Source organism: Nycticebus coucang, chromosome 9 (assembly GCF_027406575.1).
Source record: "Nycticebus coucang isolate mNycCou1 chromosome 9, mNycCou1.pri, whole genome shotgun sequence".
Classification (NCBI taxonomy): domain Eukaryota; kingdom Metazoa; phylum Chordata; class Mammalia; order Primates; family Lorisidae; genus Nycticebus; species Nycticebus coucang.
The window spans coordinates 133,155,263-133,299,441 of NC_069788.1; the positions used below are offsets into that span (position 1 = coordinate 133,155,263).

The 144,179-nt window shown below is 42.9% G+C and overlaps 1 protein-coding gene across 1 annotated transcript; it reads left to right on the forward strand.

Annotated features, from left to right (window-relative positions):
- Positions 1–5,196: 5,196 nt before the first annotated feature.
- RHOJ (ras homolog family member J) lies at positions 5,197–119,218 on the forward strand. Its single transcript, XM_053603061.1, has 5 exons — positions 5,197–5,796; positions 73,599–73,657; positions 103,010–103,174; positions 105,752–105,847; positions 112,291–119,218. Exons 1-5 carry the CDS (start codon positions 5,619–5,621, stop codon positions 112,435–112,437), a joined length of 645 nt encoding a protein of 214 aa, XP_053459036.1. The 5' UTR covers positions 5,197–5,618; the 3' UTR covers positions 112,438–119,218.
- The last annotated feature ends 24,961 nt before the right edge of the window (positions 119,219–144,179 follow it).

Sequence of the window (144,179 nt, forward strand, 5' to 3'; positions counted from 1 at the left end):
ATATTGCCTATTTTCTCATTATAAAGTCAGTAAAAATGATGTTCTATGACAAAAATGAAAAAAAATAAAGTGAAAAGAAAGTTACCTTTAGACTTACAGAGTAGACAAAAGAGATATCTCACAAAATCAATTATAATTTTTTAAATTTTCTGAAAAGTGATATAAAAGACAAAACAGTATCCAAAGATAACACGGTCAAAAACAATAGGAGTGAATCAACAGCTGCTATTTGACATCGTTGAAGAACTCCCAGTGTTTTTAATACATCAGCACAATAGTGAATAGAAAAACAACTGAGAATAAAGGAAATTTCATAAAACTGTCTGGAAAATAAGTACTTTACAAGAATTCTCTCCATTTGACAATAAGGGAGGAGTCTTTTCCGCAGCATGAACCCTGAAGGCCAAGGGTTCTTTCACATAATGGTTCCATCTACCCTCTGTCCACAGCTATTGGGGTTTAGATCATGGAAGACTTTAATCCTCATCCCGCTTTTGTCCTGGGGATCTTAACAGATTTGTGTGAAGGTGTTACTTTCCCTTAACTGTTGTTTCACTTATCCCACTGCAGGTCAGTTCCCAGATCTTCCCTGAGGTCTGTATCATGCACAAGCACTCCTTCTGAAATTTAAGCCCTGATCTCACATAATCCCTGGCAGTCTTTGTGACTCTCTTCTGATACAGGTGGTTTCTAGATAGAAATGAACTCGCACATAAGCTATTCAAGAAGACTGACCAGACACATCCAGTCCACACAGGGGGCTGAACTTCCCTCTGCATTCAGTGTTTCACCAAGGAGGGGTTGGTCAGTAAACTGCACGCTCTCAGGAAAACTTGTCTTTGTATTTAATACGCTTTCAATAATCAAAACGCCTCCTTGCATGCAACAGAGTACCATTGCTGAGAGGCCATCAAGGCGTCAGTCTACGTATGAATTTTTTATGACATTGATGCTACCAGTGCATCCTAAGTAGAGGGCAAGGTTTGACTTGTTTTCTTGCAAGTGGAAGATTTCCACCAATCTTTCTCAATAGATCCTACACACAAAAAAGGAACACGTTGTGACCTGGCCCTGAGCCCACGGAAGTTCCGCCTGTGGCAGTGACACCGAGATGCTTGCCCACCCAGACAATGACCAATCCAATGGCTTTAGCCTTCTTGGATACATTTCACTATTACTAACTCGAGGAAGTCCCCAAAGATCTTTGTTTGACTTGTAGCTGTTTCCACAAGCCGTTCCCTGCTCTGTGGCTTCAATGGAGGAATGACGCACCTCAGGGTCAAACTTTTCTACCTCCTAAAACATACCTTGCCAGTCTGGAAGGTCAGGAATCAATGGGAAAGTTCTTTCAAAATTATCTATCTCCAGATTTTCTAGATGGGGTAAACTTGAAAGCCTCTAATTTCCTGGTTTCCATAGGGGGAGACCAGAAACAGTCCTAGAACCCACAGAACGCTTTTCCTCGGAGACAAGGCTCAGAGTGTTCAGAGTTAAAGCATACAATAATGAAATACAGAAGAAACACGTGCAGAGAGCACCCATGGTCTTTACTGACCAAATCAGCTTCTTCTTTCTTGTGACAGAAGGAAGTTTCATCTGCCTGTGATTTGCCTATTTCTTTCATAATTAAGAAATTTGGGAAAAGAAAGAGAAGCCCTCTAACAACAACGACGACAAAAAAAAAACTTCCATTTCTGGAATTATATAAAGATCAGATCATGTCCAAGCAAATGTAGCTGACATGATGTGATGTGATGTGGCGTAAGGTAGGCGGCATGATTGGACATGGGCAGAAGTCAAGGGTGAGTGCAGGTGTCCTCACAGATGAAACTGCAGTACACGAGCATCTTGGTGATGATGACTCACCCCTCTCCAACGGAGGGGCAGGTCCAGTCCAGACCAGTCCCAGGACAGCCTGCTAAGTTTTAGCAGTGCCTTCATTGATCTTGAAGTTTAGGCCAGAGATAGATTTGGGTCAGGATCCCAGAACTACACAGCCCCTTCTGACGCTCATCGTACCCACCACCGGTAGAGGCCAGACTTTCACATTAGCTCCTGGAAGGGCTTTCTCTAGACTGACAGCCAGGAGGACGAGGCTGGCATCCTGGAATCAGTGGAATCACAGCACATCTCACATGCCTCAGACTGGAGTCGGGACAATCTCCTACACAGAAACAGAGTAACTGATCCAATTGCATTACTTCCCCACGTAACTTCTAGAATTAAGAAAGAAAAGCAAAGAACAGGAGAGAGAGAAGAAAGGAAAAGAAAGCAAAAAGAGAAAAGGGGGGAACGTGGTTCTTTTATTAAAGTCGCAATAAAAATGGAAGCAACCAAGAGTCAGAATTTTATGCACGAAAGCCCTATTGGCATTTGGGGAAATTCATTTGAAGCCAGAGCTCAGAGGACAAGAGAAAGACACAGAAATAAAATCTCTTGAAAAAAGCAGAAAACATCACTCAATAAGATTTCTGGTAAATTTGTGTAAACTTGGTGCTTGAGGTAAACCAAGTAATTAATGGCTATGTAAGCACCACTCAGTCATTTATAGGGCCCAGGATCCAAAAACCACAAGTGACTGGTAAAGAATATTTTAGCAAACAGCTTTCGTCCCACTTTGGAATTGAAGCGTATTCTTGACCATTCTACTGGGTAGGTAATAATTCTGGGGACTCACGGGACCTGTGAGGAGGATGCTGGATTATCTTTACATTTTTTTAAGATTCTGTTATTTTCAGGTCAATTTTTAATATTCAAAAAGGTTTATCCTCATATGGACAATGGGAGTCACATAATCAGCAGGCTGAGCTTAATGTTTCATCATTTTAATAGGTTGTCTCCAGAGTTTTCTCCATAAATATTTAATTTGTAGGACAGTAATAGAGTTTGTTTGGGGAAATAGAGCCAGCATTCTCAATGGCCATAACCCATCTTTGCATACAATCCAATCTGGCAGAGGTACTGATCCTTCGTGTTAGAGGTAAAGGTCCCATCGCTGGGTGCTTCAAGCCCCCTGAACATCTCAATTCATAGTCCACATAGTAGTGTCAATGACCTGAAGAATCTGTCTGATGCTACAAGATTCAGGTTATACAGAAATGTAAAAATTTTTTCCTTAATCCAATTTATCAAATTTTTCTTAGGCCAGGGCCTATTTACAGTGTAGAAACACAGGATTCCAGTTTCCCAGGCTGGACAGGATGTTTTAGAACCAAGTATTACGTCACATTTACTGCCCAAAATCAGGGATGAGGTCAAAGGAAGAACCCCGCCCAGGCTCTGCCAGACACGTCTCATCCCAGTGTGCTCACTGCGCTCCCAGTGATCTTCTCCATCTTCAGGATGAGGTTCTTAAAACCTCATCCAATCTTAAAACCGCCAATCACTCTCTCACCTGCAAAGATTTGTTTGGCAGCCAGCTTTGTACTCAAGCCCTTTTTCTAGAAGTATAACCTAAGTTTTCAAATTGCAATTCTATTATCACATAGTCTAGGTGTTCCAGGTAGACTCAATAAGAGTAAAATTATATAAATCGCACATGGTCATAGATGTCTGCAAATGCTGCACTAATTATAAACAGTTCACCTTCATGTTATAAATATCACCTCGACTAAGCTATCTCTGGCTGTCATTCATGCTGTTGACCAATGTTTTATTCCTTTCTTCCTGACCTTCTTGTTAGCATGGGCAGGGAACTTACTTTGGCCAATGAGTTTAAGCAGAAGTACCACCCCAGGAAGGAGCTTTGAGAGTCAATGACTGCACCTGTGGTTCCTCTGCCACAGTGATCAGCAATGTTCTCAGCCTGACTACTCTATCAGCCTAGATCCCTGAATAAACATGACAACATAATTCTCAATATAGATACCATGTGAGCAAGAAATATACGTATTTTAAATCACTGAGTTTGGGGGCTGTTCATTACTGAAGCATAACCTCACTGAGATACCATAACCTAACTAAAACATCACCACCTCACAGGAAAGAAATACTGGAACACTGAGCCCTATAGTTAATGTCACTGTAATCCAAACATAATGAATTTGGGACTATAGTTATTATATAGGGGCACACATACAGGATATATGGATATATATATGTATATTGTTGAGAACCACTTTGCATTAATAAAACAGAATTCTCTCTCATCTCCCCACCCCTCCAAAAAAAAAAAAAAAATCTCAAAGCAATCCGAAAATCTGAATTCTTCAAAATCAGTGTTCAAAAAAAGAAATAAAAAGAAAAACAGAGTTCTCCCATTTTGACCCTCTTGTCAAAAATCATTTGCAGAGTTCCACTTCTTTTCTAAGACCAAGTACATTAATCTAATGCAGAGCTTCAAAGAGGCTTCATTTTGAGTGACCTAACAGACAAATAAATTAGCTGCCAGTGGCTCCTTTGTAACTGACAGGGGCCAGGCTGACCCAAGGGGAGAGGACAGGCAAAGAGAGCATTGAGGACCTCAAACCAGCCCGAAAGCCATCCACCCTCTTGTTTTCAAGCGTGTTAAGTCTGAGCCAAGCACATGTGTGTTTATTCACTAATAAGAGAAATGCAAACGGCCCACATCTGATTGATTTCTTATGTGCTACAGCCATAGCAAATGTTTGTGTCCGGGATACATCTCTGAGTGTTATGCTGAAATGTAGCCACCTATAAAAACCGATCACACCCATTATCCCTATGACCTAAAAATATATTCCCTCAGGACAGTTTTCTTCTTTACTGCAGAAAAGAATCCCTTAAAGTTTCTGATGTGAGTAAAGAACTGTTCATTTTTAACTTGCAGAACTTTCAACTGGTGACTCAGTGAGGGATGATGTCATGTGTTATCCTGCGATGGCTGGGGTGGTTCTCTCTGCTCACTCAGACCGGTCCCTGTTTCTACGGCAGAGCAGTCCTGCCCGGTTTCCAGCCTGTCCTCAGCGTCTTCCCTTCTTCCCGGCCAGTCAGGAGCAAACAGCCCCACAAGCAGCAGATGAGACAGGAAGTCTGACAGCTTGCGTCTGCAGCAGGACCCCTAGCGCGTTCCCACTCCATGTCCTGGCATGGTGCCCCAGAAGTACAAACACACACGCACAGAGCTCCCATTGTTGCAGCCTTCCCCAGTCTTCCCCAGCCCACTGATCCTAATATGGAATGCAGCAGGAAACCCATGATTTCCTGACACTCCGCAAGCTGGAGGAAGCCAGGGGAGAAAACTCCATTAAAAAGCCCGGCTTTCCTCCATGTTAGATGTGAACTGGAAAATGGGGAAGATTTAGCAAAATTCTACCTTCAGTCAGGCTGGAAAGGGGAAGAGAGCAGAGTAAAACCCTCAGACTGCTGAAATTTCTAGACTGCCGGGAAGCCCCCTGGAATTCTGTGAAAATGAGGGTCTCTTAACTCAAAACTGATAGAGGGAAAGAACAGGACCCCTTCTCTAATTCCTCCCCAGGGTGTGTTACCTTTCTTCACCAGTATGGTAAGAGACAGGGCCTGTCCCAAGCCCGGCATGCCCGTGTGAGCCAAGGCACCCCAAGTGAGGCAGAGTGAACTCCAGCCGGCACTGGCTTCCTGCCTCTTCATGTGCTTTGGAAGGAGCAGCAGCAGGAGTCTCGGCAGCTGGGGCCGCAAGGATGGACAGCGGGGAGAGAACTGACGGCAGCTGTGGCTGCCGTGGCCACGACGAGAAGAAGATGCTCAAGTGTGTGGTGGTTGGGGACGGTGCCGTGGGGAAAACCTGCCTGCTGATGAGCTACGCCAATGACGCCTTCCCGGAGGAGTATGTGCCCACTGTGTTCGACCACTATGCAGGTAAGGAAAGCAGGGAGCTCTCTGCACCCTGATGAGCCAGGCGGGAGGTGATGCCCAGCAGCAGAGAGAGGGGCCTGATTCATGTCTAATGTCAGTATCGGCCCTGCCTTGGCAGTCACCGGGGGGCTTGGAGTATAACATACAACTAAGGGCTTGCCTGGGATTGTTGGAAGAGCAATCTGGGCACCAATTTGTATAATAACCCCTTTCCCTTCCTTAAAACAAATCATTAACACTGGGAAAATATCCTGACTGCTCTCTAGATTTGGAGGCAAGAGATTTTACTCACCATTGCTCCGAAGGCCATTAACTTTTTATCGTGAACATTTTTAAATGCAGGGTAATTGCATCACAATTCTTTGCTAACAAAAAACAGAATCTCCACTAGGCACACAGAAATGAAATAGTCTCGCTGCTTTTCACATTCTCACCTCATATGATTCCTACATGAAAATGCTAAGATTAATTTTTAAAAATTGGTTTTTTCCTACAACTATTGATGCCGTGATATTATGCTTTTCCTGGGGCCATAGATGGGAGGGGGAAGTAGTTAAAAGTATTAGTCAAGCTGTAATTTGGGTTAACAGCAACATTTCTTTTCTTTTTTTTTTTAATTGTTGGGGATTCATTGAGGGTATAAGAAACCGGGTTACAGTGATTGCATTTGGTAGGTAAAGTCCCTCTTACAATTGTGTCCTGCCCCCAAAAGGTGTGTCACACACCAACAGCAACATTTCTAATTAATATATCTTAAAAGTAAAATTACAAATACAAATAAAATCTGAATCGTTTTTAAAGTATGTCCTGAAAGGACAAAATGAGCATGAAATGTTTGAAAGTGTAACAGTTGAGATACTGTAGCCCCAACTTAAGTCTTTCACTGGATCTTGATTTTGTGAGTGTTCTAAAGTTTGTGAGTACACTTGTCAATGTGACAGCCTTACCTAAATCTTTCCACTTCGATTCTTAGTTTTTTCTCTTACTTTCCAAAACAAATCTTAATCGGTTCATGCAGGGCAAGCGGATGAAATTCTGCAAGCAATGATACCCTAAATGTTATAACTTTCTGGAACGCAGTGATTGGCATTGTGAGTTATCAGAGATTTGAGATTTTTGTAAGAGGAAAATTTCTCTTTCTTCACCTTGGCTTTAGGATAGGTTCAGCAAAGGAAAATGGCCCACAGGAAACCAGTGTGAGTGTTTGCTTTGCTATGCGGCCGTTTGAAATGCTCCTTCCAGAGGAAGTAGCTTCATTTCCAGAGCCAAACCATCACCTAAGTCTCTGCTTCCTCCCACATTTACGTGATTTATGACAGTATTATAGCAAACAGGAAGACAGCCACAGTAAGTGTAGTACGTCTTTCCCAGCAGGTTTTTCTATATTTGTAGTAATTAAGGGCTAATTTTAATGCTGGCTTCCTTAAGCTTTACTGAAAATATAATGACTATGTCCAGAAAAGAACATTTTAATGAGAATAGAATAAAGAGAACAGGTTGACATCTGTCTCAAGAAAAAAACTAATTCTAAAATTTGTGGGTCTGTGCCTTGAGGAAGTTACTCAGACTAACTTCATATATATATATATTATAGTTAAAATCATAACTGTATGCATTTATGGGGTACAATGTGATTATTTGATATAAATGTGGAATGCTTAAATAAAACTAATTAACATTGCCATCACCTCTCTTACTTTTTGTAATAAGACGTTTTAAATTTACTCTTGTTATTTTGAAATATGCCCTTGGAGTTACTCAGATTCTTACCCTGAAAACATCTTGGCATAAGTTGTTTACTCTTTACCTTCTTTCTGCCAAGGAAGGGAAAGAGGCTATTCCTTATTTCAAAAACTTTTAAGTCAAGGGTAGAACCTGAAATCTACTAAAGGAATAGGCTTCAGATGCTCATGAAAATTACATATCCAAGTTCTCATGTATTGCGTGAACCAATTACAGCTTGGTGTCAGGAAGAAAGAAAATAAAGCCATTTCTAGAGATAAAGTCGGCTGGTTAAAAGAAAACACATCAGAGAGGTCAAAGACTGAGCCCCAGCTAGATTCCACCAGGCTCGAGTTATTTTATTTCAATGATGTGCAGACCTGCTATTTTTAATTCAAAATAGTAAGGGGTACAAGTGTTTTAGGTCACGTGGATCCCTGTTGTTATGCTTGAGTCCTGACTAAAAGTGTGCCATCACCCAAATAATGTTCCCAGTGCCCATGCTTAGTATTCTTTAATCATTAAAGCACTTTAAAGATTTTGGCTAGTGTATTATTTTAGCTCCCAAGAAATCACAGCAAACATCGCCACAGCATTGCTTTTCGCACACTGAGCTGCTTTGATTTACACTTTGTACCTCTTTACATACATAATCATCTCACTCGCTTTCAGTAAGGTAGAAGGGGAAATGAAAACATCTGGGATCGTTAACGAAGTGATCATTTCTATAACTGGAGGGATCTTCTCCTCTCTTCCACCACAAAAACTGGAGCTCTTTTTACCACTACCCTCCTTGTATGTGACCTGCTCGAACACAAATCTTGAGGCAGTGACAGGATAATCCACCACTAATGTCCTTTCTCCATTTGGCTCCAGTATCCAGTTCCTGTCCCATGGACCCACTCTAAAATGATACTCTGCAATTGAGTTACTGAGACTTTAGGACGTTGCAATTTTAAGTCAGAAGAAGCCTATACTTGGAAGATTTTTCACTAATAACTGCCCATCCCTGGAAAGTAGAAATATCTCAGTAAGGTTGGAAATACATGTGCTCTGGATGGGGAGCTCTGACCCGCACAGCCAGGTTCTAATACTGGCTCTAGCGGTTGGTGTGGGGCCTAAGGCAAGTTACTTAACCTCTCTGTGCATCAGTTACCACAAGTGAAAAACAGGGACAACAAATGTGTTAGAATCTTTTTCAAGAACAAAATGAATTACCACATGTGAAGTTCATAGAACAAGACCTTATATGTGGAGTTAGGTACATGGTAGTAGCTATTATTAGCTACTGCATTATAAAGTCTCCACATTTGCACAAAGCTGTGAAAGAAACTAAAATATATATAAAGATAAAGAGTACAACAAGGAAAAAATACAATCTAAGAATACCCTCCAGGAGAGTAGGGTGTGACGGAGGGTATGTACTGCCCTCATGAAATATTGATAGTCGGCATGAGCGTTGATAAGTAACAAATATGTCTATGTAGTAATGGAAGTGCGATGTTAACTTGGGAGGGGGAATATTAGCCCTGCATATGTGAATGGAGAAAAACCAACAACCAACTAGGAAAAAAACTGTTTTAAGTTTTATGAATCCTGATTTTATCCCTTCATCCTACCGACCAGAATCCAAAAGGACGTCTTCTCCATGTAGTTTTCTTTGACTCCTCAAGAAGAGTTTCTTGCTCCATCATCAATCCAGCTCTAGAAACTGGTTTACATCTCTAGGCTACATCTTCCCCCATCATGTAGTAATTTATATGTTTCCTCGTTTTCCCACCCTCACTGTGCTACAAGCTCCTTAAGGGAGTGGGTCATATATTATCACATCCAGCGGTCAGGTTCTCACTCCTCATCTTGGGAGGCTTTTTCATGTTTTGTTACTCCTCTTCTTAAAACACTTTCTCGATTTGCTTTCTGGGACAGCACATTCCCCTGGTTTTTATTCCGCTCACCAGCAGATCCCTCTCCGTCTTTCCTGCCATCGAATGTTGGTATACCTCATGTTCAGTCCCTTGTCCTCTTTATTTATCCTCATACCCTGGTCGATTGTAAGTTTCACGGCTTTAAATATAATTTACATACTGATTGCTCACAAATTTACATATCATCTCCCAAAGCCCCTGAAACTCAGACTTACATACCCAGCTGCCCACTTGAAGATCTAAATAGGCATCTCAAATTTAACCTGTCCAAGCAGGTGTTTTAATTTCCCCAATCTACTCTTCTCCTCATCTTCTCCATATAAGAAAATGACCATTATTTTCCACTCAGTTGCTGAGAACAAAATGTTTGGTATGGACTCCTTTCTTCTTTGATAACACCTCCTCCCTCTCCCTTCAAATCATGAGTCATCATTCCTTCCTCCTACCAATCAGCTCAACATTCAAAATACACCCCAAACCTGACGACTCGACACCATCTCCAATGACTTTACTCTTGTCCAAGCCACCATCATCTCTCATCCAAACTACTAGAATACACTCTCAATTCCCTGCTTCAAATCTTATCCCGATAGTGAATTGTCCACAAACCTGGCAGACGTGATGTGGTCCCGGCTGTTTCTTCAACCTCATCTACTAACACTCTCTTTTTCCGCATTTTGGCTGTAGCCACACTTGCCATCTTTTCAAAAAACTCCTTCCTTTGTTGATGAGTTTGCATTTGTTCTTACCCCAGTTTAAAAAAAAAAAAACAGAGCTGAGCTCAACACGTAGTAAACTCTCAATAGATAATCACTGACCAAATGAATGAGCATGTCAATCACATCAGACCCTCCAGCATTTAGATGGGTCCTAGTGCATTAAAACTTTGATGAATAAATGAACAAATTGCTGGTCCAATAGATATCTCTTTAGGAACACACACAAAAGTACTTATTAAAGTCATTATATTTTTGAACTATTTTGTTCACATTTTAAATCATCATTTTATCTCCTCTGTAAACGTAGTACAGCATTGAATCTTCTCGACCTACAGTGTCACATCTATGCAATAGTGTAACTATGATGTGTGCATGTCACTTGGGACACCCCTGTTTGCATCATGTTCAAAAGCTGAGTTAAATTTGGGGCAGCCCACCCAAATAGTTGCAGCTTTTATATACAAACCATGTTCCAGGGTAACCCCAAGTTTGACTGGGCCTAGGACTCAAGGGTAGTGGCAGTGAGGTGAAGGTGGAAGGGTCACCTGTGTCTGTTACAAGTGTACCTAAGAGGCTGGGTGCCTGTAGCTCAGTGGTTAGGGTGCCAGCCACATGCCCCGGGGCTAGTGGGTTCGAACCTGGCCCAGTCCTGCTAAACAAAAAATAAAAAATAAAACAAAAAGAAACAAGTGTACCTTAGAAATGTTTTTGGGCCTTTCTTTCTACTCCCTTCCAGGGATGATTCAAGATGTCCTAATGACAAGTAGAGGTCTCAAAGCTTACCAACATTTCTTCTCCCATCCTATCTGTAGCCTATAATTAGCTTTGAGTTTTTCAGCAGACCCCTTGCTGATAAAATAGTCTTACCAAATAATATTCTCTATGACATGTGACATAAGGATAAGACTTCCAACTTGATCAGGTAACATGTAAACTATACAATTCATCCACATAACAAAAAAAAAAGTGCCCCCTAAATCTATTGAATTTTTTTTTTCTGATTATAAATTTACTACAAGTCTTCGGTCATCAAAACAGCATAGTACAGGCATAAAGCAGGCATACAGAACGTAATTGACAGAAAACCCCGAAATAAACCCTCACAGAGATGGTCAAATGATTTTTTTTTTTTTTTTGAGATAGAGCCTCACTCTGCTACCATCTTTTGAAAAATTTTTAAACAATACTTGTAATTTGAGTTTATTTAGATTGCATGTTGAGTCAGATTGTGTGCAGGTTTGTAAGTTGGGGGACATGAGTGTGCACAGCCAGCAGATTCCAGATGAAACCTGCTCATGATGCACTTGATTCACCATTTCCATCATCTTCTGTATTAAAATTCATTTTGCCCATGGATTTTTCTTCCTTCACCCATCCCTCCTAGAGTTTCTTCATCAAAAGCCATCAAATTTGGAAAATTACTTTAAGCCACTATTTGCAAACCCAGGCTGCCCATGACGGAAATTAACACAATTCATGGAGAGGAGGAAAATGCAGTTACTTTATCAATTGAGTGAGATGTAAAAGAAAGCTATTTTCAGAAAAAGCTGACAGTCGGTTCTAACTTTTTCCACCTAATTCAGTGGCAGTCAGATAGACTCAGTCACAACCTTACTGTCTAGGGTGTGGAGGCAGTGACAGAGGGCAACCATGTCCAATCTACAGGGAGACAAAAATGACATAAAAACAACAAAGAGTGATTAATGTGAATGGTTTAAATTGTCCTCTAAAGAGGCACAGGTTGGCTGACTGGATACAAAAACTCAAGCCAGATATCTGCTGCATACAAGTATCTCATCTTACATTAAAAGACAAATATAGACTCAAGGTGAAGGAATGGTCATCTATACTCCAGGCAAATGGAAAGCAGAAAAAAGCAGGCGTTGCAATCCTATTCGCAGATGCAATACGCTTTAAACCAACCAAAATAAGGAAGGATAAGGATGGACACTTCATATTTGTTAAAGGTAATACTCTAGCCGGGCGTTGTGGCAGGCGCCTGTAGTCCCAGCTGCTCGGGAGGCTGAGGCAAGAGAATCGCGTAAGCCCAAGAGTTAGAGGTTGTTGTGAGCCGTGTGACGCCACGGCACTCTACCTGAGGGCGGTACAGTGAGACTCGGTCTCTACAAAAAAAAAAAAAAAAAAGGTAATACTCAATATGATGAGATCTCTATTAATAATATTTATGCACCCAACCATAACGCACCTCAATTTATAAGAGAAACTCTAACAGACATGAGCAACTTGATTTCCTCCAGTTCCATACTAGTTGGAGATTTTAACACCCCTTTAGCAGTGCTGGATAGATCCTCCAAAAAGAAGCTAAGCAAAGAAATCTTAGATTTAAACTTAACCATTCAACATCTGAACTTAACAGACATCTACAGAACATTTCGTCCCAGCAAAACTGAATACACATTCTTCTCATCAGCCCACGGAACATACTCCAAAATCGACCACATCCTGGGCCACAAATCTAACCTCAACAAATTTAAAAGAAATAGAAATTATTCCTTGCATCTTCTCAGATCATCATGGAATAAAAGTTGAACTCAATAACAACAGGAATCTGCATACCCATACAAGAACATGGAAGCTAAATAACCTTAAGCTGAAGGATAGATGGGTTATAGACGAGATTAAAAAGGAAATCACCAAATTTTTGGAACAAAACAACAATCAAGACATGAATTATCAGAACCTTTGGGATACTGCAAAGGCAGTCCTAAGAGGGAAATTTATAGCACTGCAAGCCTTCCTCAAGAAAACGGAAAGAGAAGAAGTTCATAACTTAATGGGACATCTCAAGCAACTGGAGAAGGAAGAAAATTCCAACCCCAGACCCAGCAGAAGAAAATAAATAACCAAAATCAGAGCAGAATTAAATGAAATTCAAAACAAAAGAATATACAACAGATCAATAAATCCAAAAGTTGGTTTTTTGAAAAGGTCAATAAAATAGATAAACCTTTGGCCAACCTAACCAGGAAAAGAAGAGTAAAATCTCTAATTTCATCAATCAGACATGGTAAAGATGAAATAACAACAGACCCCTCAGAAATTCAAAAAATCCTTAACGAATATTACATAAAACTTTACTCTCAGGAATATGAAAATCTGAAAGAAATCGACCAATACTTGGAAGTACGCCAAATACCAAGACTTACCCAGAACAAAGTGGAAATGTTGAACAGGCCTATACCAAGTTCTGAAATAGCATCAACTATACAAAATCTCCCTAAAAAGAAAAGCCCAGGACCAGATGGCTTTACGTCAGAATTTTACCAAACCTTTAAAGAAGAACTAGTACCTATACTACTAAACCTCTTCTAAAATATAGAAAAAGAAAGAATATTACCCAACACATTCTATGAAGCAAACATCACCTTGATCCCTAAACCAGGGAAAGACCCAGTAAGAAAAGAAAATTATAGACCAATATCACTAATGAATATTGCTGCAAAAATATTCAATAAGATCCTAACAAACAGAATCCAACAACATATCAAAAAAAATTATACGCCATGACCAAGTCGGATTTATCCCATGCTCTCAAGCCTGGTTCAATATACGTAAATCTATAGATGTAATTCAGCACATAAACTAAAAAATAAAGATCATATGATTCTCTCAATTGATGCAGAAAAAGCTTTTGATAATATCCAGCATCCTTCATGATCAGAACACTTAAGAAAATTGGTATAAAAGGGACATTTCTTAAACTGATAGAGGCCATCTACAGCAAACCCACAGCCAATATCGTATTGAATGGAGTTAAATTGAAATCATTTCCACTTAGATCAGGAACCAGGCAAGGTTGCCCATTGTCTCCATTGCTCTTTAATATTGCAATGGATTGCAATTAAGCCATTGCAATTAGGGAAGAAAAGGCAATCAAGGGTATCCACATAGGGTCAGAAGAGATCAAACTTTCACTCTTCGCAGATGACATGATTGTGTATCTGGAAAACACTGAGGATTCTACTACAAAACTTTTAGAAGTGATCAAAGAATACAGCAATGTCTCAGGCTACAAAATCAACACCCATAAATCTGTAGCCTTTATATATACCAACAATAGCCAAGCATAAAAAACAGTCAAAGGCTCTATTGCTTTCACAGAAGTGCCAAAGAAGATGAAATATATGGGAATTTTTCTAACAAAGGACATGAAAGATCTCTATAAAGAGAACTACAAAACTTTAAGAAAAGAAATAGCTGAAGATGTTAACAAATGGAAAAACATACCATGCTCATGGCTGGGAAGAATCAACATCATTAAAATGTCTATACTACCCAAAGCAATATATAATTTTAATGCAATTCCTACCAAAGCTCCATTGTCATATTTTAAAAATCTTGAAAAAATCATACTTTGTTTTATATGGAATCAGAAAAAAACCTCGAATAGCCAAAACATTACTCAGAAATAAAAACAAAGCAGGAGGAATCATGCTAACAGACCTGAAACTGTATTATAAATCAATAGTGATCAAAACAGCATGGTACTGGCACAAAAGCAGAGAAGTAGATGTCTGGAACAGAATAGAGAACCAAGAGATGAATCCAGCTACTTACCGTTATTTGATCTTCGACAAGCCAATTAAAAACATTCAGTGGGGAAAAGATTCCCTATTTAACAAATGGTGCTGGGTGAACTGGCTGGCGATCTGTAAAAGGCTGAAACTGGACCCACACCTTTCACCATTAACTAAGATAGACTCTCACTGGATAAAAGATTTAAACTTAAGACATGAAACTATAAAAATACTTGAAGAAAGTGCAGGGAAAAACTCTTGAAGGAATCGGCCTGGGTGAATATTTTATGAGGAGGACTCCCCAGGCAATTGAAGCAGTATCAAAAATACACTACTGGGGTGGCGGCGCCTGTGGCTCAAGGAGTGGGGCGCCGGTCCCATATGCCGGAGGTGGCAGGTTCAAACCCAGCCCTGGCCAAAAACCACAAAAAAAAAAAAAAAAATACACTACTGGGACCTGATCAAACTAAAAAGCTTCTGCACAGCCAAGAACATAGTGAGTAAAGCAAGCAAACAGCCCTCAGAATGGGAGAAAATATTTGCAGGTTATACCTCCAATAAAGGTTTAATAATCAGAATCCACAGAGAACTCAAACGTATTAGCAAGAAAAGAAGAAGTGATCCTGTCTCAGGGTGGGCAAAGGACTTGAAGAGATACTTCTCTGAAGAAGACAGACGCACGATCTACAAAAACATGAAAAAAAGCTCATCATCCTTAAACATCAGAGAAATGCAAATCAAAACTATTTTGAGATATCACCTAACCCCAGTAAGAGTAGCCCACATACCAAAATCCCAAAACCAGAAATGTTGGCATGGATGTGGAGAAAAGGGAGCCCTTCTACACTGCTGGTGGGAATGCCCACTAATACGTTCCTTCTGGAAGGATGTTTGGAGAATACTTAGAGACCTAAAAATAGACCTGCCATTCGATCCTATAATTCCTTTACTAGGTTTATACCCAGAAGACCAAAAATCACAATTTAACAAAGACATCTGTATCAGAATGTTTATTGCAGCCCAATTCATAATCACTAAGTCATGGAAGAAGCCCAAGTGCCCATTGACCCACGAGTGGACTAGCAAATTGTGGTACATGTATACCATAGAATATTATGTAGCCTTAAAAAAAGATGGAGACTTCACCTCTTTCATGTTTACATGGATGGAGCTGGAACATATTCTTCTTAGCAATGTATCTCAAGAATGGAAGAAAAGGTATCCAATGTACTCAGCCCTAGTATGAAGCTAATTTATAGCTTTCATATGAAGGCTATAACCCAACTATAGCACAAGAATATGAGAAAAGGGCCAATGGAGGGGAAAGGAGGGGGGAAGTCAGGGTGGAAGGAGGGGAATGGGTGGGGCCACACCTACGGTGCATCTTAGAATGGGTACAGGCAAAACTTACTAAAGGCAGAATACAAATGTCTATATACAATAACTAAGAAAATGCCATGAAGGCTATGTTGAACAGTTTGATGAGAATATTTCAGATTGTATATGAAACCAGGACATTGTACCCCTTGATTGCACAAATGTACACAGCTATGATTTAACAATAAAAAATAAATAAATTAAAAAAAACAACAACAAAGAGTGAATTTTTAAAAGCCCAAGGCTTATAAATGGTTGTGACCTATTTTTGCTCATTTAGGAAAGTGTACTCAGGAGCTTCTTCTGTTTTGGTTTTTCTAAAGACACCTATAAGTCTCTGAAGAATGGATGAGATTCGTTCTTTATAAGCCACAGGAAACCTAAAGTAACCCTTATTGGGTTCCTAATCTTAGACAAAATATAAAAGAAGTTATGAAAGAAAAGATGAGGATGGGTCAGTGGAGTCACTCACTCTGCTCCTTCTAAACACAATGAATCTCTGAACTCCAAGGTCACATGGGAATCCAACCCCATGCGTCTCTTTCTGGGACAGTGTGATGTGTGTCTGGTGCTTGTCTGTGTCCTGGGAGGCCACACCAGAGACACAACCATAGGAATCACAAGTACAGCTCTGTCCACAGTCTACATTATGGTGCTTAGACGAGCAAGTTCACTCAGAGGCTTCTGGGCTGGAAATTGCACTCAGAAAGCTCAAATGTACTTAAGAGATAGTAAATTATGAGCTGCTTCTCTAGGAGTAAGAACAAAGGAATAACAGAAGAAAAAGTAAGTCTCTGTGACCAGGGTAGCATAAGGAAAGCCAGGACCCCAGGGTTGGGAGCTGCGTTAGCTGCCAACAAACCAAGGACAATGACCTGCCGGGCCTCAGATGATGACCAGACTCCCTGTGAGCAGGACACTCAGTCTCACACAGCTTGGCTCCCTTCACTGTCCCCGCTATGAAATGCTTCATGCATTTTACTGCCTCCCTGCCCGCTGAAGCTGGGCATTGGGTAAGCAGTATTTTGTTTCTAGAATAGCTTTTTCAAAATCTGTCATCTGTCTCTCCTCTTGTGGGGTAAATAGCAAATTCAGGCCAGAGGTTACGCAGGATGTAGGATGTCTGTGTGGGGATGAGGTTGTCCTGTTTTACAAAGACAGCATTATGATACAGGACAAACATGAGGTGGCTCAGGCAAGGACAGGTAAGAAATCTCAGCAGACACTGTCTCCAGAGGCCCAGCACTCTAGGAGGCCAAGGCGGGTGGATCACTTGAGCTCAGGAGTTCAAGACTAGCCTGAGCAAGAGTGAGACCCCATCTCTACTAAAAATAGAAACACTAGCTGGGCGTTGTGGTGGGTGCCTGTAGTCTCAGCTGCTTGGGAGGCTGAGGCAAGAGGATTGCCTAAGCCCAGGAGTTATCTGTGATGCCATGGCACTCTACCCAGGGCGACAAAATCAGACTCTGCAAAAAGAAAGAGAGAGAGAGAAAGGAAGTGTCTCCCTCATTAATCCTGAGCTCAGGGTAAGGAGCCCTACCCTCTGTGTAATATGGGTTCAAATTTGGCTGAAATTTTATTTTCCCATGAACAAAAATCCATGGCACCTCTTGGGTTAGTTAGCAGAATCCAAACAGTTAATTTTCCGGAGATAACACAGTCAGAATAAATTCCATCATGAACTCCACAGGGGCCAGCTCTGAGTCATGGAGCAGCCTGGCCTTGTTCCTGAACACTCGGAAGTCCACCAGCTTTCTGGATGTGCCTGGTTTTCCCAAAACTTCAGGACCTGGTCCATGTGTGTTCACTTAGCATTTGTCTTGGTTCCCAGAGCAGCTCTTCATTCCCTGTCTTGGCATGAACTTCATTATGGCCACGTGCGCTCCTACAAGCAGTGCGGGTGTATTAATCAGGAAACTAGAGTGACACTAGAGCATGTGTCAACGTCAGTAACCAGAGCTATCCGTCTGGATAATTCTCTCTGTGATCCAGGCATCTGTTTTCATCTACCAATTCCTTGCCACCTCACAAGGATATAAGTTGCTGTGATTTCATTTTTAGTTTTTATGGATACAGAATAGTTGTACCTATTTATTTCTGGGGCACATGTTACATTTTGATACAAGGAAATAATGTGCAATGATCAAATATGAATAATTGGGATACCCAATATCTCAAATATTTATCATTACTTTCCAAGCCTATTCTTCTAGTATTTTGAAATATCCAACCAATTGTTATTGACCATAGTCACCTTTTTGTTGTTTTTCAATAAAGTTTTATTTTTCTGAATATAGGGTTGATTGGATCCTGTTCCTGCATCTTCAGCAGAGCAGCAGCTGGGGCATCTCCACCCTTGGTATTTCTGGTGTAAATTACTTGAGCTCTGTGCTTTGAAACCAATTCGATAAGTCCCTTACTAAGGAGCTCCTAACGGGCTGCCCTGGCCAGGGAACCTCGAATCTTCAGCCTCTCAGAGACCACAGCTGGGGTGACAAGCTTATAGTTGGGAACCTCCGTACAGAGTTCATCATACGTAGCTTTGTCAAAACCAAGACTAGGTTGTCGCACTTGTCCTGAACTTTGCCTTTGGACCACTTCTTCTTTTGGGCCTTGCCCCCAGATTTGTTCACTGGGTCTTTGTCTTTCTCGGCTGACTTTCCAGCATCTTTCTTCCTCTTATTGTCCTTGAGCGGCATTGTGAAGCTCAGAGAGGAGCTGCCGCTACTGCAGCCCAGCTAAGATGTTGGACCTGTAGTCACCTCCTTGTGCTACTGGACACAAGATCTTATTCCATCTCACTGTACATGTCTGTGTATCCATTAATCAACCTCTCTTTACCACAAGATGCTGTTATTTTTCTCATCTTTTGGCCCTGCCCTCCCCTACAGTCTCATAGGTATCCGCATCCACTCAGCCTAGTGAAAAAGAAACACGGAGAAACTTGAGCGGGCCAGGCCCAGACGTCGTTTTCAGTCTCACTCCATAGCAGACAACTTGATCCCAAGGCTGCAGCTCCCTCCACGCAAAAGCCCACTCTGTGCCCCAAAGAGAGAACCATGGCTTTTCATGGAAACTAGCAGTTTCTGCCTGCGTCACACTCTGGCCACAAAACATCCTTGCACGCTTTTCCCACATGTAAAAAAAGTACCCTTTTCCCCCGAGGAACTCCCACAGTCCCGTTCTGCCTCCTCAACCAGATGGAAGACTAGTGTTTAAAAGTGAAGCACCAGCTCTTCATTTTGTCTAGATGTGGCCCCTTGTGGTCACATCATCGGCCCCGGATACACAGTCACCCTTACACAATGGTGGAACAGGAATGAGACAACCAAAATATTCAAACTCCCTTTCAGGGAGGGAAGAATGGGAGACAGACAGCAATAACAGAGTTCTGACAATCTTGATTGTTACCTCTTGTTTGTGGAATCCAGAAACAATCAATTTTTTAGCTCTGTAAGGTCATTAAATCTGTGCTTAAAAAACAACCAATTCACTTTTTCCCTTTCTTGTGACACCTTGTTATACACCTAAAGTAGCAGTTAATACACACATATATTCTCACATTCTGTTATCTTCCAGTCTTCTTGGAGACTGCTACTGACTCTGCAGGAACTGCTTTTACCTTCTAGGTTTTACAGACAATAGTTTCACAAAATGTTTTGCCACTGTATAATATCGGTCTTCATCTTTCCAACCTGCTCAGGTTTCTTACCATCTGTGACCTAACAGCTAAGCCAATAGCACACCCTTTTTAAGCATTTTGTAACAATGACACCACTCTGCTAATGAGCAGGATGCCGTAACAAATAGGCCCAAATATATAATGGCCCCAACTATTACATTCCTACAAGAGGCCTTGGCAAGGGTTCAGGTTAGTGAGATAGTTCCATGCCTCGTGCTCATTCAGGATCTGTTTTTCCATCCTGCGAGTCTGCCATTAGCTAGGGCAGCGATTCTCAACCTGTCTTCGGGACCCACAGGAACTGTATTAGAGGGCCAAGGCATTAGGAAGGTTGAGAACCGCTGCACTGGGGCTTTGTGTTGCTCTGTTTCTAGACAGTGGAAGATGGAAGACTACGGAGGAGGGAGGGCAGGGGGTACCGCGCAGGTCGGGCCCACAGGTGGCATGCAGGGCTCCATTCACACTTCACTAGCGAAAACATAGACTGGAGGCCACACATAATTGCAAGGAGAGCTAGCGATGTGCCCAAAGAAGGGTCAGAAGGGTCAGACAGATTTTAATGGGTGCGTAGTAATCTTTACCACAGCTACTAAGTAGAAAGTGCTTGTATCGGGCGGCGCCTGTGGCTCAGTCGGTAAGGCGCCAGCCCCATATACCGAGGGTCACGGGTTCAAACCTGGCCCCGGCCAAACTGCAACCAAAAAATAGCTGGGCGTTGTGGTGGGCGCCTGTAGTCCCAGCTACTCAGGAGGCTGAGGCAAGAGAATCGCTTAGGCCCAGGAGTTGGAGGTTGCTGTGAGCTGTGTGAAGCCACGGCACTCTACCGAGGGCCATAAAGTGAGACTCTGTCTCTACAAAAAAAAAAAAAAAGAAAGAAAGTGCTTGTATCAAGCATAATAGCCATAGATTATATAAACTCAACTACAAATTGAGTTGTGATTTACTCAACTACAAATCACATACCTTATATTTCCCAAACTTGCCTGGTCATAAGAAAAATCTAGTCCCTACCAGGGCTGCTAACTGGACCCCCTGAGAGAAAGAGCCGTAAATATGAATTTCAGCAAGCATCCTCGGCCTGGCTCATTAGGTGGAACCTGTGACACTGCCATCTTACAACTCAAAATCATTTGAATATCACAAATTCATATCACTTAAGGGCATTGCCTGTGGCTCAAGGAGTAGGGCACCAGCCCCATATACCGGAGATGGTGGGTTCAAACCCGGCCCCGGCCAAAACAAACTGCAACAACAAAAATAAATAAATAAATAAATAAATAAAACAAATTCATACCACTTAAGCTAATGTGATTTAGCAGGTTCAGAAAAAAAAATCCTTCCTTATGCTGTAAATGTGCCTATAAATCAAGCCAGGAGGAGCAATTCTGTACTCAACCATCAATCAGTAAAAAGAAATTTAAAAACAGATATGCATGGAAAATGTCTGGATTTGGGAGTTTCTAACAGATCGTGTCAAATAGAGGAGGCCTTTGGAGCCTCTCAGAAATAGCTAACAAATTCCTAAAGGAGGAAGCAGGGTGCTTTTTAAAAAGATCTGTACCCATGGCACCGTCATAGCAGGACTCTGGGAGGACACTAACCAAGCGCCCTGAGGCAGAACACACACCAGCTCCTGGGGGTGGGGGGGAGCCTTGAGCTGGGGCACAGTCTACAGAGTTGCATAACTGTGAATTTCACTGCCCGTAAAATAAGGAATCAAGACCACAAGCCCCATGGTGGGACCACTGAGGGAAACCAGAGAATACCTACTCTCCTGGGAAGAAGGAAGGGAGGCTTACAGAACAGGAAGGAGCCCGGGGTCCCTGGGGCCGTGCGGGTGCAGCTCCATCTTGGCAGCCGTTACTGTTCTTCCAGCTCCATCCAGCCCTGTGATTGTGAAATGAACAGTAAACATCTGTTTCCCCTCTGCAAATCCTTCTGCTCTTCTTTATGCTTCGAGCTAACATTTGGGGAAAAGGAAAAAAAACAAAAAAAATAAACAGAAAACCTCCTACAAATATAAGTTCTCTGGGTCCAAAAGGACCTTGGCTTAGGCTAGATCCTGGTTCCCGAAAGAGGGCACATAAATTTCAGGAGGGGCAGGAGGTTCGTAACTGGAACTCAGCTGCCCTGAGCTGGACAGTTAGTTGACAAGCACTTCCGGAAGTGGGGATCAAGCCTCTCTGTGGCGTCTTTCCAGCTGTTTTGGTGACAAAGTGGTGAACCAGGCCTCAGAACGTGACTGTACTTGCTGACAAGAGAGAAGCAGGCCCTGTGGGCCTGAGCAGATGCGCTCAAGTGATCCATTTGCAGTGGAAGAACGTGAGTAGCTGGTATCGAGCAGCTGAGGGTTTACAATGTGTCCAGCCCTGTGCTCCCTTTGTGATCTTGCTTGAGCCTCTTGTCATCTCTAGACAGTGGGTACCTTCATTTCACAGATGAGAAAATTCGAACTCAACGAAGTACAGTGCCCAGCACTACACAGCTAGGAAGTGGCAGAATTGAGGTTCAAATCTATCCATTCGAGTCAGACCACCCTGATTAAATTGGGGTCTCTTTCAAAACTTATTTTCCCCTATAGTTATTAGCTTCTTCAATTGTCCAATTCTTCTGGAATATATACTTCTTGAAAGCAAGGTTCCTTCTCTTTCATTCATTTATATGTCCTTGTGCCTGGGAATGAGCCTATAATACCACAGCCACCCAGAAATGTTTATTGGATGATTGAATGAATGGACATCAAAGAGTCTCTCAGTCTTAACACCCTATGCGAACAGTCAAGGATAATTTTCTATTTTGAAATTATTTTATCCTCCTACATCCTAAAAGGATATATCCTAAGCACGATTGAACATACATTTAAAAAAAATTCTATCAGCCTCGTTTAAAACTTATAAAATAATTTTAGTTTTCCATTTTTGTTTTTGAGACAGTGTCTCTCTCTGTCACCCAGGCAACAGTGCCTCAGCCAACGTCACAGCAACCTCAAACTCATGGGTTCAAGCAATCCTCCTGCCTCAGCCTCCCTAGTAGCTGGGACTACAGGCAGCTGCCACCACAACGTCCAGCTAATTTTCCTGTTTTTAATAGAGATGGAGTCTCACTTTGCTCAGCAATCCTCCTCAGCCTCCCAGAGTGCTAGGATTACAGGCATGAGCCGCAAAATTTTAGTTTCCTAGGAAAAACTGCCAAAAGGTTTTGCTTCCAGCCAAATTTCAAGTGTATGAGTTCTGAGTGATTTAGCTAGGCATAAAGTTGGTTTCCTAATTATATTAAGGATTGCTGTTCTATCTCTGTTTTTCTAATGCTATATCTGAGAGGCAAAAAGAAAAACTTAATTACTTAAAGTATGTTCTATACAAAAATGTTTCAAATAATAGATTAATTAAGAGGAAAATTAATAAGCAAGTAAATTCCTTAATATATGCCAGGTACAAAACTCCTAAGAATTATGAAGGATGTTTATAAAGTGCATCTATGCATCTCTGAGAAAGTGTCCCCAATTTTCAGCTGGTGTGATGGGAGAGATGCAATGAATATGTTCATATTCGTTACAACGGGGCACTTTATTCTTGTCAAAGTAAAAGTTATTAGGAGGAAAAAGGCTATGTCCTCTCTCCTCAAAATTCCTTCTCTCTGCTCAGATTGAATTAGCTTGCCCTAGAAGTACTAAATGCTTTTTTGCTCAACTAAAATGATTTTCCTATGACATTTGCAATAGTTCAAGCTTGTAAATAAGAACCTTAAGAGTTTTCGGTGGTAACCATGCTTTTAACCAAACTTTTCAAAGAGACAGAGAGCAAATGCTAAATCTTAAGTGTCAATATTAGGCATAAGCTTTGCTCTATCCATTTTGTTCATTTATCCTCTTAAAAACTCTCCATACCAAGTTCTTTTTTTTGGATAAAGCAAATCTTCAGGCTTCAGGTCAGAGCCATTTTCTTCCCCTTGGGCTCAGTAAAGACTGAAAAAGCATAATTAGCATCCTCATGACAATTGCTCTTAATGTATGTGAAGACAAAGAAAATTTTCATCCTTTCCGTCCTCAGACAACATGCCCAGATCTTTGCAACTCTGTCCACAGCTATTGGACCTATCTCCACCCCCCCTCCACACACACACACACACACACACACCACTTTTTTAGTAGGTAGGTTCCCAGGTATTCACTTCAAGTCAATCACCAACAACTTGCACTTCAAATTCACAACCAGCACGCCGCTGCTCTTGCAACTTTTTGGTAGGAATGACTATCTTATCAACATGGCCAGGTGCAGTCTGAACAGGTTGTAGAACCATAGACTAAATAGTCATTTAGATCACTTCTATCTTTTGCTTTGTGCCCCTTGGCATTCAAAATTAATTTGCAGTGGGCAGCGCCCGTGGCTCAAGGAGTACGGTGCCCACCCTATATACCAGGCATGGTGGGGTCGAGCCCGGCTCCAGCCAAAACTGTAAAAAAAAAAAAAAAATTAATTTGCATCAACATAACTAAATGTAAAGGACTGAATGCATCAATAACAGAATATTGTATTTCTCTCCCAATGTTTTAATAAATCTCCATTAAGCTATCCCTAGCTTTATCTAGATTATAAAATTACGTTCAAGCATTTAAACTACTTTCTTTGGATCCTTGAAGTCATATAATTATGGGATCTTCATATAAGTTCAAAGGGCTACACACAGCCCATCAAAGATGACACTCAGTCCTGGCTTCTTCGGTGGAAACATATTTTTTCAGTATTATTCAAAACATTTTGGCCCCTGTGGTTACCATCGCCTACTGCATTCTATTATTTTAATAGATATTCTTGTCTTAATAGGATTTCCTATGTGGTGTATTACAAGTCACCCTGAGCTACTCCTAAGCTTCATTCACTTCCTGCGGGTTAGCACATTAAAAGCTTCTTAAGAGCAGTTACTGCTCATCAGCCAAATATCTTACTAAGCAACCTCACTACCACCAATCGAATTCCAGCTTCATGGACGACATTTTATAGCAGGGTGATCTGTTATAGAACTCGGTGGATTTTTCTGAATGGGAAGAAAGCTGAGGCTCCAAGCTGTAAATAAAAGCTGTTATTTCTTGAACAGTCAAATCTCATAATGAAGCATGTATCCTACAGACACCATAGAATCCATACCTATGAAGTGGTTACAAGAGATGCTGGTTGCTCTCAGAAACAAGCTCATCATCTTTAATCATCAGAGAAATGCAAATCAAAACTACTTTGAGATATCATCTAACTCCAGTGAGACTAGCCTATATCACAAAATCCCAAGACCAGAGATGTTGGCGCGGATGTGGAGAAAAGGGAACACTTTTGCACTGCTGATGGGAATGCAAATTAATACATTCCTTTTGGAAAGAGATATGGAGAACACTTAGAGATCTAAAAATAGATGTGCCATTCAATTCTGTAATTCCTCTGCTGGGCATATACCCAGAAGACCAAAAATCACATCATAACAAAGATATTTGTACCAGAATGTTTATTGCAGCCCTGTTCATAATTGCCAAGTCATGGAAAAAACCCAAATGCCCATTGATCCACCAATGGATTAATAAATTGTGGTATATGTACACCATGGAATACTATGCAGCCTTGAAGAAAGATGGAGACTTTACCTCTTTCATGTTTACATGGATGGAGCTGGAACATATTCTTCTCAGTAAAGTATCTCGAGAATGGAAGAAAAAGTATCCAATGTACTCACCCCTACTATGAAACTAATTTAGGACCTTCACATGAAAGCTATAACCCAGTTACAACCTAAGAATAGGGGGAAGGGGGAAAGGGTGGGGAGGGAGGGGGGAGGGGGTAGAGGGAGGGGCATTGAAAGGATCACACCTGTGGTGCATCTTACAAGGGTATATGTGAGGCTTGGTAAATGTGGAATGTAAATGTCTTAGCACAGTAACTAAGAAAATGCCAGGAGGGCTATGTCAACTAATGTGATGAAAATGTGTCAAATGGTCTATGAACCAAGTGTATGGTGCCCCATGATCATATTGATGTACACAGCTATGATTTAATAAAAAAAAAAAAAGAAACAAGACTTCTAAGACAGGACAGCTTCTGCAATTGCCTCATGTGAATCATGAGGAATAGCAAAAAAAGATGCTCCCATTTAGCTATGTCAACTGCTAGTGTATGAAGTATTAGAAGGGTTGTCCTAGAAGACAAACATCTGACCCTGCACCGTTAGCAAACTATGGTTCATCTATATTCTTATGGGAATTCTGGGGCTAAGTATGTCTTATGACCAAGTGAACCTGAATGTGTAATAGCACTTAAGCACATTCATGGTAGTCTTCTTTTCCTTATATTAAATGCCTACAGTTCACTTCAATATTTTTTCCTCAAATAATTTTGAGAGTCTTCACCATTCTGGTTGGCTTCCTATTGATTTACTCTATTGGAAGCTGAGGCTTCAAACTGTAAACAAACTCTTAGGCAACTACGTGAGACCCCGCGTTATTCTGGGTGCTACCCCGTCCCTAGCTAACCTGAAGTACAGTGATATCCACAGCGAAAGAAATTGGTCCACACGTGTCCATTTCTACATGTGGTTCCTTACGTGGTTTCCCAGAACCCTAACTGCTGTCCAAGTGTTAGCACTTATTATCGTAGGGACGCAGCAGAAGGCAGTTGGGAGTATAGACATTTGTAGGGGAGAGAAAGACATATTTTATTTGCCTTCAACGTCACAAGTAGCTGGTAAACTCACCGTCATTTTCCGTTCTGACGACATTGCTGGCTTAGATTTCCTAACGTTCACCATCTCACAAGCAGTTTGGAAGCCTGTTCCGTGGGAAATGAGGAAGAGAATTCTGTTCTATTGACAGGGATACGTAGCTTCACTTTTATAGCCAATGTCTGGTTACTCCCACAAGCTCTGCAATTAACTCAGAGCCCAGAGAAGGAGAGTACCAAGTAAAGCATTTTGAGAGCAAGAAGAATCAGCGCAGACGGATCCATTGGTCCCAAAAAAGATGTCAGCTTTGGTCTATATCTCTATAAATGGGTGGTAACAATCTTTAAACACAGGAACTGATAATGGTGATGTCAGAGGATTTAATACACAGTTCTTAAAATCAATAACCTGCTATATCAAGAAAAATTGTATTGTTATTATTTAGTCTTGCTGTGTTCTCCCACTTCTTAGAAAAGGCCCCGGGCGGCCACTATGGCTCAAAGGAGTGGTACGCTGGCCCCATATGCCAGAGGTGGCTGGTTCAAACCTAGCCCCGGCCAAAAACTGCAAAGAAAAAAGAAAAGAAAAGGTTTCTAAACTTTTTTTTTTTTTTTGAGACAGAGCCTCAAGCTGTTGCTCTGGGTAGAGTGCCGTGGCGTCACAGCTCACAGCAACCTCCAACTCTTAGGCTTAATAGATTCTCTTGCCTCAGCCTCCCGAGTAGCTGGGACTACAGGCGCCTGTCACAATGCCCAGCCATTTTTTGATTGTAGTTGTCATTGTTGTTTGTCAGGCCCAGGCTGGATTCGAACCCACCAGCTCTGGTGGATGTGGCCAGCGCCCTAGCTGCTTGAGCTACAGGCGCCGAGCCCCTAAACTTTCTTGGTAATAGGCATTAAGAATTTTCCTCCACCCCTGCAGTACCTCTATCTGATAAACTCTACATGAAGGGAAACACACATCTTCTAAGACAAAAGTAATTGTATATTAAATGTATTCATGATCTATGTGTATATGGCCTAATAAAAGGAAAAAAAATTAAAAATAAAGTAATTGTATATTAGCTTGACAAGCACCTCCTGATAAGCTAAATTTCATGCTAATGCTATTTAAATTTTAGCCTTATTAAGGAATAAAAAGACTTAAAAATATTTTCATGGCATATGCAAGAGTCCTAGAAATTTAGTTATGGACATTACACTGTGATGCAGGGAAAATGAAGGACTGTGTATTTCTTCTTTGGTGAATTAATCAGAGAAACAACCTAAGACTACCCCCGAGCAGTGTCTTATCAAATCCGTGGAAAAAAAAATTTTTCACTGTGATTCTTCAGAGATAAGATTCTTTCAGCCCCAAACTCTTGGTACTTTTTCCAGTGGGATCCATTAGGATCCTGCCCTTGCTGCAAACAATCAGGATTTCCTCCCCAAACTTCAGCTCTTTTCTGATCCTAATATCAAGTCTCAGAAACAAGAAGCTTCCACAAATCTAGGGAGACAGACAAGCACAGGGACGTCCCAGTCCCCAGAATCCCTGGCAGGGTGACTCCATCTCCGGGCCCAGGAGAGGTGCATTTAGCAGCAGGCCCTGCCTGGGATGCTGCCCCATTTCATCAGAGTGGGCGCCTATGGTGAGGGAGCTGGCTAGTCTTAGGAAAGATTCAAGCGTCTCCTGCAAAATAAAGAGATGGCAGCTTTCACTGGACCCCCAAACTCCTTCCTTCATGCGCATGACCCTTCAATGGCTAAAGATACAGAAATTCATAGAGCAAAGCTGGGATCTTTTCACTAGAGAATCTGACATTATGCTCTGTCTCTCAATGTCTGTATTGTTGTGTTGGGTCTCTTGAGGCAATACGACTCCCCCAACCGTTCTTCCTCCTCCTTCTCTGTTGTCTAAGCCATGGGATACCCCCTTTAAAACAGCTGCTTTTAGGAGGATCTCTTGAGCCCAGGAGTTTGAGACTGCAGTGAGCTATAAGGACACCACTGAACTCTAGTCCAGGTGACAGAGTAAGACCCTGTCTCAAAAAACAAAAAACAAAAAAATGAAACAAACAAACAAAAAAAACCCAGCTGCTTTTATGCTGTCTGCCAGCCTGTTCTTCCTAATGAGGCAAGCACTTGGGCTGAGAGTAGGCACTTGGTAATAAATGCTGATTAAACAGGAGTGCCCCCCCAAAAAATGTATGTACATTTAAGAAAGGAAAAAAGTGTATTAAAATGTTAAAACTCAAGTCACATTTGACTTCTGCAATTATAAGAGATGCTCAATGTGACTTGTATTCATCTTTTCTTGTCAGTATATATTGAATATTACAGTGTTAATACACTTTTTTTCCTTTCCTAAAACGTACATATAGGCCAGGTGTGGTAGCTGTAATCCTGCTACTCTGAGAGGCCAAGGCAGGTGGATCACCTGAGCTCAAGAGTTCAAGACCAACCTGAGCAAGAGCGAGACCACATCTCTACTAAAAATAGAAAAACTACCTGGGCATGGTGGCTGACGCCAGCTGACTCTAGCTACTCGGGAGGCTGAGGCAAGAGAAATGCTGGAGCCCAAGAGTTTGAGGTTGCTACGAGCTGTGACACCACAGCGCTCTACCTAGGGGGACAGAGTGAGACTCTGTCTCAAAATAAATGAACAAACAAATGTATATACACATTATTGGTACCTCTGTATTTCTAACCTCAGAGAATGGGGCTGCATTCTCTGGTGAGAAATAAACCACTCTAGTGTTAGAAATAAAATCAACATTCTATATGACTATAGAAATACATTTGGCATTCTATATGAAAGGATATGGCACCTTTTCCAGTGTCAGGAGCACAGTGGGTGGCTAACTGATAAGAACTGTGTTATACATTTCCCTTGGACATGCCCAGGAAGATTGTCTGAACCTCCAAAATAAGGGGGGTTTGAATACGACAGCGCTGTACAATTTCCAAAGTGCTGCTGTGTTGGGTCTGAACGCGGAGAAAACAAAGACAGGAGAATATGACTTCTTAAAAGCATTTTATTTATTGCCTTCCTCATCTGTGTGTCTCTGGAAAAGCTGAAGTTAGCTAGGGAAGGAAGGACACAGAACTGGTCTTCCAGCCCCCAACTTACCTCCCATTGAGTGACAGGTGACAAGAATGCATCCCAACAGTTTAGGGCCCTTAAAGGGATCAGACCTATGACGGCTCCACCTTGGAGGCGCTCCCTCCAGGTTTTGCCACTCTGTTCGGTATGGCTGAAAGGAAAGACATGGCGGCCAGCAAGCTAAATGGTTGGTTCTGATAGCCCTGTCAGTCTAGGAAAGAGGCCCTGTTGTCCCTGCCTCTGGAGCCCACCCGTCCTCTCTGTGCTCAGCCCCCACCATGACAGGTGGCTCCCTCTCAATGTCACAGGTCACTTTTCTCTCATTTCCATCCAAGTCTGCTGTAGGTGTGACATGTCTAACAGTTACACTACTCTGCCAGCATCTCACGTGTTCCACGAAGGTGTGTGGAAGAGGGGGACACCTTTGGTGAGTTGAGCATTGCCCTCAAATCTTATTCCCCCCCCCATCAGTGTTTCTCTTACAAGGAGGCTGCTATCCTGCAGAGTTTCGTGGCAAAGTTATGAAACATTTGTGGAGGCTAACTTCCATACCTACCTTATCAGTACTAGAAAGCATGTTTTCAGTGTGGATATTTCAACCTTGAATTTGATGGACACCTCTGGAAGACTGAAGTGAGTGTGACCCAATTCGTTATTGTTCCTGCCTGTGTGTGTGTGTGTGTGTGTGTGAGAGAGAGAGAGAGAGACAAAGGCTTCAACTCTCTTGGTGAAACAAAAAGGAATGAGATATATTAATACATCCCTCAGGTAGCAGCCCCCAATGCCTCTACACAACTTTGCTTTTCCAGCTTAGGGTTCAAACACATTCTTTTTCTCTTTTCCTTTCTTTACTTTTTTCTTTTTTTGGAGACAGAATCTCACTTTGTAGAGTGCCATGGCCTCAGCCTAGCTCACAGCAAGCACAAACTCTCGGGCTCAAAAAATTCTCCTGCCTGAGTCTCCAAGTACCTAGGACTACAGGCACCTGTCACAATGCCCAGCTAATTTTTCTATTTTAGTAGACACAAGGGTCTCACTCTTGCTCAAGCTGGCCTCAAACTCCTGAACTCAAGGGATCCTCCCACCTTGGCCTCCCAGAGTACTAGGATTATCGGGATGAGCCACCCTTCCAGCTCAACCTCATTCTTAAAAGATGACTTCAATGTGTTTTAATTAAAAAAAAAAAAAAAGATGGTGTTATTGGGCAGCACCTGTGGCTCAGTGTATAAGGCGCTGGCCCCATATACAGAGGGTGATGGGTTCAAACCCAGACCCGGCCAGACTGCAACAACAACAAAAAAATAGCCGGACATTGTGGTGGGTGCCTATAGTCCCAGCTACACAGGAGGCTGAGGCAAGAGAATCATCTAAGCCCAAGGATTTAGAGGTTGCTGTGAGCTGTGACGTCACTGCACTCTACCAAGGGTTAATAAGTGAGCCTCTGTCTCAAAAAAAAAAAAAAAACCTTAAAAAAAATGGTATTATCCATAAAAGCTCTTTAAAAGATTTTATAGTCTTGTTTTATAGTCCAATCTCACTCAAGCCTGAAAGCCTCTAAAAATACCTTGTTGAGAAAACATTATCACTACATCCTCTCTAATGAACAATGTTACATCGAAACCAGGTATATAAAATCTAACCTGCCTTCTCCATAACAATGCTGTCGCCAAGGGGTCCCCAAGGCAACTAATATGTGTTGGCTAAACACCCCTAAGAAATCACAAATTATATAATGCACCTGAAAGCATTTTTGTGTGCTGCAAAGCACTATAAAATGTTATTATTTCTTATTAGTAATAAATTGCTTTATTAAATGTGCCATGAGCATAGAATGACATGGATGTAATTAGCCACAGGTAAATTCAGAAAATCACAAAACCAGAGCCCTCCTTCTTCCCCAATACCACATCTTTGAGACTGCATTAATCTTTGTTTGTTCCTTCACACACACACGAGCAATGTTAATACACGAATGCCAGAAATAGAGCTCAGAACTGGAGGTCTCGGCTTCATGTACTGTAGCTCATATGCAGGGACTTCTTGTTCCTTTTATGGGTAGAAATGCCTCGTAGCTGCTGGATCATCTCAGCAGCCGTTGGGAGAAGGTGGGGGGAATCTGTACAGTCCACTCCCCTCCACTGTAGCACCAGAAGAATCATGGCTAATCCAGCGTGTAAATCCATTTGTACGACCTTTAAAAAAACTCACAGTAAGAACCTTTGGATATTAAAACACTCCATTCTAAAGACATACTGTTCTGTTTACTGTTGATACCACACCTCAAATAATTCATGGCCTAGTTACAGCAAAATCCAGGCTTACGTTTTACCAAGTTCACAAAATAGTTAATAAAGGCAATTAGTCCCTACTAGGAGAGATCCAGTATTAAGTTATTTGGAAGATGTTTTTTCTTCCTTTCCTGATTTTCCTAGTATTCTCTGGTTTGGGAAGCTCATGCTTCCACGGCCCGATTCAGGGGCCTTTTTTTTTTTTTTTTTTTTGTTGAGACAGGGTCCCACCCTATGCCCCTGAGCAGAGTGCAGTGGGCGTGGTAGCTAACCACAACCTCAGACTCGGGCTGCGGACACCCCGCTGCCTCAGCCTCCAGAAGCCGCTGGGATTACAGGCGCTCACCGCGGTGCCCGGCTGGGTTTTTCTATTTTTTTCATGAGTTGGGGTCTCACTGTCGCTCACGCGAGTCTCGAACTCCTGAGCTCAAGGGATTCTCCCTCCTCAGCCTCCCACGGTGCTGGGATTACAGGCGTGAGCCACCGTGCCCGGCCAGGGGCCTCTTAATAATCCCCAGCCACATTACTCAGCCACACCCCGATTTTGGAAGTGACTGAGGTCAATCTTCAAAGAAAATCATTTTCTTCAGATGCATCTAAATATCACTTAAATAATTCTTATCACTTATTTTTGTTTTGCAGTTTTTGGCTGGGGCTGGGTTTGAACCTGCCACCTCTGGCATATGGGGCCGGCGCCCTACTCCTTTGAGCCACAGGTGCCGCCCAGCCTTTTACATATTTTTAAGCTATAATTAGAAGTTGATGGGGAGAGAAAAACCTTCCCTTTGAACAATATGAATTGCCACTAGCTTTCCAGGAAAGGGTTGTTCACTATCAAAGAAAAGAAGAGAAAGTCACTTACAGGGAATCTCATCCCTATTCCCACAAATACTGACAAGTCTTTCATTTCTCAAGTAATTTTAACTCTAAAATGTCTATCGGAAGTTTTTAAAAATCCGTATTTACTTTTGTAAAGACAATATCTTATTGAGACTTCTAATAGAACCATTATTACACAAATCCAATTTTCTCCCTTCCATTAACCATTCAAAAGAAAAATGGAAAATAGAAACACAAACTATATTTTCAATTAAACTAGGACAGAGGCCAGGTGAAGTGGCTCACACCAAAATCCTAGCGCTCTGGGAGGCCAAGGTAGGTAGATTACCTGAGCTCACAGGTTTGAGACCAGCCTGAGCAAGAGCAAGACCCCGTCTCTAAAAATAGCCAGACATTATGGTGGGCACCCGTAGTCTCAGCTACCTGAGAGCCTGAGGTAAGAGAATTGCTGAGCCCAGGAGTTTGAGGTTGCTGTGAGCTATGATGCTAAGACACTTTACCAAGGGTGACAAAGTGAGACTGTGTCTAAATAAATAAATAAATCTAGGGCATAGAGTCTAAAGTACTTTGAAAAGGATGGCAAAGCCAGTAGAATTCACGGAAGAGGCAGTGGCAGGAGGTGGGAAGACCCTGAGGAGTACCAGCCCAGTGGTCAGAAAAACTGCCAACAAAATATACATTTTTGAGGGTGAGAGACACACCCAAAGGGAAAAAGAACTATAACCCATGTACATGAAAGAGGTGTAGAAAAGAGACTAATCTTGCCGGTATCAGAAGCCTGGTTCATATCACAGAAACTAAGGGCTTCAGGAAGAATAATGTAGATAAAGCCATATTTATCAGAAGATGCAGGTCTCTGTAACAATTCAAAATACGAGCCTCTTCATTGTCAGAGCTGGCCAGCCTGGAGTATTATTTTGGTTCCTTTGCAAAAACCACCTCCTAGAGCTCATATAGGAAAATCCATCTCTTTATTTAATAATCAACTTTTACAGGAAACTACCATCGCACTTAAAGATACTAAAAGAAATAAAGCCGGGAAGGAGCAGCAAAATTATTAACAGATGAGACTCGTTCTCAGGAAAAATAACGCCATATGGTGGGAGGATATTGTGAGCAAACATTTTGCTGTGACAGAAAAACTTAAACAACCACCTCTGTTAAGAAAGAAAACAAAGCAAATATTCAAGAAATCAAGGAGAGATGGCAAGACAGCTGGAGCAAGTGAAATGCCGTCTAGCAAAGCCCGGGAAAGAAGTGGAGAAAAAAATAAAACCATTGGAGACATGAAGATAAAATTGGAAAAATCACAAAAGTAAAAAGACCTGGTGGAAACACAGTAATGGCTATGAAGACAGAGATACGAAGTGTAAACAAGATGTAATATAAATAGTCTTAAAGGATTAGAGAGAAAATATATAGGAGAGGCGGAAAAACTACCCAGCTGAGCCCAGTTGACCCACAAACTTTCAATAGACATTTTAGAGTTGAAATTACTTGAGAAATGAAAAGATTTTCAGTATTAAAGGGACTAGGGATGAGATTATTTATGTGTACAAGTGATTTTAATAGCAAATATAATGTTTTCCTGGAAAGTTAGTGGCAGTCTATATTACTCAAAGAAATGTGGAGATGGACGGCGCCTGTGCTCAATGGGCAGGGCACTGGCCCCGTATACCAAGGGTGGTGGGTTCAAACCCGGCCCCCGGCCAAACTGCAACAAAAAATATAGCCGGGTGTTGTGGCAGTCGCCTATAGTCCCAGCTACTCAGGAGGCTGAGGCAAGAGGATTACCTAAGCCCAGGCCACATAGTGAGGCTCTGTCTCAAAAAAATAAATAAAATAAAATAAAATGATCCTAAAAAATGTTTTAATTAGGGAAATATAAACTTAAATTTATAAATAGAAATCAGTGTTTCAAGGCTAGGTGTGGTGGCTCATGCCTATAATCCTAGCACTCTGGGAGGCTGAGGCAGGTGAGCTCAGCAGACCAGCAGAGCAAGAGACAGACCCCATCTCTACTAAAAATAGAAAAACTAGCTGGGTCTTGTGGAGGATGCCTGTAATCCCAGCTACTTGGGAGACTGAGACAAGAGGATCACTTGAGCCTAGGAGTTTGAGGCTGCTGTGAACTGTGAGAACATCACAGGGCTCTACCCAGGGTGACAGAGTGAGACTTTGTCTACAAGAAAAGAATCAAGCTATAGAAAAATGTGTCAAGTGTGCTCCCACATAGGTAAGAAAAAAAATTAAAACACAACAGAAATACAATCACAATGTACTCACACTTTTAAAATACGAAAAAATAAACGAAACACTAAGACACCAGTTATCTACTGGAATTTGCAAACTGGACAAATGAGAACATGGATGGAAAGTTGGCTGTTCAATGTGTTTTATCCATTTATGTGTTTTGTATTTTGTGCATTTATGTGTTTTAATTCATGAATGTCATTATATATTCAAAATTAAATGATTTTTGAAGGACCTCGGGGCAGGATTGCCTTCCAAGTTTCTTCCAGAACCCTTTCAGAACTCGGTGTGGGTTGCCTGCCTTCCTGCACACTTCCAGCTGACCTGTCACAGCCTGTCACGCTGCATTACTGTGGACTATTACTTAGGTGTCGCCACTAAAATAGGAGCTCCAGGAGAAGAGGAGCTCTGTCTCCAAGCATCTGGCACAGTGCCTGCTTCATGCTTGGTGTACAAAATGCTTGTCAAAAAAGAACAATAGGATACGAGTTGTTTCCTTTTAGAAGTAAAATGCTCAACATTGGCTTTCAAGGCTGTCCTACCTGCAGATTATTTGACCTGTTTTGCTTACATGGAGTGTCAGATATTGGGAAAAGTATGCAGGAAACTTTTATTATGCTCATCAGCTTTTGTTAGAGTTTGTGTATTTAATGTGTGGCCCCGGACAATTCTTCTTCCAATGTGTAGCAGAAAAGAAAAAAAGTTGGACATCCCTGGAGATACAATATCTACAAACTGAATCCAAATTATTTGTGCCCAAATAGCTGCTTTAAGCAAAAAAGAGAGAGGAAAGAATGTTCATTTAAATTTCACTTGTTTAAGTATTGTGTATTAGTTTTCTATTGGTGTAGAGCAAACTATTACAATCTTATTGGCTTAAAACAACACTCACTTACTAGCTCACTGTTATGTATATCAGAAGTCCAGAAGGCATGAATAGGTTCTCTGCTCAGGAGAGAAGGCCAAAATCAAGTTGTCAGCCAGACTGGTTCTTATCTGGAGGCTCGGGAGAAAGTCTTCTTCACAAAATTCAGTTCCTTATGCCTGTAGGACTTAGGTTCCTGGTTCTTTGCTAACCATCATCCAGTGGCTATTCCCAGGTTCTAGAGGCCACACACAGTCTTTGACACATGGGTCCCTCCATCTGCAAAGCCAGCAACAGAGAACTACCTTGATATTGAATTTCTCTTGTGTTTCCAATTGCTGACTTCCTCCTCTGGTATGAGCTGGAGAAAACTCTCTGCTTGTAAAGGGATCATGTGATCAAGTCAAGTCAAGTCAGGAGATCATGTGATCTCCTTATGTAAGGGCATCTAATTGGTAACTTTAATTACACCTCCAAAATTTCCTTTTCCAGGTAACAGTAACATAATCATGGGAGTAATGCCAGGGCTACGGCTGTCTCAGAATTCTCTCCACCATACCACACCAACACTTACCATGTCAGCACTGATCATCCCTAGGGAATAGTTACCAAAATATTTTCTATGCAGCAAAGAATTTTATCTTTTCTCTACCTATTCCTCCCCGTTTTCAATTCCTGGGGTTTAATGACCTAAGAACACCAGCTGGTGTTTCTAAAGAGTGCCTGGACCACCCTGATAGACAACACTGTGTGGGCCAGGGGTGGGGGTAGGGATGGAAGCAAAGGTGTGTGTGTGTCTGTGTGTGTCTGTGTGTGTGTGTGTGTGTGTACACACAAGCCTAAAAACAGAAAAGGGAATAACAAAGAAAGTTTGAGGAAAAAACTGGTGAGTGCAATTTATGTGGACATCCAGCATGGACCAAGGTATGGAAGGAAATTTCCTTCCCTAGATGGAGTCCTATCTGAAAACAGAAATGTTGTCACTATGTAAGCCTTTGAGGTTGCCATCGGCTCAGTTAACTTCTGCGTTTTCTAGTTATCTTTCCATAACTTTTTCCATAACTATTTTTAAGTACTTTCCTTTCTTTCTTGTTATCTGGTATTACTTTTACTTGTCTGTTCTCTATTTCCCTTTAACGTGCTGTTGTTCTTCTATGCCACAGCCCCATCAAAACTAGCAGTCGTTCCCACCACCCAGCACTTATGTTCCCAGTGCTGAGACGACTGACTTGCTGACCTCAGAGCTCTGCTTCACTGCCGTGTTAGCAGCAAGGTCTTCCCCAGTCACACTGGCTGAGAAGGAACTACTCTCCGCTTACCTTGCCTTATTTTTCTGCAGAATTTATCACCGTATGATCTATGGCTCTCATGTACACACATATTTCTTTGTTATCTGCCTATTAAGATAAAGGCCATATCTCTAGCATTTCAAAGAATGCCTGCCCTCAGCAAATATTTATACATACATAAGTATTTATATAGGCATGCAACAACACACCCAGTTAATTTTTTTTGTTTTTGTAGAGAAGGATTCTCACTATGTTGCTCAGGCTGGTCTTTAACTCCTGACCTTAAGTGATCCTCCCAACTTGGTCTCCCAAAGTGCTGAGATTACAGGCATAAGCCACTATGCCTGGCTCAGTAAATATATATATATATCTTTTTTTTTCTTTTTTTTTTTGAGACAGAGTCTCACTATGTCACCCTCAGTACAGTGCTGTGGCGTCACAGATCACAGCAACCTCAAACTCTTGGGCTTAAGTGATTCTCTTGCCTCAGCCTCCCAAGTAGCTGGGACTACAGGTGCCCGCCACAGCACTCGGTTATTTTTTGGTTGTAGTTGCCACTGTTGTTTGGCAGGCCCAGGCTGGGTTCAAACCCGCCAGCTCCGGTGTATGTGGCTGGTGCCCTAGCCGCTGAGCTATAGGCACTGAGCCACAGTAAATATATTTTTAATGAATGAATAGAAGTGTACAAGGATAGAGCGCTTTCCTTTTCTAGTTATTTAACATGTTAGTTCTTTCTTCATTCCAACAATTACTTGTATCTATCTCTACTTTTTCTCTTTAATTTTATCACTTCTTTATGGTGGATATTAGAGCACACTTATAAATAAGCACCAGAATTTTTACTGGTTTTATAATTCACCAGTGAACACAACCACCTTTAACAGCTACTCAAATAAATCACAATCACTTTCTTTACAATGTGCCATGCTTGAACCATTGCTTTTCTTGGTTGGGAATAGAACTAGTTGTGCTTTTGCTGTGTTTCGCCTTACAACTATGTTGCATAGCCATGTGATGGGGGTGCACACGTGTATAGAATAGTCAAGTTATGGCCTGGAATCAAATACCCCCAAATTAGACACTCATCTCTGTAATTCAGTAGTGCTTTGATTTTTTTTTTCAATTTATTTTTTATTGGAAGGCAGGGGTTGAGGGTTTGAGAGAGAGTTTCTTGACATGATTTTGAGTTACATAGAATAATTGTATAATGGTAGCGTCTGGGTTTTTAGTGTACTCATCACCCAAATAGTGTTCATTGCACCTGATAGGTAGTTTTCCATTCCTCACCCCCTTCCCACCCTTTCTCTTCTGAGTCTCCAATGTTGCGTATGACATGACATTCTATAGGGCCACACATGCACAGAACTTAGCTCCCACTTGTAAGTGTGAGCGCATAGTATTTGATTTTCTATTTCTGTGTCACTTCACTTTGGATGATGATCTCCATGTCCATCCAGATTTCTGCAAAAGACATTATTTTTCTCTTTTTTATGGCCAAGTAGTATTCTGGTGGTTTGACGTTAGCCAAATCCTTACACTCAAATTAGTTGCTTCATTTATACAATGAGGATAATAATGAAACTGATTTCACCTGAGACTTATGAGGACTAAGCGCGCCAACACACCCACAGATGTAACAGTGTTGAGCAAATGTCTGTGGCTTTTGCTACAGTTGTCGCTTTTCTCATGTGGGAGAGACATTTGACCTTTATCCTTCAGTAACATCCTATCTCATAGACTCTATTTTCCTTGGCTGTGGTCAATGTCCTAAATCAAGGGAAGAGTAAATAACACAAAATGCCCATAAACTATACCAGTATGGTGTATGTTACTTGCTTTGGTCCATAAGACCCTGACATGAGGATGGGGGTCTTAGAGCTCACACATATGAAGACCTCATCATAAAGAGAATGGTTGGTCACCTTGGTGATTAGGACACAGCCATGCCTGAGGCTGTGGATAATGTAAAATTACTTCACCTACATTTTATTTTTCTTGATAAATACCCAAACAATGTGGGTTTCATCATTTTCAACTAGGAAAGCACAGCTTCCACCCTGAGGTAAAGTCTTGCATTCTCAAGCATTCAGGACTACTTTCTGCATTCTGATACTTGAAAAGATGACTTCTTCATAAGTGCTTATTAAATTTAAATTCAGAATAGGAAAAGCTGTCTTATTTCCCTAAAACTACCTTTTGCTGATCCAAAATACTCTTAAAGAGGAATTAGATGATAGCAGGGGGGAGAAAGGATGCTAGGCCGCCCGGGAAGTGGGCAATAAGGAAATCAAACACAGCCTCGAGACATTCCCCCAACTATTTAGGAAGTTGGAGAATACAAAACTGACACCCAGTTGGCCTCTTGAGGGTAACTCTTCACTGCATAATCTATTTCCAAACTAATAAGCCATGGGTTCTTTTTATTACTTTTGTTTTTGTTTTTTCTTTGAGGCAGAGTCTCACTCTGTCACCCTGGAGATGCGTGCCCTGACATCATAGCTCACAGCAACCTCAAACTCCTGGGTTCATGCTATTCTCCTCCCTCAGCCTCCTGAGCAGCTGGACTATAAGCACCTGTCACAATCCCTGGCTAGTAGTTTTCCTTTTTTTTTTTTTAAGTAGAGACAGGGTCTCACTCTTGCTCAGGCTAGTCTCAAACTTCTGAGTTCCAGCTATCCTCCCACTTTAGCCTACCAGAATGTTAGCACTGCAAGCATGAACCACAGCACCCAGCCCCCAGACGGTTTTAAATTAAGACAGATTGTCATGCTTCTCATGTAAAATGAGAGGCAGTAGTAAGTCTGATTTCTGTAATCATCATCATAACTTAAATACCTGTATTTTTCAGGTAATGAGTCTTAGCCATTTGACTGAATGATAAAACAGTAATCATCCTGACCCACTTTCATAGCAAGAGTTTACCCTTAACCCCATCTGAAGGATGGGAAAACAATAAAGATTTCTGATTCTATCATCTTTTAAGAGAGACTTACTGTCACGAATTTTCTTAATTCCTCAAAAGGTGAGGCGAGTAGCAAAAGGAGAGATGAGATGTTATAAATCGAGGAGAATGTCTCATCTGCTGTCTCATGATCCATGAGAAGCAGCATGTAAAACAAAATGGAAAAGTTACTTGGGATTTAAAAAGTAGAAGACTTTGTATTCTCAAAAGTGGTCAAGAACACGGCATTTGAACTCATGATGTAAGTAACTTCCTGCCTAATCCTAAAAGACAGAAAGTAGATTAGTGGTTTCAGGGACTGGGGAAGTGGGTAAATAAGGAGTAATGAGTACAAGGTTTCTTTCTTTTTTTTTCTTTTAATTGTTGGAGATTTATTGAGGGTACAAAGAACCAGGTTACATTGATTGCATTTGTTAGGTAAAGTCCCTCTTATGATTGTGTCCCACTCCCAAAAGTTGTGTCACACACTGTGACCCCCCAGACCCTCTCCTCCCTCACCTCTCTCTGCTCTCCCCTTCTCCCACCCCCACCATATACTAGATCATTAATTGTCCTCATATCAGAATTGAGTACCTGGAATTCTTGTTTCTCCATTCTTATGATGCTTTACTAAGAATAATGTGGTTCAACTCCATTCAGGTCAATACAAAAGATGTAAAGCCTCCGTGTTTTTAATGGCTGAATAGTATTCCATGGTACACATATACCACAGCTTGTTAATCCATTCCTGGGTTGGGCATTTAGGCTGTTTCCACATTTTGTCGATTGTAAATTGAGCTGCAATAAACAGTCTAGTGCAAGTGTCCTTATGCTAAAAGGATTTTTTCCTTCTGGGTAGATGCCTACTAATGGGATTGCAGGATCAAATGGGAGGTGTAGCTTGAGTTCTTTGAGGTTTCTCCTTAACTTCCTTCCAAAAAGGTTATATTAGTTTGGAGCCCCACCAGCAGTGTAAAAGTGTTCCCTTCTCTCCACATCCATGCCAACATCTGCCATTTTGAGGTTTCTTTTTAAGTGATTAAAATATTCCAAAAGTCATTGAGGTGATGGTCACACAGCCCTGTGACTGTACCAAAAAAAAAAAAAAATGTGCACCTTAAATGGATGAATTCTGTGATATCTGAATTGTATCTCAGTTAAAAAGCTAAAACAAATTAAAAAGGGAGGAAAAGTGAAGTGATTCCTTTGCTTGTAAATTTAAACAAGATAGTAGCTAATAACTGAAATAATGGGAAGAAAGATTTTGTTTCAAACTCCCCTAAGTTCATCAAAGTTCTCAGTTCCTGAACGCACACACAGAATTTTATTTAAAGGCCACAATAACCGCTGGCTGCCCGGCCAGTTAGCTCTCAAATCTGTCCTGATCATCTTTCCTCCTGCCACTGAACTGGTAAACTGTACCAGCCTTTTAACAGCCTGTCTTCTCCCTGTGGACTTACTCTCCGCACCACCACCAGAGAGGTTTTCTAAACAAAAATAACCAAGCTGTGATCAACACCATTCAGTGACCCACCGACCATTTCTAGAACAGAGTTGGCAAACTCCAGAGAAGCCTTCTTCATCTGCGCTCTGACCCGTATTCCTACTCACTGGGAGTGGGCCAAACTGCACGACATGTTGGCCCCACACTCTGGTTTCCACGTTTGGCTGGTGGTATGTCCAACCATCCTGGTCTACTTGGAAAAATCCTGCACATCCTTTAAGACACTATTCAAACTTCACCTCCTTCTTGCAAGAAGGAACCCCCAGAGGTTCAACGAGGTGGTTCCTGCTCTGTCATTCCTTCACTCATCCACTTATTTAAGAAATATTTGCTTTGGGTTAAGTTCCCAGCACCTTAGACGCACCTTTAGGACAGCAGGTCTCATAATGCTAGGACGTGGGCCATGTCTGTCCCTCCCATGGAACTCCTAGGACTCCTTAAACAGTGGGATCATGTTCTGTTGTTCCTCTCCTCACCCCGCCCCTGGGTACACGGCCTGACACATTGTAGGTGCATGACAATCCTTCAAATAAATGAAAACAGGGAACTAAAGAGATTATTTGAATATTGTCAACATTACCTAAAAATCATCCTTTGATTTCAATAATAAAATACCTAAAATAAAAGAGATACATTGTATTGATAGTAGTAATAGTAATATTGTCAGCATTACCTAAAAATCATCCTTTCACTTTAATAATAAAATACCTAAAGAGATATGTTGTATTGATACTAGTAATAGTAATGCCATTTGGTGTTCATTCAGATCTAAACTGATGGTTATGTTGCAGACACACAAACACAATTATATATACTTTCATTTTTGAACAGGAAAGGATTTTAAACTAATAAACATGATACAGCAATTTTTCAATTTTTCTCACTTCTGACTTTTCCAAAAAAAAATAGATATGAACTTGTACATATGGAAAGAAAAGTGAAGTTCTCCACCCTCACGGATCTCCACCTACACTGCAGTGTCATAAACTGTTTTCTTTAACCACAGTTTCTTTGGTGAGCCCCAGGCCAACATTCCCAATTGGTCTCTAAACATAGCCCCTGAGGAATGATGACCTGGTAAAGAAATCAGTTCCCTTCCTTTTGATTTTAAAATATCTAAAATCCAGTAAACTCAGAAACATTGAGATCCCAAAATACTTTCATGTTTCTTGCCAAATTCTTTCTGTCTAATCTAACCCCCCTGGGGTTTCTATGTTAATAGGAAAGCACTTTGATGACCATCCTTTTACTAACATACCAGTGTTCTCAGAGTTCTTTTGTGACTCTAAATTATCAAAAGGCATATCAAGACTATTGCTGCTTCCAGTAATATATAACACATTCCAAAATGATAGAATACATTCCAAAAGAAAACTTACCTGGACTCCAAAAAAAGGGGTACTATCATGGGGAGGGAGAGGGGGAGAGACTGCTCCAGGTATAATGGTGCTTTAACCCAGCTGGATCCTGATTTTTTTTTTTTAAGGTATTAAAGACATTTGCAAGCAGTTAAGGACATTTTAATATGGAATCATTTAGATTATATTAGGAAACAAATGTTAATTTTGAGGGGAATGGTAACACTTTGTGGCTATATTTTTAAAAAGTCCTTGCCCTTAGATACTGCTGAAGTATTTATGGGTAAAATGTTACTTTCAAATGGTTCAGGAGGAAAAATCGTGTGCCTCTACAGAGAGAGATTAAAGCATTTTTGGCAAAATGTTATTAATAATATTATTGAATCTGAGTGGGGGGGGTGCAGGATTCCTAGCATTCTTTCAACTTTTCAGTATATTTCAAAATCTTTTAAATGCAAAATTAGAAGAAAATCCTCTCTGAATATTTCTTAAAATAATAACTGTTTCCTGTGCTGCAACACATGCTTTTTCAAATTGAGAAGGTCGTTTGGTGTTAGCAAAGTCTATTGTTGGTAATTGATAGTCTAGAGATGCCATTGTTTGTTTTTGATTAATAACTCTGGAACGGGTTTAAATCAGAAAATGGAATCCCCTCATCCTACTCTAGGACTTACCAAAAGACATGAAGCAATAATTATTTTCTCCTAGAGAAGAAATATCAAAATGTACATTTGTAACTTTCTCTAATAAATGCGTTTTTGTTTGAACAAGTATTTTCCCCAGGAGAAAAATGTTCACAAGGAAACATGAAAGAAATCCCCCTTCCTAAATACACACACTCATTATTTCAATGTTTTAAAAGCTGGAAACACCAAACACAGACAATTTCATTGTTTTTTGGGTTTCCCACATATATCAAATCTTCTCTTCTATAACCTCTCTTCTTACCCTAACCTTACAGAACAGCTTACAGGTTTTGTAAGTCCTGCAACATGGTACCTTTTCTTTGAACAAAGCCTACTTGTGTGAACCAGCTGTGGTGGTAGATGGCCTAGCTGAATGCCTTCTGGAATATTCTTTCTAAATTCTCTATGTGACATGGAATGTTTTCTAATACCCAACAGGCAGCGGTGGGTCCGGAATTCTCTCTCCAGGGGAAGAGGTTTGAAACACACACACATACACAATCATCCCTCAGTATCCAGGGAGGATTGGCTCCAGACCCCCTCATAGATACCAAAATCCACAGATTCTCAATCCTCTTATATATAAAAGGGTAGCATTTGCATATAACCTGTGTACATTCTCCCATATAGTTTAAAATTATAAATCCCCTCTAGATTAGTTATTACACCTAATACAACGTAAATGCTATGTAAATGGCTATTATACTGTATGATTTAGAATATGGTAATCAGAAAAGACAGTCTGTACATGCTCAATACAGACTGAACCCTCCTTGTCCCTCCTCCCCATAATATTTTGGATCTGCAGTTGGTTAGACCCACAAATGTGAAACCCATGGATATAGAAGGTCGACTGTGGGGGACATTATTCCAAAGGACCTTGAGTAGACAAAAGAGGATGCTTCAGGAGATATAACTTGCCCATAAAAACAAAGAAAAAATATGAATAAGAGACAAGGAAAATCAGTTTCCTTATTTTTTAAGAAAGAGCTCACCCTAGTAGGAAACAAGATGACATACCCAGAAAGTATGATCTGGCAAAACATTAACCAGCTTGGTTTATCTCATGAGAAAAAAAACTTTAAAACTTAAAAAGAGGGGCAGCGCCTGCAGCTCGGTGAGTAGGGCGCCAGCCCCATATACTGAGGGTGATGGGTTCGAATCTGGCTCCGGTCAAACTGCAACCAAAAAATAGCCGGGCGTTGTGGCAGGCGCCTGTAGTTCCAGCTACTCTGGAGGCGGAGGCAAGAGAATTGCCTAAGCCTAGGAGTTGGAGGTTGCTGTGAGCTGTGACAGCACAGCACTCTATGGAGGGCGACAAAGTGAGACTCTGTCTCTTAAAAAAGAAAAACTTAAAAAGAATAATTTTCTTTAGTTTCCAAAGCACTCTGTACAACGCTTGAAACAGTATAAATGTCAGATCAATTGCAGTTCCTGGAAAGTTTTTTAATTTTAAACATTAAAAAAGTGTCTGCTCGAGAGTCGTTTATCATTGCTTAAATCCTCCAGCTTCCTTTGACGGCCACTAGCGGGAGAGTGGTGTGACAGCTATTAGTTAAGAACTAAATAAGAGTGGTGTGACAGCTATTAGTTAAGAACTCAAGTTACTGTTCTGTTTCAGTTTCACCTAAAACTGTACGGTTCCCCAGGACAATTTCCTCTTCTGGTTTTCCCAATAATACCCAAATATGGTGGATACAAGAGATGGAACTGAGAAATACTGATGAAAAATTAGCTATCCATTTTTGTAAGTTTGATTTTATCATGAATTCCTCCTGGAAGGTCAGATTGAATTAATGGACGTGGGTCATCAGACTCTCTCCATCGCACCTGGTCTTGTTATCACAGCACAGTGAGATAAAGGGATTTTTTTCACATGCTTCTCACTCTTTAGCAAGTACAACTTAGGCGTGAAGGAATTTTTCTTGCCACTTCAGCCAGGCTGTTCTCCCTCCCTGCTGGTTCTGCCGCTGGCTGGCTTCAGACCGGGCTCAGCGCACCCCAGACTCACTCTAATGAGTTCATTGCTTGGTCATGGTTCCCACCAGCAGCTGATCATAGCTTCACAGGACAAATCTTTCATGTACGGAAAACATTTTTCTTGCTATCTCATACGTGAGAGATAAGAAAATGGAACTGTAGAGTCCAAGTATATTAAGAAAGCTGAAGTCAAATTCATTTTAGAGATACTTTCAGAGACAGATCCCATGGTTTGCTTGCTTTCCTCTGGCATCAGTGGAAAACATAGTTCAGACCAGACCACTGTTAGGAAGCCGTGTCCATTGATGCATCAGCCGTCTTCAGCATGGTAAAAAACTAGCTTTACAAAACTCAAGGTCAGAAGTGAGTCTGCAGCGCTGCTCTTTCAGAAACACACAGGATGATTCGATAGCACAGCCAGCGTTAAGTTTGTGGAGCCCAGAGAAAGCTGGGAAGGGGGAGGGTTAAGGTTAGGGTTAGAGCCACAGAGCTGGGAAAAGGGATCATCATATTTATTAGTATGTGTTCCTGGGAATCCCAGAGGTCGCTATGATTTCCTCATTTCTGGAAATGTATGACACACCGCAGGGGTGAGGAAGCAGCAGGGTTGGAATCCCATCCATGACCTTCGACCACTGCTGTGTCACAGCCTGGGCTGTGGGAGTCCAAACTTAACCCCGTCTCTCCTGCCTGTTAACACACTGCTGGGTGTAACCTCTGCAAAGGAATAACAAAGCATTCCAAAAAAATCCAAGTCACTCTAAAGTGGAAATTGAAATAAGAGTTCACACAACAAATGCGACCCATATTACTTTAGAAACTCTGGGGAGCCCAATAGACTTTCTGTGACTTCCCTATCATTCTACAAACATTAGACACCGGGAGACCAACTGCTTTTGCTGACTCCTTTAGGAAATTAAAATGGCTTCAAGTTGTTTCTGAAAATGGCTTTGACTAGAAGGAGTCACTAGTATTAGAAGGACCTGCTGTAGGGGGTATAGCTCAGTGGTAGAGCATTTGACTGCAGAAGGACCTGCTGTGATTGCCATATACCACACCTGACCAGGCTTTCTCTCTGTCTCAGGGGTTAAGAAAGTCACTTGCAGGACAGGAGCACAGGAAAGCAGAGTTCTCTTTTTTTTTTTTATTTTTTAAATATATAATTTAATTAATTAGTGATTTTTTTAATTTTATTTTATTTTTTATTATTTTATTTTTTATTAAATCATAGGAGGGAAGGGAGACAATGGGCCTGTGCCTAAAGACCAGAGAGGGGATTCTGAGGAACTGAAACAAAGCCCTCTGTGGACACCTGAATCCCATTATTTCCAGTCCTCAGGAGTCATGGCCCTGACTTGCGTATCCTTTACAAAGTGTCGCAAAATTTTAGATTTTATTTCTTGTGATAAGTACTCCGTAAATGTGATACAATGGTAAGATGAATAATTTAAAACATTGAAAATAGGGCCTTTGAGAAAACCCTTTGAAAGTTGGATTTGGTTAATAGGAAGAAGCAAAGGCTGAGAGATAACTTGTTATTAAACAAACATTATTAAAAGTTCTAATAATAAAGCCTGGGTATGGTGGCTCATGCCTGTAATGCCAGCACTCTGGGGGTAGGGAGGATCCCTCAAGCTCAGGAGTTTGAGACTAGCCTGAGCAAGAGCAAGACCCATCTCTAAAAATAGCCAGGCATTGTGGCAGACACCTGTAGTCCCAGCTACTCGGGCGACTGAGGCAAGAAGATCACTTGAGCCCAAGAGTTTGAGGTTGCTGTGAGCTGTGATGCCATGGTACTCTACCCAGGGTAACAGAGTGAGACTCTGCCTCTAATTAATTAATTAATTAATTACATTAGAAATGTGTTAGAAGCCGTGAGAGAAAAAGTGGGTGATCAATTCCCAGCAGGTGCTGTCAATTTAAAAAAAAATCAAGCCCCTTACTATAGAGTCATTTATTTTATAATCTTGTTAAGTCACACAGTAGATACTTTATAAATACTTCCTAGCTTTACAGGACAAGTATAATTTAAAAAACACAACGAAATCAAGTTATGTCAGGATTTTCCCCCATGAAATTAGGCTTTTCACGGAAAATTATTCAACTCATTTACTATAATGAAGACATTTATACCACTGTGTTCATTTTCCCATTTTTGGTAATTGTTTCAAGAAATGGCAACTGCAGTTCACTGAGAATGTCTTCCGTGGTGGCCTAAGGATCAAAAGCCTTTGGTTTCCAATTTAACCCATAGCAAGTTCTATCTCAATATTTTACTTGACTTCTTCCCAAAGAGCTCATGAGAAATGATGAGTAGTGTAATATAAATGCCAGATAATGAAGACATTTCCCAGGAAAGTTCCTCTGAGATGACCATTAGCTCTAGAGTGGCTCACAAAACCCCACTCAGAGAAAAGTCAGATGCTATGAGCAGCCATACTATCGGTGCATTTGCTCTATGGTCATTGGAAGTCTACATTTTTCTTGACTGTGGATTTTAAGCAGGAAGTCAAAAATGTAATGCCATCTGAATTGTATTGATCATCTGTCCTCTAAGTTTTCTGGGAAAGTAAGGATCAGAAATTATTTGCATCCTCCTGAGTCTTTGATACTCAAGAGGCGCTGAGACGGGGAGAGAGGACGACGACGTCGCTAATCCCATCAATGACTCGCTGGTTTTATTTTCATATTTTACACAAATACTCATTCACCCTGTCTCTGGGCACACATTCAGAAGAATGACTTGCCAACAGTTTCTGGTGGCTTCAGATTTATTGATATACAGAAAAGCAAGTACAAGCAAAAGACATTCGCATTAAATGCCTTTAAGGGCTTTCTACAGCTCTACAAATGACAGGGACATTGAAAACCAGTTAACTTTGCACAGCAGTTAGTTATGTTATTAAGAGGTTAAGAGGGAAAAATGCAGGCTGGCACCCAGGGCCAAGTGAGAGGCCAGGCTGAGACAGGCAGGGTGCCTGCAGGAGCAAAGCCTCTGTCCTCGCTGCTTGAGTCCATAGCGAAATGTCAAGCTAATTTATGCCCAAAGAGATTCTGTGGGAAAAGGATAAGTGGTAAATGGTATAAGGATGCTGCCCTTACAGACCACATCACCCTCAAGTCAATTAAGGGGTCGTGCCTGAGATCCCCAGAGCCTAAAAATGTCCCGCCAAATAAATGTACTCCTTCAGTGGAAAATGACTACAAAGTAAATCCTTTGGTAATAAATCCAAAGGAAGCTGAGCGATTGGAATAAGGAAGGAAGGGAAGGGGCAGTGTACTGGAGGGGACCCAGCAGCAGCAAGCACAAAATTTCTTTTTCTAAAACTTTTTTAGAGCCAGGGTCTTATTCTGTCACCAAAGCTGGAGTGCAATAACCTGATTATAGCTCACAGAACCTCAAACTCCTGGGCTCAAGGGATCCTCCCCCCTCAGCTCCCCAAAGCGTTGGGATTTTAAGCATGAACCACCACACCCATTCCAAAATTTCTTTAAAATTCCATATTTGTCATTAATATCCTTGGGAATTGAGCATACTATCATACATCCTTCTTTCATATGAGAATGAAGCATTGTTATTCAGATGCTATTGCAGGGAGAAGCTCTCCTTCTCTGGTCCTCCCTACTCAAACCCACATCCTGAAGTTAGGGGACAGCTCACATTAGCAACCACTACAAGTTCCTTTGCCGTGATTCCCTTTAAATAAGCCATCCTGCTCTCATTTTATATGAAAAACCCATAAGCTTTTACCCAAACCAAATGCCACTATCAACAGACCTATACAAGCAGTAACTTTAAGGGCAATAACTCAAAAATTACAGAACAAAATGGCAACTATTTTTTGCTACAAGTAGTATTTTTTTATATAAATGAAAAACTCTGACAAATGATTAAAAAATAAAGGTTCCATTTTCTATGGAGTTCTGCAGTTCAGATCAATACACTGTGTCATCCACATGTGTGATCAGGAACCTGCTGGATTCCAGGGCGCACTGGAGTGCGTATTGTGGGCACAGGAGTATTTGAAATGAGACAGTGGCCAAATAGAGAACTATGGTACCTGCACCTTTTTGTAGAAGAAAAATTCCCAAGGAAAAGGAGTGATAAAATACACCTTCAGGCTTTCCTCATCCCAATCTCCTTCTAAAAGCCAAGGGGGAAAGTATTTCTACTGTTCTGGTTGAGGTAACCCAGCTGGCATCATTAGCTGGTCTCGCCCACGGTCACCAAGGCTAGTTCCTTCTGTTCCCCTGCTCTTTGGAATAGCACGATGACATAAAACCTGATAATTCTGATACACAAGGAAGGACTCCACCCAATGACCAACATCATACTTTGCCTAACTGGCTATCCTACAGTAGAGCCACAAAACACCTCCCCAGAGAGTGAGAAAGGCTTCACTCACAGCTCCTTTGAACATAACGTCAGAAGCACAAACTCCTCTGAAATGGCGATCCTTTATCAAACAAGGCTATGAGCGTTCACAGACTCCCCTCCAAAGCAAGTAGCAGTTGTGCAAAAGGCACATCTCTGACGTGATGCCACAGGGTAACCTCATGACTAGTGTATTGGGTAGATTCTACAACTGACAGCATCAGCTAACAGTACATGTTCTTAAGCAGAACACATACAACTTCCGTTTCTTTTTCTTTTTTTTTTTTTTTTCAGTTTGGCTGGGGCTGGGTTCAAACTCACCACCCTCGGTATATGGGGCCAGTGCTCTCCTCACTGAACCCCAGGCTCCGCCCCAACTTCCATTTCTAAATCACAATTCTGTTGACTACCCTTTCTCAGTCTCATCAGCTCTAAACAGAGATGATGGAGTTCTGATTTCATGGGTTCATTGGAAAGAATACAGAAGAAACAACATGTTCACAAAAAGTGCTTGGCAGTCGCCATATCACAGAAGGCAGCAAATTTTAGTGGCTGTAATTGTATTATTGTTGTTTTTCAACTATTAGGGACATTATCAAGGTAATAGTTGAAAATGATCAGCTTTGGAAATTAATAATGGCTACCATTTTTGAACATCCATCCAATCTCAAGCATTACCTTAGTGATACAGATACTAACTCTAACCCTTACAACAATAAGATTAAAGTATTGAGATCCCAATTTCAAAAACAAGGAAACTGAGACCCCCATGTCATAAAACTAACTTAAAAATTAATTTTAAACAAATGAATAAAGGGGTTTTCAGGTAAGTGGAGACTTAGCTCTGATATCTTTATACCGTCCTCTGATTCTGTCTACTCACACATGGGTACTTGTATGCAGACATGTGCATTCAGGCGCTTCTAAAGCTACATGGCATACTGAAAATAGCATGAGCTTTGGGGTCAGGCCAACATGAATTTAAGTACAGGGTCCAGGGTTTGCTGGCTGTGTGATCCTCTCTGCACATCAGTGCCTTTAACTATAAAGTCACTGAGTAACTAAAAACCAAACATTTCTTCATCACCTCAATCACATTTTTGGAAATATTAAGCCCAAAGTGTTTCCATTTCATTTGAAAGAACTCTGTCTGCATCAAGGGACTAACGTAACTCAAACTCTTCCAACGCTGTTATTTCTGAGCATTTCTTTGCCTTACCTTTGAGTTATCTCAGTACAAACTCAATAATGGGGAAAAAATGTCAATACTGATTTGCTTCGCTGAAGAGAATGTCAGGAAACACAACTGGCTACTTCAACACACAGGACACATCATTTAGAAAAAAAAAATCTTGGGTGGCGCCTGTGGCTCAGTCGGTAGGGCGCCGGCCCCATATACCGAGGGTGGCGGGTTCAAACCCAGCCCCGGCCAAACTGCAACCAAAAAAATAGCCGGGCGTTGTGGCAGGCGCCTGTAGTCCCAGCTACTCAGGAGGCTGAGGCAAGAGAATCACTTAAGCCCAGGAGTTGGAGGTTGCTGTGAGCTGTGTGAGGCCATGGCACTCTACCGAGGGCTATAAAGTGAGACTCTTGTCTCTACAAAAAAAAAAAAAATCTTTCTAACAGTACAAATCTGACCTAAGTATAGACCAGCATATAAACTTGGAACTATGATCTCTTTGTGGGTAAATGCTAACAAACTGAAGGGACTGGGACACTTCTAAACTCCATAACTACCCACGAGTGAGACCTCGCAGAAGATGCCCACAGGCACAGAGGCTCACACTGCCAGAGTCGTCCAAAGAAGGGAGTGATGAGAATTGACTTTGAACACAAACAGACCTCAGTTCCAGCCGTGGTTCTGTCACCTGTTATCTGTGTAACTAATTTATTATTAGATGATTTATGACCTTCTCATAAACCCAAAAGAGACCCCACACTGCAAGGATTCCTGATGTTTCAAAGATTCAGTTTAAGAGAATCTCAGCCCCCGCCCCCCTCCACTACCTCAGATCTCTCTTGGCAGCAGCTGAGGGAACTGGGCGAGGCTCCAGCGAAGGGCACAACCCCATGTCTGTTTCCCGTCACTTTCAAGTACTTACTTTCTCCTCTTTCCTTCTCCTCACCACTCAGCTCTACCTCTCTACCTTTCCCCTCTGTGTTCAAAATATCTCTCTTTCAGTCTTAGGCAATTTCTCTCCTCTCCCGTTTCATGTGTAAGTGAACAGCGCAACCTACAACTACAGAAAAATTAAAAATTAAAGTCTTTGACGTTTAGGGAAATTGGACTGAATAATAATCCAGTGACATCAAGAGCCTTGTACTATTGTATTCAGAAGTCTTTTCAGAATCGCTACAAAAATCAGAGTAGATAAAGTCTGGGCTTTGGAGCCAGACAAACCTGCTCTTCGTCCCAACTCCAATTCCTACCACTAGTGTGTTCTTGGAAACCTTACAAAATCTCAGACTCCTTTTTTCTCCTCCTGTTAAAGTGGGAAATTAAGTGAGACAATTCACATAAAGTGCTTCACATAGCCCCTACATGGCAAGTACACAGCAAATGTCAGCTGTTAAGTCACAGGATTCTCTCTCCCATTTCTTGTCACTTGCTTTTCTTTGACCAATGCACATATGATTCCATCTGCACTATGGTGGGCCAGCCTGACGGTCTAAACACTGAGGTGGGAAGGGTGGGCAAAGAAACACAGCCCAAATTCCAAATTGGCATGACAAGCCAGGTCGCGACCAGTTTGCAGGTCCATGAAAGAAGGCTCTGGAGTCAGCCCTTACTGGAAACAGGGCCTTCATTCATTAATTCATTCACTTTTAACTGCTGCCGCGTTCCGACCCAGCTCCGTTTTACAGGCTTAGAGACAGAACCAGAAGGGGATGCAGAACAAATCTGATCAGAAGGAAGCAGAGCTAGTCAGAGGCTTCAAGGAGACCTGGGAATCTCGGCTTCTCCTCAAATGGAGACTGAAGGATGAGTCGCCAGACCAAAGGCTAAGCGAAAGTTGGTGGCATTGTGTTGAAATAAAACAGAGGCCTTCTCAGTGTAGACACGGAGTCTGATGTGGGCTCCTGGACCTTCAGCAAGTCCCATGAGAGTGGGCTTGGCAGGGCACAGTCCCAGAGCAGCGTCTCCAGTGGTGGTTACCTGCTCAGCTAATGTATCTGAGCTCTCAAAGCATGAAATTTGAAATTCAAACCTTCCCCCCTACAGACTCTATTCTCTTTTCACCATTCTTCTGCTTCAACTTGCCTCTTTATTTTAGCCTAGCACCGAGAGTGTTCTAGTGAGCAGGAGAAAAGAAGGAAAAAAAAAATCAAGAAATTGATTTTCTTTAAGGGAAAAAATGATGAAAATTTTCATTGTAAATCGGGAAAACACTAATGAGTTCCTATTAAAAAACCGCAAACTAGCCTTATTCCCACTTACAACAGTGAATCATCTTTCTCCCATATCTGAATGTGTTCTTGGGTAAAATAATAGCAGAGTCTTGGTCATGACTTCTGGTGGGGTTTCTTTATTTTGCCTTCTTATCTCACCCTCTTGTTATCTGTGAAATAAGATAGACTCCTTATATGACTCATGGCTCCCAAGAAAGTTTCATATTAATAAATTGTGATATGCATCTTTGGGTATGTTAGTCTTGAGTAGTTTATCAAAGCATCCACTGATTCTATAAATTCAAATATGGGCAAAATTTTGATAATTTGCATTGAGGTAAATGTGGTTAAATGAAGTAGAACACTTGTAGAGCTAAAAAAAATAATAATAAAATACTTAAGTTTGGAAGCTCACTGACTTACATGCCTTGAATCTGAGTCAGACTTCTCTTGATACTAGTGTTATGGAAAAAGAATGTTCTCTCTCCCGTTCATCCCAGCGCCAGATTTATTATGTATTACAGCTCTTTTCCATTTTAGCTCCTTTGTCATTCTAAGATACACAAAAGGGCATTCCGTATTTTATTATTTTTTGTAGATTTCAGAGCCAGAAAAATTGTGAGAGTTTGCTCTGTTCTTCTATAATTATGTAAACTCAGTCCTGATTTGTATAATATTTCCTAACATTGCTCCTTTTCTTCTGTTTACAATACATTCAATTAAGGAACATGCTGGAACCACAGCGTGAACAAGGCAGACACGGTCCCTGTACCGTTGCAAGTCTCAGGGGTAGACCCTGCTCCCAATGCAGCTTCATACGTTATTCACCCTGCCTTTTCAGGATTGGCTCCATTCTCGGACAAATTTCCTTCACAGGCCTAAGATGACTACAAGCAGCTCCTGAGCCACCTCCTTCCTCATACACACAGTCGGAAAGAGGCCCCTTCCCCCGTGGCACAAATAAAGGACCTAGAATTGAGTCTTTTTGGTCCCAATTGGTCTGACTTGGGTCATGTGCTTACTCACAAGCGATCACTGTGATCAAGGACGTGGTACATATAATAGGTTTAAGCTTATCAGAGCTCACCCTTGCAACCAGTCAGAGTCCTTAGCATATGCTAAGAAGCTCCGGACACTTTTATTTTTTATTTATTTATTTTTTTTACTTTGCATTTCCATTTATCTGAATTTTAAGATTGGTCAAAGTTAATGCAATCTAGCACCATTTATGATGCTAAAAATCAGAATATTGGTTCAAGACAAAAATGAACTGGAAATGTGCCTACGGGAAAGTTTTAGGTTAATGTCACCGCTCTATATCTTGATTGGGGTATTGGCCATAGTCATATAAATTTGTCAAAACTCATCATATAAGCTTAATGTGTGTATATTTTGCCTGCTGTAAATATATCTAAAAAACTGAATCATTATAATATGGTAAGCAAAAAATCTTTACTGTTTAGAGATATACAGTGAGACACTAATGCATCAACAATAAAAATTTTGGAATGTGCTTTGAATTAAGATACGGTTTGGGAAGTAGATGGAACCACATATGAACCAAGAAGGATAATTGCCATGGGTTGATAATTGTTAAAAGCTCAGGACACTTTTAGAAGGGAGGAGGAGGTGTGGAATTGATGCCAGAAAGAACAACATATATCTGCTAAAGTTCCTCTCCTTATAGAGCTCAAAGGGCTCTGAAGAGTTGGCAAGATGGTGGGAACTCATCAAGCCGCACTCACATGAATCCTTTCTGATTGATGAGGGCTAACAAGTGTGTAGTCCTGGGAATCCAGGCCAAGGGTTCTGTTGAAAACCAGCACTAAACAGCCGCCATATGCTTAAAACTGCTGGCCTCTGGCAGGGATGTAGAGGTGAAACCTCTCATGTCCAATTAGTCAATGCTTTGAGGCAGGCAGTGCCTAAGAATTCATCTTTGTTTATAAAGTTCAAGATTTCAGATAAATTTGCAAGAGCTGCTGAAAGTCAAACATTTGCAAGGATGTTAGTTTCCTTTGTTATGATAATTTAATTTCCCTCAGGTAGAGCAGGTTAGAGAAAAATAAAAATTGTCAGGTCTATGAAACCTCACGTTAGTAGAAATATTCCTTCTCCGCCTTGATTTCCACCTTGAATGCTGGATTTAATTCTTCACATGTTATACCTCATCATCAAACTAATGCTCTCAGTCAATGGTTCTCAACCTTGGCCACATGTTGGAATCACTTAGAGAGCTTTAGAAAATATCAACACATAGGTCTCAACCCCAAAATATTAATGGCTAGGTCTTAACAGATTCTGTTGGCCTTGGTCCAGAGTACAGCCAAGCTTAAGAACCACTGCTCTAAGTAGAACCACATGAGAAATGAAGACACATCTCCTAGGAAATAGGCTCAACTTTTTTTTTTTTTTTGAGACAGAGTCTCACTCTGTTGCCCAGGCTAGAGTGCCATGATGTCATCATAGTTCACAGCAACTTCCATCTCCTGGGTTCAAGAGATCCTCATGCCTCAGCCTCCCAAGTAGCTGGAACTATGGGCACTCACCAACACCCAGCTAATTTTTCTACTTTAAGGACAGGGTGTCTCACTCGTACTCAGGCTAGTCTCTAACTTAGTGGTTCTCGACCTTCCTAATGCCACGACCCTTTAACATAGTTTAATACCAAAGGTTGGGGGTCACCACAACATGAGGAACTGTATTAAAGGGTCACAGCATTAGGAAGGTCGAGAACCACTGCTCTAACTCCTGAGCTCAAGCAATCCTCCCACCTCTGCCTTCCAGAGTGCTAGGATTACAGGCGTGAACCACCACACCTGGCCAAGCAACTAATTTCAATGCTATAGCCAATCATTTAGGACATGGTGAAAGTTGACCCAGGATTAAATCAAATTCAGAAATTGTGAGAAATGGGGCAGTGCCTGTGGCTCAAGGAGTAGGGCGTTGGCCCCATATACGGGGGGTGGCAGGTTCAAGCCCAGCCCCAGCCAAAACTGCAAAAAATAAATAAATAAATAAGAACAAAAAGGAAAGAAATTGTGAGAAATGTTCTCTACATCAATAGCAAGCCACCTTCTTGGCGAGCTTTTGCCTCACCACAGACACATCACTCCTATCTCTACTGCCAGCACCATGTTTCTGGGTCACTCAGTAAGTTCCCAAGCTGTGAAATACACAGGCTCTCCAAGGCATTACCTGCTCACTGCCCTCATTCACTACACTCCGGCGAGCTTGGCCTTTCTTTTCCTCCACATCTTTCCCGTCTGAGGGCCTCTACTCAGACTGTGCTGCCCACACACACCCTGACCTCTTCCCACTGCACACCCAGATGCTCATGGCCTCACCCATTCCACATTTTGCTCAGGGCTCAGCTTCAAAGTCTCTTCCTCAAAGATGTTATCTCTGAGCCCTAATCTAAAGTGAGCCCCCTGTTTTACGTACTCCTAGTGTGCTGTTTTATATTTTTCTAGTGAAGGGTTAATTGCATAATATCTGCCTCTCCCTTCAAACTACAAGCTACCTGAAGACAAGGACGATTCTTTTCTGCTTACCCATGTATGCCCTAGCACTCAGCCTTGCCCCCTCCCATAGAAGATGCTCGACAGATATTCAGTGTAAAAGAATTGTGTTGTATTGTATCATTTCCTTAAACTAAGGGACACTGTAAGAAATAGTTTAGGAAGCGTATAGCCATATTTACTCAAAATGATGTTAGAACCCTATTCACCACATTATATAAGTGTTCTCTTTACAAAACCCATAGAAAAGAGTTTTTACAATCTCAGTTCTAACAATAGTCATGGTTTTTTCCTGATGGAGAAACACAGACCTTTACCTCTAAGCATCAACAAGCTCTCTGCAGACAGATTCAAAGAGAGAGGGAGAGGGGTTGAGCAATGCACACCCAGGTACCCTCCAAAATTTACCAATCAGATAATGCACCATGGGGGCGGCCAGGCCAAGCATGTTAACTAAGCTATGCTCTTCACATGGAAAGATGAAGTCAGGGGAAAACATTCTCTATCCCCAAACATCATTGACTTAATAACACTTATTTATTTCATTTAGTATTTTATAACATAAAATCACTGTATTAGCCTCTTGTTGCTGTTGTAACAAATTACCACAAATCTGTTATGCTACAATTCTGGAGTCAAAGTCAGAAACATGATTCACTAGGCTGAAACAAGGTAGTGGCTCAGCTGTACTCATACAGGCTCTGGGAGAATCCATCCCTTGCCTTTTCCAGCTTCCCGAGGCTGCTGCCCATATTTCTGGGCTCATGAGCCCTCCACACCACGTCAACCTCTGCTTCCGTTCTGATGTCTCCTTCTCAACTCTGACACTCCTGCCTCCCTCTTCCCTTTACAAGGACCCAGTGATTATATCCAGCCCACCAGGTATTCCAGGATAATCTCCACAACTCAAAGTCCTTAACTTAATCAAATCTGCAAGATTCTGGGAATTAGAACATGGGCATCCTTGGAGAATAATTAGTCTACCTATCACAGTTACCTAAACAAGTAGAAGTCTATGGCTATGCCAGGTTACCAATTTGAGATATGGATAAAACCATATCAAAGAACTAAATCCAGCAGCCAGGACTATCTGTTCAAACCAGTTCATGAATTCAAACGCTTTAGCCCAAAAATAATATAACATACTTTCACCCTGAAAAAGTGGCCCAGGGATATTCCAAAAGTTGATTCTAACCCTAAGAAAAACATCACTGCTTCCTAATCAATAGTTCTCTAAAAAAAAAAAAAAAAAAAAAAAATAGTTCTCTATCATCTGCAATGATGGAAGCTCTTTTGTTATTACTCCTGCCTGGAATGCACCATTCTCTCTGTGGTACCTCAACACCCCACCTCCTGGCTATCTCCCAATATCACTCCTCCACGCCCACCCAGAATACAACAGCACCAGAATAGAGACATGGAGATGAGCTATAAAGCCATTCTTAAGAAGAGGCGCAGTGGCTCATGCCTGTCATCCTAGCACTCTGGGAGGCTGAAGAGGGTGGATTGCCTGAGCTCACAGGTTGAAGAGCAGCCTGAGCAAGAGCAAGACCCCGTCTCTAAAAATAGGTGGGCTTTGTTGTGGACACCTATAGTCCCAGCTACTTGGGAGGCTGAGACAAGAGGATTGCTTGAGCCCAAGAGTCTGAGGTTGCTGTGAGCTGTGATACCAAAAAAGGAACATGAAGAAGAGAAAATATCTAACAGAAAAAATTAGGAAATACCCATAACTACTTAGGATGGGATCTGCTGGATTTTTAGACAATTTTCTAGCTCTACCTTTAGCTCTAGATTTTTTTTTATGTGTTAATTGTTTATTCCTCTTGCTTTCCATTCCTTTCTTATAAACTCTCAAATGTCAAGGCCTCTATAATTCTCAAGGTCATACAAAGGGTCATTCGATAGACATGTGTCTGTTATCAGTCATGAGTACCAGGCTATCATTTGCACATGCCAATTCCCCCAACTGTTTGAGGGTTGCATCCCTGAATACTTTGAAAGGATGTAGGTTTTAGATAATATGTTAAGTCATTTGCTCAGCATTTTCTTTTACTCACTTAGGCTCTTTCCCACTCCTTGTCTCTCTGCTTTCTTCCAGCCATTTCTATTTTAGGTGGGTCAGCTTTTATGGATTTTCCAAGTTACTCTTCTTACTGTTTTGAGATCATATAACAAAAACAACTAGTCGCAAATGCAATACCTCATAGTGAGCTAGAAGCCCTGATCCTTGGATCCTTGCTGACCACTGAAGGTCAACCAATGAGACAGTTAAAAACACGAAGTTAGAATTTGTCTCAGGAGATACAGTTAATTTCCATTTATTCTCACTCTTCTTTTTTTAATCTATAACAATTAGCAGGTATGCTCTGCTACTTTTCTCTCTGCTTCTTGGCTGGGGAGTCGGATTTGGAAGCAGAGTTTCTACAGCCCAAGCCCCCTCCTCTGGTGTCCTGGGCAGCACAATGGCTGCAGTGATGGTGGAGCCAGTCCTCCCACCCACCAATAGAGGCTGGGGTGGAGGGCTGGGGCTGCTCCCCCCAGGTTGTGAAATTGATCCCCTAAATGGCTACCTTATATCATGTAAGACCATATCAGAGTTGTCTTGGCTCTCAGTGCTGGGAATTGGCCAAACACTCCACCACGGTCTGTCTTGGAGTGAGCCCAAGCCATGGGCTCAACAGCCTCCCTTGTTTTCTAGGATTGATCAGTTTCAATTCGACAACTGTGACTCCTGGCATCCACACCAGAAAGTAACACCAGGGCCTTCTGCTGTGATTTCCGGAGTGTAGGAAATCTGTGAGCCTCTACAAACCCCCCTCCAGCCTACCAGATGCTCCTGAGATCCCTATTAGAGCTTTTATCAGTCTGAGGTGATCCCCTTTGAAACATGTGCCATCCTGTGGAGGGGGCATTTAAGTTATCCATTCATTCCACAAATGTCTATTCATAGAATGCCCTTTACTTGAAAGGCACTATACTGGGCCCTGGAAGTTTCTTTCTCTATAAGGAGTTCACAGCACACTCAGTTATTAGCCATTTGTAGTATCTCAGTATGTGAAAAAAAGAAAATAAGAGAGATTTTTGGTAAAAAGAGAAGAGATAATTGGTATACTACTTACCAAGGCCAGAGAGGAGGCAGTGGGGAGGGGGGCTCACCCAGAGAACATGAGCTGTCTGACTTCCCCAGCTGCCAACATGGACAGAGGGACAGAGGGAAAGACAGGTCCAGAAGTATACCTTTAAAATTAGGTCACGGAGCTTCATGAAGATACTTGAAGTCCTTGTGCAGAAGAAGGCACGTGGGGCTTTTACAGTGATCCCAGCTACAGGGTACGATTTATCAAAATGCTGAAATAAACAACCATCTGACTAGAAAGGAAGCCCTTTCCACGGCCTTCTGAACCTACAACTCTTGTCTCCCTTCCTTTCCTCATGCTCTCAAGTTTCAAAGCCAATATCCCCTCAGAGAGGACCCAGGGGAGTGAGATAAAATGTTCCAAGCCCCAAGATTACTTCTTTATAATTTCTTCTCTTTGGAGCCATAGTCCCTTCCGCATCTCAAATCCCCACTGAGATGACCAGCAGTCCTCTTGGGAAGCATCCCCCACAGAAGCCCCCTGTGGTCTCTGTCCAGCTGTCCAGGAACACTTCCCCACCCCACTCCACCCCCCCACACACACACTCTGAATGTCTGGAGACCCCTGAGGGACAGTGAGGGGCAAGCAGGTCAGCTGCTGTCCAGACCAGGCTCCCATCCTGATTCCTCTGTGGGATATGGTGCCCTCTGCACACGTATCTTGTCAACCATCTGAGGGGCCTAGAGAAGGCACATTTAAGAGATGGATGGGAAACATGTCACTTGAAGTGTGGTCCATAGACCAGTAGCAAGGGCCCCACCTGGATGCTCAACAGGAATGTCAGTTCTCAGGCCCCACCAGACCAGCCGTATCTGAATCTGAGTGTTAAGGAGAGCCGCTCCCATCCCTGGCCTCAAACGCCCCTCATTGCCCTGCTCTCTTTTCTATCCCCATTTTGAAACCACATTTCTTTTTATTTTTTTTTTAACTTTATTGCTGGGGATTCATTGAGGGTACAGGATGTGTCACACCCTGAGACCCCACCCCCCTCCCTCCTTCCCTCTCTCTGCTCTTCCTTTTCCCCACCCCACTCCCTCCTTCTCTCTCTCTGTTCTCCCCTTTCCCCTCCCCCACCATGTCGTTAATTGTCATTAAGTGTCATCAAATCAAGATTGAATACATAGGATTCATACTTCTCCATTCTTGTGATGCTTTACAAGAACTCAAGAATAATGTGTTCCACTTCCATCCAGGTTAATACAAAGGCTGTAAAGTCTCCATTTTTTTAATGGCTGGATTCCATGGTGTACATATACCACAGCTTGTTCATCCATTCCAGAGTTGGGGGGCATTTAGGCTGTTTCCACATTTTGGCAATTATAAATTGAGCTGCAATAAACAGTCTAATGTAAGTGTCCTTATGATAAAGTTTTTTTCCTTCTGGATAGATGCCCAGTAATGGGATTGCAGGATCAAATGGGAGGTCTAGCTTGAGTTCTTTGAAGGTTCTCCACACTTCCTTCCAAAAAGGTTGTATTAGTTTGCAGTCCCACCAGCAGTGTAAAAGGCCTAAAGAAGTGGCTCCTGTCCTAACTCCCCCTGCATTAACAGAAGGGTGCCCTGTGTCTCTGGTGCCCCGGCACTTGCTGGACCCCACATTCCTCACTCTCCTGCTTCCACAGCTCACGCCCTGTGTCCCTCGCTCCCTGTGCGAGGGGCTGGCATCAACTCTTGCCTAACAAGCTCTGTGACTAAAAATATCCTTTTATTTATCATCCATCTGTTGAATGCCTATAGCGGGTCAAATGCTCCACTCGACATTTGTCCTCTAAGTAAGAGCTGGTGGCCCAAATGCACAGTCCCACCATACACTCTCCCTGGGAGTCTGTGATTGAAGGATAGAGAGGGGCACACCCCTTCCTGCCAGGTGGGGAGACAGAGCTACAGGAAAGGTGACAAGTGTGTTATGGTGGCCGTCCCAGCCCCACCAACACACAGCTCTTCTGTAATGCCCCTTGTCTAACCTCGTCCCTTTCCCAGTGTCCTCTGAGGGGACAAGGCTCAGTAACATGAGAGTCCACCCAGAAAGACCAGGCCAAACACAAGAGATGTGAGTCCATCAGTTCTCTGTCCCCCAGGCCCAGGCCCTTCTAACAGCTACACAGCCTGGATGCCCTTCCAGCCAATGCCAGCTCGGGTGAAGAGTTGAGAATGCTTCAGAATTCCTTTGGGTTTTTCCCAGTAATAGTTCTTAGGTCAAAATTGAGGGAAGTACAGAGGCCATAAGTCAGTGATCTATGATGGATAATAAAATGGAAGTGTGAGCCAGGCCCAAGTAGCCTATAAAACCAGATTAAACCAGCTCCCTGAACCTACTCGGGAGTGGGGCTCATCCCAGGCTCCCTAAGATCGACTCAGATGAGAGTAACCCACCCCCTCCCCAAGCCCATCTTCCTTCCTCTCCATCTTCTTTGCCCAGCCACCCCCATCCTTCTCCCCATCAAATTTGACTTTTATTCTACTTGATTTTTTCACATTGCTATCATTCCTCTGTAGTCCCTGGCAAAAACACTGATTATACCCACCTCCCCAGCTTCACTGCCATGCCAGCCCTGAGTGCCTTGCTTCACCAGGACATGGCAGGGGGACAGTGTCACACCTCTCCACGCAGGGGAACACCACCCCTCCCCTTCATGGCTCTACTGCATGACCTCATTTTGCCTCTAACCCACTAGTGACTGACTCCAAAAGAGCCGTCGTCTTTTTCTAAAGCCCGGTTCCATCTTGGAGCCTTCATCCTTCTGCTTCAGGAAAGACTGCACTTCCAGCCACCCCTCCTGGCCTTGACAATGTAGATGCTGAGCGCCTGTGGGTTTCAAGAGAAAGACCTGGGCTAGAGAGTTTGGCAAATGACCCTTAGACCTGGTGTTTTATTTATTTTTTTTTAACATCCTATATTACATGTACAAGAAAATAGAAAAATGTATCATCTTTTTCCACTGAGGAGTGAAAACACCTTGGCCACTCAGCTTTCCTCTTCCCCAGAACCCAGAGGAGGGAGGCGGTTGGTACCAAGCCAAGCTCTGGGCTCCCTTAGGTCTCCAGAAAGGAGACAAAAACATTTACAAAAGGTGTTCTGGGCTTGGTGCCCACAGCTCAATGAGTAGGGTGCCTGCCACATACACCAAAGCTGGCGGATTCGAGCCTGGTCGGGGCCTACTAAACAACAACGGCAACTGCAACCAAAAAATAGCCAGACATTGTGGTGGGTGCCTGTAGTCCCAGCTACTTGGGAGGCTGAGTCAAGAAAATCGCTTGACCCCAGGAGTTGGAGGTTGCTGTGAGCTGTGATGCCATAGCACTCTACCCAGAGTGACATAGTAAGACTCTGTTTCAAAAAAAAAAAAAAGTTTAAAAAAATAAGAAAAAAAAGGTATACTGGTGAAGAATAGAGGGTAAAGGCCAAGCTTCGGGGCTGTGGCAGCCTACTAAAGATCTGAATACTAAGAGGGTTTTAAGAAGTATGTTATGATTTGAATCCCCCTTTAAAACCTTTGTCTTTTAGGACAGATGAGAAGAGTTTACAAGTACTTTCAGCTGTTGGTGCTGTGTTTCCTTGAATGTGAGACCACCTTGAGACTGTCCTACATGGTTCCCCACTTATAGATGAGTTACATCTTTTTTCTTTTTAATAGATTTAGGGCGTACATATATCTACTAGAAGTGGTGGAGTCTGAGCTTTTGGTGCACCCATCCCACGAGTAGTGTCACTGTACCCACAGGTAACGTTTCATCCCCCACCCCCTGCTGAGTTTCCTGGGACCATCTACTCTGTGCGCCCTTGTGTAGCCATAGTTTAGCTCCCACTTATAAGTGAGAACATATGGTGCTCATTTTCCTGTTCCTGAGTTATTTCAATTCCATGCAAGTGCATGCCATGGGTTCTGCAGGGGACATTACGTGCATCTCTACACTGGCTTTGAAGCTCTCCTTACTAGGACTGGCCATGGACTTTATGTTGCTGATAAGAATGCCAAAAGTGATCATTTTTAAATGGTTTGAGGAAAAACAATTAGGAAAAATGTGTGAACATAAAAGTGGTGAATGTTACTTTACACAAACTCTGAGAAAATACTTATTCAAGTTACAAGTGAAGGATAGTCTTATTTATATATATTGTAGGAAGAATCCCAAGAACTGATTTATCTCAAATTGTACTGTGTACACAGACACACACACACATATACACACACATACACAAACACACACAATACACACACACATATACACACACACACCACATTAGCCATCAACATTAATCAGCGGATATTAACATTTCTTGACAGATACTATAAAAGTAAAAAATAAAATTACCTTATTTTTACCTTAAAAGAAGCCCTATTAGTTACCTCAAAAGAACTCATACTCTGGGATATTAAGCAAAGATAAATGAAATAAATAAAAAATAAAACCACAGATACGTAAAATTCTAGGACTCTGAATAACAGATAGGCAGACAAGTAAATATAATCTTAAATAACAACCCCACGCACAAAAGCAGAAAATAGAGAAAAATCGCTTAACATTCTTCAAATTATCTTGTAATAGTTTGGAAGATAAGTTATTGAGAGCAGAAACGTACTCTGAATATTCGCTCGGCTAGTTTATCTCACTAAGCCTGGTTTGACTCTGTCAAAAAGGGCTATATTTAGAACCAATTTACTACTGTTGTCTTTGCAGCTCAGATACTTCTTTCAGTTTACAACTAATACATTTCGGCAGGTTCCAAGATTCTCAAATGCACAATATTTTCTTGGTAGCATCTAAAAGTGAACAGAAGTAGAACGTCCATGGTTCATCGTAATTCTCTGAACAAGACGACTCGCTCTGCTCTCCGCAGTTTATAAACCTCACGGCAGCAGACCTATTCATCACAGATCCTTCTTGTAAAGTTATAAGCTTCATCCTAAAGCCTAAAATAAATCTGGATTAGCCTAAGACAAAAGCTTCCAAGAGTGAACCTGGGAGAAATGATAGAGTGTAAGTAATGGGAAGTAACTCAGACGGTGTTTAACCCGATCTGTACACCTGGTAATACAACAACACAATAACCACAATCGTTGAGCACCCAAATGCTGTTCTTTCTGACTGCTTTATATATTGGTGGCAGCAAAGTGTGGAAAAATGAAGTGTTTTCTGTGCATATTTTACTTATTTATTTTTTTAATTAACTCATAGCTGTGTACATTGATATGATCATGGGGCATCATTCACTAGCTTCACCGAGCGTTTGACACACTTTCATCACACTGGTTAACATAGCCCTCCTGGCATTCTCTCAGTCACTGTGCCAAGACACTTACATTCCACATTTACCAAGTTTCACATATACCCTTGTAAGATGCACCGCTGGTGTAATCCCACCAATCCCCTTCCCTCTACCCACCTCCCCCCTCCCTCCCTTCCCTTTCCCCCTTCCCCCTATTCTTAGGTTGTAACTGGGTTATAGCTTTCATGTGAAAACCCTAAATTAGTTTCATAGTAGGGCTGAGTACGTTGGGTACTTTTTCTTCCATTCTTTTTAGATACGCCTTGTAGAATTTTTCTCTCCTACTATCTAGATATTGCATTTTCAATATTTACCCACCTTCCTCGTTATTCTTCAATAGATTCCATCGTGAGACTGCTCAATGCCTAATTGGTGAATGTTCAGGTCACTTCCAACCGTCAGCTTTATAAACACTTTAGTGATGAATTTTCTTATATGTACGTGTTGTTGGGCACGTGGCTGGCTATTTTGGAGGATATATTGCAGAAATAGGATTGATGAATCACAGGTGAAAAACATGTTTCATGTTGAGGTTTTTTTATCTATATTGCCAAATGGTTCTCCAAAAAACTTGAGCAGTAAATTCACATACCCGTCAGCAGTAGTATCCACACTTTGATGCCCCAGCATGGGCTGTCTCCTTCTCTTGCAGTTTTCTTTTTTTTTTTTTGGCCAGGGCTGTGATTGAACCTGCCACCTCCAGTATATGGGGCCAGCACCCTACAGCTTTGAGCCACAGGCACCACCCCAAGGGTGTTTCCTCATCATCATTTCTAGTGTGATAGACCAAAGACTGTGTCTCTGTTTAATATGAATTTCTTGGCTACAACATTTCACTGGCATTTTACACTAATTTCTTTGTAAATTATCTTCTTTCCTTATTTTCTTTTGAGTTAAGCATTATTGATAAGAGAGCATGCCTGTGTGTGAAAGATACAACCTTCTTTAACCATTATACATGGTGATCACTCTTCCCTGTACATTTTACCTTTCTTTCTTTTTACGACATCCAATATATCGATCTTTGTCTTACAATTTTCTTCTTCTGCTTTGCTAAGTCCTTTTTTATTTCCAAATAGTAACCAATCGGCTAAATACAATATATTGCATTCATCCCCTTTTCCTACTGACTTGAAGTGCCATTTGTCATCACTGAAACCTTACGTATCAGCGGATATTAACCGCTGTGCCTTACATATGTGGCACAGGCCTTGTGGCTGAGATTATGGGTCTGTTTCATTGATTGGAATTATGCTGCTCTCACAGCCATAACTTTATAATATTCACTACCGTGTACATCGTGACATATCACATTAACATAAATATGATGTCATTATTTTGTAATTACTCACTATTCTGACTAGTTTAATTTTTCATGTGGCCACTATGCTTATTTTGTCACATTCCCAACTTAAAAATCCTATTGAAATCACTTGAAACTTACTAAATTGGGGCGGTCTAACATCTTTATAGTATAGAGTTTCCCACCCAAGAACTTGAGCTATTTCCCCAACTGTTTCTTTTATGTAGCTCAGCAAAGTGTTGTGGGTTTGTTGGGGTTTTTTGGTTTGTTTTTGTTTTTTCCATAAGGCTTTGCACATTGCTGGACACTTTATAGATTTTGTTGTTTTTGTGAAAAGGATGTTTTCCAACTAGGTACAGCTGGCACCTGATAGAATTTTTATGAGCTTAATAATTCTTTGAAAACTCTTGACAGGAGTGCACTCTTCCCCTTTTACCATCGCCTCAGCGCTTGGATTTCCTTAGCAGCTGTGTCTAAACAAGGAGCGTGTCGTTCCACGCGGACTGCCTTGCTTCTGGGTGTCAGATAGACCAAAAGCGTTGATATCTGTGTGAGCAGGACTTTATCCATGCTAAGTGTCTCCTTAGGCATTGCCTCATCAGATATCACACCACCTTTCTAAAGTGGACAGAACATTCTAGCATAAAAGAGTTATTGCTATTTTCATCTTAAAGATGAGGGAACTGGGGTTCAGCCCTAAATCATGGGCCTGGAGAGCTTGACAAAAACGTGGATTCTGGGCCCCACCCAGACTTATTTCCTGAGAATCTTAGGGGCAGGGTGTGATGGTGGGAAAGCTGTGTTTTTACCTAGCTCCCCCTAGTGACTGCTAGGAGACATTTTGATCATCAAAGTCAAGGCTAAAATTGAAGATTTCCACCTCTGAATTAGGTATTTATTTCATCAGACCTCCCCGACAACTGCATTATCTTGAGTGTCCAGCAATGTCAACACATCAAACAAGATACTTCCCTGAGCAAATTTTATTTCACACACGTGCAAGGGCACACCCTGTCTGCTGCACAGGTAACAGAGGCAGCTTCCCAAGGAAGGGGACTGGCTGGCGGGTACAGGTGGGCACGGGGCCTTTCTAGTAGCAATGAGAGGATCAGGTATGTTGGAAGAATGAAGTTCCTTCTTTCTTACCACCATTCTTACCACCATTCATAATGACAGAAATGTTTGTTTCTAGCCCCCTTCTAACTGCTTTTCACTTATTTTGATTTCGGTGTGAATCCCAGTCGCTTCTGAGGTTATTCCTTATAAAATGTACATGCATACATGGGAGGTTTAGAACAGGTCGCAAACACACACGCGCAGCCCCTTGGAGCAGACCCTGGAGCTAGGTAAGTCTCTGTCTTTAAGAACTATCTTAAAGTTCTATTTCTTGTTATATCTACAATCTAGTGTTTCTTCCTCCAAAAACAGCACCTTTGGGGTAGGTGTTAGAAGGCATGCCTCATCCTGCCTACCAAACACAGCACACTGGATGTAAGTGCAACAGAGAGCCGGCCTGGTGCTAGGGACCAAAGAACACTTGGAGGCTTTTCTGTAACTGACCTGGCATTTCTACCATTGGAGTACTCAGGATTCATCATATTGACTTTGAAAGACTGTTCTTGGCAGCTGAGATGGCCAGCCCACCATCCAATGAGGACGGAGCTGTCCACCAGCTCTCTTGTGCCACTGATGGGCTGGACTGACAGCCTTAAGCTGGCTCACAGGACACGACCAACAGTTCCTCTTCCAGGTTTGCAAATAATATGCCATTTTATGAGATGATCCAAATGCTGAGGGAAGTAGGCTTAGGTCCTGCCTGGAATGTTTTCTCTCTGGGTGAAACTAACTGATCCTCAAAACTCATTAGCATCTCACACCAACTCACAAAATTCACTCCAAGGAAAAACACCAGGCAGGCAGAGAGCTTAATGGGTTTGGGGAAAGAAGCCCTTCATTTTACATACTTAACAGGTGGCTGAGAACTTTCACACCTTATTGAAAGAATCATCTGAGCCATTAGCAGGTCATTTGACCCACTCATCTTAAAACATCTCTAAGCTCAGAAAACAACTCTAATAGCTCCAAGAATAGAAGCCATCTGGGATTTTAGCCTGACAACGTTCTGCCAAGCAGATTTGCTGGCTACAGGCACCCCACCCCACCCCTGCAGTTAGTCTCTTGCCATGGAGCTTCCAGACGCAGCTCTGCACATTTTGAAGAACTTTCTTTTGCCCCTGGTGAGCTGCCCCGGTGCACCATATTCACACTCCAGGAGCTGGGCTGTGTGCTGGAGCTCATTTTGGGTATGGAGACGCTGCCCTCAAGGGCCTTCTTATGTACTGGGGGAGAGAAGGTGGATCTAAACAGCTTGCTTATAAGGCAGAATGTGACTGGTCATTCACAAACACTAAGATCCCACTATCAAGTCCCAGCTACTGTGCACTGGGTACTCAGGGGAGAGCAAGATAGACTAGCCCATGTGCTTAGAATGGGTTTGTTAACTGAAAAAAATAAAATAAAATTTAAATAAATAAAACAAGGTTAATATTCTGTATAATTTTTAAAGTTTTCATACCACAGCAGCCATTCTGGCATTTTCCCTACAACAAGCCAGGAACACAGTTGAGGGGGAGGGGCAGAGGGACAAAAGAAATGGGATCTTCTGCTGAGTGGGACAGCTAAGGACGCGTGTTTAACAAGCTTTGGGGGCGGCGCCTGTGGCTCAGTCGGTAAGGGGCCGGCCCCATATACCGAGGGTGGCAGGTTCAAACCTGGCCCAGCTGAACTGCAACCAAAATATAGCTGGGCATTGTGGCGGGCGCCTGTAGTCCCAGTTACTCAGGAGGCTGAGGCAAGAGAATCGCTTAAGCCCAGGAGTTGGAGGTTGCTGTGAGCTGTGTGATGCCACGGCACTCTACCGTGGGCCATAAAGTGAGACTCTGTCTCTACAAAAAAAAAACAAGCTTTGGGAGGGTCGTGAAAACACATGACAAGGACTGCGCACCCCTCACACTAGGCTTTCTGGCCTTTGGGGGGGTCCATGTTTAGAAATGGCAGCCGGCTATGTCAAAAAAGGCTAGACAAGGACCCTACGGCCCCCTCAGCCATAGAACGTTGTGCTCCATAGAACGTTGAAACCACTTCATGATTAGTGGTGTTTTACCAGGAAACAGTGTTGGTCCAGCCTTTGGGGAATAAAGTCTGATGGTCCTTGGCGAGCGACGGGTAAAACAATGCATGTCCAATCTCCCATCCCACCGTGGCTGAGAACTCAGTTTTAAAGTTCTTCTGGGGTCCCGCTGGTCAAAAAGGGTCTATTCAGGTGTGGGGGGGTGGGATCAGGATTTTTATTAGTTCAAGGGTTCACTGGATATTTGCTGAAAGAAGGAAAAGAACAATCTTTCGGCACCTATCACAGGCCAAGCTGTGTCAGGCGTCTGCTCATTTGATTTTCTCCTCACAAGCACTTTTCGTGGTAGGTGATGTTACCCCCATTCCTAACAGGTACACAAAGAGGGGCTGAAATGTGATGTGACTCTGTCAAGGTCACTCAAACAGTAAATAGCAAAGAAGGAACTCAAATGCAGGACTATCTGACTTGGAAGAGCCTCCTCCTTCAACCTCACTGCAGGTACCCCTGGCATTTCATAGCAGCACCGTCCCTCTGTGGGGCTGTGACTGATTTGTTACCAAAAATCCAAGATAAGACTCACAAAGCCACGGCCTGTGTCCCACAAGGCTTGATGGACACTTGCATCTGTCTCCGGCTGTCCCTGGGTGTCCTCTGTCCTAAAGTGTATGATCCAATAGAATGAGCGAATAAAAGGACAGGTAAGAGGAAATACAGCCACTTCCAAAGTCAGGAGCACAAGCCCGGCCAGCTTCTTCCAGGTCCCCCAGGAGGACTGGCCTCCCTCCCAGAGTAGACAGCTGCTACAGCGCAGAGCCAATTTTCCAATACGGTTCCACCCCAAAATTGCTCTCTCCTCTCCCCACCATCACCACTTTTTCTTAACCCAGGGAAATTATTTCAATTCCTTCCCTTTTACTTTTTGGGGGAAGAACTCATAGTTTAACAGAGCCTTCAGAATGAAGTTAGAACCAGGGCAGCCTCCTTCTTGGTACCACCCCTTCAGTATCATCTGCCTCACGCGCCCCCAGTAGTTCCCAGCCGTCCCCAGGCACTGGGTTCAGAGCATCTCCTGGTCCAGAAAGCCTCCTTTGACCAGGTTCCAGCAGCACTGTAGAGCTGCTCTTGTGCGCTCCCACACCCCCCACGCGGCCCCTGGCAGGGTGTCGGCTGGTCTGCACTGGGCCTGGGATTTGCCCTAAACCACTGTCTCCATGCTGCACAGCTGGAAGAATCACATCTAGTCTTTCTATTCCCGACACTGAGTTCAGTGCAGAAACCCAGCAGGCCTTGAAGGGAAGACGCGGCTGTGCCCAGACTCGCACCGCACCACTCAGCCTTCCTGAGCTCACCCACACCTGGTGAAATTCCCTGGCACGGAAACTGTTAAGGGAAACAGGGGTGAGGGGGAAGGCTGGAGGGAATGTCTTCTCTGAGAAACAGGCACAATCTGAGCAGGTGCTTCAGGGCTCCAGTGACAACATGCAGAGCCATTTTTTAGGCATATTTGCAGTGCCCTGAGGGGCAGTGAGGATGACCTGGCTTCTAGTGCTCTGTTCCACAGATGGCCCCAGATGACCCGGGCCCGTGTGTCTTGGGGGAGTCTAAGGGGTCTCAGGAACAGCTGCTCCTGACCCACATGGACTGGGCTTGCTAGAGGCAGGAAATTACGTGTTGCAATAGCTGGATTTCTTCCCTCATTCCTGATCCATGACGAGGTAGTGAATTAGTCACTAAGGGAACCATTTAGGCAGATTTCAGGACCTCTGACTGGGCCCTCCTCCATCAGTGTGCATGAAGAGAAAAATAAAACAGGACAAAGGCCTCTGGGTCCCACAGTCTCACCTTCCTCTTCATTGCCAGCCCGACTCATGTTTAAATGCCCTTCTTCTTATTATGCCCAGGAGTTCCACCAAAACCACACTGCCAAACAAGCCGAATTCACAGCCAAGAAGAGCCAGCTGGCAACTGCCTCAGTGTCCCAACATGGGATTTCTGAAAGCAGCCCCGAGTTGTTTGGGGCCCTGGCTTTTATAGGGTAAAATTTTTCTGGGGGCAAGCAAGCATTGTTACAGAAGCGAAAATAGCAGTTAAAGGGGTAGGAGGAATCACAAGGGTAGGGCAGTTAGTCATTTTACACAAGAGTGATTAGTAATTTTTCTTCCTTACAAAATAAGTATAAGCCACAATGTCTTAAGGAGAGTGCAGAGAGGGGAACTTACAGGAAACTTGAAGGCTCCTAAGGGCATGATCCTAAAAGGCGTAATCCAGGGCCACAACATGAGCTCAGTCAACAACTTATATACTACTGCTGATGTTTCAGAGTTACACAATTGGTGGGTAAACAAGAGGAACTAGCTTGGAAGGTAATAAAATGTAAAGAAGAAAGAGTAAACAGTAAAAAGGAGTCAGGCTTGCTTTTTCAATTATTCAATATCACATACAGACAGCATGAAGACCACCTTAAAATTCTGCCAGTATCATAATCAAGGATGGATGGAGCTCTGTTCTCATTATTTAAAAATACACCTTAAAAAGCTCACTGAAGCTGCCCATCTGTGTTATCAAGCTGAACACAGGTTGATCTGAGCAGATTAGAAAAACAGCATCTGGAGAGGCTTTTCAATGAATGCGCTTTTATGAAGTACTTTGCATACATGTAGCCCATGAACCTGAAGACAAAAAAAAGTAAAATCAGCACCAAGGCAGCACCTCTGAGCAGCAGGCTGGAGAATCTGGCCGGCTTATGTTAAGAGTCGCGGTTGTAAAAGGTTCTTACTCAGTTTATCTTTCATTTCCTTTTAGCCGGGCGTTGTCGCGGGCGCCTGTAGTCCCAGCTACTCGGGAGGCTGAGGCAGGAGAATCGCCTAAGCCCAGGAGTTGGAGGTTGCTGTGAGCTGTGTGACGCCACGGCACTCTACCGAGGGCCATAAAGTGAGACTCTGTCTCTACAAAAAAAAAATAATAATAATAATTTCCTTCACAGCTAATGATCAAAGTAATCAAAACAAAATCTTGCTATTACATTTGTACATTTTTAAATCACCTGGGGGAAAACTTATACTTTTCTTCATAGCTTATTTACTTTTTCCAAAAAGAGGTTCTATTATTTTGGGGGGAGGTTGTGGGTTTTGTTTTTGTTTTTGTTTTTGAAACTTGCTCTTACCATTCATTTGCATTCAATCTGTTCAATCCCCGTTTAGTTTCAACTTTTCTTTCATTTCCAGACTCGCACAGAGCGTTTGGTATCCCTTTTTTAACATCTCGCTTTGGAGCACAATTGCTTGGCCAGGCAGGCTACTTTCCACTATCCACGCACCCTTTGGGTACGTGAAACTGAACCCCTACAACAGCTCCTTCTTCAACTAAACTTTAAAAATCCTAATGAATGAGTTGAGCACAGAACTATTTAATTTTTAAAAACCTTTAAAAAATAATTACTAAGTCCTTCTTAGGTAATTATTTATTGTGCTTTGTAAACTATAAAAATAGGTTGGTGGGTTAATGCTGTCTTCAGGGGTTTATTAACATTTCAAAGACAGATAAAAGCAGAGAGATTTCTAACAAAGAAATTGCTTGCATAATCCTGTATCCCGAAAGGTGGCTCAAAGCAAAGAAATAACCTAATGAGATGCTGAGTCCAGCATCCTTTTTCTTCAGAAATTTGGGATTCTAGAGCCCACCAAGGATCCATGGGCAGCCTCCAGAGTGTCCTGGTGCAACAGTCATCTCTGTCAGGAAATGTGGACTTGGCTCAAACCACCTTCTGTCACTACAGCTCAAGATTACCTTTCATCTGGAAATCAGGCTGTCAACTTGGTTTAGGATTTACATGGGGGAGGCATATGCTCCATCCTTGCTACCTGAGGAGACATTAGCACTTTATGAAGCTTATGTTTATGCACTCTGTTGTCTTCTCTTCTCCCCTAGTTACCGTGACGGTGGGAGGAAAGCAGCACTTGCTCGGCCTGTACGACACTGCAGGACAGGTACATTTTTATTATCTTTTTTTTATTAATATTAAATCATAGCTGTGTACATTAATGCGATCATGGGGCACCATACGTTGGTTGTATAAACAGTTTGACACCTTTTCATCACACTGGTTAACATAGCCTTCCTGGCATTTTCTTAGTTATTGTGTTAAGACAATTACATTCCACATTTACCAAGTTTCACATGTACCCTTGTAAGATGCACTGCAGGTGTAATCCCACCAATCCCCCTCCCTCCGCCCATCCTCCCCCCTTCCTCCCTTCTCCCTCCCCATTCCCCATATTCTTTTAAACCCAGTTATAATCATTTTTATTATCTTGATTCATTTAGGGGTGGGGAGGTGTGGGGAGAAGAACAGATCCATTTGGCAAAGCACGTGGAGACTAACAGCACTGTTATTATTCATTCTGATCATTTGGGGCCAATTTCTCACCCAGCTAAATGACAACTAAAGGCATAGTCTTAGTTTTTAAAAATACTCATTACTACAAAAAACTATTTGGTTACATTATTCAGGGTATTTATAGGTAAAGAATAACTGATGACCAGCCATCACCAAAATAACATTTGACCAGGAGTTTCACTTTCTTCCTGCAGAAACCTATTCCAGGTCCAAGATTAATGGTCAATTTCATAAATGTTAGTTCCACCCCACTTTTTTCGTGTTATTTTCTTTGCCCGTCTTTTATTTAAGCTGTGAAAAGATCAAAAAAGAGATTGGTGAGGGTGAGGGGAAGAGGTAGAAAGAATATCAATTAAGTGTAAAAGCCAGAATTTTAGATGTTTTCCAGAATGGAGTGCCAACCTCTGAACACCTGGAGGTTGACTCTGAATTTTCTAGGATTCTTGAAATATTCTGTCAGAAACATTTCAAGGGGAAGAACCTGGCCAACCAATAACGTAAGGCAAGGGACTAGAACCCTCAGCACTTAATCCACAGCACATGCATTGCTGGGGTGCTAACACCCCATCTGTCTTTCCTCCCCACTACAGATTCACAGGTAACATGATGGTGGGGGGAAGTGGTTAAGCAATTTATGGCCATGGCCCAATTTCTTGGAGAGTGCTTTTGTTACCATATGTCTTGGGTCATTTATTTAGGTTCAAATCAGTGGGTCGTTCAGTCTGTCCAAATTCATACATCTTAAATCCTTTGAAGTGAACATTTTACTGTGCTATTTCCCACCGGGAGTTCTCCTGGTAATTGTTATCTGTAGTTAAGCATTTGTCTAGGCCTTTTGTCACAGTTATCTGGAGATACGTCATTTTGCTCAACTTGAAAGCTCTTTACTAGAAAATAAGTAAATGGAATTCTCTTTGGGGTTTTCTGTTCACATTTGCCAGGACCACTGTACCCAGTGCTGGACAGGCCAGGGCCAGAACCTGGAGCACTAGCACCAGCCCAAGGCTCCTAGAGCAGCCAGTTTCCCCTCACTGGCGGATGGCTGTCTGGCAAGCTAAGGGCAGGAAATTGTAGGTGAAGGAGACCTCCCTCATCAACAGGAAAGGATGCCCCTCCCCCAGCCCGCTCCTGCCCAAATGGGAAAATCAGTTTGGCTCCTCTGGGCGAAGGTGCCAGGGCCTTGGTGCAGCTCACTGCCTCAACAGAAGGCTGCCATAATTCAAGCACGCAATCACTGGGGTGTCCCCACTCATCAGGAACCCACAGCCTGAAAGAAAGGAGTTTACACTTGGCTCCCTCAGTCAAATTATATGAACATATAATCCAGTTTGGAAAGTTCAATACAGCAATGATTATTTCATGATTCCGAAACCTGTGTTTACCTTGCCTTCTACAAAAAGCTCTCTATGCCCCCAACCCCCGTGGTAAGACAAGACATTTGTTGGCTCTGGGGCACTAATTGTCCTATGAACAATCTCCATGGGTCTCTATTTAATTTCAAATCCAATAAAACTGTTTAAAGGCTCTTGTAGAGTTTAATTATTCTTTCCCACGGCTCTATCCTTTTTAAAAAAAAAAAATTTTTTTAAATAATACTAGTTTAAGAGTTGAAGCTATAAACTCCAAATTGAAGCAGACAGAATGGGCCAAACTTCTGACACAGAAGTGATGACTGGTCTGGCTATTTCTTCAACTTTCACTTTAATGCTTTCCATTCAGGGGTAGACAAGGTTGGTAAAGAAGCATAAAGCATGGGGAAAAGGAATCAGAATGTATTATAAGATTCCTTCTAGGCCTAAAATTCTACGATTAGGACTTTTAAAAGATAACTAAAAAAATCCTGATAGAATCAGAGTAATTAGGCAAAAAGATCTGAAGCTAGACTCACAGAAGACCTTTTAGCAGTAAGAGATTGTTAAATATTGGAACATACTGCATTAAGGATAACCAGTAATTCATCTTCTAGAACAGCGATTCTCAAACTTGAGCACTCAGGAGAATCACCCATAGGGTTTGTTAGACCTCAGCAGCTGGGTGGCCCCCATCCCTAGCATTTCTGATTCTGCAGGTCTGAGGTCAGGCCCAAGAATTTGTGTGTCTTTTTTTTTTTTTTCTTCAAACCTTAACTTTAAGATATGATGGGGAATAGCCGGGCGTTGTGGCGGGCGCCTGTAGTCCCAGCTGCTCGGGAGGCTGAGGCAAGAGAATCGCGTAAGCCCAAGAGTTAGAGGTTGCTGTGAGCCGTGTGACGCCACGGCACTCTACCCAAGGGCGGTACAGTGAGACTCTGTCTCTACAAAAAAAAAAAAAAAGATATGATGGGAAAAATCTTACTGGTACGCATGGAAAAGAGAGACAGGATCACCACTGAGTGAAAACAATCTAACCAGGAAGGTTTAATGCCTGTCCGCTAATGTTGAGCTGAGGTGGGACATGCCTCATGAAAAGAATGAATAATTAGTATTCCTCTTCTTCTTCCTCACCCCCTCCTTCAACAGAATCCACACCAACCTCCTCATAATCCTTCTCGAGGGCAGCCATGTCCTCACAGGCCATGTACCATCCTCACACCATGTACCAGTGAACAAAGGCCGGCTTGGCATCCATCAGGTCACACCTGTGGTCCGGGTGAGCCCAGGCCTCATGAGCAACAGCTGCAGTGTTGCTCAGCATGCACACAGCTCCGTACCTTGGCCAGGTCTTACCCAGTACCACAGTGGGAACCTAGTAATTCATGCCAACCTTGAAGCCATGGGGACGTCAGTCTACCAACCAGATGCTGTGCTTGGTCTTGGTGGCAACGGCAACATGGACATCTTGGGGAACCACATCACCATGGGGTGACCTGGTACCCTAGTCCCACCCCATTTCCATTTCCCCCTGGCCACATCCGGCCCTGTGATCTCTGCTGAGAAGGCCCACCGGGAACAGCTTTCTATAGCAGAGATCACCAGAGCTTGGTCTGAGCCAGCCAACCAGATGGTGAAATGCGACCCCTGCCATGGTAAATACACGGCTTGCTTCCTGCAGGACCTTGGTGAAGAATTTGCCTTTCTAACAGGTCTTCCGGTGCTGCTGGTGCTGCTGGTCCACACACCGTACCTTGAGAATCACTGTTCTAGAACACTGCCACTCAAAGTGTGGTCCAAGGAACCAAGCACTTGGCTTCACCAGCAGCAAATTGGAATGCAGGACCTCAGGCCCTTTCCTTGCCTCCTGCACTGCATTTTAAGAAGAGCCCCAGGTTCAGATGTCCATTAAATACTGAAAAGGCTACTCTGGAAGTTGAAAGCATTGTTTCGAAAGTCAGGAGGAAGCAATGGAGAATAATATTACCCGAATTGATCCCTGTGTTTTTACAGTTCAGCCAATTGTAACAAATTTAATTTAGAAGCATCGTCCCAAAATTTCCATTCCCAGTCCCAGGTAGGAGAACCCAGCTATATTCTGGGAACGGCAGCTGAGGTCACATGGCTCAGGAACACCTATAACTAATTCAAAAATACTCTTCTGGCCCATTACTAGGAAGGACAGAGAGATAATCTGAAAAATGATTGACTCATCTCTGAACCACGAAAGAGAAATAAGCCTTTGAATATGGCTATAGAGTTTCATTTTGATTAAATAATGAGGTTTTCATACTTGAGAAAACCAGGAAGCAGCACCCTCACCTTTGTCTCCAGCTAACCCTGGGTCACAGGTGACAATACCACCTCAGGAAGCAAATATATTCTCAAAGGTACAAGTGGTAGGAGTCTCTCTACCCTCAGCCCTGAGCCGACTCATTCACCCTGGCTCCCTCTATTGTGAGGCCCCTGGTCTGCCTGGGACCTGGCTGCAGCCTGCCAGCCCTGGGACACCCCTGCCCCTCTACAAGTCAGCCAAACAGTTGCCAAAGACAGTTTATAACAAAGTCACATTATACACATACACTGTCAATCTGTGGGCGCTGCCATCCCCAAACCCCTAAACAAACAAACATTTGGACTTCAGCAGAGCCTTTGAAGATGTACTCTCTAGAAAGCCAGCTCTTCTGGTAGGTAGAATTCCAAGCATTAGGTTAGGCAATGGAGGAAGGGATTTTTCTCAGGGGGACTGCATGTTACTCCTCAGATCACACACCAGGGAGGCAGGAAGGCCAACCAGACCCGTCAGGTTGTACCAACTCATCCTCACAGCACATGTCCCCAGGAGGGTCGGGTAAAAAGGGATTTCTAGAGCCCAGATCTTTGGCTCAGCTACAAGAGTCCCAGAGCTGACTTTCCCATGACATCCTTGCTGGTCAGTTTGTTCAGAGAGGGACAGGAGGGAACAAGTGGGCAGCAGGGTGCCAGGGTGCGAATCCTGAAGCCAGCCCTGGGCAGCCGCCAGCTGAGGCCCCCAGACTGAGCCGGGTCTTTCCCAGGTCATGGCCAGATGTCCTCCTGTCCTGCCACTGGCCAGCTACAGCAGAGCCAGTGTGGTACTAAGACGCCCCCCTCCTCCTTTTCTCAGTGGGCAGAGTCCTGCTCAGATAGTGGTCTCTCTGGCCAAACTTCAGGATGGACAGAGCTCAAAGACAAAACATGCCAAACTGGCCGTTAGCAGCACTGCGAGGAGGAATGAGCATCTGTCAGGAGCCCCATGCACCCCGTTTGTCAGCCTGGTGGGCACCGGGTTTCTCAGGAGGGGAGACCCCCAAGATCCCCACAGAATCAGGGGCTGTCACTGAGAAACCACAGCCCATGACAGGTCAGCTGTCACCAGTGATCATGGGACTCAGGAAGCAACGAGAGCCCTTCGCAAACCCAGGGCTGCACAAGGAGAGCCCTCAGCTGAGCCCTTCACTCACCCAGGGCTGCACACAAGGAGAGCCCTAGGCTGAGCCCTTCACAAACCCAGGGCTGCACAAGGAGAGCCCTCAGCTGAGCCCTTCACAAACCCAGGGCTGCACAAGGAGAGCCCTCGGCTCAGCCCTTCACTCACCCAGGGCTGCACAAGGAGAGCCCTCGGCTGAGCCCTTCACTCACCCAGGGCTGCACAAGGAGAGCCCTCGGCTGAGCCCTTCACTCACCCAGGGCTGCACAAGGAGAGCCCTCGGCTGAGCCCTTCACTCACCCAGGGCTGCACAAGGAGAACCCTCGGCTGAGCCCTTCACTCACCCAGGGCTGCACAAGGAGAGCCCTCAGCTGAGCCCTTCACAAACCCAGGGCTGCACAAGGAGAGCCCTCAGCTGAGCCCTTCACAAACCCAGGGCTGCACAAGGAGAGCCCTCGGCTGAGCCCTTCACTCACCCAGGGCTGCACAAGGAGAGCCCTCGGCTGAGCCCTTCACTCACCCAGGGCTGCACAAGGAGAGCCCTCGGCTGAGCCCTTCACTCACCCAGGGCTGCACAAGGAGAGCCCTCGGCTGAGCCCTTCACAAACCCAGGGCTGCACAAGGAGAGCCCTCGGCTGAGCCCTTCACTCACCCAGGGCTGCACAAGGAGAGCCCTCGGCTGAGCCCTTCACTCACCCAGGGCTGCACAAGGAGAGCCCTCGGCTGAGCCCTTCACTCACCCAGGGCTGCACAAGGAGAGCCCTCGGCTGAGCCCTTCACTCACCCAGGGCTGCACAAGGAGAGCCCTCGGCTGAGCCCTTCACTCACCCAGGGCTGCACAAGGAGAGCCCTCGGCTGAGCCCTTCACAAACCCAGGGCTGCACAAGGAGAGCCCTCGGCTGAGCCCTTCACTCACCCAGGGCGGCGCACAAGGAGAGCCCTCGGCTGAGCCCTTCACAAACCCAGGGCTGCACAAGGAGAGCCCTCGGCTGAGCCCTTCACAAACCCAGGGCTGCACAAGGAGACCCCTCAGCTGAGCCCTTCACTCACCCAGGGCTGCGCACACATCTTTACCAGGTGCTGATTTCTAAGCCTCAGTTTCCCGCAAGGGCCAGAGAAGCACAGGATAGAAGGCAAGTGCACCTGCTCATTACTGGCAACCCAGAGTCCACTGGGAAGGATGCACACAAGCCGTCCTCTCCACTCCTGGCTGACCCAATGTGACCATCTGGAGTGCAGGGTCTGGCATCCGTCCTTTATGGAAAGTTTGCCTAAAACCTCAGGACAAATGTTTTCCCTCAGGGAGCAACTCAACTTTCTCAATCACACATTTTAATGTGTGGTTGTTTTCTTTTTTTAAGAGTATGTAATTTGGAGGATTAGGGAGAAATTTGTGTGATGAGTTGTTGGTAAAAGTAACCCTCAGACACAAGCTTACTTCTCCCCACATCATAGAAAACAGGGGTCTAGAAACATCAAGAGAGACAGAGTTTGCACATATTTGGGTCTCATTACTACTCCGCTCAGAAAAAGCTGGTTTCAGTTTCAGCCCTGGCACTCAGTGAGGGTAGGGAAATGGCTCCAGGACTGGCAGCTGCTGTTGACATGGGACAAGGATGGACCTCATACTTAACCATGTCCAGAATGGCATTCTGAGTGCTCTGCAAACATCAGCACATTATTCTCATAACATCCTCTAGAGGCCAGCACTGTTCACTTCATTTTACGTGGGAAACAGGGAGAACTTACCCAAGATCATACCACACTCACAGCCAGGATGGGGATTAGAACCCAGATAATTTGTAGGTCCAGCCCATGCTCGTAAGCCATTATACGTGGTACCTACCTTTTCCAGACCAGCCCTGACTTACGGAAGAATATGAAAATGAGACTTGTGCTGAAAAATCTGGTATATCACCAAACCAAGAAGACTTAGAAATAGAATTCCAGTTCCAGTTTAATATGATTAGAGGGAACGGTGCTCAGGGAAATCCTTGCTACTCAAGGTGTGGTCCCTGGACTAGCAGCATCAGCCTCACCTGGAAACTTGTTAGAAATGCAAATTCTTGGGTTTCCCTTCAGACCTGCTACTGAGTAAGAATGATGCCTTACCAAGAACTCCACGTGATTCAAATGTACGGAAAGTCTAAGACACGCTGGTGTAATCCTCTCTCTGATCTACCACCAGTGTCATCAGGATGCAGCTGTTCCCAAAAATATCTAGGACCCAGGTGTTTGGCCCATTTAATGCTGAGGCTTTCTCTGAACTTGTCTTTTTAAATAATCTCCTCCTCTGTCACCCCAGAGTATGGGATCCGCCTTCAAATTGACCCTGTTGCTGCCTTCAAGGTGAGGTTGGGTGGAAAGCACTCAGAAGGGTACCTTGCCCCAATTTCCTTACCCCCCCAGCACCTTTGTCTCCTTTTACAAAGCCCCACTCGAGTTGCGCTTTTAGATTAAAACATTGTCTCTTCAAGAAGCATACAAGCCCCTGTCTTCCATCCTCCATTTCAAAATGAGAAGGGGCTTCAAATACCAGCTGGACCATCCACTGACAGCCCCTGACATCATCTCAACATGGGATCATCCAGCCCAGGGCCAAAGGATGCTCCATTGCAAAAGCCACTTAAGTCATCAGCTGGTTCAAGTTCAAATCACTCAACATCCCCCAACCCCACCTTCCCAGGTCCCAGTCCCAGGAGACGCTTCTTTTATTAATCCAGACCCTTTCTGCAGTGTTTCATGGCTACAGCCAATGGCAAGCCCTCAACACCCTAGACATGGGCCTTCTGGAAAGGTATTATCTTGTAGTCTTGGTTAAATCAATCTGTCTAGACATTGATTTCTTTTTTTTTTTCTTTGAGAAAGAGTCTCACTTTGTCCCCCTTGGTAGAGTGCTACGGCATCACAGCTCACAGCAACCTCAAACTCTTGGACTCAAGTGATTCTCTTGCCTCAGCCTCCCAAGTAGCTGGGACTACAGGTGCCCACCACAGTGCCCGGCTATTTTTTGCTATTGTTGTTATAGTCATCATTGTTGTTTAGCAGAGCCGCAAAGTGTTCAAACCCACCAGCCCCAGTGTATGTGGCTGGTGCCCTAACCATTGAGCTACCGGTACCGAGCCAACATTGATTTCTTTCTTTTTTTTTTTTTGTGGAGACAGAGTCTCACTGTACTGCCCTCGGGTAGAGTGCCATGGCGTCACACGGCTCACAGCAACCTCTAACTCTTGGGCTTACGCGATTCTCTTGCCTCAGCCTCCCGAGCAGCTGGGACTACAGGCGCCCGCCACAACGCCCGGCTATTTTTCTGTTGCAGTTTGGCAGGGGCTGGGTCCGAACCCGCCACCCTCGGCATGTGGGGTCAGCACTCTACTCACTGAGCCACAGGTGCCGCCCTCCAACATTGATTTCTTAAACTATGAATTTGGCTGAGGTGGGTGGGGATGGGGGGAGAGGAAAGTGTAACATGTAGTTCTGAAACCTGAGCAGATCAGAATGCCCTGGAGAGCAATGCCTCCCCCAGAGCCTGAGCTGCAGGAGAGTTGTGGGGTGCCTGGGAACACGCACCTCTGGCTCCCAGGGCTGCCGGTGCCTCTGAGGACCATACTTTGGAAACCACTTCACCAACTGCTCTCTCAGGCCTCTTCTAACCTGGAAATTCTATTGTCCCAACTCAGTCAGATAAATATTCCACATGATTCCATTATAACGACTAGAAGAAACTTCTCCTGTCTCACTTCTACATAATCTGTCTCGTGTATTTCATTTTCTCTCCCCAAATGGATTGCCAGTTCTTAGTCACCTTGTAGAGTTCATACAACATCCTTGCTGGTGCTGTGCTTTCAGTAGGCACCAAATCTTTTTAAATGGAATCACACCGCAGGACTAAGGTAGATTACGGAAGGAATCCTTCCTAGAGAAGGAAGATCCCGAGTGCAGAGAGCATGGTGCAGCCCAGTGACTGATGCCATCGTAAGTCACGGAGCTGCCGGCCCTGGCTGCCCTGGGAAAACCGTCAGAAACACAAACTTCTCTCACCTTCCCACCTGCAGTCAGCCTGGCAACCCTCCGTCTTGCTACCTTTCCATAATGTAAACAGAAATCCTTTGATGGCTACTGGGTAAAGAATCAAATAAACATAATCATTTCGGAACACCAGTCATTTCTTCTACCTTACATAGCGAGGCGTGACATTTCTCCAGACTCTTTTGTTTGGGGTTTCAGCTTTAAGGTTTTAAACATACAGTGTCTGCTGCCACCTGGTGGCCATTTTAAGCAAATGCAGGCCACCAAATAAACACACCAGGCGGTCTGAGCAGGTCTTAGATTCTTGGATAACCTATGAGTCTTATATTCAAGTTCCTAGATACTCGAGTTTTTAAGAAAGTACTTAATCTGCTACTTAAAATGCTGATCTGTGGCAAATAGCATGGTCACAATTAAGAGCTGGAGCTGGATTAGGGCCAGTATCTACTACCTGGGGACACTGGTCCACTGTGGAACTTCTCTAAACCTTAACTTCCTCTTCTAGGAAAAAGTGGATGCTGATGGGGCGCTCCCTGTGGCTCAAAGGAGTAGGGCACCCGCCCCATATGCCGGAGGTGGCGGGTTCAAACCTGGCCCTAGCCAAAAACTGTAAAAAAAAAAAAAAAAAAAAATAGGATGTTGATGGTACTGTCTTCCAATGGCATTGTGAGGGTTCAGTGAGAATCCACATAAGTGCTTAAAACAATGCCTGCCCTTTAGTAATATGCCATCAGACACATCCTCAGTTCATTAACTGAAGAATGATCCGAGGCTACACCAATGCATGCCCATCAACCACAGGTGTGCACACGGAACATTCCAAGGCACTGCCTTCCAGCTGTAGTGATGGTGATTGAAATCGATTGCTCTCAACTCCATGCCCACCCCAGGCCAATTAAATCAGGATTCCCAGCTGCCCAGGCACACTCTCCAGAGATTCTGAACTAATTGTCCCCAAGTAGGGAGGCAGGCAGGGCAGGTTGGTTATCAGGCCACCAGAATGTTTTGTTTTGGTTTGGTTTGGTTTGGTTTGTTTTGTTTTTATTATTATTAAATCATAGCTGTGTATATTAATGCGATCATGGGGCACCATACACTGGTTTTATAGACCATTTGACACATTTTCATCACACTGGTTAACATAGCCTTCCTGGCATTTTCTTAGTTATCGTGTTAAGACATTTACATTCTACATTTACTAAGTTTCACATGTACCCTTGTAAGATGCATCCAGAATGTTTTATAAGCTCTGCAGGTGATGCTAATGGAAGCCACTACAGTAAATGGCCCACGGGTCACTGGATGATCACTGTGAAGTCCATTTCTCCCAGTCAGCCAATAGCATTTATGAATATTTGATGCAGAACAAGAGAAAAACACAATTAAACTCAAGTGGGAGGGGGAAGGAAGAGGGCAGAGAGAGGGGAGGAGGGAGAGAGGTTGGTGTGCTCTCGCCTAGCAGGAACACCTCCTGGGGGAGGGCCACAACTGCAACTTGGACTTTACTTAACAAACACAAACAATGTAACCTAATGGTCTGTATCCTCATATTAATCTGAAAAAGAAAAAATAGGGGAAAGAGCACACATTGGGAATGAATAAAATAATCAACAGAGTGCCCACTCTGTGACAATCCAGATGGGAGGAAGCAGTGGCAAAGGGTGGGCAGTGTCATGAACAGATTTCAGCCTGGGAATGCGATTTCTTGGTTCATGGGTCTTACAGCTGCTTTTTGAGGGAACCACTCCAGAGAGAATGGAGAGAGGTGGAAAGTCCAGGGGAGAGGTTTTCAGGCCTAGATATATAAAGAGGAGAGGGTAGTGCCAAGAGAGGAGTTATCCCCAACCCCACCGCCTGCTCCCCATACAGCCACAACTCAGTTGAAGTGCAACCAAGAGGCCAGGTTCCTCACATCAGTGAGCAGTGCACCCAGCTCCTAACTCTTTGCTTTAATAGAAATGTAGTAAATGAGCCACAGTGGTCCTTTTAGTTTTCTAGTTAATTTTTTAGGATTCTGCTTTTCAGCATCCCTGCCATTATGCATTATATTTTACCTGAGTACCTAAAATCTTTGTGTAAGCTTTAACAGTAGTAACATCAGAGGCCACGCACACTGAGCCCTGTGCTCTGGGCACTTAGAGTAGCTAACAGAGGGACGGGTGCATCCACCAACCAGAGACGCCCACACTTAACATCCTAAGAGACTTCCCTCCAGTCCACCTGTGTCTATGTACATGTACACATGTGTGCTCTCACTTCTTATAAAAACATTTATTTGAGTCAGTAGAAAGATAGCAAGGTTGATATTAAAGATATACCTATGACATACTAAGTTTAAAAACATAAATGGCATAACAATATGAACTATATAATTAATTCAAATAAATGTGTGTACATTATGTACATCAATAAATATAAATGTTTGGGAAAACAATATTAAGCAGTTTTCTTTGGAGAGAGGAAAAACTCAGAGATCACAGCAGGGATGTGATGAAAAAAACAGTTTTCACCCCCACTCTGTGAATTTCTGTAGTGTTTGCTCTTTTGCAAAGAACACGTGTGTGTCACAATTTTTTGACTATTAGGAAGAGTAGCCATGGCCGTGATAAGTGGTATTGAGAGAACCAGACCGATGCCATCTTAGGGGTTCATCCATTGTGTCAGCCATTTTGTTCAAAACTGATGAGTCACCGTGAGTCACCGGTTTCCACATTGAGTCATCGGCTTCCAATCAGAAACCGCCTTCTGGATTGGGCCATATGGCAGGCCCAGTGGCAGCCAATCCAGAAGCCATCCCTTTGTTTAAATTGTATATGCCCACTTTGCTATGCTACACTATAAAATACCCCTGTTACAGAGGTCGGGGCTCCTGGCTTGGATCCATTGTAGTGGAGTCCCCGGGAGCCCAGGCTCGAGCTTGCAATAAAACGGCTCTTTTGCTTTTGCATCGGAATCGGCTCCCTGGCAGTCTTTGGGGACTTTGTGATCTGGGCATAACATCTGGGGGCTTGTCCGGGATCCCCCAAGACTCCCTGAGGACCCCGGACCCTAAAAGCCGATAAGCGGTAAGTGTTTGTCTTATCTATCATGTTCACTTTTGGGATTGAAGGTCTGTGAATGGTGTGGTCAGCATAAAGTCAAGGTGGATGTGCTGGAGGCTGCTGGCCAGGAGAGCCGTGGAGACGTCCCAGCCTCTTCTGATGTGCGAAACTCAGTGTATGTTGTAGAGATTACCCTACCAGACTGGTACATGGAATCCCAGGGTGTGGTGTGGAAGAAGTGGTTCTTGTGCCCCGGCAGTTTCGCAGGTTGCTCCCGCAGCACCGTCAGAGACTGTCGGATTACTTTCGGTTTTGTTTCTGCAGACTGTCTGTCTTGTTTGTCCTTTTGTGTGCCATGTGTTTTATTGGTGTCTTTGTGTGGTTGTAGTTGGCCCTAATGGGGCAACTCTGACTTTGATTGTAACATGGGACAGACTCAAGCAAGCCCTCTTTCTCTTTTCTTTCTGACCATTTCTCAGATTTCAAGTCCAGAGCACAAGACTTAGGACTTATGGTGAAGAGGGCTAAACTTATTACTTTTTGCAGCAGTGAGTGGCCAACTTTCAACATCGGCTGGCCACCGGAGGGTACTTTTCACCTTCCTATTATTTTCCAGGTTAAGGACATTGTCTACCATTCATGGACCAGTCACCCCGACCAGGTTCAGTACAGACGCTATCCGCAACAGTGCAGCAGTTCTTGCAGTGCATGAGAAGCCCCTGCCTGAGAAATCCACCAAACTTACCAAACCCAAACTTTCTGCACCACTTTACCCTGTGTTACAGGACAGTACAGATCAGGATTTCTTTTGCCCTCCTCCATATCGTCCTCCTCCCCCTCCGCAGGTTGCCTCTGCCTCCCCACCTCCTGGAGAGGTGGCAGCAGGGGAGCCTGCTGCTGAGGCTGAGACTGCAATTAGGCCTGGCGCTGGGAGTCCACCGTACACAAGACAGAGGGCCCAGCGAGAGGCAAATGCTGACTCAACCGTCCTTCCCTTGAGGGCCACGAGCCCCCCGCATGAGGACGGAGGGCAAGATCTTTACTATTGGCCTTTTTCCACTAGTGATTTGTATAATTGGAAAATGCAGAATCCTAAATTTTCTGAGAAACCTAGTGCTTTAATTGATCTTTTAGACTCTGTTCTTTTTACTCATCAGCCCACTTGGGATGATTGTCAGCAGCTTTTACAGGTACTGTTCACCATGGAAGAAAGTGAAAGAATTCTGTCTGAAGCCCAAAAGTCAGTTGAGGGTGAAAATGGGATGGTGACTACTAATCCTGCTGTGATTGATGCTGTTTTCCCCCGTACTGACCCTGATTGGGATTGCCATAGGAGAGATAGTCAGGTGAGTCTCCAAGCCTACTGCCAGACTCTAAGGAGGGGTCTCCAAAAAGCGGCCCACAAGCTGACTAATTTGGCTAAGGTAGGTAATGTGTAGCAGGAAAAGAATGAGTCTCCTGCTGCCTTCCTAGAAAGGATCATGGAAGCATTCCATACTTATAGTCCCATGAACCCTGAGGAGGACAGTAGTAAAGCCGCCATTATTATGGCTTTTGTTAACCAGTCTGCCCCTGATATAAGAAAGAAACTGCAGAGAGTAGATAGATTGGCTGAAAAATCCTTACAGGATTTGCTTGCAGTGGCCGAGAAAGTTTATAATAACAGAGAGACACCAGGGGAAAAACAGACCCAGGCTCGGACCAAACAAACTCAAGGTCTGGCTAAAATCCTGCTGGATGCCACTGCTGCCGAGCCAAAGGATGGGCAGGCTCGACTAAAGTGACTAACCACAGAGGAGAAACCCTGGGAGGGGGGACGCCGATGCTTACAGAGGGACCAGTGCACCAACTGCAAGGAGATAGGGCACTGGGCCAGAGAATGCCCCAAATGGAGAGCCAACAAGCCCGCCCCCACATGGCGAACCCCAAATTTTAGAAATGGAGGAATTAAGTGATTAGAGGGGTCAGGGTTCAACACCCCTCCCTGAACCCAGGGTAACCTTCAAAGTGGAGGGGACACCAATTGATTTCCTTGTGGACACTGGCACCCAGCATTTGGTGCTTTTAAGAGACCAAGGTAAACTTGATACAAGAAAATCTTGGGTCCAAGGGGCAACTGGGATGAAGCAATACTCATGGACTACCCAAAGAACTGTAGACCTGGGCACGGGCCGGGTATCCCACACATTTATGGTTATCCTAGACTGCCCATACCCCTTACTGGGAAGAGATCTATTAACTAATATTGGGGCTTAGATATCCTTCAATCAGGATGGACCTCAGGTTACAGATAGGCAGGGGTGCCTAATACAAGTTCTGACTGTTCAGTTAGAAGATGAGTACGTGCTTCACCAAACACCACCCGGGGCCCCAGATGGTATAAATGACTGGCTCCACTCTTACCCGTTAGCATGGGCAGAGACAGGAGGAATAGGATTAGCCCTTCATCGGCCTCCCGTCTTAGTGGAACTTAAGCCTGGAGCAGAACCTATAAAAGTGAAGCAATACCCCATGGGCACAGAGGCGAAGAGGGCATAATCCTGCACATTAGACGCCTCCTTCAGGCAGGTATATTGATCCCCTGCCAGTCAGCTTGGAATACCCCTCTGTTGTCTGTTTAAAAAACACTTACAAATGACTATCGCCCAGTACAAGATTTACGGAAAGTAAATAAGCGGGTAATGGACATCCACCCCACGGTGCCTAACCTGTATACACTTCTCAGTGCCTTGTCTCCAACTCAAAAGTGGTACACAGTATTAGATCTAAAGAATGCCTTCTTCAGTTTGCCTCTTGCCCCACAAAGCCAGGCTATATTTGCTTTTGAGTGGAGCAACCCAGAGGAAGGCCTCAGTGGACAACTGACATGGACCCGCCTACTGTAAGGCTTCAAGAATTCCCCAGCCATCTTTGATGAGGCCTTTACATGTAGACTTAGGTGAATTCCGTAAATCTCACCCTGATTTGACCCTTCTCCAGTACGTAGATGATATATTAATAGCAGCTGCCACAGAGCAAGATTGCCTGCAAGGAACACGAGATCTACTTGCCACCCTGGGACACATGGGATACCACGCATCAGCAAAGAAAGCCCAAATATGTCAGCAAACTGTGAATTATTTAGGGTATGTGCTTAAAGATGGCCAGAGATGGCTGAGTGAAGCCAGAAAGCATACCATACTTGGAATTCCTGTTCCCACTACTCCCAGGCAAGTGCAGGAATTTTGGGGAATGGTTGGATTCTGTAGATTATGGGTGCCGGGATTTGTTGAAATGGCTAAGCCCCTTTATTAGGCCAAAAAGGGACAGCCTTTCCAATGGACAGCAGAAAGAGATCAGGCATTTAAAGACCTTAAGACTGCCTTGTTAACCTTGCCTGTGCTAAGCCTCCCTGATATCACCAAACCTTTCCACCTATATGTGGATGAGCATAAAGGAGTGGCAAAGGGGGTATTAACCCAGACTCTGGCACCCTGGACCCGCCCACTAGCTTACTTGTTCAAAAGACTCGATCCAGTAGCTTCAGGATGGCCCCCTTTTCTATGTATTATAGCAGCCACTGCCCTCTTAGTGAAAGATGCAGATAAACTCACCTTGGGGCAGGAACTGTTAATAACAACCCCTCACACCAATGAGGGAGTTTTGAAGCAGCCCCCAGATCGGTGGATGAGCAATGCATGGCTGACTCATTACCAAGGTCTCCTTCTGAATCCACTGAGGATTCAGTTCTTACCCAGTACAACTCTGAATCCTGCCACTCTTCTGCCCAACCCAGATGCACAGGTGCCACTACATCACTGCCAACATATGCTGGTGCAAGTCCACAGCCTCCGCCAAGATTTGACTGATCAGCCACTGCCTGATGCTGAGGAAACCTGGTACACAGATGGCAGCATCTTCGTGAAAGACGGACACAGCTATGCAGGGGCGGCGGTGGTTTCAGAAACTGAAACGTTGTGGGCTGAACCCCTTCCAAGTGGAACTTCTGCCCAACAAGCAGAACTTATAGCCCTTACCAAGGCCTTGGTACTGGGAGAAGGGAAGAAGATCAACATCTATACAGACAGCTGTTATGCATTTGCCACGGCCCATATCCATGGGGCCATTTACCAAGAGAAGGGATTGCTGACAGCAGAGGAAAAAATGATAAAGAATAAGCAAGAAATATTGGACCTCCTGACAGCCATCTGGTTGCCAAAAAAGCTAGCCATCATTCACAGTCCAGGCCACCAGAAAGGAAATTCCCCAGTGGCCAGGGGGAATCACCGAGCCGGTGAAGCAGCCAAGGATGTGGCCCTCAGTATGGCCCAGGAGCTAACCCTCTACTTGCCTGATCCAGGAGCACCAGTGTTACCTGAAAAACCCAAATATTCCCTTGAGGACCTGGCTTGGCTCCACACCATTCCTCAAGCACATTGCCCAGCGAAATATAACAGCTGGTGGCGCACTGCAGATGACAGAACTATCCTCCTGGCACAGTTAGGAATGGAAGTGCTCCAACGCAAGCACCAGTCCACCCACATGAGCAATAGGAAATTAAAAGATCTAGTTCTCCATGCAAAAATTAAAACTGAGTGCCTAGACACCAAGATAGACCAAATCATCGGGGCCTGTAGGCGTGTCAGCTCACCAATGGCAGAGCGGGTCCTGCCGCTCCGGGAACCTGAGAGCAAGGAGACAAGCCTGGTGCATATTGGGAAGTGGACTTCACAGAAGTCAAACCAGGTCAGTATGGATATAAGTATCTTTTAGTCTTCATTGATACCTTTTCTGGGTGGGCTGAGAATTTCCAATGAAGCACAAAACCGCCCAGATAGAGGCCAAGAAACTGCTGGATGACATCCTCCCCAGGTATGGACTACCAGCCCTGATTGGCTCAGACAATGGCCCTGATTTTGTGTCACAGGTAACGCAGGGGGTGGCTATGGCTCTGGGAACTACCTGGAAATTACATTGTGCTTACAGGCCCCAGAGCTCAGGGCAGGTAGAAAGAATGAACAGAACGCTAAAAGAGACCTTAACCAAATTAACTCTTGAGTCTGGCAGAGACTGGGTGGCTCTCCTTCCCTTTGCTTTGTATAGGGTGAGAAATTCTCCTTATAAGCTTGGACTGACTCCCTATGAGATACTCTATGGAAGACCACCCCCTATTATTCCTAACACTTGCGTAGAATTAATAACTGAGGCAGATGATGAAAATTTCCTCCTCTCCCTTCGGTGTTACCAGCAGGTACAGAAAGAGTGTTGGCACTGCCTGTGGGCTACTTACGAGGCTGGTCCCGTACCTGAGCCCCAAAAGTTCCAGCCTGGCAATTGAGTCTACGTGAAGAGGCATCGCCAAGAGACTTGGAACCCCGGTGGAAGGGCCCATATGTCGTGATCCTGGCAACACCCACCACTCTCAAAGTAGACAGTATCACCTCCTGGGTACACCACACCCACGTTAAGCTCACAGACCCATTTGCCATTCAAGAGGACTTCATTCCACAATGGAGAATCCAGCGGGCCAAAGGCAACCATTTAAAACTCAAACTGAAGCGCTCCCCACCTACTTGATGCTGATATTACTTGTGTGTATCCCCTTGTGTGCCTTCCCGTATGCTAGTCCTCATCAGCCATGTAATGTCACCTGGTGAGTCTATTGGGGACCCCTCCATGGGTACAGAAACATCCTCATCCGGTCAACAGACTGGACACTGTTAAATTCAACCTGGGGTACACATCCCCAAAACCCTTGGTATCCAGATTTATATGTGGACCTAGATCAGATATTAGGTCTGACTCAGAGTACCTGGAGTCCCCGACATAGCACGTACTATGAATGTCCAGGCCACAAAGTGGATAAATGTGGAGGGAAGGAGCACTTTTTCTGTAAACATTGGGGCCATGTTTCCACAGGTCAAATCTGGTGGGCACCACCAAACGCCCCAGACTTAATTGAGATGAAGAGAAGTCCCGGTCCCTGGTCATATATAAATGGCAGAAATAATTGTCATCGAACAGGGGTTCTCGGGGAATGGAGATTATGTGACCCAGTTCTTATACAGTTCACAAGTCTGGGGAGAAATCGCTAAACCACTTGGGAATTTGGGGAAATTTGGGGACTCCGCCTCAACAGTCCCATTCAGTGGGGACCATAGGATTTTCACACCTTGAATGAAAAAGGAGGACTTATTAAAATCAAGGTAGAGGGCAGCGCCTGTGGCTCAGTGAGTAGGGCGCTGGCCCCATATACCGAGGTTGGCGGGTTCAAACCCGGCCTTGGCCAAACTGCAACCAAAAAATAGCTGGGTGTTGTGGCAGGTGCCTGTAGTCCCAGCTGCTCGGGAGGCTGAGGCAAGAGAATTGTATAAGCCCAAAAGCTTGGAGGTTGCTGTGAGCCGTGTGACGTCATGGCACTCTACCGAGGGCAGTAAAGTGAGACTTTGTCTCTACAAAAAAAAAAAATCAAGGTAGAATATAACCCTGTTCCTGACAAGCCCACACGAGTGGGGCCCAAAAATATCTTTCCCCTTCCGGCCGGCCCCCAAGTACTTCCAAAGTATACGACCCAATCTCCACTAGCCTCCTGATCGCCTAATTTCAGTAAGATTCAGTGATTCAGTTCGGGTATCTGGACCCCACTTGGGAGCTGCTCACGAGCACCTATCAAGTGTTAAATTTGACCAGGCCGGATCTGACAACAGCCTGTTGGCTCTTTCTTAGTGTAAAACCCCCTTATTATGAAGCTGTTGCTATTCTTGGGCAGTATTCAACTGGTGAAGCATCGGCCTGCCAGTGGCATCAGAGTCACCCTAAACTCACTGTCCAAACAGTAGTAGGAAAGGGACTGTGTATCGGGACAGTACCTGAGTCTTACCAGCACCTATGTAATGTCACCGTTCCATGGAATGGAACCGGGTATTTGATACCTTCAAGCAATGCTTGGTGGACTCACTCGACAGGTCTGGCCCTCTGCATACATGTAAATCAGAATAATGATTACTGTGTCTTGGTGCAGCTGATACCAAAAATAATCTATCATGAAGAGAGTACTGTACTTCAGAGATTTTTGGGCACCTTGAGCCCAGTCCCACACAGAAAGTGGGAGCTAATTATGGCTCTCACTATGGCAACCTTATTAGGACTAGGAATAGCTGGGGCCAGGACTGGAGTGTCTGCCCTAGTCCTCCAGGATAAGAACTATGGTGCCCTCTGGGATGCAATTGATCTGAATATTCAGCAATTAGAAAAATCTATTACTCTCCTCCAAGAATCCTTAACTTCTCTTTCCAAGGTAGTCTTATAGAACCGGAGGGGACTGGACTTGCTGTTCCTTCAACAAGGAGGGCTGTGTGCCGCCCTAGGTGAGGAATGTTGTTTCTACGCTGATCATTCAGGTATAGTAAAAGAATCAATGGCTCTCGTCCGAGAAAGCCTGCACCAGCACAAAATAGACAAAGAAAATGGACAGAGGGAGGAGACAATATGGCGGACTGAAGCCAGCTTTCTTTTTTTTTTTTTTTTTTTTTGGTTTTTGGCCGGGGCTGGTTTTGAACCCGCCACCTCCAGCATATGGGACCAGCGCCCTACTCCTTGAGCCACAGGCACCACCCTGAAGCCAGCTTTCAACAAAGGCTCCCATCCAGAAGGAGAGTTAAGGGACAGGAATTTAGTAAGTATCCTGGTGGACTTGAGCCTCACCAAGAGAGAAGGCTGAAGAACACACATCAACACCGCTGAGGCAAGTTGTGATCACAAGGACGCAAACAAAAGGTACAAAATCCACCACCAAGCGGACGGGAGTCCCCCTCCCCCATGAGACCGGCTCTAGAGCCCCACAATTGAACAAGCGGGCAGAAATTAAAGGCCCTCCCACTACACTCCACGGGAGAGACCTTCTAAAAACTGGACCTACCTCCCCTACTGGGGTGCCGTGGCGTTCTCCTGCCGGACATAGGGCTGAATAAAACTTTGGGAATCCTTTGCCGGCAACCCTGAATCCCCGGCGCTCCCCTCCCGCCCACTGAGGTCTGGAGGCCTGTCCCCCAGGACTTCGGATCCTTGGGTGATTTCTCAAGGGGAGTGGACAGTCCCCGAGTTGCGACTGGTCAGCATTGACTCTGAGGCGCGCAAGTGAGGAGAGGGCACCGGGCTGAGGGGGAGTCACGCCTCCCGGCACTTCCCTGCAGTGCAGTGCAGCCACCCTCCCCGGGCATACGGGGCCCAAGACTGAATAAGAATCTAGCCTCCTCGCTGAGAGCTGAGAACCCCTACTCTCACTCGGGGTCTGAGGGCCTATCCCCCAGGAGTTCGGCTCCTTGGGTGATTTCTCAAGGGGAGTGCACAGTGCCTGAGCTGCGTCAGGTCAGCGCTAACTCTGGGATACATGAGCGAGGAGAGGGCACTCTGCTGAGGAGAAATCAAGCCTTGGCGGCACTTCCCTGCGGTGCAGTGCAGGAGCCCTCCCCAGACCGTAGTGTTGCGTAAAACTGAATGAAACTCTAGCTTCCCCCCCCCCACTCCCAATCGGGGTCTGGGGGCCCATCCCCCAAGAGTTCTGATTCTTGGGGGAATCTCTTAAGGGGTGTGGACCCAGCACAAACTGCGGCTGCTCAGTGCTGACTCTGGGGCATGGGACAGAGGAGAAAAGGGTCGCCTGAGTGCCCACACCAGAGCAGCAGTTCCCTGGAGGTAGATCAACAGCCGTTTTTTCTTTAACGGCAGAACGCTCACTTCTGGATATTCTGAGGCCACACCCCCTGTCTCCCTGGGCAACCAGAGGAGGCCACCGGTGACACGGCTCACAAACCCGGGAAGCTTCCAGGGCGGGGCCGACCCAGAGAGGTGTTCAGACGCAATTCCCCAGCAGCAAAGACGTTTGAACTCAAAACAGCCCGTCTTCTGTAGGCGACGACAGGAACAGAGACAGAACCTCACAAAGTTGTCTGTTCTGTTCTGTTCTGTTAGCAGCATCCATCAGGGACGGGGCTAAGCCTGAGTGAACACTTCCTTCCCATCACCTGCATCAAACACTCAAAGATGTCAAGCTCCATCTCCTCCTGCTAGATAGCGGCAGTCTGCGGGGGCCTGGCAGACTTCCCTGCGATTCAGGCAGGTGCAAACCCCTGGAGTGTCTGTTCACTGCAGGCAACTGGGTTAGCCATCTGCAGAGATACCAGTGACTGGGTCCGACGGAGGGGCAAAGTGGGGAAGGAGACGTCAACCTTCCCAGACTGCTCTGTTTCCTGGGTGGCTCCTCCTGACTCCACGCTGCACTGGGGTAAGCTGTGTCAGAGGAATCACCAGGCCCCTGTGATCCAGTTCCCAGAGACCTCTTGAACCCTTCCAGCCGAGACAAGTGCTGATTGAGACAGTTGATTTGGACCCTTTGAACTGGGCTAATAGACTGAGGACTTTTCAGGCGGTGCCCTGGGTGTGCGATTGTAGGAAGGTTTGATTCTCCAACTGGGGCCAGAGGTGGGCAGGCGGGGTGACTTAATTGCTGATTTTTCCACACAGCTGAGACTTCAAGCCAGAGTAGAAGTTGCAATAGGATCGAACAGAAACCAGCTGAAAACAAGACAGAACCACTTTGCTCCACCACACCAGACAGGGCCCCAGTTTCTCAGGCCACAACACTGTACGGGCCCTCGATAAAACCCCAGGGGAAAAACCAAAGGGAGTAAAATAACCATGGGGCGGAATCAGTGGAAAAACTCTGGTAACATGAATAACCAGAATAGATCAACCCCCCCAAGAAAAGATACGGCAGATGTGATTGAAGATCCCATTCATAAACAACTGGCTGAGATGTCAGAAGTCGAATTCAGAATTTGGTTTGCAGACAAGATTAATAAAATGGAATTAGGAATTCGAGGAGAAATTCAAAAATTGTCTCAAGAAATTAATGAATTTAAAGACAAAACCACCAAAGACTTAGACACACTGAAACAAGAACTTACAGCCCTCAAAGATATGAAAAATACAGTAGAATCCCTCAGTAATAGAATGGAGCAAGCAGAAGAAAGGATTTCTGACATTGAAGATAAAGTCTTCGAACGCTCACAAGCTCTCAAAGAGGAAGAGAAATGGAGAGCAAAAACGGATCACTCACTCAGAGAACTCTCAGATAATTCGAAAAAAAACAACATAAGGGTTATAGGAATCTCGGAGAACGATGAAGTGGCTGCCAAGGGCATAGAGGCCCTTCTACATGAAATTATGAAAGAAAATTTTCCAGACATGCCTAGAGAATCTGAAATTCAGATAGCAGACAGCTTCAGAACCCCAGCACGATTCAACCCCAATAAGCCATCTCCCAGACATATCATAATTAGCTTCACTAAAGTTAACATGAAAGAGAAGATTCTCAAAGCAGCCCGGCGAAAGAAAACTATAACGTACAAAGGTAAGAACATTAGAATAACTGCAGATCTCTCTGCTGAAACTTTTCAAGCAAGAAGAGGCTGGTCATCAACTTTTAATCTCCTAAAGCAAAAAAACTTTCAACCCAGGATCTTGTATCCAGCTAAACTGAGTTTCATCTATGATGGAGAAATTAAATACGTCAATGACATTCATATGTTGAAAAAATTTGCCATAAGTAAACCAGCTCTTCAGGATGTTCTCAGACCTATCCTCCACAATGACCAACCCAATTCTATACCACAAAAGTAAACTCACTCAGAAACTTCAGATCAAACTCCAACTTCCACACTGGCGAAAGGATTAAAAATGTCCACTGGACCTTTGAAAAACTCGATATCCAAAATTCCACCAGACTTATCAATACTCTCCATCAATGTGAATGGCTTAAACTGTCCTCTAAAGAGGCATAGGTTAGCTGACTGGATACAAAAACTCAAGCCAGATATTTGTTGCATACAAGAGTCACATCTCAACTTAAAAGACAAATACAGACTCAGGGTGAAAGGATGGTCATCCATATTTCAGGCAAATGGTAATCAGAAAAAAGCAGGTGTTGCAATTTTATTTGCAGATACAGTAGGCTTTAAACCATCAAAAGTAAGGAAGGACAAGAATGGTCACTTCATATTTGTTAAGGGTAATACTCAATATGACAAGATCTCAATTATTAATATCTATGCACCCAACCAGAATGCACCTCAATTTATAAGAGAAACTCTAACAGACATGAATAACTTGATTTCCTCCAGCTCCATAATCATCGGAGATTTCAACACTCCCTTGGCAGTGTTGGATCGATCCTCCAGAAAGAAGCTGAGCAAAGAAATCTTAGATTTAAACCTAACCATCCAATATTTAGATTTAGCAGACATCTACAGAACATTTTATCCCAACAAAACTGAATACACATACTTCTCATCAGCCCACAGAACTTACTCCAAAATTGATCACATTTTAGGTCACAAGTCTAACCTCAGTAAATTTAAAGGAATAGAAATTATTCCATGCATCTTCTCGGACCATCATGGAATAAAACTTGAATTGAGTAACAACAGGAATCTGCATACCCATACAAAAACATGGAAGTTAAATAACCTTATGCTGAATGATAGCTGGGTCAGAGATGAGATTAAGAAAGAAATCACCAATTTTTTGGAACAAAACGACAATGAAGATACAAACTATCAGAACCTCTGGGACACTGCAAAGGCAGTTCTAAGAGGGAAATTTATAGCACTGCAAGCCTTCCTCAAGAGAACGGAAAGAGAGGAAGTTAACAACTTAATGGGACATCTCACGCAACTGGAAAAGGAAGAAAATTCCAACCCCAAACCCAGTAGAAGAAAAGAAATAACCAAAATTAGAGCAGAATTAAATGAAATTGAAAACAAAAGAATAATACAACAGATCAATAAATCAAAAAGCTGGTTTTTTGAAAAGGTCAATAAAATAGATAAACCTCTGGCCAACCTAATCAGGAAAAAAAGAGTAAAATCTCTAATATCATCAATCAGAAACAACAAAGACGAAATAACAACAGACTCATCAGAAATCCAAAAAATCCTTAATGAATATTACAAGAAACTTTATTCTCAGAAATATGAAAATCTGAAGGAAATTGACCGATACTTGGAAGCACGCCACCTTTCAAGACTTAACCAGAATCAAGTGGAAATGTTGAACAGACCCATATCAAGTTCAGAAATAGCATCAACTATACAAAACCTCCCTAAAAAGAAAAGCCCGGGACCAGATGGTTTCACATCAGAATTCTACCAAACCTTTAAAGAGGAATTAGTACCTATATTACTCAACCTGTTCCAAAATGTAGAAAAAAAAGGAAGACTACCCAACACGTTCTATGAAGCAAACATCACCCTGATCCCCAAACCAGGAAAAGACCCAACAAGAAAAGAAAATTATAGACCAATATCACTAATGAATATAGATGCAAAAATATTCAACAAGATCCTAACAAACAGAATCCAGCAACACATCAAACAAATTATACATCATGACCAAGTTGGTTTTATCCCAGGGTGTCAAGGCTGGTTCAATATACGTAAATCTATAAATGTAATTCAGCACATAAACAAATTAAAAAACAAAGACCATATGATTCTCTCAATTGATGCAGAAAAAGCTTTTGATAATATCCAGCATCCCTTCATGATCAGAACACTCAAGAAATTTGGTCTAGAAGGGACTTTTCTTAAACTGATAGAGGCTATCTACAGCAAACCCACAGCCAATATCATATTGAATGGAGTTAAATTGGAATCATTTCCACTCAGATCAGGAACCAGACAAGGCTGCCCATTGTCTCCATTGCTTTTCAACATTGTAATGGAAGTTTTAGCCACCGCAATTAGAGAAGAAAAGGCGATCAAGGGTATCCATATAGGGTCAGAAGAGATCAAACTCTCGCTCTTCGCAGATGATATGATTGTGTATCTGGAAAACACTAGGGACTCTACTACAAAACTCCTAGAAGTAATCAAGGAATACAGCAGCGTCTCAGGTTACAAAATCAACATTCATAAATCGGTAGCCTTTATATACACCAACAACAGTCAAATTGAAAAAGCATTTAAGGACTCTATCCCATTCACAGTAGTGCCAAAGAAGATGAAATATTTGGGAATTTACCTAACAAAAGACGTGAAAGATCTCTATAAAGAGAACTATGAAACTCTAAGAAAAGAAATAGCTGAAAATGTTAACAAATGGAAAAACATACCATGCTCATGGCTAGGAAGAATCAACATTATCAAAATGTCCATACTACCCAAAGCAATATATAATTTCAACGCACTCCCTATTAAAGCTCCACTGTCATATTTTAAAGATCTTGAAAAAACATTACTTCGTTTTATATGGAATCAGAAAAAACCTCGAATAGCCAAGACATTACTCAGAAATAAAAACAAAACAGGAGGAATCACACTACCAGACCTCAGACTTTACTACAAATCGATAGTGATCAAAACAGCATGGTATTGGCACAAAAACAGAGAATTAGATGTCTGGAATAGAATAGAGAACCAAGAGATGAATCCAGCTACTTACCGCTATTTGATTTTTGACAAGCCAATTAAAAACATTCAGTGGGGAAAAGATTCCCTATTTAACAAATGGTGCTGGCTGAACTGGCTGGCAACCTGTAGAAGACTGAAATTGGACCCACACCTTTCACCATTAACTAAGATAGACTCTCATTGGATTAAAGATTTAAACTTAAGACATGAAACTATAAAAATACTAGAGGAGAATGCAGGGAAAACCCTTGAAGAAATTGGTCTGGGTGAGTATTTCATGAGGAGAACCCCCCCGGGCAATTGAAGCAGCTTCAAAAATACACTACTGGGACTTGATCAAACTAAAAAGCTTCTGCACGGCTAAGAACACAGTAAGCAGAGCAAGCAGACAGCCCTCAGAATGGGAGAAGATATTTGCAGGGTATATCTCTGACAAAGGTTTAATAACCAGAATCCACAGAGAACTCAAATGCATCAGCAAGAAAAAAACAAGGGATCCCATCACAGGCTGGGCAAGGGATTTGAAGAGAAACTTCTCTGAAGAAGACAGGCACACGGCCTTCAGACATATGAAAAAATGCTCATCATCTTTAATCATCAGAGAAATGCAAATCAAAACTACTTTGAGATGTCATCTAACTCCAATGAGACTAGCCTATATCACAAAATCTCAAGACCAGAGATGTTGGCGTGGATATGGAGAAAAGGGAACAATTCTGCACTGCTGGTGGGAATGCAAATTAATACATTCCTTTTGGAAAGATATATGGAGAACACTCAGAGATCTAAAAATAGATCTGCCATTCAATCCTGTAATTCCTCTGCTGGGCATATACCCAGAAGACCAAAAATCACAACATAACAAAGATATTTGTACCAGAATGTTTATTGCAGCCCAATTCATAATAGCTAAGTCATGGAAAAAGCCCAAGTGCCCATCGATCCACGAATGGATTAATAAATTGTGGTATATGTATACCATGGAATACTATGCAGCCTTAAAGAAAGATGGAGCCTTTACCTCTTTCATGTTTACATGGATGGAGCTGGAACATATTCTTCTTAGTAAAGTATCCCAAGAATGGAAGAAAAAATACCCAATGTACACAGCCCTACTATGAAACTAATTTGGGACTCTCACATGAAAGCTATAACCCAGCTACAACTTAACAATAGGGGGAAGTGGGAAAGGGGGGGGTGGGTAGAGGGAGGGGTATCGGTGGGATCACACCTGTGGTGCATATTACAGGGGTATTTGCGAAAGTTGGTAGATGTAGAATGTAAATGTTTTGGCACAGTAACTGAGATAATGCCGGAAAGGCTATGTTAACCACTGTGATAAAAATGTGTCAAATGGTTTATGAAGTGCGTGTATGATGCCCCATAATCATATAATCGTATCATTGTATACAGTTATGATTTAATAAAAAATAAATAAATAAATAAATAAAAATAAATATGGAGGAAGGAAAAAAAAAAAAAAGAAAGAAAATGGTCAGAGCTGGTATGAGTCCCTGTTCAATTGGTCCCCCTGGTCAACAGTGCTAATATCAGCATTGGCTGGACCTCTGGCAATATTACTGTTACTTCTAACCATAGGCCCCTGTGTTATCAACAGGCTCGTTACATTTTTGAGAGAACGTGTAGGTGCTGTACAACTGTTAGTTCTCAAAGGCCAATACCGGCCCTTAGCAGAACAAGAAATGATGGAGACGCAGATGTTGGGGTAGGGCCCATGATTGGGCCCTTCAATTCACAAGTAGAGCGGGGAATGAGAGAACCAGACTGACGCCATCTTAGGGGTTCAGCCATTGTGTCAGCCATTTTGTTCAAAACTGATGAGTCACCATGAGTCGCAGGTTTCCACATTGAGTCATCGGCTTCCAATCAGAAACCTCCTTCTGGATTGGGCCATATGGCCGGCCCAGTGGCAGCCAATCCAGAAGCAGTCCCTTTCTTTTAATTGTATATGCCCACTTTGCTGTGCTACACTATAAAATACCCCTGTTACAGAGTTCGGAGCTCGTGGCTTGGATCCGTTGTAGTGGAGTCCTCGGGAGCCCAGGCTCGAGCTTGCAATAAAACGGCTCTTTTGCTTTTGCATCGGAATCAGCTCCCTGGTGGTCTCTGGGGACTTCGTGATCTGGGCATAACAGTATCTGACCTGTCTCTATGGACACATGTGTGCGATAATTGTGAGCATGTAAGTTTGGTTGCATGTATAGTGGAAATATATGTATGTGTGTGTATGTACGTACATATGAGTTATATGCAGCGCGTGTGGGCACACATGTCTGTGGTGGTAGTGACGTGTATATAAACATGGTGTGTGCACACACACTCACACTTGAAGTTACTTTTGGCGTATGTGTTAACTTCTATGAACACATATAAAACCTTCTATTGAAATAGCATATTTTACTTTGGAACCTCTTAAAATATTTAACATACAATAAGAGGCATCAGCTGACATTCTCCCAAAGTTGTTTGATGTAATATCTTCCTTTGATTCCTTGACTCTTTGCTAAAACTGAAGATATATAAAAATGTTAGGGCACCAGAAACCCTCCAGCCAGAGCATATTCTGATCTGAAAAGTCTTAGAGAAGAAAATAATCTGGCATTTTATTAATTTGGCCACACTGTGCCCTTTAGGTAAAGTTTAGAAACAAATCCCAAATGCCTTGCTCAGTCCGCATATTTCTTCAAATGTTGATATCTCAGATTTGGTAATAATTCTTTCCTCTGTGTGTTGTTTATTCTAAATTAAATTTGTATACGATATTTTCAGTTGTGTAAGGAGGGGATTTCTGTGCCTTCGTCAATGGCCCATCAATTTAAATATAGTGTATTCAATATAACACTATTCCAATTTAACAGAAGACTTCCAATAATCCTTATTGAATTATACACTTTAAATGGATGAACTTTTGAATACATAGAAACAGAGGCAGGGGATGGTGCCTAGGGCACCAGCACCATATACAGGAGGTGGTGGGTTCAAAACCCAGCCCCGGCCAAAAACTGCAAAAAAAAAAAAAAAAAAAAAGGCAGAACCATTGTTACCAGGGGTGGGGAGGGGTTGGTTAGGGGCACCGTTGCAGTTACACAGGATGAAGAAGTCTCCACATCTATGGGAGAGTGTAATGACTCTAGTTAATAATACTGTATTATATGCTGGAAATTTGCTAAAAGAGTAGATTTCTGGGGCTCTCTCCTTAAAAAAAAAAAGTTTTTTAAAGGAGCTGGGTGAGAGAAGGATAAGTGAACTTGCTTGATTATAGTGTACATAGCAAAACATCACATTGCACACCTTAATATACACAATAAAAAATAAAAATGAATGGGTGAGATTTATGATCTATAAGTTGTACCTCAATAAAGCTATTAAAATAGTTTTTAAGTTCATTTTAAGGGAGGGCGATATGTAATCTCTTTAACATGAGACTGAACTGTTTTCATGACTGATAGAGCCTTTATTTCTAATATGTAAGGAACCACCGGATTCCAGCGCAGGGGAAGGAGGCGGGTCACACTCCACACAGCGGACATGCACCTGCTATCCCACCCTGGCTACACGCAGCCCCCCTCACCCAGCTGCACAAACTCTCGTCTGCTCTTTCCACAGGAGGACTACAACCAGCTGAGGCCACTGTCCTACCCAAACACAGATGTGTTTTTGATCTGCTTCTCCGTCGTAAACCCTGCCTCTTACCACAACGTCCAGGAGGAGTGGGTGCCTGAGCTGAAGGACTGCATGCCTCACGTGCCTTACGTCCTCATAGGGACCCAGGTTCAAAGGCGGCGACCAGGGCGGGCGGGCGGGCTGTGACAAAGGAAGGGCCCTTCTGGTCCCTCCCCAATATCCTGTTGTGCCCAAGGCTATGGAAGTGTCTCAGACAAATCAGTCCTATGAACACAAGTTCTGACAGTGTGCATGCTAATTTAGCCCATGGCTGGAAAGACAATAGAGCTGTTTGATATAAAGCAAGAAGTTTGGATATGGTCTTTAAATTTCATGCCTCATCTTTTTAAAAAATAATAAAGCAGATAAGCGTAGTGTACAGGTCAACACCTATCGTCCCGGCTACTTGAGAGGCCGAGGCAGGAAGATCAGTAGCACAGGAGTTGGAGTCCAGCCTGGGAACATAGTGAGATGAGAGAGAGAGAGATGATTTTTTTTAAATAGACACCTTTCTGCCATTAGAGTAATAGGGTAAGGATGTCAGTTGCACCCATTATCTAATATTTTTTATATCTGAAATCCACAGTTGTTTTAAAATCACAAAATAGATGTGAGTGTCAGAATGACCCCAGCGATCCAGAATAGACATGATAGTACAGGAACTCGTTAGGGAAACTTTTGGAGAAGGATGATTCCAGAAGAAATTCACCATCCCGTATCCCCTTTGAGCCCTTTGGTCTCCCAGATCTTAGACAAGAAGTTAGAACAGATATACCATATAAACAAACCCAGAATGGTAAAAGCCTGTGTAGTGTTTTGAAAGCTAACAAAGTCTCATAAATTTCCAACAGTGACCCAATTTCACCAATATACAGTATTAAAGATTGTTCCTACATTTTGTGGTTTTAACTGGTTCTTAGTTATTTTAAAATCCACACTACTGTCCCAGAGACAAAGGGCTGTAATAACACGGAGAGGATTTATTGTTATCTGTCTCGTATGTTTTTTCTATTTTCAATTTGACAGAGAAAAAAATGTTTTAAACATAAAGGAAAGAAAAATATTTCCTAAAGAAGATGCGGATAGATACACAGATATGTATTTACTTAAATAGAGACAAAGTAGAATTCACATAACCATTAATCAGACTGTGTTCTAGGCCTGAAAGATATTTGTGTAAGTGAATGTTTTTGCCTTAAATTCCAGTTGATACTGTTTGCCTACATTGATGGCTCCTAAATCCCTGCTGCCAAAATATGTGACCAGGATATTCGATTACCTTTAAGAGTGATTCAGATTGATTTTATAACAGATGGGCATTAATTAAATAATTAAGGCAAAAACACACAAACAGGTAGAGCTGAGCAATGTGCTTAGAAATGGAACGCTAGGCTGGGCACCAGCCACATACACCAAGGCTGATGGGTTCGAACCCAGCCCAGGCCAGCTAAACAACAATGACAACTGCAACAACAACAGAATAGCCGGGCATTGTGACGGGCGCCTGTAGTTCCAACTACTTGGGAGGCTGAGGCAAGAGAATCGCTTAAGCCTAAGAGTTTGAGGTTGCTGTAAGCTATGACGCCACAGCACTCTACCAAAGGTGACATAGTGAGACTCTGTCTCAAAAAGAAAAAGAAAAAAGAAATGGAACCCTAATATATAGACATACTGATCCTTATGACATAAGCCCTTATAAAACTAATCATTAAATAAAATGAAAAAAAATGATACATAAAACTAATCACAAAGGGCGGTACCTGTGGCTCAAAGGAGTAGGGCACCAGCCCCATATGCCGGAAGTGGCAGGTTCCAACCCAGCCCCGCCAAAAACTCCAAAAAAAAAAAAAACTAATCATGAAATAAGTTAATTTAATTTTAAAAAGACATAAGCTCCTGTGTGCCCACATTCACACCCATTTTTATATGCCTGCATTCATGTACACAGTGAGATTTTAAAGCAGCCCAAACATTGAATTAAATTATCAAACCTAATCCAGATATATGAATATATGCTATCTTCTAAGTAATTCTACCTTTGCAAAGATTAGTGCTTATTCCTTGAGAACCCTTCTCTTTGGTAAGAACTTGGTGAAGCCCTCAAGGGAAAAAAAAATTGAAATTAAATTTTTAAAAAAGGAAAAAGGTAAAAAGAAAATTTCTCTTTAGGACTTGCATTCGGGAGCTTGTAACATATCTGTTAGAATATCCTCACAGGTAACAAATGTTCGATCTTTTGAGGATGAGGATGAAGGTTTTATTTGGAAAAAAAAAGATGAATTCAGAGCTAGGAATAAACTATTAAAAATGAGTAATATAATTTGGGATCAAATAAGGCACTATATAAAATAATAAGACTGATGGGTTACCTTGTATGCCCTCTAAAGAAGAATTTAGAAATGAATAGAAAATTTCAAAACATCCGAGACAGCAATAGAATCACTTGAGTGAGTCTTCAGCTCCCAGGGTAACTGCTTTGAAGAGGAAAATAAAAGGAAGTGTGGTGTATACATTTACAAAGAAATCACTTTACTTTTTTAGACATAACATGAGCATGTTTATGTGCTTCCTTAAAATTCAATAACTTCAAAGATGTCGGTGGGAAAAAAGACTCTGTCACAGTTTAAAATATCTAGTAAGGCCTGAAAAAATAACTGAGTTTTTCACATGTGTGTTTTTTGCCAGATTGATCTCCGTGATGACCCCAAAACGTTGGCCCGTTTGCTGTATATGAAAGAGAAACCTCTCACTTACGAGCATGGTGTGAAGCTTGCAAAAGCGGTACGGTCAGATCCGAATTTAATTTTAAATGTATGCTGAGAAGAGACTCTGTTGTATGCTTTGGAACGGGCACCCCACATAGAGATTCGTTTGAAAGGGCAATGACTTGAGAATCTTCTCTCTGGTTCGTATTCTCGTCTTCTCGTCAGCCAGCATCGCCTGTTTTTCATTATGAAAGAAACCTGGTGAATTCAAATAGCTAAAGCCCTTCTCATTTGATTTAGCAACTTCGACAACATCTACTTGCCATATGTAGTGTGAATGAAGGGATCATTAGATGCATATTTGTAAATCTCACTACTTATTAACCATATAACTCATTTCAATGATCCCATAAAAAACATTCTGTGACTTTCTTGGGAGAGACTTACATTAGCATCTGGCAGGGTTATATGTGTTCAGTTTTTCTTGCCACCTGAATGAGCTCAGGGACAGACTTACAGACAAGGTATCAAGGCACCAGAGAGGAAGGAGGGAGTAACACACATTCTGGGGAGGAGGATGGAGAAGATTTCTTGAAGTAGTTGACACCTGAATCAGGTCTGAAGGCTGAGAATGAGTTTGTCAGATAGAGAAAGTTAAGGAACTTGGAGACAGAGATTCCAGACAGCGAGACCAGTATGTGCAAAGATGCCCTTTAAAGCATGGGGAGCAAACTGAAAACTGACCAGGCCAAATTTTACCCACAAAGGTTGTGCATTTTTAATGCAACTTAGTAGCCAACATTTAACACTTTTGAAACTTTGCATAAATACACTACATTTCTGGCTTCTAAAAAAAAATTCAGGTCTAGCAACTGTAAGCAACATCTCTTCATCAAGTGAAACTTTGAAACAGTCTTTCCGATGAGCTGAGTCTACCACAGTCCCCACTACTCCATATTACCCGTGTCAGGCAGCTCTCTTGCATGACCCACACTTGAGTTTGTAGCTCTGCTTTAGAGTCTCCAGAAGCTCAGCAGATCCCTCCATCCCAGATGGGCCTGTGCTCTCAGCCATCTCATCATAGTGCTGATTTGTCGAGATAGAATTGATCAGTTCTTTGTCCTGTTTTTTTTTTTTTTTATTAAATCATAGCAGTGTACATTAATGCAATCTTGGGGCACCATACACTGGTTTTATGTACAATTTGAAATATTTTCATCACACTGGTTAACATAGCCTTCATGGCATTTTCTTAGTTATTGTGTTAAGACATTTACATTCTACATTTAGTAAGTTTCACATGTACCCTTGTAAGATGCACTGCAGGTGTAATCACACCAATCACACTCCCTCCACCCATCCTCCCCCTTCCCCTCCCCTCCCTTTCCCCTTTCCCATATTCTTGGGCTATGATTGGGTTATAGCTTTTATATGAAAGCTATAAATTAGCTTCATAGTAGGGCTGAGTACATTGGGTACTTTTTCTTCCATTCTTGAGATACTTTGCTAAGAAGGGTATGTTCCAGCTCCATCCATGTAAACATGAAAGAGGTAAAGTCTCCATCTTTCTTTAAGGCTGCATAATATTCCATGGTGTACATATATCTTTGTCCTTTTCTTAGCTCTCCATTTTCCCTCTCTGTGCGCACTTCCTAATTCTCAAATAAGGACTAAAGAACTTCTCTACTGGGTGGCGCCTGTGGCTCAGTGGGTAGGGTGCCAGCCCCACGTACCGAGGGTGGCAGGTTCAAACCCAGCCCCAGCCAAATTGCAACAGAGAAATAGCTGGGTATTGTGGAGGGCACCTGCAGTCCCAGCTACCTGGGAGGCTGAGGCAAGAGAATCACCTAAGCCCAGGAGTTGGAGGTTGCCGTGAGCTATGATGCTACAGCACTCTACTGAGGGCAATAAAGTGAGACTCTGTCTCTACCAAAAAAAAAAAGAACTTCTCTAATCCTGGTGTGTCTTTTTTTTTTTTTTTTTTGGTTTTTGGCCGGGGCTAGGTTTGAACCTGCCACCTCCTCATATGGGACCGGCGCCTTACTCCTTGAGTCACAGGCGCTGCCCTCCTGGTGTGTCTTTAGATGCCAGGTGACTGTCTATTCCACCAACATCTTCTCGTTTATAGGAAACACCTTTCCTTCCCTTCCCTTCCCTTATAACCCACACTACATCCATAACATCCTCTTCCATTAGTTCATTCGTTTGTTCTTTCAGCCGTGATTTTTCTTTTTTCTAGAGACAATCCAGCAGTGATTAAACCTCTGGTCAGGAGACAAACAAATTCAAATCTCTGCCACTTTTTTAGTTGTGTGGCCGTAGGGAGGTTACTTCAGTGCCATCAGCTGTAAAACAAGGGTGCTAAGAGACTTTCCTCATAAAGTTCCTGAGATGACAAACGAGCTTACGTACCACAGGTGCAACTCGGCCAACGATGGCTGTTAAATGTGTGTGCCTCCCAGCCACGTCTGCAGATTCTTTGCCTCTATCATTTCTATTTGCACCTGTCTTATTCTGGGTGACACGTCAGGACATGGTCGGCCACCGCCAGGGCTGCCTGGAAGAACTACTCCGTTCTCCTCCACATAATCACTCACTGTGAGTTTGCTTATTCCTTGTTAATTTCTTCTTGTCAGAGTCCTAAATCCTCTACACATGTCTGATAAACTTCCCGGCTTTTGTGACAGTAAGTTTTAACTACTATTAAATTATCAGAAGAGTGATCTCTCAGGGTACACCCTCAATTTCTACTTTTTTCATGAAGTCTCTGATAAAACATGTCCTGTGTCTCAACAAGACTCCTCCAATCCTGAGCTCTCACAGATGGTTTCTAAATATCTGGCTGTGTCGGTCGTTTTACTCCAGCAGATAAAGTTGCTGCTGTAAGACGAGCCGCCTTTCCTCGAGACATGTTTTCCATTCCACGTCTTTAAGAGCACACATGGTTGTTTTCACAATTGCTCTAACGTGGCCACGCCTTTTCCCTGAACAGAAATAAATGCTTCTCTCAGAGCACTTGGCACAGGGCAACAATACCTACCTCACAACTAGGTTCTGTTTCTCACACGTATTTTGGCTACATTTCCCGGAACTATCAACACAACATAATGTTGTATTAACCCAGTTACACAATAATGCCTTTCTCTGATGTTTCATTATCTTCAGAGATGTCTGAGTTGGAATGAACAAGTTAGGACGACTCCTGCACCATCCAAATCAAACCTGCCACACATTCAGCAGCTCACAGGGAGAAGGGGGGGGCCTTGCTGGCCTGGCAGGGCCCGGAGTGTGAGCGAGCTCAGCCCAGCTTGCCTGGATTTCCAGAGTCAACCAGAGGCTTGCCATAGTGAGCGGGGAGGCATTCCAGACAGCGCAGCACCGCAGCACTTCCTGGGTATTTTTCCAGCGTGACTGACAAGAGCCATTGCAATACGAGAACTCAAGTCAGTCCCAAACCTTCATCAGACACTGTGCTTCCCAAATGTGTCCATATCCAGCACGAAACACAATTTCAAAATGCAGTAGATGGCACTTCCTCTGCCCTTTAGTCCTCTCTTGCATCTGTTTTTAATTATATATATTTATAAAAGTTATTTCCTAATCTAATAGCCAAACCACAATCAAAAAGAAAGTCATAAAATAGATTTTCAACATCCAAAATCTTTTTTTCTTTTTTTTTTTTTTTTTGGTATTTTCCTTTGGCTCACACAGTAACCATTTTTGCCAGGGGGAGAAAAAAGTACATCATGTCTGTTAGAGAAGCTAGGAAATGGTTTCTGGGTCCAATCAAAACGATTCTGTTGAAGCTTAGTATTCCTATCTGTGGCCGGTAGCTTATGCAAACGTTGGGCGCACCTCAAAAAAGAGGGAGAGCCCATGTCTTTTTTCTTTTTTTTTTTTGTAGAGACAGAGTCTCACTTTATGGCCCTCGGTAGAGTGCCATGGCATCACACAGCTCACAGCAACCTCCAACTCCTGGGCTTAAGCGATGCTCTTGCCTCAACCTCCCAAGTAGCTGGGACTACAGGCGCCCGCCACAATGCCCAGCTATTTTTTGGTTGCAGTTCAGACAGGGCCGGGTTTGAACCTGCCACCCTCGGTATATGGGGCTGGCGCCTTACCAACTGAGCCACAGGCGCCACCCGGGAGAGCCCATTTCATCAACTGTGTCCTCAATCACGTCCTGGAGAGATGAACCACCTGGGTCATGGTGACTGTCAAGGAACAAGGAAGAGAACCTGCATCAGCAGCCCCAGATTCTAGGCCTAGTTCTTTCATTTTCTCATTGAATGCCCTTAAAACAATTTATTTTACCTTTCTGGGGCTGTTCCCACTCTACTCATGTTGCAGGAGAATAAGGCCCGATGTAACACACACGTCCGTCTTTAAAAGAGGAAGGGCTTTATTTCACCTGGCAGAGCCACCGCAGACTGAAGTCCAAAAATGACCAAGCTCCCAACTGGCTCTGTCTTTTCCCTTTTATCTTCAGCAGAGGATTCCTCGTCCACAGGTACCCTTCTCACTGGTCAGTTTGAATCAAACTGCGGAAGGGGGACCCTGGCTTTTACAAAAGCAGAAACAGTTTCCAGGTCCCAGGAAGTTAAGTTTCTATAAATTCCTAAGAGCTGAGTCACCACCAGGAGGACTTTGCAAGAGTGTCCTTGGGCTCCTGTGAGGAGACTCTTGTTTTTATAGTCCTTACTTTTTCTGGGTATCCTCTCTCATTCAAAACCAAACCACAAGTTTCTTTAGTCTACACATTGCAAACTGGCTGGTGCTGCTAAGTAAATCCACGTCATTGTCTTGCTTGGCCCACAGAGTATTTTAAAAACTTGGTAAATAGTAAATAAAAATTTAAATTTCCAACTCTTCCTGAAAAAATACAAAAATGGAAAACAACAAACCAAGATTCCTACTTGGAAGTTGAGTGAGACTGCCACTCCAGTGGGTGGGCACATACTCTGGAGAGCACCACAGTCCCCACCACTCCCTATTGTCTCTCACTAAGCCTGCTTTATCATTTATATAAGCTACTGGCCATAATAGGCGTATCATTTGACTGTCATATTTCAGCCATTTGTCTGCTAGATCACCATCTAGCCAAACTCTTCTGAATCTGCTTTAATTTTTTCAAAAGTTGTTCTTAATGGTGTAAAGCAAAAACTAGAATCATTTCTTCAGATGTTCTTAATAGTAAAAGGCCTACATCTTATTGTTGGCTCATACCGAGCTTGTGAGCAATTAAAACCCCAGATCTCCCTCTCATGAAACTGACTGCCAAACTTGGTTTGCACCACCTGTGATTTTTTTAGTGAGAATCTATAGTTCTAGCCTGAATGTCAATATTTCACGTGGGGATTTTGTGATTATCAAATTCACCATAGCATCAAATCATCGAAAGCTTGGAAATAAAGCCCTAAGCAAGTACAAAATACTTTATCATTTAGATGTACAGACTATACACTGACGAAGAGGATATTGCTGGCAGTAAATGTATTCTGTGATTTTTATTTTGTTTGTTTGTTTATTTATTTATTTATTTTCTGCAGTTTTTGGCCGGGACCAGTTTGAACCCACCACCTCCAGGTATAGGGCAAGTGCCCTACTCCTTTGAGCCATAGGAGCTGCCTGATTTTTATTTTTATTTTCTTTTATTTTTATGTTTCAAGTTTTTTAACTATCTAAAATATGCCTTTTAAAGTATGCTAAAGTTAAACTAAATTTCCTAATAATGACATACAATGTCATCTGTTGCATCTGGGCATTGTGTTCAATGCTTCATTTGAACGAGTGAAATCAGATAATACCTCCAGAGAGATGCCTTACCAGAAGTGCATTTCTATCAACAATGACCGCATCACCCTCTCTTTTTATACATGTTTTATCAACCAACTTGACATTTTGCCTTATCCCAGACTGAAAGAGATACGTTTCACTTGTCTGTGATTTACACATTCTGCATAAAAACAAGAGGCTACTGAATAAACTTAAACCGTATCTGAATTCTCTCTTAATTTTTTAAATTTTAATATTTTTATATTCCTATGTTAGGAATAAATAGCTGTGGCTCATGTTTAGAATGTATTGCTTTCCAAAAGTGATCCATAACCATTTATTGCTAATATAAGAATGTAAGAAAATTATTTAAAAAAAAATTTTTTTTTTGATTAGGATAGCAGATGCAAATTGAAATGCAAAAGAGAAATCCAAACCACCCCCAGGCTGTTAGACAAGGAGAAGGAAGTACTTGGCTCAGCCCTGTGTTGACACCCTTTCCCTTCTCTCAAATCTTGATATGAGGACAATTAATGACAATTAAGTTTATGGGGGGGGAAGCAGAAAGAGGGATGGAGGGAGGAGGGTGGGGCCTTAGTGTGTGTCACACTTTATGGGGGCAAGACATGATTGCAAGAGGGACTTTACCTAACAATTGCAATCAGTGTAACTGGCTTATTGTACCCTCAATGAATCCCCAACAATAAAAAAAAAAAAAAAATCTTTCTCTCTTTTGTGTTTAAGATTGGTGCACAGTGCTACTTGGAATGCTCTGCCTTGACTCAGAAAGGTCTCAAAGCGGTTTTCGATGAAGCAATCCTCACCATTTTCCACCCCAAGAAAAAGAAAAAATGCTGCTCTGAGGGTCACAGCTGCTGCGCGATTATCTGAGGTTGCCTGAGACCCGCCACCCCTCCATCTAAGACTGAGAATGGCCGCATCTCCAAGACCAAGCTCCTGCCAAAAAGGAGGGCAGGACCGGAAAGGAGTTTTCTTCCCACAGAGGCTTGCCTGCCACGCTGTGAGCCCTCCCAAGCACAGCCCACTAGTCAGCCAGCTGCCACCTGCGTCTTCCCTGCCACCTAGAAGTGCCCACGCTGCATCCCCGAGGATGCTGGGTCCCAGTTTCAGACAGCGCCACTGCTGAACATGCCAGAAACAAAGTCAAGGTCCATCTTGCATTTCATATTTCTCCTGCCTGTGAATATGAAGCTGATGGGAAATCATTACAGAAAAACTGAAAGAGGAATTCGGTTCCTGTATTGGTGGCCTTACTTGATGTCTTTGACAAAACTTGGGACTGCAGTACTAATCTTTCTTTTCTGAACCTCCTGTTCTACCCTTGTGTCTGACATTCATTTATATTATGTGAAGGAATCACCTAATTTCCAGTCTACTCAGGCATTACAAATCTGTACCAAATTAGCCTAAAGAAAGGCGGTTTATATCCATTTCTATTTTTAGCACGTTTCTACCAAAGCCATCAGAACCAACATTTACCTCTGAACGTCTGAGCACAGGAAGACACAAGAAACTAAAACTTTCAGAAACTTACAGAGTCATGACTTTTGAACTTTTTGAACGTGGTTGAATGAAAACACCATCAGGTCCACGTTCGTGCCAAAGATTCACCCCCTACAAATATAAGTTGATAGGCAACCTGATATTTTCCCCTACTATACTGGCAAACTAAAAATGAACTGTTAACAAAAGTAGTATTTCTATTTTGCATCCACGTCCACTGGGGGAAGAATATAGCAGGACCCATCTTTTAAAATAGTTTATTTAGCGGAGTGGACCTTCCTGCTCCCTTTCTCCCCCATTGCTTGCCCTTTGCTTCCTGGATTTCACACTTTCTCCCCGGCCCGGATTCCAATTATCTTCTAAACTAAAAGAAGGCCTGGGCATTGGGCATAGTTTTCGGAAAACTATGTTCCAAAAAATTGGGAGAGAATTCAGATACGGTTTAAGTTTATTATTTAAAAATACCTGAGGTAGTCTATGGGTGGCTCACACCTGTAATCCTAGCACTCTGGGAATCCAACGTGGGAGGATCCTGTAAGCTTAAGAGTTCAAGACCAGCCTGAGCAAGAGTGGGACGCTGTCTCTACTAAAAACAAAAAACTAGTGTCATGGCAGGTGCCTATAGTCCCAGATACTTGGGAGGCTGAGGCGAGGGGATCACTTGAGTCTAAGAGTTTGAGGTTGTTGTGAGCTGTGATGCCACAGCACTCTACCAGGGTGACAGAGACTCTGTCTCAAAAAAAAAAAAAAAAAAGAAAAGAAAAATGCCTAAGGTGAAGAAAAGTCCCTCTGCTTCTCTGCTTGCTTCCGGTGAATGTGCTTCCCAGCTTGCCTCATGTGCCCTCCCGTTCCAGGTGAGTGACATTTTCCAGTAAGGACTGAACTAAACTTCGGCTTTCTCTTTCTTTGCTCAGCCTCCCACATGTCTGTTTGGGGCCAGATCTGTGGGCAGCAACCTCTGGATCCGTCTGTGTCCTGCCTTCCAGAATAATGAGCTACATGGAACAGGGACTTTGGGCCAATGGAAATAAAACCTCCCAGTAAGGAATCACAGGCCCACTCGTGTGTGACAATTCCAAACATTTAGGAACTTTTGTACCATGAGTGAGTTACTTCCTTTTAATTAGGGGCTTTGAGAGGTTCTAATTAATCTTATTTGCTTATAAATGCCTTGGAATCACCCAAGTAGACTCTTACTTTTTTATTTTAATTCCATAAGCAAAGTGCACCTTTGCAATTTGAAATTACACCAATTTTAAGACTTTCTGGCCTCAAGTGCCCTCTATTAGCAAAAGCCAGTCTGTCCAGTACCTTCTGCTGCTGGAGAAAGCAGTAAGAAAAGAAAGAATTACGTGGTATTACGACTCTTTTCTATTAAGACCTTCCCAGACAACCCCCCAGTTCTGGGTGGGGGGGTGTTTGTGTGGAATTTCTGGAAGTTGTTTTCCCTCCCTCTCCATTTCAAGGACTGTTTCCCTTCTCCCCCATCTCATTGCTAAACATTTTTTTAAATACACACATTTCGCATAAAAGAAAACGGGAGTTTTGTATCAAAGCTTGACATTTAGAGCAAAGACTTTTTGCCTTTGTAAGTGGAGATATATTGTGTATAAATTGTAATTTCCCAGAGGTTATGAATTCATCCTCTATAAAAACTGATGAGCATTTAGCCCCATAATAAATGAAGTGATATTAGACAGTTTTGTTTCTTTATTGCATAGTTACATCTTACTAAAGGGCCACTCCTGAGTTTTTGTTGATGTGGATGAAAAGTTGAGATCAGTATATTTCCAGATGTGTGCAGGCAACAAGAAAATAGCTCCCAGGTCATCACCTCCCTGATGATGGGAAGATCATTCTCTCCCTTCCAACCAGAAACTGGATAAAGATTGTTGGTGTCCGGATGGAGCACAGGCTCCCAGAGGTTTTAGGGGCTAATCATTGAACTAAATGCAGAACAAAGGGACTTCAATGAGTCATTTCATACTGACAAATTAATCAGTTATAAATCATGGCAAGATCTGGCTCATTCCACTAAAAAGTGTTTTCTGCCCTAAGATTGAATAAAACTACGTTCCGAACCAAAGACAAGAAGAGAGAGAAATTTGAAGGATCCTTTAATTATCCGCAGCATCTTAGCACGTCGTGGCAGCTGATCTCCATTTGAGAGGATCTCAACTCATCAGAGCTAGAAAAGGTCTCCAGGAACTATGGTCTGTGAACAAAAGTTCTCTGAAAAGGAATTTGGAGGAAAGAGACTATTCCAGTAAACAGTTTCCAAACCAGGAAGATGTAGCCTCTTGCATAAAAGGAAGGAGCATTCCAGAGAACAAAAAGAGAGTTTGGATTTGATGCCAGAAATTCCCATCCATGCTCTGGATTGGGTCTGTTTATGCAAACCGACGCTTGAAATTCACTTAGTTCTAATTGGTGGTTATACAGCTGAGCCCTGATTGGCTGAGGCAAGTGAGCTCTGATTGGTTGGCTCAGATGAGGTCTGCCTCCCAAAGTCAAACAGAGGTGTGAATTAGGGAGAGGGGTTCAAAGGACACGTGTGACCCCGTTGACTCTATTTAAAATTTAGGCCCAGTTAGCCACATCCGTTTTGGAGGATTGGCTCTTTCAGGTTAACGTTTATTCACAAGTCCAATTCCTCATTGCTCATGTAAGAAACTCAAGTCTGGATGGGTTAAGAGAAGTGCCCTGTGGCGGTGCTGGAACAGATCTCAACTTTTCAATACTATCATTTATCCATATCACACATGTCAACGTGGAATTTTGTAGGTGTATTACTGGAGTTGCATCTGTTTATCCTATAGATTCCAGAATATTTTAAACACATAACATCATGTAGTTAGACCACTATAAATAAAGTATTCCATCAATCTAGTAATAAACTAGAGATCAGCATTTGACCTATGTACTAATATGTCTGGAAGCCACAGTCTACAGAAGCCTAAGGTAATGGCTCAATCAAGCAGCTACTTTGGTAGATTTGGTTTTTTCATTCATGGTTTGTGGTCTGGTAGAATTAAGAAATCCTTGGGTTATTTTTGGAACACAAAAGGACTAAGGCACAGTAAGAAATCTGGGCTAATTCCTGTAAAGTTATAGTCAAAGAACAATTATGGAAGACAAACTCTACAGTAACCCTAAGCCAGTAAGTCAAAAAATAAGCTTTGCACATACGAGGCCTGCCTGTTAAGTTCACAAACTTGCCACCGGGCACTGTACAATGAACTTGGCGAGGTTTCCTAACCTTGGTCAATCAGTATCTCACGTCATGTTTGTGTGGTGTGGTGGTCTCGATGAGTGCCTTTCATTATAGTTGTTGTGTGTTTTTGCGTGCTGTCCCAAGACTATCAGAGCTTAAATTAGAAACAAACGTTAAATTTCTTGTTAAACTCCACAAGAGCGGAAGTGAAATTGGGGACATGTCAGCCCAAGTTTATGGGGATAATGCCATGAAGAAAACAGCAGTGTGCAAATGGACTACACGTTTTTCTGAGGCGAGACAAAGCATCCTGGTAAGCCTGTTTGTGAACTTAATTATCTGACCTCGTGTGTTAAGGGGGGAGGTTTTGTCCTGAGACTTCGATAACAATGTATCTGAACATAGTATTCAAAGCACACTTGGAAGTTCCTAGTTTATCAGAGAAGCACTAAATGAAGTGAGTGTGGCCATACACTATTTTCACAGGGCCACCAATAAGGAAATAGTATTACATAGGAGTAAAAGAGCAATCACAACCATACGTACAATTTTAGGAGAAAAATAAATCTAAATCCAAAATTCGAAACCAACAAAAATGTCATCATGTAGGGTTATACGTTCCTGTGAGTGGGCGCTTACAAGGGAGAGCATCTTCAAGAAGAAATATTTGACTGGAGACAAGCCTTTCAAGATGCCGTATTATATTCATAAGGGCAAATGCATTCCACAGACCAAAGTAATGGAAAATAAAAAATTGGGATGTTGCTTTAAAGAATGTTTGATACCGTGCTAGAGCTTATCACGTAAATAGTTAATGTGTTCATTTTTAAATCCATCTCTGTGTTTAGCTGCCAAAAGGCAAAATACTCATCCTCCCTCCACAGAAAGAACTACAGGTCACCAGCTATTCCCCCAAGAGTCTGTGAGTAGGCCAAATACAAATAAGGAACCTCAACAAACTGTTTTCACTTCAAGGACCCATTAGAAACAGAGGGAAAAGAGGTGAGGGAAACTAACGAAGGAAGTCAGGCACTTCGAAAATGAAAATATTTAAAGAATGGACAGGAAGCTAAAACAAAACATAAGCCAAAAACACACACCTTAAAATTCCCCTAAAGTGTGGCTAACTTCAGCCTGGTTTCTAGAAGCACAGGGAAGAAAGACGAACAGAGAGCCTGGACAGGATTATGTGGTTCTGGGAATCTAAGCAGAGTCAGACAACAGGGCTTATCATGTGACAACCTAGATAATCCCACATCACGCTTCACTAAAAGTGAACGGATCTTAGGCAATGTTCTTGGGTCTTTACTAGCAATGTAGGGTATCACCCTCTTGGCTTATATATAGCGGGCCATCATTGGACACTTACCAGGGAACATGATTCAATAAATGATTTGAAAATTTCCTTAAACATGAACATGACTTAAGACCTGAAAAGGATGACTTCAGGATAGCTGGAAAGAAAGTTATTTGTATAAATACTATTTATTCATCTGCAGTGGGATATTGCTAAGTAGAAAGATTGCATTTAAAATGCACAACCAGGGCAGCGCCTGTGGCTCAGTGAGTGGGGCGCCGGCCCCATATACCGAGGGTGGTGGGTTCAAACCCGGCCCCCAGCCAAAATGCAACAACAAAAATAATAGCCAGGTGTTGTGGCAGGTGCCTGTGGTCCCAGCTACTCAGGAGGCTGAAGCAAGAGAATCGCCTGGGCCCCTGGGAGCTGGAGGTTGCTGTGAGCTGCGACGTTACAGCACTCTACTGGGGGCGACAAAGTGAGACTCTGTCTCTAAAAGAAATAAAATAAAATGCACAGCCACAATAACAGAATGCAAAAAAAATATGAGATAAAGCAATCATTTGCGGAGCTTCACTGGTCAACAAAGACCAGAAAGGAAATTAAAGCACCAAGCTGTCAGAAGCTCAGATGTGCTTTTTTAGTGATCTCTTTGGGTGAAGGGAGGAATAAGTTAAAAAAGGTCTGGCTCATCTGTCAAGTGGTGGGATCAAGCTCAACAACAGTTCTTGGCTTTGAAATTCCACAACAGGAAATTGGAGTAAAAGCTGCAAGGATTAATCTTGGTCGCCATCTATTTTTTTCCTCCTTAGGAGACATTATGTCAAAAACACTGGAGTTGATTTGGTGTGTCTGTGTTTTAAACATGCTCTACTTTGGGGATTTCATTTTGTTCTGAGAGTTCTGTGGTGATTCAGAAGCTTTGTAATATTATAGCTGGAGGAATTTCATTGTATTTTTAGCCATGTCCTCCAAGCCTCCCAGGGTCTTTGTAGTGATCTTTTCTGAACAGGTTCTGACCAGTGTCACGGTGGGGGCATATGATCTGGGTTCCACGAGGAGATGGTGCCCTGGGCCTGCACCTGTGTCTTGCCTTGAGGCAACCTTAGCACACTTTGCTTCCCTCTTGGCACTGCACAAGTCAATCTTCTGAGATTATGTTAATTCTTTGGGGGGGAAAAATAGAAAACACTTTCTGAGTAGGGAAGTATGTTTGGAGCAGGACTGTAAATACACATCTAAAATTACCATCTGCCATTTTTTAAATCTATTTTGTTTTAAGCAATCAGGTTCTTTTCTCCTAGAGGAACCTCAGGCAAGAAAGTTAACGAATTCTACATTCTTCCTATTACCTGGTTTAAATTGTGTTTTGCTCAGAGTAAACAGTAATTACTGTTTACATCTCAGCAAAATTTTATCCCAACTGCAACAGTTCATGTTCCTCCCACTATAATCTCTAAAGAAGAAATGATCACCCAGGGAAGTATGCTGACCTAATCACAGATGGTGTTTTACAACCCGCATCTTATGTAATGGTGATTCTACATGACTTTTTCATAATTAATGGAACATTACTCATGTACTCTTAAACCTTGCGATTTATGTTGTGCCATGTTCTGAATTTCATGTCATTAAAGAATCTTTTTCCTACTCTTATTTCTGGGTCATCTGTGAATGTCTCCACCTGCCACTCAAGAAAATATCCTTGCCCTGGCCCCTGTCAGAATAGGAACTACTGTAGCCCCTTTGCTACTCAGAGTGTGGCCCAGGGACCAGCAGCAGCAGCATTACCTGGGAGCTAGTTAGGAGCCCAGAACCTCAGGCCCAGTCCAGACCTACTGAATCAGAATTTACATTTTAACAGGGCCCCCAAGTGACTCCTGTGCACATTAAAATTGAGAGAGTATTGATCTCGAAGACAACCAAGTTCATCATCAGTCTTTATATCCAAATATACCTACCTGATGAAGAAGCTATCAACTTAGCCTGTCTCTCAGAAGCTATATTTGTGGTAGTCCTTAGACTAATATTTGAGTTGTTCCCATTTACTAGATGAAAAAAAAAAAACGGCTTTCAGAAGTGTTTCCTTTTTCCTGTCATGTGCTACCCAGCTGCAGTAAGGAATATGCATATTTTAGAATCAAAAGCAGAAAAGCAGCATCTGGTTTGAAAGATCTATTCCATCTAAAATCCTTCTGTTCTCAAAATCTTTTTGGTGTTTATGAGGAAGAGAAAAAAGGGCCTCCCAAAATTATTTTCCATGAAGAAATAAGATCCATATCGTATGAAGTTATAAGCTTATAAAATAAACATAAAACAGATTTCTGAGGCACGAAACGTCTGGGGAAGCTTCTCTCTCCGTTGCTTAAGACTTGGAGATCTAGAAGGCAGAATAGGGGTTGTTCACAAACAACTTGTCCTCTAAACAGGAATCTTTCCACAAACTTATATCTTTATTGTCTTAAGTATAGACCAGAGTTTGATTCATTTACTCACTATATTTTTACTACCTGTCACTGGGGACCATGTGAGTTCCCCCTACCCTCACCCCACCCTACCTATAAAAGCCCTTCAAACATCATATACACACATACACTCAATTGTTGCTGAAGAAGTTCTGAAGGCAAATCGAATCGACCTTCCATCCTGGCTCGGACGTCAGTGATTCCCTCCCATCTTCACGTGATGTCCCTGTGCAACTGCCATCAGTGAGGGCCCACCTCCTCCAGGTAGGACGGACCACCTCACTCTTCCTGCAGCGGCTCCTTTACATGAGATCGGGGAACTTCCCTTCCTGTGCCCTTCATACCCTAAGCAGCAGGAACCCCTCTGTGTCCCAAGATGACTCTTCCACATAAAGCTTGTAAAGTGGGACAGCTTTTACCTCTGGAAGCAGCTTGGCTGGCCAAAGCGGCTAACATTCCTGGAAGGGTTTGATCGAATCCAAAAACAGAATTGCAAATGTATCCCTGATTTCTTGCTGGTAACAACGGATGCAGGCTGCCGAAGTGTTTCTTCCACCAGGGACTGCCTGTCTCCCAACAGCCAGCCTCAGCCAGCACCCCCACTCAGCCACTTTCTTCACCAGGCCACAAAGTCAAGTCCTTTTTATCCTCTTCATTAAAAACTCATAAAAAGAGAAAACTGGCATCAATCATCAATTTCTTTTCAAGGATTCATTTACTTGTAATTTTAAAATGTTTGATTCCCAGGGCCTTTACTGCAACAGTGAAATAAATTCCCAGTCCAAGATAACTAAATGCCTCTCCATATTTTAATTAAAAATGCTGACCAGAGCCTTTGTATACACCAATAACAGCCAAGATGAGAAGCTAATCAAGGACAATTCTCTTCACAGTAGCTCCAAAGAAAATGAACTACCTAGGAATATACCTAACAAAAGAAGTGAAGGACCTCTATAAAGAAAATTACGACCTGAAGAAAAGAAATAGCAGAAGATATTAACAAATGGAAGGACATACCATGCTTATGGCTGGGAAGAATCTATAGATTCAATGCATCCCATTAAAATACCAACATCATACTTCCAAGACTTGGAAAAAATAATTCTTGGGCGGCACCTGTGGCTCAGTGAGTAGGGCGCCAGCCCCATATACTGGAGGTAGCGGGTTCAAACCCAGCCTTGGCCAAAAACTGGAAAAAAAAAAAAAAAGTAAAGAAAAAATAATTCTTTGTTTTGTATGGAACCAGAAAAAAACTGTATACCTAAGACAGTTCTTAGTAATGAAAACAAAGCTGGGCTCATCAGCCTACCAGACTTGAGGCTGTACTACAAGACTATAGTGATTAAAACAGCACGGTATTGGCACAAAAACAGAAACATAGACATCTGGAACCCAGCAGAAAACCATGAGATGAAACTAACATCTTATAGCCACCTAATCTTTGCTAAACCAAACAAGAATGTACACTGGGGAAAAGAACCCCTTTCAAAAAATGGTGCTGGGAGAACCAGATAACCACGTGTAAAACCACACCTTTCTCTACTCACAAAAATTGATTCAAGATGGATAAAAGACCTAAATCTAAGGCATGATACAATAAAAATCCTCAAAGAAAGTGTGGGGAAAACACTGGAAGCTATCAGCCTGGGGAAGGACTTTATGAGGAAGACTTCTGTGGCAATCACAACAACAACAAAAATAAACAAATGGGACTTAATGAAACTGAAAAGCTTCTGTACAGCTAAGGAAACAACAACCAAAGCAAATAGACAACCTTCAGAATGGGAAACAATATCTGTATATTATGAATTAGACAATAGTTTGATAACTAGAATCTACAGAAAACTCGAATTAATCAACAAAAAAAGAGCAACAATCCCTTAGATCACTAGGCAAAAGAGATGACTAGAACCTTCTCTAAAGAAGACTGACAAATGACTAACAAACATATGAAAAAATTATCAGAGAAATACAAATCAAAACTACCCTGAGATATCACCTAACCCCAGTGGGAATAGCGCACACCACAAAATCTGAAAGCTGCAGATGCTGGCATATACGTGGAGAGAAGGGAACACTTTTACATGGCAAGGGAACACTTTTACAACCTTTTTGGAAGAAAGGATGGAGAATTCTCAAAGAATTCACATTACATCTCCCATTTGATCCTGCAATCCCATTACTAGGCATCTACCCAGAAGAAAAAAAAAAATCCTGGGGAGGGAGACAAGATGGCGGACTGAAGCCAGCTTTCAACAAAGGCTCCCGTCCAGAAGGAGAGTTAAGGGACAGGAATTTAGTAAGTATCCTGGTGGACTTGAGCCTCACCAAGAGAGAAGGCTGAAGAACGCACATCAACACCGCTGAGGCAAGTTGTGATCACAAGGACGCAAACAAAAGGTACAAAATCCACCACCAAGCGGACGGGAGTCCCCCTCCCCCATGAGACCGGCTCTGGAGCCCCACAATTTAACAAGCGGGCAGAAATTAAAGGCCCTCCCACTACACTCCACGGGAAAGACCTTCTAAAAACTGGACCTACCTCCCCTACTGGGGTGCCGTGGCGTTCTCCTGCCGGACATAGGGCTGAATAAAACTTTGGGAATCCTTTGCCGGCAACCCTGAATCCCCGGCGCTCCCCTCCCGCCCACTGAGGTCTGGAGGCCTGTCCCCCAGGACTTCGGATCCTTGGGTGATTTCTCAAGGGGAGTGGACAGTCCCCGAGTTGCGACTGGTAGCATTGACTCTGAGGCCCGCGAGTGAGGAGAGGGCACCGGGCTGAGGGGGAGTCACGCCTCGCGGCACTTCCCTGCGGTGCAGTGCACCAACCCTCCCCGGGCATACGGGGCCCAAGACTGAATAAGACTCTGGCCTCCCCGCTGAGAGCTGAGAACCCCTACTCTCACTCGGGGTCTGAGGGCCTATCCCCCAGGAGTTCGGCTCCTTGGGTGATTTCTCGAGGGGAGTGCACAGTGCCTGAGCTGCGTCAGGTCAGCGCTGACTCTGGGATACGTGAGCGAGGAGAGGGCACTCCGCTGAGGGGAAATCAAGCCTTGGCGGCACTTCCCTGCGGTGCAGTGCAGGAGCCCTCCCCGGGCACAAGACTGAATAAGACTCTGGCCTCCCCGCTGAGAGCTGAGAGCCCCTACTCTCACTCGGGGTCTGAGGGCCTATCCCTCCGGAGTTCGGCTCCTTGGGTGATTTCTCGAGGGGAGTGCACAGTGCCTGAGCTGCGTCAGGTCAGCGCTGACTCTGGGACACGTGAGCAAGGAGAGGGCACTCCGCTGAGGGGAAATCAAGCCTTGGCGGCACTTCCCTGCGGTGCAGTGCAGGAGCCCTCCCCGGACCGTAGTATTGCGTGAAACTGAATGAAACTCTAGCTTCCCCCCGCCCCACTCCCAATCCGGGTCTGGGGGCCCATCCCCCAAGAGTTCTGAATCTTGGGGGATCTCTTAAGGGGTGTGGACCCAGCACAAACTGCAGCCGCTCAGTGCTGACTCTGGGGCGCGGGACAGAGGAGAAAAGGGTCGCCTGAGTGCCCACACCAGAGCAGCAGTTCCCTGGAGGTAGATCAACAGCCGTTTTTTCTTTAACGGCAGAACGCTCACTTCTGGATATTCTGAGGCCACACCCCCTGTCTCCCTGGGCAACCAGAGGAGGCCACCGGTGTCACGGCTCACAAACCCAGAAGCCTCCAGGGCGGGGCCGACCCAGAGAGGTGTTCAGACGCAATTCTCCAGCAGCAAAGACGTTTGAACTCAAAACAGCCCGTCTCCTGTAGGCGATGACAGGAACAGAGACAGAACCTCACAAAGTTGTCTGTTCTGTTCTGTTCTGTTAGCAGCATCCATCAGGGACGGGGCTAAGCCTGAGTGAACACCTCCTTCCCATCACCTGCATCAAACACTCAAAGATGTCAGGCCCCATCTCCTCCTGCTAGATAGCGGCAGTCTGCGGGGGCCTGGCAGACTTCCTCGCGATTCAGGCAGGTGCAAACCCCTGGAGTGTCTGTTCACTGCAGGCAACTGGGTTAGCCATCTGCAGAGATACCAGTGACTGGGTCCGACGGAGGGGCAAAGTGGGGAAGGAGACGTCAACCTTCCCAGACTGCTCTGTTTGCGGGGTGGCTCCTCCTGATTCCACGCTGCACTGGGGTGAGCTGTCTCAGAGGAGTCACCAGGCCCCTGTGATCCAGTTCCCAGAGACCTCTTGAACCCTTCCACCTGAGACAAGTGCCGATTGAGACAGTAGATTCGGACCTTTTGAACTGGGCTAATAGACTGAGGACTTTTCAGGTGGTGCCCTGGGTGTGCGATTGTAAGAAGGTTTGATTCTCCTTTTCCAACTGGGGCCAGAGGTGGGCAGGCGGGGTGACTTAATTGCTGATTTTTTCACACAGCTGAGACTTCAAGCCAGAGTAGAAGTTGCAATAGGATCGAACAGAAACCAGCTGAAAACAAGACAGAACCACTTTGCTCCACCACACCAGACAGGGCCCCAGTTTCTCAGGCCACAACACTATACGGGCCCTCGATAAAACCCCAGGGGAAAAACCAAAGGGAGTAAACCATGGGGCGGAATCAGCGGAAAAACTCTGGTAACATGAATAACCAGAATAGATCAACCCCCCCAAGAAAAGATACGGCAGATGTGATTGAAGATCCCATTCATAAACAACTGGCTGAGATGTCAGAAGTCGAATTCAGAATTTGGTTTGTAGACAAGATTAATAAAATGGAATTAGGAATTCGAGGAGAAATTCAAAAGTTGTCTCAAGAATTTAACGAATTTAAAGACAAAACCACCAAAGACTTAGACACACTGAAACAAGAACTTACAGCCCTCAAAGATATGAAAAATACAGTAGAATCCCTCAGTAACAGAATGGAGCAAGCAGAAGAAAGGATTTCTGACATTGAAGATAAAGTCTTCGAACGCTCCCAATCTCTCAAAGAGGAAGAGAAATGGAGAGCAAAAACGGATCACTCACTCAGAGAGCTCTCAGATAATTCGAAAAAACATAACATAAGGGTTATAGGAATTTCGGAGGCTGATGATGTGGCAGCCAAGGGCACAGAGGCCCTTCTACATGAAATTATGAAAGAAAATTTTCCAGACATGCCTAGAGAATCTGAAATTCAGATAGCAGACAGCTTCAGAACCCCAGCACGATTCAACCCCAAAAAGACATCTCCCAGACATATCATAATTAGCTTCACTAAAGTTAACATGAAAGAGAAGATTCTCAAAGCAGCCCGGCGAAAGAAAACTATAACGTACAAAGGTAAGAATATTAGAATAACTGCAGATCTCTCTGCTGAAACTTTTCAAGCAAGAAGAGGCTGGTCATCAACTTTTAATCTCCTAAAGCAAAAAAACTTTCAACCCAGGATCTTGTATCCAGCTAAACTGAGTTTCATCTATGATGGAGAAATTAAATACTTCAATGACATTCATATGTTGAAAAAATTTGCCATAAGTAAACCAGCTCTTCAGGATGTTCTCAGACCTATCCTCCACAATGACCAACCCAATCCTATACCACAAAAGTAAACTCACTCAGAAACTTCGGATCAAACTCCAACTTCCACACTGGCGAAAGGATTAAAAATGTCCACTGGACCTTTGAAAAACTCGATACCCAAAATTCCACCAGACTTATCCTTACTCTCCATCAATGTGAATGGCTTAAACTGTCCTCTAAAGAGGCATAGGTTAGCTGACTGGATACAAAAACTTAAGCCAGATATTTGTTGCATACAAGAGTCACATCTCAACTTAAAAGACAAATACAGACTCAGGGTGAAAGGATGGTCATCCATATTTCAGGCAAATGGTAATCAGAAAAAAGCAGGTGTTGCAATTTTATTTGCAGATACAGTAGGCTTTAAACCATCAAAAGTAAGGAAGGACAAGAATGGTCACTTCATATTTGTTAAGGGTAATACTCAATATGACGAGATCTCAATTATTAATATCTATGCACCCAACCAGAATGCACCTCAATTTATAAGAGAAACTCTAACAGACATGAGTAACTTGATTTCCTCCAGCTCCATAATCGTTGGAGATTTCAACACTCCCTTGGCAGTGTTGGATCGATCCTCCAGAAAGAAGCTGAGCAAAGAAATCTTAGATTTTAACCTAACCATCCAGTATTTAGATTTAGCAGACATCTACAGAACATTTCATCCCAACAAAACTGAATACACATACTTCTCATCAGCCCACGGAACTTACTCCAAAATTGATCACATTTTAGGTCACAAGTCTAACCTCAGTAAATTTAAAGGAATAGAAATTATTCCATGCATCTTCTCGGACCATCATGGAATAAAACTTGAATTGAGTAACAACAGGAATCTGCATACCCATACAAAAACATGGAAGTTAAATAACCTTATGCTGAATGATAGCTGGGTCAGAGATGAGATTAAGAAAGAAATCACCAATTTTTTGGAACAAAATGACAATGAAGACACAAGCTATCAGAACCTCTGGGACACTGCAAAGGCAGTTCTAAGAGGGAAATTTATAGCACTGCAAGCCTTCCTCAAGAGAACGGAAAGAGAGGAAGTTAACAACTTAATGGGACATCTCACGCAACTGGAAAAGGAAGAACATTCCAACCCCAAACCCAGTAGAAGAAAAGAAATAACCAAAATTAGAGCAGAATTAAATGAAATTGAAAACAAAAGAATAATACAACAGATCAATAAATCAAAAAGCTGGTTTTTTGAAAAGGTCAATAAAATAGATAAACCTCTGGCCAACCTAATCAGGAAAAAAAGAGTAAAATCTCTAATATCATCAATCAGAAACAACAAAGACAAAATAACCACAGACTCATCAGAAATCCAAAAAATCCTTAATGAATATTACAAGAAACTTTATTCTCAGAAATATGAAAATCTGAAGGAAATAGACCGGTACTTGGAAGCACGCCACCTTCCAAGACTTAACCAGAATCAAGTGGAAATGTTGAACAGACCCATAACAAGTTCAGAAATAGCATCAACTATACAAAACCTCCCTAAAAAGAAAAGCCCGGGACCAGATGGTTTCACGTCAGAATTCTACCAAACCTTTAAAGAGGAATTAGTACCTATATTACTCAACCTGTTCCAAAATGTAGAAAAAGAAGGAAGACTACCCAACACGTTCTATGAAGCAAATATCACCCTGATCCCCAAACCAGGAAAAGACCCAACAAGAAAAGAAAATTATAGACCAATATCACTAATGAATATAGATGCAAAAATATTCAACAAGATCCTAACAAACAGAATCCAGCAACACATCAAACAAATTATACATCATGACCAAGTTGGTTTTATCCCAGGGTCTCAAGGCTGGTTCAATATACGTAAATCTATAAATGTAATTCAGCACATAAACAAATTAAAAAACAAAGACCATATGATTCTCTCAATTGATGCAGAAAAAGCTTTTGATAATATCCAGCATCCCTTCATGATCAGAACACTCAAGAAAATTGGTCTAGAAGGGACTTTTCTTAAACTGATAGAGGCTATCTACAGCAAACCCACAGCCAATATCATATTGAATGGAGTTAAATTGGAATCATTTCCACTCAGATCAGGAACCAGACAAGGCTGCCCATTGTCTCCATTGCTTTTCAACATTGTAATGGAAGTTTTAGCCACCGCAATTAGGGAAGAAAAGGCGATCAAGGGTATCCATATAGGGTCAGAAGAGATCAAACTCTCGCTCTTCGCAGATGATATGATTGTGTATCTGGAAAACACTAGGGACTCTACTACAAAACTCCTAGAAGTGATCAAGGAATACAGCAGCGTCTCAGGTTACAAAATCAACATTCATAAATCGGTAGCCTTTATATACACCAACAACAGTCAAATTGAAAAAGCAGTTAAGGACTCTATCCCATTCACAGTAGTGCCAAAGAAGATGAAATATTTGGGAATTTACCTAACAAAAGACGTGAAAGATCTCTATAAAGAGAACTATGAAACTCTAAGAAAAGAAATAGCTGAAAATGTTAACAAATGGAAAAACATACCATGCTCATGGCTAGGAAGAATCAACATTATCAAAATGTCCATACTACCCAAAGCAATATATACTTTCAACGCACTCCCTATTAAAGCTCCACTGTCATATTTTAAAGATCTTGAAAAAACATTACTTCGTTTTATATGGAATCAGAAAAAACCTCGAATAGCCAAGACATTACTCAGAAATAAAAACAAAACAGGAGGAATCACACTACCAGACCTCAGACTTTACTACAAATCGATAGTGATCAAAACAGCATGGTATTGGCACAAAAACAGAGAAGTAGATATCTGGAATAGAATAGAGAACCAAGAGATGAATCCAGCTACTTACCGCTATTTGATTTTTGACAAGCCAATTAAAAACATTCAGTGGGGAAAAGATTCCCTATTTAACAAATGGTGCTGGGTGAACTGGCTGGCAACCTGCAGAAGACTGAAATTAGACCCACACCTTTCACCATTAACTAAGATAGACTCTCATTGGATTAAAGATTTAAACTTAAGACATGAAACTATAAAAATACTAGAGGAGAATGCAGGGAAAACCCTTGAAGAAATTGGTCTGGGTGAGTATTTCATGAGGAGAACCCCCCGGGCAATTGAAGCAGCTTCAAAAATACACTACTGGGACTTGATCAAACTAAAAAGCTTCTGCACAGCTAAGAACACAGTAAGCAGAGCAAGCAGACAGCCCTCAGAATGGGAGAAAATATTTGCAGGGTATAACTCTGACAAAGGTTTAATAACCAGAATCCACAGAGAACTCAAACGCATCAGCAAGAAAAAAACAAGGGATCCCATCGCAGGCTGGGCAAGGGATTTGAAGAGAAACTTCTCTGAAGAAGACAGGCGCACGGCCTTCAGACATATGAAAAAATGCTCATCATCTTTAATCATCAGAGAAATGCAAATCAAAACTACTTTGAGATATCATCTAACTCCAATGAGACTAGCCTATATCACAAAATCTCAAGACCAGAGATGTTGGCGTGGATGCGGAGAAAAGGGAACACTTCTGCACTGCTGGTGGGAATGCAAATTAATACATTCCTTTTGGAGGGATATATGGAGAACACTCAGAGATCTAAAAATAGATCTGCCATTCAATCCTGTAATTCCTCTGCTGGGCATATACCCAGAAGACCAAAAATCACAACATAACAAAGATATTTGTACCAGAATGTTTAGTGCAGCCCAATTCATAATAGCTAAGTCATGGAAAAAGCCGAAGTGCCCATCGATCCACGAATGGATTAATAAATTGTGGTATATGTATACCATGGAATACTATGCAGCCTTAAAGAAAGATGGAGACTTTACCTCTTTCATGTTTACATGGATGGAGCTGGAACATATTCTTCTTAGTAAAGTATCCCAAGAATGGAAGAAAAAATATCCAATGTACACAGCCCTACTATGAAACTAATTTGGGACTCTCACATGAAAGCTATAACCCAACTACAACTTAACAATAGGGGGAAGTGGGAAAGGGGGGGGTGGGTAGAGGGAGGGGAATCGGTGGGATCACACCTGTGGTGCATATTACAGGGGTATTTGCGAAACTTGGTAAATGTAGAATATAAATGTTTTGGCACAGTAACTGAGATAACGCCGGAAAGGCTATGTTAACCACTGGGATAAAAATGTGTCAAATGGTTTATGAAGTGAGTGTATGATGCCCCATAATCATATCATTGTATACACTTATGATTTAATAAAAAAATTAAAAAAAAAAAACTGCTCATACAACAGCTAAAAAAAAAAAAAAAAAAAAAAAAAAAAAAAAAAAAAAGAAAAAAAAAATCCTTTAATCATAAGGACATTTACACTAGACTGTTTATAGTGGCTCAATTTACAATCACCAAATTGTGGAAACAATCTAAATGCCCACCAATCCAGAAATGGATTAACAAGCTGTGATATATGGATACCGTGGAATATTATTCAGCCATTAGAAGAGATGGAGACTTTACATCTATTATGCAATTAACCTAGATAGAGGTGGGACACATTCTCCTTAGTAAAGCATCACAAGAATGGAGAAGCAAGAATCCAATGTACTCTATTCTAATAGGAGGACAGTTGATGACCTAGTATATGGTGGGGGGGTGGGAAAAGCAGGAGTGGGGAGAGGGAGGGAGGGAAGAGGGTAGGGAGTCACAGTGTGTGACACATCTCTCGGAGGGGTGGGACACAGTTGTAAGAGGGACTTTACCTAAAAAATGTAAGCAGTGTAACCTGGTTTTTTGTACCCTCAATGATTCCCCAACAACAACAACAAAATGCTGACCAGCCTGAGCAAGAGCAAGACCCCCATCTCTAAAAATAGCCAGATGTTGTGGTTTCTATGAGCTATGATGCCACAGCACTCTATGGAGGGCAAAAAAGTGAGACTCTGTCTAAATAAATAAATAAAGTCTCTACTGAATTAGGCCCATTGAAATAATCCAGTGGTGAAGAAGAGAAAGAGAAAATCCCTACATCGAGTCCACTCCCTCCCCACGTGTGTCTGCAGCTCCCGGAGCAGAGCTTGACATGGGTGAACTATGGCACATCGCGCCCGTCTGCTTCGTCCTGAAGTTGGCTCAGCTTCTGTCAGTGCTGAAACGTGCAGCTGATTCCAATTGCATTTTGTTTCTCATTAAGGGGTGTTGATGTGTCAATGGGGAGACGCTTCAGCATTGGTTTCCTGAGCTTTCTCCAACAGGAGCAAAGGCTGAACAAAATCTTTCTCTTAAAAACATTTCTAAGGTATTTTTAAATGCTGGATATTTTAATTCCACTCAGTAAAACTGGTGCCCCCCCTCAAATATTTTAATTTTGATATGCAGAGTTCAAGAAGAAAGGGAAGATGGAGGTTCAAAACCACCTGAAAGGTTAGCTTGTCTGGTTTTGATGGCTCACCACACCAGGTCATCTTAGGAATCTGCATGAACAAGATAGTAAAACCAGCAAAACATGGGGAGAAAGCTGGCAGTCCTTACCTGTGCCGTACGGGCTGCTCTGGTGGTCCCTGAGGGTACCGAGGCTGCAGGATCCTGGCGTGAGAGACAGGCAGCCGGACATGGCCCCAAAAGTGGTCCTTATCAGGTTATACTGGAAACCACTGGCCTGGCTGCAGGAACTGAAGTCAGCATAGGCTGAAGCCAGGCTCAAGGTGTCCATCCCAGCCATACAGGACTTGTAGGCAGAGGAATTGAGGGAGAAGAAACCTTGATGTCATAGAAAACCTGTTTTGTAAGAGTGTTACACGCTTAATTTAACAACAAGCCTACCCCCCGAAGTGCATGAAATGTTATAAAGACGGGACATTGGCAAGACCCAGGCACCCTGTAATGTAGAGGGAAGCTGAATTGAGATAAAGGCTGGCACATTTTTCTTAAGAAGAACTAAGAAGGAGGAGAGCAAGATGGCGGCCAAGTAATAGCTTCCTTGAATCTGGGCACCGTGAGTATGGGGAGATAGGACTCCAGGCATCTCTGGCTGGTGGGATCTGCCTATCATCACCCCTGTGAGGATACAGAGAGTCAGCGAGAGACTTCTGGACCCCAAGAGGAGGACTAAAACAGTGAAAAACCAGCAAGTGGTCGCATGTGTTCAATCGGTCTAAACCCACCCGCAACTGTAAGTTCAGTAGCAGCTAGACTGCAAACCAGAAAGGCCTTACCTGTGAACTGTTTTGGTGTCTTTGGACTTGGCACTCAGTTGAGCTGCCTTCGGGAGAGCCTGAGTGGGAGTGCAGAGAACTTTGGCCGTTGTCTAAGGCCCCAGTCTGAGCTGCTGAGCCAGACGGAACTAATAGTGTTTGGCTGTGGGCAACAGGGAGCCATTGTGAGCGATCTGCCCCGGCAAGCTCTGCCCTCAGGGTCGCAGAGCTAGAATTGGGTGGGAGCTGGTAACCCAGCGACCAAGTAGCCTAAGGGTGGGGTCTGAGCTTCCTTGGAGCCCTAACCCTCAGGGGCAGAGTGAGACCGGTTTTGGCACACTGGGTAAGGGGATAGCCACTTCAGCAGTGATTCCAGCGACAAGCACTTTCCTGGGAAGGCTTCTGCTCAGCAAGTTTACAAGTTCAAAGTGCCTTTTAAGTGGGCTGAAGAGAGATTTAGGGTGTCTACCTGCTGGGGTTTGAGAAATCAGCAGCCTCCAGTCGTATCAGAACTGTGATTAACATCTCATACCCCAGAAGACCATGTGTTGCCCAGACAATATTCAACGACATATACATACTGCTTTGTTTTTGGTTGTGTTTTTTTGTTGTTGTTGTTTGTTTGGTTGTTTATTTGTTTATTTTGATGTTGTTTTGTTTTTTAATTTGAACCTTTTCCATACAGATCTTTTTTCTTTCTCAATTTTTCTAGTTTAATTATAATTTCCCATTGCTGCCTTTTTTAATAAATAGAACTTCATTTTTGCTACTGTTTCTACCGCTATTATTTGGTTTTTCACCCAATTTTATCCCATAAAGTTTTCTGTTCACTTGTTTTGGTTTGATTTATAGCATTTTTGTCTTTCCTCTCTACTTGGTGGAGGTGGGGTACTGTGTCTAATCAGGTTAGCAAAGAGCTGCTGACCTCAAGTGAACCACCCAACTGGGCACGCCCAAAAGGTGGGTTTTTCTTTTAAGGTTGTGTCAAAGTACCCTACTGAACACCTATATTGCTCTGTCTCCCTATTTCTGTGCCTCTCTTCTTTTTGTCAATATTCCTTTTACTCATCCCCTCTCCTTTCTCTATTTTTTTTCTTTTCACTCAGTCCTCCTTTCTTTCAACCCTTTCTTCCCCTTCAACCTTCTCACCCTTCTGGTCCTGTACCAAAAGGACTCATCTAACCCTTAGTCCACAGGCATGAGAACTTAAAGAGCAAGAGGAAGTGAAAAGAAAATTAGGGCGAGGAAACAGATAAAAGAAATCACTCATGAGGAAGAATCAGCAGAAAACTCCAGGCAACATGAAGAACCAGTCCAGAACAACCCCGCCAAGGGACCATGAGGTAGCTACTGCAGAGGATTCCACCTATAAAGAAATGTTAGGAATGACAGAAAGGGAATTTAGAATACACATGATGAAAACAATGAAAGAAATGATGGAAATAATGAAGGAAACTGCTAATAAAGTGGAAAATAACCAAAAGGAAATCCAAAAACAGAATCAAATAAGAGATGAACGATATGAAGAATATAAAAAGGATATAGCAGAGCTGAAGGAACTGAAACAGTCAATTAGGGAACTTAAAGATGCAATGGAAAGTATCAGCAACAGGTTAGACCATGCAGAAGAAAGAATTTCAGAGGTAGAAGACAAAGTTCTTGAGATAACGCAGATAGTAAAAGAGGCAGAAAAGAAGAGAGAGAAAGCAGAATGTTCACTGTCAGAATTATGGGACTTTATGAAGCGTTCCAACATACGAGTTATAGGAATCCCAGAAGGGGAAGAAGAATGCCCCAGAGGAATGGAAGCCATACTAGAGAATATTATAAAAGAAAATTTCCCAAACATCACCAAAGATTCTGACACACTGATTTCAAAGGGATATCGGACCCCAGGTCGCCTCAACTCTAACCGAGCTTCTCCAAGACACATTGTGATGAACCTGTCCAAAGTCAAGACAAAAGAAAAGATTCTGCAAGCTGCCAGGAGTAAGCGCCAGTTGACCTACAGGGGCAAATCCATCAGAGTGACGGCAGACTTCTCTAATGAAACTTTCCAAGCAAGAAGACAATGGTCATCTACCTTTAATCTACTTAAACAGAACAATTTCCAGCCCAGAATTCTGTACCCTGCTAAGCTAAGCTTAAAAATTGATGGAAAAATCAAATCATTTACAGATATACAAACATTGAGAAAATTCGCCACGACAAGACCAGCTCTACAGGAAATACTTCAACCTCTTCTGCACACTGACCACCACAATGGATCAGCAGCAAAGTAAAAACTCACAAATTAAAGGACAGAACCTAACCTTCACACTGATGCAAAAGACAAAACTAAGCAATAGACTCTTACAAAATAAGATGAATAGAATACTACCACACACATCAATTATCTCAATAAATGTTAATGGCTTGAATTCCCCACTGAAGAGACATAGATTGGCTGACTGGATTAAAAAACACAAGCCATGGGCAGCGCCTGTGGCTCAAGGAGTTGGGCGCCGGTCCCATATGCCAGAGGTGGCCATTCAGACGCAGCCCCAGCCAAAAACACACACACACACACACACAAAAAAAACACAAGCCATCCATTTGCTGTCTGCCAGAAACACACCTGGCTTCAAAAGACAAATGAAAGCTCCAAGTCAAGGGTTGGAAGACAATTTTTCAGGCAAATGGCATCCAGAAGAAAAGGGGAGTTGCAAACTTATTTTCAGATTCATGTGGATTTAAAGCAACTAAAGTCAAAAAAGACAAAGATGGTCACTTTATATTGGTCAAGGGAAAAATACAACAAGAAGATGTTTCAATTCTAAATATTTATGCACCCAATTTAAATGCTCCCAGATTCTTGAAACAGACCTTACTCAGTCTGAGCAATATGATATCTGATAATACCATCATAACAGGGGACTTTAACACTCCTCTTACAGAGCTGGACAGATCCTCGAAACAGAAATTAAACAAAGATATAAGAGATTTAAATGAGACCCTAGAACAACTGTGCTTGATAGACGCATATAGAACACTCCATCCCAAAGATAAAGAATATACATTCTTCTCATCACCCCATGGAACATTCTCCAAAATTGATCATATCCTGGGGCACAAAACAAATATCAACAGAATCAAAAGAATTGAAATTTTACCTTGTATCTTCTCAGACCATAAAGCACTAAAGGTGGAACTCAACTCTAACAAAAATGCTCAACCCCACCCAAAGGCATGGAAATTGAACAATCTTCTGTTAAATAACAGATGGGTGCAGGAAGAAATAAAACAGGAAATCATTTCCTTCCCTAAGCATAACAACAATGAAGACACAAGCTACCAAAACCTGTGGGTTACTACAAAAGCAGTTTTGAGAGGAAAATTCATCGCTTTATATGCCTACATTTGAAAAACAGAAAGAGAGCACATCAACAATCTCACAAGCCATCTTATGGATTTGGAAAAAGAAGAACAATCTAAGTCTAAACTCAGTAGAAGAAAAGAAATATCCAAAATCAAATCAGAGATCAATGAAATTGAAAACAAAAGAATCATTCAGAAAATGAATGAAACAAGGAGTTGGTTTTTTGAAAAAATAAATAAAATAGATAAACCATTGGCCAGACTAATGAGGAATAGAAAAGTAAAATCTCAAACAGAAATAATAAAGGGGAAATAACAACTGATCCCACAGAGATACAAGAGATCATCTCTGAATACCACCAGAAACTGTATGCCCAGAAATTTGACAATGTGAAGGAAATGGATCAATATTTGGAATCACACCCTCTCCCTAGACTCAGCCAGGAAGAAATAGAGCTCCTGAACAGACCAATTTCAAGCACTGAGATCAAAGAAACAATAAAAAAATCTTCCAACCAAAAAATGCCCTGGTCCAGATGGCTTCACACCAGAATTCTATCAAACCTTCAAGGAAGAGCTTATTCCAGTACTGCAGAAATTATTCCAAAAAATGGAGGAAGAAGGAATCTTCCCCAACACATTCTATGAAGAAAACATCACCCTGATACCAAAACCAGGAAAAGACCCAACCAAAAAGGAGAATTTCAGACCAATCTCACTAATGAATATAGATGCAAAAATTCTCAACAAAATCCTAGCCAATAGATTACAGCTTATCATCAAAAAAGTCATTCATCATGATCAAGTAGGCTTCATCCCAGGGATGCAAGGCTGGTTTAACATACGCAAGTCCATAAACGTTATCCACCATATTAACAGAGGCAAAAATAAAGACCACATGATCCTCTCAATAGATGCAGAAAAAGCATTTGATAAAATCCAGCATCCTTTTCTAATTAGAACACTGAAGAGTATAGGCATAGGTGGCACATTTCTAAAACTGATTGAAGCTATCTATGACAAACCCACAGCTAGTACTTTACTGAATGGAGTAAAACTGAAAGCTTTTCCTCTTAGAACTGGAACCAGACAAGGTTGTCCTCTGTCACCTTTACTATTCAACATAGTGCTGGAAGTTCTAGCCAATACAATTAGGCAAGATAGGGAAATAAAGGGAATCCAAATGGGAGCAGAGGAGGTCAAACTCTCCCTCTTTGCTGATGACATGATGTTATACTTAGAGAACCCCAAAGACTAAACCACAAGACTCCTAGAAGTCATCAAAAAATACAGTAATGTTTCAGGATATAAAATCAATGTCCTCAAGTCAATAGCCTTTGTATACACCAATAACAGTCAAGATGAGAAGCAAATTAAGGACACAACTCCCTTCACCATAGCTTCAAAGAAAATGAAATACCTAGGAATATACCTAACAAAGGAGGTGAAGGACCTCTATAAAGAAAATTATGAAATCCTCAGAAAGGAAATAGCAGAGGATATTAACAAATGGAAGAACATACCATGCTCATGGATGGGAAGAATCAACATTGTTAAAATGTCTATACTTCCCAAAGCAATCTACCTATTCAATGCCATTCCTATCAAAATACCAACATCGTACTTTCAAGATTTGGAGAAAATGATTCTGCATTTTGTATGGAACTGGAAAAAACCCTGTATAGCTAAGGCAGTTCTTAGTAATAAAAATAAAGCTGGGGGCATCAGCATACCAGATTTTAGTCTGTACTACAAAGCCATAGTGACCAAGACAGCATGGTACTGGCACAAAAACAGAGACATAGACACTTGGAATCGAATAGAAAACCAAGAAATGAGACTAACATCTTACAACCACCTAATCTTCGATAAACCAAACAAGAACATACCTTGGGGGAAAGACTCCCTATTCAATAAATGGTGTTGGGAGAACTGGATGTCTACATGTAAAAGACTGAAACTGGACCCACACCTTTCCCCACTCACAAAAATTGATTCAAAATGGATAAAGGACTTAAATTTAAGGCATGAAACAATAAAAATCCTCAAAGAAAGCATAGGAAAAACACTGGAAGATATTGTCCTGGGGAAAGACTTCATGAAGAAGACTGCCATGCCAATTGCAACAACAACAAAAATAAACAAATGGGACTTCATTAAACTGAAAAGCTTTTGTACAGCTAAGGAGACAACAACCAAAGCAAAGAGACAACCTACACAATGGGAAAGGATATTTGCATACTTTCCATCAGACAAAAGCTTGATAACTAGGATCTATAGAGAACTCAAATTAATCCACATGAAAAAAGCCAACAATCCCATATATCAATGGGCAAGAGACATGAATAGAACATTCTCTAAAGATGACAGATGAATGGCTAACAAACACATGAAAAAATGTTCATCATCTCTATATATTAGAGATAGGCAAATCAAAACAACCCTGAGATATCATCTAACCCCAGTGAGAATGGCCCACATCTCAAAATCTCAAAACTGCAGATGCTGGCGTGGATGTGGAGAGAAGGGAACACTTTTACACTGCTGGTGGGACTGCAAACTAGTACAACCTTTCTGGGAGGAAGTATGGAGAAACCTCAAAGCACTCAAGCTAGACCTCCCATTTGATCCTGCAATCCCATTACTGGGCATCTACCCAGAAGGAAAAAAATCCTTTTATCATAAGGACACTTGTACTAGACTGTTTATTGCAGCTCAATTTACAATCGCCAAAATGTGAAAACAGCCTAAATGCCCACCAACCCAGGAATGGATTAACAAACTGTGGTATATATATACCATGGAATACTATTCAGCTATTAAAAAAAATGGAGACTTTACACCCTTCGTATTAACCTGGATGGAAGTGGAAGACATTATTCTTAGTAAAGCATCACAAGAATGGAGAAGCATGAATCCTATGTACTCAATTTTGATATGAGGACAATTAATGACAATTAAGGTTATGGGGGTGGGGAGGAAAAGCAGAAAGAGGGACGGAGGGAGGGGGGTGGGTCTTTGGTGTGTGTCACACTTTATGGGGGCAAGACATGATTGCAAGAGGGACATTGCCTAACAATTGCAATCAATGTAACCTGGCTTATTGTACCCTCAAAGAATCCCCAACGATAAAAAATAAATAAATAAATAAATAAAATAACTAGCAAGGCATGATCTGTTCATTCATTTTCACATAGAAAGAACTTGCAAACTAACAGGATTAAATTTCTATTTTAAGTGCATAATTCTACATATATACTTCCTCAAGATCACGACTATTAATAATGCATCAGTATCCTTCGTTGTGTACGTATACAGCTTATTTTCAGTAAGTAAATGCTCTTTCAAATGATTTTAACTTGTATTAATGTTTGCAACTTGCCATACTCACATTTACTCCTTCCTTGTTCTCCAACTTCACTAAAAGAAAATTACCATTCTTACCTTGGTATTATTGATATTCTTTGCTAAATCAACTGAAGAACCACCTGTTTGTTTAGTTTGGGAGGAGACTGGAAAGGTTGTTTGTATTTTTGGCTTTGCATGACTTTCCAAAATCCCAGCAGCTTACCATCAAGGGTCAAATCATATAACTGATCCTGTGTATCAGGAAGCCTCTGTAAAAAGAAATAAAAAAAAAACAAAACTTGATTATTTAGTATGCTAAAGAAATCGCACAGCCAGAGGAGTTTAGCATCAATATAAAGCCTAGGAGGTTGGAAAAGATTTACTCTACTTCTGATAATGAGGACGTAGGAAAGAGCATAGAACAATCCCTCTAAATTTCTTAACCTCGGAGACAAGTTTCTGCCAATTAGAGGGCTTCACACCTGCTCCCTTCCCTATTCTTGTTCCAGAAATCACCTGTTCAGAGGACTTCACCACTCCCTCCAGACACTCAGGAGCACAAGCCAGGAAGCCCTCTTGCCTTCCCGTAAACAACACCAATCACATTCATTAAACCAAAGGGAGATCATTGTAAAAGAAATACCAGAAGACTCACCTTGCAAATAAGGACGATTCTTCTAATCCGGCAAGCTGTCTCACTAGTAGAAGTTTTCAACAGAAAATGAAACTTGGGGGATGAGGACAAGATGGCGGACTGAACCCAGCTTTCAACAGAGGCTCCCGTCCAGAAGGAGAGTTAAGGGACAGGAATTTAGTAAGTATCCTGGTGGACTTGAGCCTCACCAAGAGAGAAGGTTGAAGAACGCACATCAACACTGCTGAGGCAAGCTGTGATCACAAGGACGCAAACAAAAGGTACAAAATCCACCACCAAGCGGACGGGAGTCCCCCTCCCCCATGAGACCGGCTCAAGAGCCCCACAATTAAACAAGCAGGGGGAAATTAAAAGCCCTCCCACTACACTCCATGGGAGAGACCTTCTAAAAACTGGACCTACCTCCCCTACTGGGGTGCCGTGGCGTTCTCCTGCCAGGCATAAAACTGAATAAAACTTTAAAAATCCTTTGCCGGCAACCCTGAATCCCCAACACTCCCCTCCCGCCCACTGAGGTCTGGAGGCCTGTCCCCCAGGAGTTCGGATCCTTGAGTGATTTCTCAAGGGGAATGGACAGTCCCCGAGTTGTGACTGGTCAGCATTGACTCTGAGGCACACGAGTGAGGAGAGGGCACCGGGCTGAGGGGGAGTCACGCCTCGCGGCACTTCCCTGTGGTGCAGTGCAACAGCCCTCCCCGTGCATCAATACAGCCAGCCATAAAACTGAATGAAACTCTAGCTTCCCCCCCACTCTCACTCGGGGTCTGGGGACCTGACCCCCAGGAGTTCGGATCCTTGGGTGATTTCTCGAGGGTAGCGCACAGTGCCCAAGCCGCGACTGGTCAGTGCTGACTCTGAGACACGCGGGCGAGGAGAAAGCACTCTACTGAGGGGGAGTCACGCCTCGGCGGCACTTCCCTGCGGATTAGGTGCAGCAGCCCTCCTCGGGCAACATTACGGGGCCGGGCACAAAACTGAATAAAACTCTAGCTTCCCCCCTGAGAGCTGAGAGCCCCTATTCTCACTTGGGGTCTGGAGGCCTATCCCCCAGGAGTTCAGATCCTTGGGTGATTTCTCGAGGGGAGTGCACAGTGCCCGAGCTGCATCAGGTCAGCGCTGACTCTGAGACACGTGAGCAAGGAGAGGGCACTCTGCTGAGGGGAAATCAAGCCTTGGCGGCACTTCCCTGTGGTGCGGTGCAACAGCCCTCCCCGGGCGGGTGTAAAACTGAATGAAACTCTAGCTTCCCCCCCACTCCCAATCAGGGTCTGGGGGCCTATCCCCCAAGAGTTCGGATTCTTGGGGGATCTCTTGAGGGGTGTGGACCCAGCATAAACTGCAGCTGCTCAGTGCTGACTCTGGGACGCAAGACAGAGGAGAAAAGGGTCCGCTGAGTGCCCACACCAGAGCAGCAATTCCCTGGAGGTAGATCAACAGCCGTTTTTTCTTTAACGGAAGAATGCTCACTTCTGGATATTCTCAGGCCACACCCCCTGTCTCCCTGGGCAACCAGAGGAGGCCACCGGTAAGCGGGGGATTTCCTGACACTGCTCACAAACCTGGGAAGCTTCCAGGGCAGGGCCGACCCAGAGAGGTGAAACCTCCAGCAGCAAAGACGTTTGAACTCAGAACAGCCTGTCTTCTGTAGGCGATTTCGGCAGGAACAGAGACAGAACCCCGCAAAGTTGTCTGTTCTGTTCTGTTCTGTTAGCAGCATCCATCAGGGACGGGGCTAAGCCTGAGTGAACACCTCCTTCCCATCACCTGCATCAAGCACTCAAAGATGTCAGGCCCCATCTCCTCCTGCTAGATAGCGGCAGTCTGCAGGGGCCTGGCAGACTTCCTTGTGATTCAGGCAGGTGCAAACCCCTGGAGTGTCTGTTCACTACAGGCAAATGGGTTAGCCATCTGCAGAGATACCAGTGACTGGGTCCGACAGAGGGGCAAAGTGGGGAAGGAGACGTCAACCTTCCCAGACTGCTCTGTTTCCTGGGTGGCTCCTCCTGACTCCACGCTGCACTGGGGTGAGCTGTGTCAGAGGAGTCACCAGGCCCCTGTGATCCAGTTCCCAGAGACCTCTTCAGCTCTCCCACCCGAGACAGGTGCCGATTGAGACAGTTGATTTGGACCTTTTGAACTGGGCTAATAGACTGAGGACTTTTCAGGCGGTGCCCTGGGTGTGCGGTTGTAGGAAGGTTTGATTCTCCTTTTCCAACTGGGGCCAGAGGTGGGCGGGCGGGGTAACTTAATTGATGATTTTTCCACACAGCTGAGACTTCAAGCCAGAGTAGAAGTTGCAATAGGATCGAACAGAAACCAGCTGAAAACAAGATGGAACCACTTTGCTCCACCACACCAGACAGGGCCCCAGTTTCTCAGGCCACAACACTGTACGGCCCCTCGATAAAGCCCCAGGGGAAAAACCAAAGGGAGTAAAATAACCATGGAGCGGAATCAGCGGTAAAACTCTGGTAACATGAATAAGCAGAATAGATCAACCCCCCCCCAAGAAAAGATACGGCAGATGTGATTGAAGATCCCATGCATAAACAACTGGCTGAGATGTCAGAAATCGAATTCAGAATTTTGATTGCAGACAAGATTAATAAAATGGAATTAGGAATTCGAGGAGAAATTCAAAAGTTGTCTCAAGAATTTAACGAATTTAAAGACAAAACCACCAAAGACTTAGACACACTGAAGCAAGAATTTACAGCCAACAAAGATATGAAAAATACAGTAGAATCCCTCAGCAACAGAATGAAGCAAGCAGAAGAAAGGATTTCTGACATTGAAGATAAAGTCTTTGAACACTCCCAATCTCTCAAAGAGGAAGAGAAATGGAAAGCAAAAACGGATCACTCACTCAGAGAGCTCTCAGATAATTCGAAAAAAAGCAATATAAGAATTATAGGGATTTCTGAGAATGATGAAGTGGCCTCCAAGGGCACAGAGGCCCTTCTGCATGAAATTATGAAAGAAAATTTTCCAGACATGCCTAGAGAATCTGAAATTCAGATAGCAGACAGCTTCAGAACCCCAGCATGATTCAACCCCAATAAGTCATCCCCCAGACATATCATAATTAGCTTCACTAAAGTTAACATGAAAGAGAAGATTCTCAAAGCAGTCCGGTGAAAGAAAACTATTACGTACAAAGGTAAGAATATTAGAATAACTGCAGATCTCTCTGCTGAAACTTTTCAAGCCAGAAGAGGGTGGTCATCAACTTTTAATCTCCTAAAGCAAAATAACTTTCAACCCAGGATCTTGTATCCAGGTAAACTGAGTTTCATCTATGATGGAGAAATTAAATACTTCAATGACATTCATATGTTGAAAAAATTTGCCATAAGTAAACCAGCTCTTCAGGATATTCTCAGACCTATCCTCCACAATGACCAACCCAATCCTATACCACAAAAGTAAACTCACTCAGAAACTTCGGATCAAACTCCAACTTCCACACTGGTGAAAGGATTAAAAATGTCCACTGGACCTTTGAAAAACTCGATACCCAAAATTCCACCAGACTTATCAATACTCTCCATTAATGTGAATGGCTTAAACTGTCCTCTAAAGAGGCATAGGTTAGCTGACTGGATACAAAAACTCAAGCCAGATATTTGTTGCATACAAGAGTCACATCTCAACTTAAAAGACAAATACAGACTCAGGGTGAAAGGATGGTCATCCATATTTCAGGCAAATGGTAATCAGAAAAAAGCAGGTGTTGCAATTTTATTTGCAGATACAGTAGGCTTAAAACCATCAAAAGTAAGGAAGGACAAGAATGGTCACTTCATATATGTTAAGGGTAATACTCAATATGATGAGATCTCAATTATTAATATCTATGCACCCAACCAGAATGCACCTCAATTTATAAGAGAAACTCTAACAGACATGAGTAACTTGATTTCCTCCAGCTTCATAATCATCAGAGATTTCAACACTCCTTTGGCAGTGTTGGATCGATCCTCCAGCAAGAAGCTGAGCAAAGAAATCTTAGATTTAAACCTAACCATCCAATATTTAGATTTAGCAGACATCTACAGAACATTTCATCCCAACAAAACTGAATACACATACTTCTCACCAGCCCATGGAACTTACTCCAAAATTGACCACATTTTAGGTCACAAGTCTAACCTCAGTAAATTTAAAGGAATAGAAATTATTCCATGCATCTTCTCGGACCATCGTGGAATAAAACTTGAATTGAGTAACAACAGGAATCTGCATACTCATACAAAAACATGGAAGTTAAATAACCTTATGCCGAATGATAGCTGGGTCAGAGATGAGATTAAGAAAGAAATCGCCAATTTTTTGGAATAAAACGGCAATGAAGACACAATCTATCAGAACCTCTGGGACACCGCAAAGGCAGTTCTAAGAGGGAAATTTATAGCACTGCAAGCCTTCCTCAAGAGAACGGAAAGAGAGGAAGTTAACAACTTAATGGGACATCTCAAGCAACTGGAAAAGGAAGAACAGTCCAACCCCAAACCCAGTAAAAGAAAAGAAATAACCAAAATTAGAGCAGAATTAAATGAAATTGAAAACAAAAGAATAATACAACAGATCAATAAATCAAAAAGCTGGTTTTTTGAAAAGGTCAATAAAATAGATAAACCTCTGGCCAACCTAATCAGGAAAAAAAGAGTAAAATCTCTAATATCATCAATCAGAAACAACAAAGACGAAATAACAACAGACTCATCAGAAATCCAAAAAATCCTTAATGAATATTACAAGAAACTTTATTCTCATAAATATGAAAATCTGAAGGAAATTGACCGATACTTGGAAGCACGCCACCTTCCAAGACTTAACCAGAATCAAGTGGAAATGTTGAACAGACCCATATCAAGTTCAGAAATAGCATCAACTATACAAAACCTCCCTAAAAAGAAAAGCCCGGGACCAGATGGTTTCACGTCAGAATTCTACCAAACCTTTAAAGAGGAATTAGTACCTATATTACTCAACCTGTTCCAAAAGGTAGAAAAAGAAGGAAGACTACCCAACACGTTCTATGAAGCAAACATCACCCTGATCCCCAAACCAGGAAAAGACCCA

Bases quoted from the DNA above. Each gene is read 5' to 3' on its own strand.
- RHOJ (XM_053603061.1), top strand. From the start codon at position 5,619: ATGGACAGCGGGGAGAGAACTGACGGCAGCTGTGGCTGCCGTGGCCAC. The intron at 5,797-73,598 runs GTAAGGAAAGCA...CTTCTCCCCTAG, and splicing joins TGTGTTCGACCACTATGCAG to TTACCGTGACGGTGGGAGGA. The intron at 73,658-103,009 runs GTACATTTTTAT...CTCTTTCCACAG, and splicing joins TGTACGACACTGCAGGACAG to GAGGACTACAACCAGCTGAG.